Here is a 144179-nt window from a genome sequence, read left to right as displayed (position 1 = left end):
GGAAATGTTACAAGTTGCGAAGGAATCTATTAGAAGTGCTCAAGATCGAGACAGATTTTATTCTAATAGACATCGTTCACCCAGAGAGTTCTCTGAAGGAACGATGGTGTATTTGCAAGTTCTGAAAGATTCCGAGACTTTACGGACAGGTCGATCTCCGAAATTATCCCCTAGATACTGTGGACCATTTCGTATTACATGAAGGATTGGTTCAGTTGCACATGAATTGGATTTGCCTTCTCATGTGAAAGTTCATCCTGTCAATAGACTTAAGGAAGTACTGGGTGGAACAGACCAGTTAGTTACTCCTTAAGAAATTATAGATGTCAAACAGGGATTTCACTGACGTAAACGAGAACATGTGAACATGTTAATAACATATGCTAATAACACAAAAAATCTTGTGATCACATGTTATATTCACAAAGCTTTCACAAGGGCCTAAAAAAATTATCTTTCTCAGGCATAAAAAATCTTCTTAGGTGGCCACTAACTTGCTATTATGTGAAGATGGTAACATGAGAACATGTGAATAGCTTATTCCCATGTGTAGCCAAGCTTTTAAGGGGTTCCCAAATGGCAAGTGACCTGTTATTTTGTGAACGGTAACATGAGAACATGTGAATAACTTGTTCACATGTGTTATTATCACAAATAATCTTGTGATCATGTGAATATTAAATCCCTGATGTCGAGGACATGACATTTGTTCCGCACACGAACTTGAAAAGATTCTTGGATTTCGTGAAAGAAGATTGCGTAATACGCTTATCACGGAATACAAGATCAAGTGGAAGGATCGTGCTGAGGGAGGATGCTACGTGGGAGACATTGACTACTCTTCAGAGAGATTACCCTGGCTTTTTAGTGAGCTCAGGAGTGAGCTCTTAGAGGAAGGGGAGTATGTCATGTGCACAGTGTGTATCTACCTGTGTATCTACCGTGTGCTACACGCACACAAGACTAGCTTCGAGGTTTGGACAAGCTTGGAGCTGGGCAGGCTGATTGGCGAGCTGAGTTAGGGATAGACTAACGGGCGAGCACCCAAGTGTGGACGGGAGGGTGCCCAAGTGTGGACGGGCGGCGGGTGCCCAAGTGTGGACGGCCGATGACCGGCCAAGAGCCTATAAAAGGGTGGCCAAGGTTAGTCATTAGTCATATAGAGCCTATAAAAGGGTGGCCAAGGTTAGTCATTAGTCATATAGAGCCTATAAAAAGGTGGCCAAGGTTAGTCATTAGTCATTAGTCATATAGAGTCTCGCGTGATTTGTGAGAGCTCTATGGTCTGGAGCCTGGATCTAGTGTAGACGTGCACCTGCTTTACGCAACCGAGGTCGGCAGCAATCTTGAGGCCCACGAGGGTAGCTTCGTGGCAGTATGGGACGTCTCGCGAGGAGGAGATTGGTCGCTACAGCACATGCAATGGGGCCACAAGAATTAAAGACCCATGTCACTTTGCCTAGTTGAACACCTATCATTGCCCATGAAGCTCATGCCAAGAGAGTTGCCCCATTGGACACGGGCAAGAGAAGGAGGCAAGAGCTTGAGCCTTATGCCAAAAAGCTCAAGGAGTTCAAGGCAGGGAACAAGTCCGTGAAATTTGATGCCTTTCATGGAGAGTATGATGCCTCTAAGGTGCTAGCTTTTGTGGCCCAGTTTGATATTGCTTTTAGTGATGGGGACTCCACTGAGAAGTCCAAAATTTGTCATGTAAGCATGTTCTTGAAGGGGACAGTTGCCCATTGGTGGATCATTGAAAAGACCGCCAAAGATACCATTTGCACTTGGAAAGAGTTTAAGGACAGATTTTATGCCCAATTCTTGCCTCCTAATGCGGAGCAAACTCTCACCCAAAAGTGGGATAGACTTGAGCAAAAAGATAACGAAAGTGTGCAGGAGTATGTCAATAAGTTTTGGAAAGTGTTACTTGAGGTAACTCCCTTTATGCAACTCTCCGATGATGAAAGAAAGAGAAAGTTTCGCTCCAGATTGCAACCAGCTTATCGTTCGGGCATTGAATTGCACCCGAAACACACTCTACAATAGCTTATAGCCTCTGCTCTTGCTACGGAGCAATTGGTGCTCAAAATTAAGCAAGATCAAGGTGGTTCCAAGGGCAAAGAGAAGGCTGTCCCAAACCTGCAAAAAGGTGGACAGCCACCTAAAAAGAGCTTCTGGGATATCCAGTGAAAATGCACACTTTGAACATCAAATCTCTATCTCTCTCTCTCCCCCTTTGGCCCTTTCATACTTTGAACATCAAAACTCTCTCTCTCTCTCTCTCTCTCTCTCTCACACACACACACACACACACACACACACACTTTGGCCCTTTCACACTCACTCTTCAGATTCATCATGCCCACAACCTCATCATCTAGCGAAGAGCGTCCGGTTGGGCATGATGCCTATCTTTCTTAAAGAATCCTTTGCCCTTATAATGAATGCAAGTGAATCAGGGAGGTAAAGCTGAAAATACCTCATCCAAGGATCATGGGCCAAAGAAGAACAAATTTGGCTTGACCCCCGAGCAAAGGGAGCAATATGCAAAGGAGGGGAAATTCTTTTCTTGTGGCAGCAAAGAGCATATGTTTAGACAATGCCCCAACTGCAAACCAAAGCATGAGGACAAGCAACCCAAGGCACATATGCATGCAGTTCTCGATGTGCAGGGAAACACAAAGCATGATGGAAAAGAGAGGATGGTATGCAAAGTATGGGGTCAAATCAAGGATCAGCTCACTCTATTTATGTTTGATAATTGTGCAACAAATAACTTCATCTCTATTCAGATGTCGCCTTGGGTATTGAGGTTGAGGACATGGGGCCTCAAATTGAAGCAGAAGCTGCCTTGTTGGTAAAGAGGTGCAAGTTACTCCACTTATTGGGAAGTTGCGCATACATATTTAGGGTTACCTTGATCATGAGCATTTCTTGGTTCCCCCACTTAATGGATGCAATGTATTGCTTGGCAAGCCATGGCATCATAGGCTTGAGCCCCGCAAAGAGTACAAGACAAACAGGATTTCCTTTATGCATAGAGGCCACATGCATGTTATTGATACTGGCAAAGGAAGAGGATTCTATCCCAATGTTGTATCTCACATCCAGATTAATAAAGCAATGAAAAAGAGTCTTTCTACGTACTTGGTTTTTGTTCATGATAGCATTGAACCAAGTCATCAAAATGTGGATGTTTTGACTCAAGATAGGCTGAATTTTCTTCATGCATATAAAGATTGTTTTACTGATGCATTGCCTGGTGAACTACCTCCTTAAAGGCCCAAGGATCATCGCATAGATCTTGTGTCAGGTAGTTCTCCACCTAACAAACCTGCATATCGTGTGAGTGCCGCATAACAAGAAGAGATCATGAAGCAGGTTAATGAGCTTTTGGAGAAAGGTTTGGTTCAACCAAGTTCCTCACCTTATTGCTCTCCCGTGCTTCTTGTTCAAAAGAAAGATGGATCATTCTGCATGTGTGTGGATTATAGAGCTCTAAATAAGCTCACCATCAAGAATAGATTTCCAATCCCGCTAATTGATGACATTATGGATAAGCTTGATGGCTCGGCTTGTTTCAGCCATATTGATTTGAAGAGTGGTTATCACCAAATACAAGTGGTGCCACACAGGATGTCCACAAAACTGCATTCAGGGACAGCTTTTGGATTGTATGAATTTTTGGTGATGCCTTTTGGTCTCACCAATGCCCCAGCCACATTCAATCGTATGATGGATAGGATATTCCGACCCCATCGAAAATTCACAAGTGTATTCTTTGATGACATCTTGGTTTTCTCCAAGAATGAGCAGGAGCATAGGACTCATTTGGCCACAGTGTTTGAAGAGTTGTGGAAGCATAAACTCCTCATTAATGCCAAGAAAAGTGTTTTAGAGATACACTATTTGGGTCACATTGTATCCAAGGATGGTGTAAGAATGGATCCTGCCAAGATTGAAACCATTCGGAATTGGACAGAGTTGCAAAATGTACATCAAGTACGTATTTTTCTGGGTTTATGTTCATATTATAGGCGCTTCATAAGGCATTTTGCCATGATTGCCACGCCTCTACATGATCTCACGAAGAAGAAAGTCACTTTTAAATGGACCCCAAAGGAGCAGGATGCCTTCTTGCAACTCAAGAATGATATCATATGTGGACCCGTATTGATTGTTCCCGACTTGCAAAGGTCATTCATAGTGGAATGTGATGCTTGTGGCGATTATATCGGGGCTGTCCTAAATCAAGAAGGTCATGTAGTTGCATATGAGAGCCGTGGATTGCATGATGTCGAGCTTCATATGGATATGAGAAAGAGCTCTTGGTTGTAATTCATGTCTTAAAGATATGGAAACATTATCTTCTTGGGGCTGAATTTGTAGTCAAGACGGATCATCAAAGCTTGAGATACTTTCTATCTCAAACAAAGCTTTCGGAGAAGCAGATGAGAATGGCAAACTTTCTTTCCATGTTTCATTTTCAAATTGTACATACTCCGAGAAAGAAGAATATAGTGGCAGATGTAATGTCCAGGAGGCCTTATGTGGCAGCAGTTTCAATGGCCTCTCATGGGGACTTATCTACCATGCGAGATTTGTATGTGCTGATTTTTGCCATATATGGACTGATTTGATGGGGCTGGTCACTCACGTGCCTCTTATGTGATTAAAGAGGATTATCTTATAAAGGATAATTGCTTATGTGTAGTGAAGGATATGCGTCCAAAGGTTATGGAAAGAATGTCACCCTCCACCTTATGCTGGTCATCGAGGTATCATGCCTACTACACACACAATTGAGAGATATTTCTTTTGGCCAAGCATGCATAAAGACATTGAGGCATAATTGCTTATGTGTAGTGAAGGATATGCGTCCAAAGGTTATGGAAGAATGTCACCCTCCACCTTATGCTGGTCATTGAGGTATCATGCCTACTACACACACAATTGAGAGATATTTCTTTTGGCCAAGCATGCATAAAGACATTGAGGCATATGTACATGCATGTCTTACTTGCCAAAAGGTGAAATTTGATAGGCAAAAGCCTCCAGGTTTGCTTTAGCCATTGCCTATTCCCTTGCAGCCATGGGAAAGGATTATTATGGACTTTATTATGGACATGTCTAGATCCCAGCATGGGAATGATGCTATTTGGACCATTGTGGACAAGTTTAGCAAGCAAGATCACTTCTTGCCCGTCAAGAAAACCATTAAAGTTGATCATATGGTGAAGCTTTTTCTTGCTAACATCTTCAAGCATCATGGTATGCCTAAGTCCATTGTTGGGGATAGAGATCCCAAGACTACGAGCCTCTTTTGGAGGACGTTATTTGATAATATGGACACTAAACTTGAGTTCTCATCAGCTTATCATCCCCAAACAGATCGCCAAAGTGAAGCTGCAAATTCAGCCGTGTTGGATTTGTTGAAGTGTTATGTGGCAGATCAAAAGACTGCATGGGAGAAGTATCTTCCACTTGTAGAGTTTGCCTACAATAACACAGTTCATGCCTCCATGGGAAAGGCCCTATTTGAGATGATTTATGGCAGAGTGGTCTTGCCACCCATCCTTCGTACAAAGGATGAGATTTTTACAGCTGATGAGTATGTGTGTGACTTTGATGTAGCCTTTGCTCAGGTGCGGACAGCCATTGCAAGGTCACAAGATAAGCATAAAAGGGCTATTGACAAGCATAGAAGAGACATGCAAGTCAAGGAAGGTGATTGGGTATTGCTGAAATTTGAGAACGCTAGGCTTTGGAAGAGGCCAGGACGAGAGGGATCATATCCAAAGCTTTCTACTCGATATTATGGACCCTTCCAACCAAGTGATGATTGACAAGATCAATGAAGTGTCCTTCAGGCTTGCTTTACCCAGCCATTGGAAGATTCACAATGCTTTTCATGTGAGTATTTTGCGGAAGTATGTGGAGCTAGATCCAGAGGAGCCTGACACAAAAGATCCGCCAGAAGTTGATGAGCTTGAGGAGATCCTTTAGCCAGAGCAGATTGTATTTCACAAGGAGAGAAAGTTACCACATAGGAAGCTTTCTAGGAGATACCTTGTGAAATTTAAAAATTATTTACCAATTAATGCAAAGTGGGTAGATGAGGATTATTTTGTTGACTACCCTCAGCTTCTACATGCATATCTTGAGGCTTTTCAGTTGAGGTCACCTGTTTAGAAGCCCGGGGGGATGTCACCATTTGGTCCATCTCCATTTTTGGAGCCACTTCTATGGGTTTGTCACTCCATAGAGCGGCTAGATTTGTGCCATGTTCACATGGGGCTAGGCCAGTGTCCCGTGTGAAAGGGCCAGTTTTATGGTGTCACATGGATGGGAGCCAGATTAGTGCCACCCGTGTGCGACCAGTGCTGCATCACATGGATGGGAACCAATTTCGTGTCACCCGCGTGTGATTTGCTTCGTGCTGTATGGACGAGAGCCTGTTGGTGCCACTCGTGTATGGCCAGGATGGTGTCTTACCTATGGGACTGTCACTCCATAGGAAGACCAGGACATATTTATTTATATTTGTAGCTCCAGTTTTGTGCCTGACAGGAACCTCTTATACAAGTTTCATGAAAGGGAGATTTCGTCCATTATTTGTGCACATGCATTTATGCCTGCATGCATAAATTTATTTTTGCATGACTTGTTTGCGTGTGTCTACCTATTATGTCGTGCCAATACACTGGACAGGGACGCTCCCAGTGTACCGTGGAATGTTGTTTGCTGACTTGGTGGTGTGGCATGTGAACATGTAAGTATTTTCATTTTGGCCTTTTTAAAAGGTAAAATCCATAAACTATGGTTAACTTTAATGTTTATAAGCTAATGTGTTCACACTCATTTAAATTTGGGTTGGACATTTACTTTCTAGTGTAGGTGCCTATAAACTAACCTTTGATTAGAGTTTAATAATTCTAAACGAAACTATTACATGGAAGATTAGTACATATTTCCCACGTGGGTGGTGGCTGGATTTCTCTTTCCATCGCCTAGTACCCGCGTGCTATCCATGCCTACTGAAGTCGCTGTCGGCCCACGCCTACTGAAGCCTCTCTACTGTACCCGCCTGCTGCCCACGCCTACTACTGAAGCTACTGCTGTACCTGCCTGCACGACTGCCCACCATGCCTATTGTACCTATAGTTGTACTTGCCTGCAGGGCTGTCCACGCCTACTGTACCACCTGTAGTACCCGCCTGTTTATTGCCCATATGTACTTGCTGTACCTGCCTTGTGTACCAACTGATTGCTTTGTTTACAGAGCAGAGCTGAAGCTTCCATTTGGAGTATAATACAAGGGAAATGGTCTTCATTGTTGAGATAGGAATTAAAATCCATGCCACGTATTTATTTCAATATTTTATTTCAAATTCACATAATAATTCAAGTTAAATGCTGTTATTACAAGCTTTGTGTACGTAAGTTCTGCTCCAGATGCATACACTCTGGAGGATCATTGGAAAAAGGTTTCTCCCATGTGACTGCCCTAACCACGCCCTCATTTATAGAGGAGCCAATGAAGGTCAAGAGGGTATGAGGAAAAACCAAGTACAAAGCTTCATTGGGGAGAACCAGGCCACGTTCCCTCTGCGGTGTACCCCTTCGCCTGCGTTAGTACGGGCGTGCCTGTTGGTGCACGGTCCTGGAGGAAGACCAGTGAAAGGCAGCAGGTGTCCACCCTGTGAATGTGGGAATGAGCTTGTCATTTGGGGCTACTCCAACCAACACCCCTTCATCGACTTGAACCAATTTTATTTGGTTGTTTTCACTCCCTTGTGGAGAAAGTTGGCTTGTCAGGCCCGTGACACTTGTACAAATATAAATACTCTAAGAAATACAAAAAGTATTGAGGGGGGCGGCCCTTTCCGGCCCCAGCAGTGCTGGTGTCATTTGTATTTTTAGTATTTCCAGTATTTGTGTTGTTGATGTTGTTTCCATTGTTTAATAACAGTTAAATTAAGTGTTCTAAATATGTGTATATTGTCTTCCAATCTGTAGGCCTCCTATAGGGAGCGGTCATACCTCTCCTGAGACTGTGGCCGTGCCACCTCCAAGTCTATCCTCCGCTGCCTGTATCATATTGAAGTCACCGCCCATGCACCAAAAATCAGCTTCGGGCAAGGCCTATCGGACAGTGTTCCAAAAGAGAGCTCTACTTGTGCAACAGCATTCGGGGCATAAATGTTGAGGAAGCCAACACTATCCTCACCAATCAGAATGGTAACCCATTGTGCACGTCCTAGAACTATGACTCCTGATGCTATCACCGAGATAGCAAAAGCTGCTCACTGACAAAAAGGCACGGTCCCTAAAGGGTTGAAGGATGGAGACCAAAAAGTATGACTCCTGCCTGGTAAAATCTTCCTGCAGGCAGAGCGGGTGCGCCCCTCAGTAAGGTGATGCTCTTGGAGGAAAAGAATGTCGATAGGTCCCCCCACCATAGCTCGCTGAAGCTCTCCTCTAAGGATGCCTCGTCTCTGAAAGCATTGAGGCTCCCCTAAACCCTGAATGTTCCAAAAGACAATCCTCATATCAATCTTTGTGAGAGGCAGAGCTATTGGAACTGCCCTCTACTCGAAGAGTCTTGGGTGTGGGTTTAGACGGGAATAGTCACAATCCGTCCTGCTCTGCGAAGTCACGCCAAGTGGGTGTGGATCCTACCCTCCATGTATTGCCACTCTATTCGAGTGCGAGAGTATGCATACTCCATGCTCCATCGATCACAATGAAGATACCTGTAAGAAGGGGGAAGAAGTACTGCGATAGAGGTATACAGATAGAGGTATGCATGAACACAAAAAGCACCTCCAGGCTCGAGGTCACCATCTCTCCTTCCTGATCTCTGTGGACTGATCCACCGAGCTATTGAGATATCGAGCTCAACTAGTGGTACGATGGACATTGATGATGACCCGCCTGGGTGGACCCACCTGGGTGATTGCTTCCACATCTACACTATTGGCATGGTTGGTGAGATTATGGGTGATTTGCAAGCGGCCAGTGGGATGACAGGCTATGTGACAGTCGTTTTGGATTACTAGAGACTGGCATAGTTATAGCGCCAGCTCATTTAGTCAGGTTCACATTATGGACCAACCCTTGTATGATGTAGTAGTTGAGTACTAACCCATATAGTGTGTACTCTTATCTTTATGTTATGTTGGTTGAGTAGAGAAGAAGAAGATAGAAGAAAATTTAGCTATCCATCTCTCTCTGTGTCTTGCTGTCTCTTGTGTGTGTGTGTTTGCTTGCTAGGGTTTGAAGCTCTCCCTCTCCCTCACATTCTCTTTAGGTATCAAAGCCTGGTTTGTGAGAGAGCTAAGGAGGCAAGCAAGAGACAAGAATAAGCAAGAAAGGAAACTTTACTACATGGGTAAGAGCAAGAAAGAAAACTATACTACATGGGTAAGAGCACCATCATCTCTTTCCCCTTCTTGGTTTAGGTACAACACCCCCTCAGTAGCTCTGGGAGCTACACATCTCTGATTGAGGAGCTGTCTTCACAGGACCAAAGCTACAGGGCAGGTATATTATTCTATTCGATGTAGTTTTTTTAGCCAAATTCACGTTTCGGACGCATTACGGGCCCTGTTTCATCACTATAGGTATTTTCGACAGTTTTCTGAAAGTTTAGGTAGAGAACTATTTCTACTCGAAATCTAGTTATTGCACTGCAGCAGTGCATTTTAGAAGTGCAGACAGGGTTTGCACATGTATTGTTGATACTGGGTGTATGTACATGTACTCTGGTCACATTTGGTGACACACAGGTTGTGCTGTTCAAGTACTGCTGCAGAAGTTATAGGAGATACTGCTATATTACAGGTTGCATACAAAAGTTGTCAGGTTGCACGTTATTTGATTGCTGCAGGAAAACATGTCTGACGGAATTAATCAGATCATTAGTGAGAAGCTGGATAAGAATAACTTCCATGCTTAGAAGTTCAGAATGACCAATTTCCTAATGGGAGTATGTAGAAGGAGACAATGAGGAGCCTTCAGAGTTATCTGAGGAGAATGCCACTCCTATAGATATAAAGGCATTCGAGGATTAGAATCGGGGTGCAAGAAAAGTCATGTACTGGCTTATAATTAGTTTCACAAACACTATGATAGGACACATACAAGATTTAAACACTCCAGCAATTGCATGGAAGAATGTGATTCAGATGTTCGAGACTAACACAAAGGCAAGAAAGTTGCAATTAAAGCAAGAGTTGCATACTGTGGAAAAGAAAAGCATGTCCGTCAATGAATATGCCTTAAAGATCAAGGGCATTGTTGAATCCCTTGGGTCTATCAATGTATCAGTTTGGAGGATGATGATTTGGTGAGTCTCTGTCTGAATAGGCTTGGCAAAGAGTACAAGCCATTCAAGACCTCCATTGCAGTTAGGAAGAATTTTCTCAACTTTCGGGACTTGATATCTATGCCAATCATAGAAGAAAAGGCTTTAGGTGAGGATTCTTCTTCACAAAGCAAGAACACATCAGAACAGGCCTTCTACTCTAATTCAGGTAGAGGCAAAGGTAGAGGCCGCGGTTGAGGCCAAGGTGGTGCCGACAGGGAAATCAGAATTTTGGACAGCAACAGTCCAATGATTCACAACAGCAATCATACACAGGTGGAAGAGGCCAGTCTAGAGGCAGGGGGAGCCAAAGAGGCCGAGGTGGTTGGCAAAGAAATCAGAATGCAAATAGCATAGAGTGCTATTTCTATGGCAAACCAAGACACGTGGCGGGCAAAGGACTGCTACAAAAAGTAGAATGACATTAAAAGTGGGAAGTTGCAGAGCAAGCAACTATGCATCATCTAGCAAACATGGAGGTGATGACATTAAAAGTGGGAAGTTACAGCAAGCAACTATGCATCATCTAGCAAACATGGAGGTGATGACAGAAGTGAGCAGCTATTTGTGATGCAGCACATGCTTAGTTCTATAAACAGGGGATGTGTCAGGATCTCAAGATATATGGTATGTGGATTCTAGCGCCTCTAACCATATGACCAGCCATGCTGAGTGGTTTAGGGATATGCAGAAAATGGAAAAACTAGGTTATGTAGAAACATGTGATGATACTGCGCATCCCATTGCGCATGTTGGTAAAGTGCCATTGTCTATGCAGAATGGCAAAATGAAGTACTTGACTGATGTACTTTATGTTTCGAATATTACAAAGAACCTGGTTTCTGTTGGGACAGATGGTTGAGCAGGGTCTGCAAGTGAGGTTTAATCCTCAAGGATTTTTTATGGAAGACTTCAAAAATAAGTGCAAAGGGTAACAGAAATGACAGGATGTTTACTTTGGATCTGAACATGCCTGAGATAAAGGCAGCCATGTTTGCACATGGAACAGGTGTCATTGCAAATATTGACATATGGCACAAGCACATTGGTCATGTGAATATACAATGACTGAAGTCTATGCAGCCCCAAAATATTGTTGCAGGTTTGCCAAAGTTTAAGGTTGATGGTATGCATAAAGTATGTGAAGCAAGCCAAACATGCTTTCCCACACATGAAAAGCATGTTAGTGCAAGGCCATTGGATGTTATACATTCAGATGTATGGGGACCGATCAAGACTGCAACAATTGCAGGTTATAGGTACTATGTTACATTCATTGATGACCACACTAGGAAAGTGTGGGTTTATTTCATGAAGGAGAAAAGTGAGGTGTTTGCTCACTTTCAGAGATTTAAAGCCTTGGGCAATAAGGAAAAAGGCATGCAAATAAAATGCCTAAGATCAAATGGTGGGGGAGAATGTTTCTCCAATGAGTTCAGCGATTTCCTGAGAAAGCAGGGAATCAAGAGGCAATTTACATGCAGGTACACTCCGCAATAGAATGGTGTTGTAGAAAGGAAAAACAGACACATTGCAGAAGTGGCACGTGCCTTGATGGTGGCTGAAAAGAATATACCACATTACTTTTGGGCAAAAGCAGTAGCAACTGCTGTGTACATTATGAACAGGACACCCACTGAAGCTGTTCATGGTATGACTCTCCTGAACAAAAGCTTACAAGCATAAGACCGGATGTGTCTCACTTGAAAGTGTTTGGGTATATTGCATATGTACATGTTCCTGATGAAGTGAGAACAAAGTTGGATCCAAAGGCAGAGAAATGCATCTTCATTGGTTATGCTATAAAGCAAAAAGATTATAGATACTATAACCCTACCACTCGTGAGATGCGAGTAAGCAAAGATATTTTCTTTGATGAGATAAGTAGCTGGTATGCACCAGTAGTGAAGACAACAGAAGATGCAGATGTAAGAAGTGCTGATGTTGCACCACATGTAGAGCAGCAATCATCACAGGTGTTGAGTGGACTTGAGGAGTCCTCGAGCAATGGATCCAATGTTAGCCCATGGTCAGCAGGCAGGTTGAGGAATGATGCAGGTATACATGTATCACGGAAAGGGAAGGAAAAGGTAGATCAACCTTTTGTGCCTGATCTGTAAGCAGGTCACTCATATGTGGATGGGGACTCTAGTGGCTCTGAGCAAAGCCTTGATGAGAAGCTTGGCATTCCATCTGTAGTTACTCCTGGTGTAAGCAGAACCAGGGCTGTTTTGAGAACACCTGGCAGCAGTGACCCAGGTGTACGCAGGTCTACGAGAGTTAGATACCTTGTTGACAGGTTGAGATATGATGAAATATATAGCCCATAATTATGCTTACATGGTAAAAGCAATACAGGAGGTTGAGCCCACTTGCTTTGAGCAAAAAATTAGAAATAAGAAATGGGAAGATGCCATGGATGAGGAGATGGCAGCATTGGATGCAAATGCAACATCGGAGTTAGTGCCTTTGTCTAAGGAAAAGAAGGCAATTGGATGTAAGTGGGTGTATAAAGTCAAGCATAATGCTGATGGTTCACTGAGCAGGTACAAGGCAAGATTGGTTGCCAAGGGCTATGCGCAGACTTATGGCATAGACTATAAGGAGACATTTAGCCCGGATGTAAGAATGGCAACCGTGAGAGTTGTCATTGCTATGGCTGTAGCGAAGGGTTGGTCTTTTCATCAAATGGATGTAAAGAATGCTTTCTTGCATGGTGATTTGCAAGAAGAAGTGTATATGATGCAGCCACCAGGTTATGAGAGTGATGCATATCCAGATTTTGTGTGCAAGTTACGCAAAGCCTTGTATGGCTTGAAGCAGGCACCCGGAGCATGGTCAAACAAGATTGGGGAGTACTGCAATAGCTCAACTGCTTGGCCCTGAATGGCAACAGCCACCGACTTTGGGTCGTCCCACTGTATCCTCGGGACTGCTCTCAAGGGGAAAGAGAAGACCATCTCTGCCATTCTCTTGTTCTTAATCAGCCCCAATAGTTGTTCTATTGGCCGGCCAGCAACCTTCACACATATATATAAGCAAAGGTATAATCATATATAATTTAGCATTCAAGTCATGTGAAAGGCCAAGGATCACCCCTTTGGGGCTAACCTAGGGCTCAGTCATGTAAAAGAATTAAAGCAACCTTTTTGTACGATATAAATACACGAAAAACCCTGACACCAATCTCTCTCTTCTCTCCTACAGAATCATGTTTATTCAGCATCGTGTTCTTAATCAGGCTTGGGGCTGTGCATCAGTATAGCAAAGGTTTCCACGCATGCAACAATCCTATGTCCAATTTGTTAGAATTTGTGCATGTCATTGAGTGTGGGATCTGGCCTTTTATTGGACACACGTCACATGTATTTTCTCATGTTTTTACTAGTCATGGGGATTTATGCTGCCAGTCATCAGCGATCGGCTAGCTTCTTGCCTCCTTTATAAAGGCCTCCCTCCCCTAGGTTTCTTGCTTATCCAGCCCTCCTTCTTGCTTCTTGTTGACGCCTTGTTGTTGTCCTCTCTCCTCCATCTGCGTTTTCTGCAAATCACCCTACCTTGGAGGCTTCAAGTGGTTTTCCAACACTTAGTGTTTTTTTTTGCACTTCTGTTTTCTGGTGGAGTTTGGAGCAGGTGAGGTGGCTCTGGTTGCTATGTTTTTACAGCAACATTTTTGCGAGTTTTGGGCCTCCTTCAGCGTTTTTTTTTGGGTGCTTTCTTCTTCGTGTGGCTAGTATCTACTATCGCCTAGGTACCTGGCTGCCCATATGTGCGTTTTTCTACCTCATGGCGCTGCATTTCTGGAGCTTGAAGGTGGCTGTGTTTTCAGTGGTGCATCAACATTTTCTACATGGTGCAAGTCTACATAAGTACTCTCACAATCATTTGGCCAGCTATGGACAACCCCAATGTCTAAATTGGGCATTGTCAGGACCCCGAGCATGCTCATTACACAACCGATAAAGCAGTCCTTACAAAATAGAGCAACTTATCACTTGCATAGCCACAATGATGAGGGTGGACGATTAATTTGAATAAGAGAGGGGTATGGGGGGCTACCACATAGAGAAAAAAGCCTCAAACTCCATGGCCTTGGTCTTCTTGAGAGAGTCTTTACCAGCCTTGACTAGAGAGGGTGGGCTTCCTAGGTAGACAATCCTTGCTATTTTCCACTTACAGTGATGTTTCCCATCACCTTGGTCCTCTTAAGAGAGAGTCTTTACCACCCTTGACTAGAGGGTGGGCTTCCTAGGGAGATAATCCTTGCTATTTTCCACTTAAGGTGTTGTTTCTTCCCGCCCCCTCTTCATCAACGTTTTCATCTCCTGGTGCTCCTACCCTGCGCTTTCATCACGAAGTCAAGGTGCAATCTAGAAAGGGGCTGCGTTGGTGATCAATGGGCTATTTTTTATAGCCTGGACAGCAGCCGGAGGTATGTTTCTTGCTTGTGGTGCAGCCCAACAAGTGGCTATTGCCGTTCATCTTCTTCCTTGGCTTCCCTCCCCTCCTGGTGGTGGTTTCTTGGAGGATTTCTGTGGACTGTTTTGCTGCTGTTCAGTCACTCTCTATTGAGATTTCTAAGGGGGGGCTTATTGGTCCTTGCGGTTCCTTCTGCTCGAGAAGTGTTGGAGATTGGTGAGTGCTGAGATCATTGGTGGCACAAAGGCTTGCTTGCAGAGGTTTGCTATTGCCATGGATATGGATCCCCTCTTGGAGGAGGAATCTATCCTTGTTTTTATGGGGAAGTAAAGGCTCCCTCCTCGTGGACAGGATCAGGCATTTGTTACAGTGCAAAAGACAGGATGGAGTCGCTACTACTCTTGTGGAAAGAAGGGTCACTTGGCCAAGGATTGCAAGACCAAAGGTAAAAGCTAGGACCAAGTTTTCAAAGAAGGTCAAGGATCATATACAGGATGATGACTGATAATTCTAGTGATATTTCTAGTGCCCCCAAGGCTACAACATCGAGGGAGGACCTGGATGGTCTGCTTCTATAATTATACAGATAGTTTCCCTTGTGTGCTTCTAGCCAGAGGGGGCGGTCACAAGTCCTAACTTTTTGTGCATGGGACTAGTGTGTCGAAGTTCCAAGCAGGTAAAATATTTGGCAAGACAAGTTCATTTAGTAGCTGGAGCTATGGACTGGATGTGTTCCAAGTCTATTGCTTGGTATAGTAGAGATTATGGACTGGATGAGTTCTAAGTTCATTGTTCGTGGTCTTTTGAGATGTGGTGTGTTCACCGTCTACTGTTGGGGGATGATGGGCACTATGTTTTTTCAGCAGAATCTTTTTTTTTTCCAAGGAAAAGATACTTCTATTAGTTAATGAACCACGAAGAGCTAAGTACAGCCACGAAGGGCTAGATACAAACTCGCCTCTATGTATGAGGCGGGGATTAAATAATCAAAAGGGTGGAGAAAGATGCACTTCCCCTCCGGCTGGCCACTCTATGAGGAGAAGGCTATCTCATACAAGGGGAGGGGGGGAATAACCACACAGGTGGTTTGAATGCCAAGTGGGATCACCACCTCCATTGGTGAGAAAAGGGCCAGGCCACCAGAGCCTCAAGAAAGCTTCTCGCTGCGTCCGCCATGCGGTCAGGGCCACCCTGCAACTTCCCCCACTAATTGCGGAGGGTATGAACGATGTTGAGCCAAATGCTCCTAATGGACTCCGCAAGCAGAGTGTGGGTGCCCTCGATGGCTTCACTGTATCGAGCTCTCCATATGTGCCAGGCTGCAATGCTGCTACAAATCTCGCATTTCTGGCACCGGCCCAAAGTCCACCCCAGTGATCCTTAGATGGGGTTGGGACTGCCATAGATGGGGCTGGGACTAGTACTGCCGATATGCGAAGGTGAGAGACTTGAAGGGCTAGCCCCCCCACCTTCCTCCTCTCATAAGCCCAGCAACCTCAGCCTCTGTCACCCAAGCGATAGTGCCCCATGTAATGATACGGGTTGAGGTCCTATCCATCGTGAAGATGCGGAGGATCCGCTACCAAACCTGATGAGCCTTCGAGCAATCCCAAAGATAGTGTCGTTGAGACTCGTGAGGGTGGCTGCACCTCAAACAAGCTGCTGGTCAACCACCAATGGCCAACCACATATCAGCCCAACTCCTGTACCGTCAGCCAAAGAAAGAGGGTGATCTTTTGAGGCCAAAAACTATCCCAAAGCCTCTTCCAAAAATTTGAGAGAAAATGCTAAGAGAGGCTTTGTGATTGCCAATGTGTTGTTGTTGCCGGGGTGCCATCAACCTTCGACATCTAAATCCTGTGTCCTAACCGCGCTGTGTATGCAAAAAAGGGGGTATCCAAGGTCTCCTCTCAATCTACAGGATCATGCCAAGCCCACTCCCTTAGGTTCCACTGGAGACGTGTGAGGGGCCGGCTCTCCCAAATCCATAACTGCCAGAGTCTCTCCTTGGCCACCTTGGCCTGTGAGAAGTCTATGTGCCAGTCATGAGCCTGAAATCCAATCACCCTCACCCTCTTTAAGATGCACGCACTGAAATCCTCCAAAGAGGGCTTTGATCTCTCTAATCTGGCATGGGGACCAATAGAAAAAATGAGCGAACAACATCCCTCATCCATGCCATGGACTGCCAAGAGAATATCATGCCTAGTGAACAGCATGCTTAGCCACTGTGGGGGGGCCAACTCTGGGATAGGTGTCAGCCACACTTGAGGAATAGCAGAGTCAATGTCGAGGCTAAGTGTGTCTCTACCCCTAATCCTTGCCAAGCCTCTCTCCAGATCAAGGGGTTCCAAATCAAGGGCTACCAAAGATGCTCCTCTGTGGCTACCGGAGATAACTGCCTAAGGGCCGATCTAAGGTGATCCCAAGCTAGGCTGGCTGCAAATCTATCCTCAAACACTGGGCTAAATTTGCGGGCCCTCATCTCAATGAAGATCCATTTGGTGCTCTGTGGGGCAAGGGCCTCCTAGGCTCGGGGTATGGACTGAAACTCGAGCCAAGAAGAAGTCCTTTCGTCGGGAAGGAATCCTCTAACTATCAATTTGCCTAACAGGGCATGGCTTTGAATGGAGGGGTCAATGATGCCTAGGCCCCCTCTGCATTGCGGGGGGGCTGAATGGTCACTCTCTAGGCCACCTTGGCCGGGGCAAGACTCCCATCATTGTTGGCTCACAAGAAGTTCTGGATCAACTGTTGTACATGACCAATGCATGCTCAAGAGAGAAGGCCCAATAGAAAGTAATGTACCACATGGTGGCAAGAAGGACATGGTCTGCCATCACTCGAACACCTAAAGTTAGCCTTGCAGAGCTCCAATACAAAAGCTTCTTTCGAGTACTCAGAAGAAGAGGGGTGAGCTGCTGCACCAGAGAGATATCAGTGCCCACCTGGCATCCTAGATAGTGGACTAGAGTGCCCCTCGAGATGCCTCAACTGGCCGCCAAGTGAGGGCGGGTGCAGAGCCTACCCAGAAACCACAGGACTTGAGCGAGTTGATCTGCGCTCCTGATGCGCGACAAAAGATCTCAATCGCCTCAGCGAATATCTGGAGATTCCCAACATCTCCGGATAGGTATGTTGTTGTGTCATCTGCAAACTCTAAGTCCAGCAAATCCTCCTGAGCAAGAAGGGGGGAGACACAATACTTGGAGTCCCATCTCCTGAGCAGAGAGAAAACTGCTCATGGCCTCAGTACTGAATAGGAAAATGTAACGTGCAAGAGGACAGCCTTGCCAGACCGAGTGAGAAAAGGGGAATTTGTTGCCCTCGGGCTCTGAATGAGAACTTGACTGTGAGAGCTTGAGTAAAGTCCCAAAACACCACGGATCTACTCCACTGGGAACCCCATCTGATGCATCGTGCCCTCTAGAAAGCTCCAATCAACCCTATCATAAGCTTTCTCAAAGTCTAGGAGAAGCACTATGAGGTGTTGTGCAACTGTTGCCTTCTAGAAAGTGAAAGATGATGTCCAGAATGCTCCGATCTTGAACAAAACCTATTTGAGTGTCATGGATCAAGTCACGGAAGAAAGGCTAAAGTCTTCGGCTGCTGATGGCCTTGGCCAAGATCTTGTAGGCAGTCCCAAGAAGGGTGGCGGGTCTCCATTGCCAGATCTCTAATCTGTCACCACCATCCTTAGGAATGAAGTGTATCAAACCCTCTTAAAGCCTCTCTGGCATGGCACCTATGATCATAATCTCATTGAAGGTTGCTCAAAAGCCACCTTCCATGAGATCCCAGTGGACGAAGAAAGAAAGAAACTGGAAGCCCGTTTGCCCTCGGGCATTTGCCCCTAGGGAGAGTCGTCAATGCCTCTGCCAGCTCCTCTACTATGAAGGGAGTCAATAAGAAGGACCATAGAGTGGGAGGAACCACCTCTCATGTGCCACTAGACCCTCTCGCACGCATCCATCACCTGTGGGGATAATGGGGCGCCCATGCGGAGGGATCGAAAAAACTCTGTGGTGATAGCTCTCACCTGCTGAGGGAGGGAGGGGGGTGGGGGGTGGGGGGCAGAAACAATAACTCCATCCTCGCCTCGCAGCCTACAAATACCATCTCTCTGCCTATGGGGACCTGCAATCTCAAAGAAGTCCCCCGTGGTGACTATCTCTCCGGCTTGGGTCCAAAAGGAAGCTCTGGCATGGTACCTATACTCCACCCACCTCTCCTCGATGGATCTGATCTCCGTACGGGCAGCGGCAAGATGACTCTCAATCCATGGACTATCAAGGGAACTCTCCTAAAGCCGCTGGAGAGAGGCAAGACCCCTCCTCAAGCTCCTCTCCTGCTTACAAAATCCCTCCAATATGCTCTATGCGGCCTTCTGTAAAAATCTGTTGATCTCACCAAGGTCCACATCCAAGGTGCTCACGGCAGAGCCTGAGATAAAATGCAATCCCACCCATATCTGCTCTACCCTGCTAGCTATTGCAGATCTCGGGGTCCTATATGAGGCTGTCCAGAATCCTAATGCTTGCATGCCTGTCCTACCTCCAGGGGTTTTCTAAGGCTAGAATAATTGGAGCGTGATCAGAAAAAGCGGTGCTCGCTAAGATGCCATTCATGCTCCCATGACCGTAAGCCCACTCATCCACATAGAACCTGTCAAGTGGAGAGAGGTTGGGGCCAGTGCTCCTCCTATCCGACCATGAGAAACACAGGCTCCTGGGACTGTGCCCAAACTCTCGAAGATGCCAAGGGTCCTGTCCCCTAAGTGCCAGGATCAACTCCTCCTATGTAGAGTACTATGCACCTGAGACTGTAGCCATGCCTCCTCGAAGTTTGTTCTCTGCTGACTCAATCATGCTAAAGTCTCCACCCATGCACCAAAAGTCAACGACGAGAGGAAGGGCCCGATAGACTGTGCTCCAGAAGATGGCTCTACGTATTGTGGCATTCAGGACATTGAGGAAGCCCACATAGTCCTCTCCAATCATAATGGTAACCCATCGCCCTCACCCAAAGACTATGACACCTGATCCTATAGTTGTCAGCAGCAATAGCTACTCACTGAGAGAAGGCATACTCTAAACTCCATTGATCACAATGGAGGTATCTGTAAGAGGGGGGAGGGGTACTGCAACTGAGATATGAAGGAACACAAAAAGTAGCACAAAAAACAACTAAGATATGGTATCCTCCAGGCTGGAGGATACCACATCCCCGTCCTGATCTCTATGGCGTGAGCCTCCTAGCTCCATCCTGACCAGGGGCTAGAGGTGGGTGAGCACGTCAGTGATGCGAAGATCATGAAGATGATGTGAGAGATCTACTGCCTGCCCCTGAATGGTGGCAGCCACCGACTGTGAATCCCACTCCATCCCCTGCACTCAAGGGAAAGGAGAAGATCATCATGCCACTTTATGGCGTAGAAGGTCAATGATGAAACACCAGACATATCCGAATAGGATCCATTGTCTCCTAAAAAAGAGCATCTCCTTCCATTGGAAGACATCGGAAGAAACTATAATCCACAGGCAGTCCCAAGAATCCTGGGGGCCCCACTTGGGGACTCTGGTGGGAGAGCCCTCACCGGGGAAGTGGCAATGGTCATCTCTACTGGCTCTGAGAATCGATGAATCAAGCAATGGATGGAGCTCTCCGGTTGTCTCCGCTGCGCACAGGGTGGTGCGCTATGGAGAGGCGGAGGGAGGGAGGAGAGCGGGCTTAGAGGAAGAGGGTGGGGTAGGGGGGACTAATGCGGGAAGAGTCAGAGACGAGGATGGAGGATGAGGAGGAGCGGGGGGGGGGGGGAGAGAGAGAGAGAGAGAGAGAGAGAGAGAGAGAGGCGGAGGGGAGTGGGGGTGGGGAGGCAGAGAAGAGGGGGGCGGTTGGGAGAGATCCATTGGAGAATGAGGGTGGTGGGAGGGGCTCGTCGGGGGTTCAGTGGGGCCAACTGGCCTCACTGGAAACTGAGAACCAGAGGAAGGGTTATGGCGGGTAACGGTTAGGCCGAAGGGACCCCTTTCACAGGTGACTGGAGGGGGCCCTTCATCGACGAGTGGGTGCTGCGATAATACTTGAAACAGTTCTTTGAGAGAACTGAATCCTCGTATACTCTACCAGCCTGGAAAGTGCGGCAGCGCTCAGCTCAGGTAGTTGGCTGATGGCCTTGGCACGGGTCAATGGTCTGCTGCCTGCTGCTGCAGAAGCAGGCGGGTCCTGGTGCTCGGTTGCCTGAGAGCCTGTCTATCGCTCTACCCCTGGTGAAGATTTGAACGAGGGCCAAGGGGACCACCTAAGATGGTCTCCTGGATTGGCGCTGAGGGCAAGCTCTGGCAAGATGGCCAATCTGCCTGCAAAACACTCGCCAGGAAGGCCGGAGCACTCCACTTGTTGAATGATGGGGTCGCCCCAAAGTCATGGAATAGATATGTGTTATTTTTTTTTAATACATATGCATTAGTGTGCTCATTTGGCCGCTTACAATAGTCATATTCAACTCATGTTTAGACAAAAAGCTTTGGTAGGATTTAGTGATGCCCAAGTTGATAAAGATGCGCAAGCGCAAATGTGTACAAAAAGATCTTATGCATCCATGAAGGTGTCAAAGGCATCCCTGATGCTCGTGTTGATACAGCCCAAGTACAAAAGATGAGGCCCATGTTGAATATAGCATTTTGTGCCCCACATATTTTTTGTGCGTGTGAACCACCTCTTAAAGGATGTTTTTTTTAAATATAAAAAATAAGAATTAGGTTTTTAATCCTTGTCTCTTTTTTTTTCTACGTTGTGGCGGTCGGCGAATTCTGTGGTCGTCGCCAGTCGACGGGAGCTTGCTGTGGCTGGGTTGTCTACCTACAGGTTGCGCTGCTTTTGGTAATGCCAAAAGCTGTACAACTGATTTCTCTCTCTCTTCAACGAACTCATCTGCTTCTTCTCTCTGTGCACGTATCAACGTTTCCTATGCTCTCTTCCCTTTTCACATCGCTGTGCCCACGGTGTTAGTTGCCGCCTCTGCTTACTGTTGTTGTATAGCAGCTCTACTGTGTTTTGTAGCTAATGTTGGCTCGATTATTTGCTGGGCGAGATGGCTGCCTGTGCTGCTGTGCCTTTCTCTTGGCTAGTGAGTTCTGCTGTGCACCGAATACAAGCTATGGCTTACCTTTGGTTACTCCAAGCTCGCTGCCACTATGGCCTTCGACCCTCTATTGCTCTAAGCAGATCTGCAGGCCGGACCTTCTAGCCCTAATTTCTTCTTCTAACTCACCCATTCCGCTGTGAGCTTTTGAGGAGATCCCCATTTACTACCACACTTTAGGGAGCTTGTAAGCAACCTCCTTGCAAACAGTTGATGCTATCTCCTTTTGCCTTACTACAATGCTCAAATGTGAGCTCACTATTGTGTGTATTATGCAAGAAGCTCTAAAAGTTTTGTGCTATCGCTATGGAAAAACACCTTGTTGCTCTTGATATCCCTAATGAGAAACACAATCCTAATGCAAGAGGGCAAAAGAGAAGATAAACCTAATCTAAAGCTAAAACACTTGTTAATAAAATCTAATCATTTCCTAAAAACTAGAGAGACTCACCCTAGTTGTAATACCATATTGAGAATCATGGATCAAGCTTTCCTAATGACAAGACATTTACCTAAAAATAAACTAATCCTATACTAATCGCAATGCTAAACTAAGGTGGATAGAAATGAAAAAAACTCATAATGAAAGTGTGCTAATTAAGATGCACTCAAGTACAATCAGACCTACCAATATGAATTAGCTTGGGTACATATAGAGACTTGAGATAAGTGCAAGTGAAATATTTGCATTGAGATAAGTGTAAGTGAAATATTTGCATTGCTTGAAATATCCCCCTTTTACATGAGAAGAGTATAACTTGGCTTTTCTCTTGCATGTGGGATAATTCTCACTTGGTGATGTGCCTGCTCACACTCACTCCATACTTTCCTTGTGCTCTTTGGCACCACATTTCTCAACAAGGAAGAGATGGGAGAGGGCTACAGGCAAGAGACGAGGGGGTTGGTCAAAGAAGGGAAGGGGGGGTTGGCTGCTGCTCTGGTGAATGTCTTTGGGGAAGAGGCGAATGTCTTCGGGGAAGAGGCGTAGGCAACAGAACAAAGGAGGGGGGGCGCTCACTGATCCACTAGTATGCTCAAACTCATAATTCTATAGCTGGAGCCAAGAAGATTTCTTTGTTGTTCAGGGTGGCATTTGTTTCGAGGAGTTAGGTTGGAAGGTGCTCTTTCCCAGGTGTATCCAGTATCTGCACTACTCGAGTGTCCATGGTCTCATCTTTATCAGCTTATCTCCTTCAATTTTTTTGCACACACTGAGCTGTAGAGGGGGTGTTAGAGTTTGTGCATCTCATTGAGTGTGGGATCTGGCCTTTTATTGGACACATGTATTTTCTCATGTTTTTACAGGTCACGGAGATTTATGCTAGTTGTGAGCAGTCAACCACCTTCATTATGCAGTTGGCTAGCTTCTTGCTGTTGGAGAAATCATAGTCAAAGAGTATGTTCTAGTGTGTACTAGGAACTAGTTTATGAGTCTTTGTGTGAGAGAGTGCCATGTGTCACTTTGGGAGTTATCCGGTACTTGAGTGTGTGTATTCACTCTATAGGAGTGATGTACTTTCTTTTGTTTCACATCAATCAATCAAGCTATCTTGGTCTACATGTAAGTACTTGTTCATTGCTTTCATTTCCATTTCATTATGTTTGCCATCTTTCCTTTCTGCACCTAGAGTTAGCTTGCTCTCCTATTCCTTTATGTGGTATCAGAGCCATGCTTCTCCATGGCCAACCCTTGGGGAGTGAAGGCCGACCCACAAATGGAAGTTGGCCTTCCTCCTTTGGTTGTCCATCTCCAAGCTATCTCACCACCATCTTGCCCACTGCCAACAACCACTAGCCTCTTCTTTGGCTCTCTGAAGCTTGCCACTGCATGAGCATCATCGCCACATAACCTCTCAAAGCTAACTCTATTGAACGCAAACACAACTACGTGGAGGCTCTGAGCGTAGGTGAAGCTTGCCACTGCATGAGCATCATCGCCACATAACCTCTCAAAGCTAACTCTATTGAACGCAAACACAACTACGTGGAGGCTCTGAGCGTAGGTGAAGCGCAACTTCTGCTGAACGCAACCTGAAAAGATCTGCAGAAGAACATGACCAACTAACTCTCTGAACGCTAGACAGCCCCTAAAGCTGGCGTTGGCAGGCAGGCTCTAGCAACAGCAATGGCTGGGCCTCGTCTCCCACTAGTCGCGCTCCATGTTAGACAGCCCCTTGAGCTGGCGTTGGCGCAGGCAGGCTTTGGCAACAGCAATGACTGGGCCTTGTCCCCCACTCGCCACGCTCCGGCGGTTGCATGAAGTCGTCACAAGTCCTCAGCTGCTCATGCCAATCCCATCGCCCACCACAGTCTTCTCCATATCGCAGCCCCCACAGTCTTTCACTCGTCTCACCAGTCTTCTCTCCAACACTTGTTTCACAACCTTTATTTGGGATTTGTTTGGGATAAGGTTCTTATTTCTTTGGCTTCACACTTCACCACAAATAGGGGAGCTTTCACATGAAGCTAAAAACTTCCTACCCATCTGCTGCACCTTCAAGTCTTTTGAGCTAAAGTTTTCAGTTCAGATTTGAGTCATGACTTTGCTATCTTCTAGTACATTATTCATGGATAAGTTCAAGGGGGAAGGCTTTCCCACATGGCAAACCAAGATGCAGCTGCTACTTATGCGTGAAGGAGTCTGGGAAGTTGTTGAGAACGACACATTTGATGCACTTGATCAGCCACAAAGAAAAATTTGGAAGCAGCAAAATGCAAAAGCCATTGCCCTCATTGGCCTCTGCCTCTCGCGGACTCTCTCATTTCATCACGTTGACTTTACATCCACGGCTAAGGAGATCACTTATTCCAAAGTTTTTTTGAAATTGAAGTTTTATGAGCTCAAAATGCAAGACAATGAAGAGCTAAGTGATCATCTCTCCAAATTTAATTCTCTTGTTCAACAATTATCAAGTTTGAAGTGTTCTCTAGATGATGAGGACAAGATGGCAGTACTAATCAAAAGCATGCAAGGCATTTCTCGCTTTGAGCAGACCATTGAAGTATTACGCCTGGCCACTACTACATATGATGACTTGGTTGCTCTTCTCATTGAGAAAGACCGCCGGAACAAGGAAACCACTTCTACATCCTTGACCTCAAGCACTGAAGAGGCGCTTATCTCCGCTAGCATATGGAAAGCCAACAAAACATCATATGCAGATACTGTAAGCGGAAAGGTCATATTGAAGCCAATTTTGCTTCAAGAAGAAGGAGAAAGAACAAGAACAACACCATGCTAATCTTATTGCTGATGAACCACCAGACGAGCTTCCCGAAGATCATGCACTTTCTGCCCATGTCACCCTCGATGAGGATGACAAATATTATTGTTTCTGATTTCTTCTATGTGTGTATGGGTGCTCTGCCCTTGCATTATGCATAAAATGGATGAAATAAACAGTGTGATGTGTGATGGTGAATAAGGGTCCTCTACCCTGGGTTGTCCCCCAAAAATGTGTATTGTTTTTAATTTGATATGAAGTATTGACACCCAGTTCAGAGTAAGAGGGGGGTGACGAGTGATGGTTCTCACTGCCCGGTCGCAAGCTGACTGAGTAGTCACTGACACACGGAAGGTGTTGGTCAGTTGGGACTGGCTCTCTCTGCAGTATTGTGGTGGAGGGGGGATCGGTTTACTCCTTGCGTATTGGGTCTCATTGCCGGTCGCAAGCTGACTGAGTAGTCACTGCTGACACATGGGGGGTGTTGGTCAGTTGGACTGGCTCTCTGCAGTATTACGGTGGAGGGGGGATCGGTTTACTCCTTGCGTATTGGGTCTCACACTCTTTGCTCATTTTTGTAAAGCCTCATGCTACGATAAAGATGTTCATTGTTTGATATCTCTCTCTCTCTCTCTCTGCCTCTCTCCCTCTCTGCTATGTTTTACTTCCGCATTGTGCAACTTTATCAAAATTACCATCCTCTTTCATCACTCTAGATATACATTATGTTTGTCTTGAAACATGTAAGATTTTGAAAAAAGCTTTAAATGAGAAACCCTTATCCAAAAGGGGTTTTTGGTGTGATCTAACTTGCCATTTCTGCAATTTTCGATGGTCATTGAGAGCCAATGCATGCTTTGCATAGACAATATGATTCTTCTCTTGCTGGGATAGCATACGAGTATGATCTCCTCCAAAAAGTGCAGCATATTCTTCAGCTAATATATGCTTTGTCATTCTTCCCAGAAGTACCAAATTTTGCCATATTCAATGATAATTGTTTGCATATGGGCAGCAAAATGATACCATGCAATGTCTATGTTCTCATACATTTAAGCGTGCAACCTGTCAATGAGTCATATCTTGAAACAGTGCATGTAAGTGATAGGAATTGTTCACCAGTAGAAGCCATTTAGTGGATAAAGAAGTCTCATCAAGAGGCATATCAAAGTACCAACCCAACCAAACCGGCACATGATCAGAAAGGCTTAAAGAGTAATCAACCCACATACAACACGGAAAAGTGTCAACATAATTTGCAAGTATCAACGATCCAATCTTGCATGATAATCCGAATGCGCATTAAGTAAAACCCCTCTTCTAGGGAAGTGGCTGTCCATAAATCTCTCAATACAAGATCAACCATGAGATTTCTCTAGGCCACTTTCTCAGAAGCTAGCATATGAGAATGACCCTGAGTATTGTTATGAGGAGGAGATGAGTTATTAAAATCCCCACAAAGCAAAGGACAACCAAGGATACCGACTCATAAAATGCCACAAAAGACTTCGACAGGGGGCATATAGAGAGCCAAACTCATAAAGCTCCCCATTGAGCATGCAATGCAAAATAATCAGTTTGCCATCTGGATCATTATAAGACACTGAGGCCATAAAATCTGCTTGATCAGCACACAAACACCAGAAAAAGAACTCAAGCCAGTGTAGTATATACAGTAACCATCAAAGAAACCTGGCTTACCAACAAATTCCTGTGCAAAGGTAGACGTCTTTGGGGGGAAATAAAACACTGCAATGTGTAATATCTGGAAGCCGGCCGAGCTGCACACCCATCCACATGAAACGAGCCTCCTCATCCCGCTGAACTACTATGAGTACTAGTGGGGCTCATCATGTGCCGTCCTGTCCTATGATTCTGTACTAAATCCTGTGCAAAGGTAGACGTCTTTGGTGGGAAATAAAACACTACAATGTGTAATATCTGGAAGCCAGCGGAGCTAAACCCATCTACATGAAACAAGCCTCCTCATCCCGCTGAACTACTGTGAGTACTAGTGGGGCTCATCATGTGCCATCCTCTCCTATGAATGTTTAGACAAAAGCAATGTCCACTGTCTGTGGGGGAACCGTTTGGTGGTGCTGGAGGATGTCCTCTGAGCTGACGAGAAAGGTCTCTGGAGGTGGGGTTGTCTAGCTCTCTGAAGGGCTTGTGTTCTCTCTCAAAAGACTCATGAGTGTGCGGTGTGAGCATGCCGCTGTGGGCCCGTACACAGACACACATACATGCAAGAGTGCACACCATATGTACGTACATACATACACCGTACACAGACACACATACGCGTGCATGCACCATACGTATGTACGCACATACATACATATGTACATACATTGGTACGTGTGTGTGTGTGTGTAGAGAGAGAGAGAGAGATAGAGAGAGAGAGAGAGAGAGAGAGAGAGAGAGAGAGAGATGAAATGAAATGTTATATTAACGTCTTCAAAAGGCCAAAGTGACCTATGAGACCAAAGTTACAACCATGTGACATCTGATACACTGTCTGGAAAAGAAAAGAAAGAAAAGAAGAGAGAGAGAGAGAGAGAGGTAGTGGTTTTGGTGATGTATATAGCCAAATTTTGAGGATCTCTTATGTATGTGTTTCTGATGACAGCCTGGAGTTCAAGGGGAGACATTGAGCTAGATGAGGCATCAGAATCGGGAAGAATTGATCAAGAGATATTGGAGCTACAAAAGACCTACAAGAATAAGCTTTTCTTATTCCGCCAAGCTTGCCGGAACAAAGAAGTACTATTTGTGCTTGATATTAAGCATCTTCATTGTGCTCTTATGCTGATAGTATATTTTACTTTCTTTAACTAGAGAGGCATTGTGCCTGATAGTTTAATTTCCCTTTATTGTCATGACATAGGTAATGCTGGAGGTAAAGCTAAAAGTGGGACCTTGTCCAGTTAAAAAACTTGCTGCAGCAGAAGCATCCTCTTTACGAGCTGCATGGGTAGTTATTGACAGGTTCGAACACCCTTGCCTAAAGTTAGAGTTCTCATTTTGTTTGTTTGAAGCAATGGCAAAGTGCAATGGGGTCCTGAGGCTGAAAATCTTGTTTTTAGAGGGTCTAGAAGACGAACCCTCCCAGTTCATGTCAGCCCTGGTTAGCTCTTTTATTGATGTGTGGCAAGAAGTGGTCTTTGCTGGCCTCAAGGTAATATCCTCAAAGAGGGGCTTCCCCAGCCATTCCTGAGTCTTGCATCCGTGTAGGAGTGGTGTTCGCGTAGGATTCTCGTTTAAGTACTCTTGTTGCAGATTTAGCTCATGATGATCCTCTAGGCCTCCCTATGGCTTATGATTATCATCCATCTCTCTAACTTTTCCCTGATGAGCACTCAGGGAGTCTGGCTTCAAACTCCTGACTCTCAGCGAGAGTCTCGCAAGTCTCTCCTTGTCTGTATGTTAAGTAGATAGAGGGCTTTGCATCTCTAATTGTTATCCTGTATGACCTCGCAAAGAAGATCGCTGGACTATGGCATGTATAGCATGTCACATTTTTGCATATCTCATACGTCAAAACCAGAGGATGATCATGGAGGTGATACATGTGCGAGCATCTCGGCTCTTCTCATTTGTCAGGTTAGTCACTTTGTTATGGCATGTCAAGAGCCAGGTAAGTGGCCTTCCAGATAACCTCATGTCAAACTATGCCTAGCATATGCATGGGTTGGCAAAACGGTGGGAGTTTCCTGAATGGAGAATCCCAAGACCAGGATTGTATAACCAGAGTCTTCAAAGACATTTTAACTTTGTAAGTGCTTTCTTTGGGAGTTGGGGCACCATGAGAGGACATGTTAGCTGATGTGTCTTAACCTCAGGCAAGAGATGATTTGGTTGCAAAAGCTGGTAAGGCAATGGCTGCAATTTTCGTTTATGTATATTGTAAAGTTTATTCACCTGAGTATGTTCCACAGGAGTCTTGAATGTATTGAAATCTAGAGCGAGTGCCTCTGGCAAAAATGTGATTCTAATATTTCTATTTGTATTAGTTCTAACAAGGATATTGCTGAACTTGATCAGCAACATGAAAAAAGGCAAAAAGTACCTATGTAGGAAGCTCACTTGCAACATTATTCTTATGAAAGATGAGGATTGCAGCGACATTGAAATTTCCAAAATAAGCTCTAAAAGTTCAGGAATACAGGGACATTTGAGACAGCAGCTTTCTCTTTTGTCCCATATTTCTTCCGAGCCTACTGGCCCAAAAATCAAAGGAAGCACATATCTTTCACATCAAGGTGAGTTTACCTTTACTCCTCACTTAGTATGGAAACCTCTCTCATATACAAGCTCATGGGAATTCTCAAAGTATGTACAGACAACTTCCTTCCGCTCATCATTCAATTATGTCCTTTCTTAATCTGTAAATGAGATTGGAAATTTGAAGATGGCAAAGTATACTACAGTAGTTAAAGTTTTTTGACACAACTATACATACATAGATATGTACATACATCCATTTATCTATCTACCTATCGACCTAAATACATAAATATATGCATGCATATAGGTACGTATGCATACATACATATGTGTATGTGTGTGTGTGTGTGTGTGTGAAAACACACACACACACACACACACGCACACATGCACCCACACGCCCGGTGCCAACAAACACACACAATATTGTTAAAAAATCATGCACAATAATCATTATACGAAAGGTCATTGTTGCAAAATTATACATAATAAAGCATTTTGATGCAAATCCTTCATATGTGTAATGGTTTCCAATATCGAAGTTATATATGCACCTATTCATATTTATGCAGACAGCGAGGAAAAGGAAAAACAAAATGAGCTGCTGGAAGCACCTATTCATATTTATGCAGAGAGCGAGGAAAAGGAAAAACAAAATGAGCTGCTGGAAGCAAATGAAAAGATGGAAAATGATTTATCACGAGAGAAAAACCAAAGGATCAGCGCTAAGTTTTATACTAGCGAAGTGCCACCTCTTTGCTCGGTTTGCAAACAAAAGTCTCCAACATTTGCACAAATGCCCAGACAGTTTGGCTTAAAAGATCTTCAAGTGGCTACAAATACTTTCTCCGAAGACAATCTTTTATCAAAGGGGAGCTCTTTTCTTGTTTACAAGGGGGTCCTAGAAGATGGTATAACTGTGGTTGTGAAGTGCCCAAGAGCCAGAGATTCACAAGCAACCTCAGAGTTCCTTTTTGCAGTTGAATTTTTTAGCCGTGCCCATCACAAAAATTTAGTCAGCCTTGTGGGCTATTGCAACGAGGGAAGAATGCTTGTTTATGAATACGTATGCAACCAGTCATTGGCATGGCATCTTTCAGGTAAGCTATGAAAGTATCTTTCTATAATGCACGCGCGCGAGTGTGTGTGTGTGTGAGAGAGAGAGAGAGAGAGAGAGAGAGAGAGATGAAAATGAAATGAATGATATACTAACGTCCTCAAAAGGCCTCTAGATTAACGTCTACGGAAGACCCCAAAGGGTATATGAGACCATAAGTAATACAATGGTACTATGGATATATTGAGCCATGGATGAATGGAAAGAAATTGGAAAAAATTGGAAAATGTACATCTGGATAGCATCCTTTGATCCCTCCTCACCTAGTGCCAATCTCAGGGCAGAAAGAGGGTTAGGCCTCTGTGATGGGGGCATGTCATGTTGGTAGAGAGCCTCTCGGATTCGTCTCTATGTGGTTAAGGGTCCTGATACTCTGGGTCGGGGACATCTGGCTCGTAGAATGGATTGGGCTCTCTCGCTGAGGACTCCTTAGGGGCGCGGAGCCAGAGCACAAGTATGGGTGGTGGGCTCTGAAGTCGGAGTAGAGGCACTAGTTTGGGACGTGTCCTGTCGGGACTGGGCCTGTCTCTCAGCATGCTGCATCAACACTCCATCCCTGTGTTGTCTGAGCACCATCAAGTACATGCCGAGGCATCTCTGATTCTCATACTCTATAAGCCATGTGAGTGGCCTTAATCCCTCTCGGAAAAGGAGGCAGTGGAATCTCCGTATCTTGTAGTGAAACATATAATGAACATCATCCTCTATCACTGTTGTGGAGCATAGTTTTGCATATCCTCTCCTCCTGTAGGATATTCTTGGCTCTCTGCGAGTCTCTGTTCTAAGGTGGTGGGAGGATACCTTGAGCTGGCTAGTCACGATGGCTAGTCGTGATACACATAGCATGTGACATGCATATTTGTATCGAGATCTCCATGAATCCATCCTTGGAGAGTCTCAAGAAGGGATCTCTAAAGAACCTACATTTCTTACCAATCTCCAACGGCAACACCCATGTCCAATGTATGTGTAGTTTGAGTAGATCTAATTGGATGATCCAGTTGATCTCATGTCGTGAGAGGTCAGGGTAGGGGGAATCTAGGCTATACGGAAACGGGGGAAGATGGTCCATCTGTATGCCATGTGCATGAAACCACTCAACTACCACCTAATATCATGCATGTATCGGCAATGGTGATGGCCATGTGGATGAGGGAAGTCCAACTATCCCACCCCCTTCCTCTCCCTCTCGCAATATAACTGCATAGAGGACTCTACTGTTAGTCGTGGGAGGTGATCTATACATGCTGAATGTAAGTGACAGTCTGAAAGAGGGCATCTATAACCAATGGAGCCACCCCAAACTCTCTACATATAATGTCATGTGGTACAGATGGCTTACTCTTGATCATGCATGACAACATCATCACCTTTAACCTCTCTATGCTCCTCCGCTCGTCCTTCCCTAGGCTTCGCCCCTAGAAGGCTGTACCAAAAATAGCTGCTGATTGTACTAAAGTGTCAAAGAGCCACTGGGCGGATCTTGTCTGGGCTGAATGCCAGCAGCTGAGGCTCCATGTCAAGGGGCAAAGAAGTCGGTGTGATAGGTGTCTGTGGTTTATCTCGGCTCTCGGCTTAGCTGCCTGAGTAGACTATCGTTGTGATGAGTATCTGTGAGCTAGTATAGTCCCGACTCCCAAGCATCTCTGATCTTTGTAGTGCGTCACCTCATGACAGTTTGCCTCTGCCCAGCCCGTCAGCGGTGCTGCATCTTTGGGCAGTGTGACTGCGGAGAGAACCACAGCAGCCAGCCTTTCCACCTGCTCACCACTCAATCAGCTCCGCTGCTAACTGTCTCCAGCTCGCGGCCTTTTGCTCCTATTGCTCTGCACCTACTGACCCCTTTTCCTCTCCATGAATCCACCTTGGAGAGTCTCAAGAAGGGATCTCTAAAAGAACTCACACTTCTTACCAATCTCTGACGGACAGACCCATGTCCAATGTATGTGTAGTCTGAGTAGATCTAACTGGATGATCCAGTTGATCTGATGTCGTGAGAGGTCGAGGTAGGGGGAATCTAGGCTGTACAGAAACGGGGGAAGATGTTCCATCTGTATGCCATGTGCATGAAACCACTCAACTACCACCTAATACCATGCATGTATTGGCAATGGTGGTGGCCATGTGGATGAGGAGGGCAGTCCTGCTATCCCACCCACTCCCTCTCCCTCTCGCAATATAATTGCATAGAGGACTCTACTGTTAGTCATGGGATGTGATGTATACATGCTGAATGTAAGCGACGGTCTGAAAGAGGGCATCTATAACCAATGGAGCCACCCCAAACTCTGTACATATAATGTCATGTGGTACAGATGGCTTACTCTTGATTATGCATGACAACATCATCACGTGTAACCTCTCTATGCTCCTCCACTCGTCCTTCCCTAGGCTTGGCCCCTAGAAGGCTGTACAAAACATAGCTGCTCGTCGTACTAAAGTGTCAAGGAGCCGCCGGGGGCGGATCTTGTATGGGCTGAATGCCAGCAGCCAAGGCTCCATGTCAAGGGGAAAAGAAGTCGGTGATAGATGTCTGCGGCTTATCTCGCCTCTCGGCCTAGCTGCCTCCGTAGACTATCGTTGTGATGAGTATCTGTGAGTTAGTATAGTCCCGACTCCCAAGCATCTCTGATCTTTGTGGTGCGTCACCTCATGACAGTCCGCCTCTGCCCAGCCCATCGGCAGTGCTGCATCTTTGGGCGGTGCGACTGCCGAGAGAACCACCGCGGCCAGCCTTTCCGCCTGGTTGCCACTCAGCTCCGCCTCTAACTGTCTCCAGCTCGTGGACTTTTGCTCCTACTGCTCTGCACCTACTCAGCCCTTTTGCTGTCCATCTTTGCCCTGCAAGACATCCTCTACCGCTCTCATGGAGCATACTTTTGCATATCCTCTCCTCCTGTAGGATATTCTTGACTCTTTGCGAGTCTCTATTCTAAGATGGTGGGAGGATACCTTGAGCTGGCTAGTCACGACAGCCAATCGCGATACGCATAGCATGCGACATGCATATTTGTATGTATCCCGAGATCTCCATGAATCCATCCTTCGAGAGTCTCAAGAAGGGATTCTAAAGAACTCACACTTCTTACCAATCTCCGACGGCGACACCCATGTCCAATGTATGTGTAGTCCGAGTAGATCTAACTGGATGATCCGGTTGATCTCATGTCGTGAGAGGTCAAGGTAGGGGGAATGTAGGCTATACGGAAATGGAGGAAGACGGTCCATCTGAATGCCATGTGCATGAAACCACTCAAATACCACCTAATACCATGCATGTATCGGCAATGGTGGTGGCCATGTGGATGAGGAGGAGGGCAGTCCAGCTATCCCACCCGCTCCCTCTCCCTCTCGCAATATAATTGCATAGAGGACTCTACAGTTAGTTGTGGGAGGTGATGTATACATGCTGAATGTAAGCGACGGTCTGAAAGAGGGCATCTATAACCAATGGAGCCACCCCAAACTCTGTACATATAATGTCATGTGGTACATATGGCTTACTCTTGATCATGCATGACAACATGCTCTCTATGCTCCTCCGCTCGTCCTACCCTAGGCTTGGCCCCTAGAAGGCTGTACCAAACATAGCTGCTGGTCGTGCTAAAGTGTCAAAGAGCCACCAGGCAGATCTTGTATGGGCTGAATGCCGGCAGCCGAGTCTCCATGTCAAGGGGAAAAGAAGTCGGTGATAGATGTCTGCGGTTTATCTCGCCTCTTGGCCTAGCTGCCTCAGTAGACTATTGTTGTGATGAGTATCTGCGAGTTAGTATTGTCCCGACTCCCAAGCATCTCTGATCTTTGTAGTGCATCACCTCATGACAAGTCTCTGCCCAGCCCGTCGGCGGTGTTGCATCTTTGGGCGGTGTGACTGCAGAGAGAACCACCGCGGCCAGCCTTTCCACCTGGTCGCCACTCAGCTTCGCCGCTAACTGTCTCCAGCTCGCGGCTTTTTGCTCCTATTGCTCTGCACCTACTGAGGCCTTCCTTTGCCCTGCAAGACATCCTCTGATAAAGCTTGCATACCATGGTGATACCAACATTTGCGAGCAAGGGATGTGAGTGTAGGTGAAGCGAACAGCGCGGGGGGGGGGGGGGGGGGGGGGGTGTCTGGCGAGGACAATGCAGGGAAGGGGGAGAAGACGCAGGCGACACAACTCGCAGGGGGGAGCTCTCAGTTCTAAGCTCCAAAATCAGTCCTCAGTCATCTTTCATACTCATTGTACAAAGTTCTCCAAAGAAATATAAGAAAATATTCCTGCTTGCAAGGGGGCCCTTCAGTGGGTAATCGGGACCCAATGCCGTGTCGACTGTATCTTCTCTCTCAAGTAAAGTGGAATTGTATAAACTCACGGGTATAAAGAAGGCTTTGTTGCGCGTTGCAACGCTCAACCTATTGCATGTGACACGTGCCATGGTCACAAAATCTTTCCTATCAGGGTAAGACCGAGTGTAGGGAGGCTAGTGCTTTGTCACCCCCCTAAGTCCTATCAAGGATAAACAATATCACAGAGTTTTTATAAGTGAAGGTAATACAAACATATAAAAGAAAGAACACAGATAGGAAAAACACTTAGGATTATTACATCTCATTCCCCGGGCAAAGAACCCATGACTCAACACACTTAAAAGAAAGAGGGCATTACCCAATCATAGTCTTCCTCATTGAGGGAGACTTGTGATGTTACTGCGCTAACCTTGCCGATGTTGTCACTGGGTTCTTCTTCAGTCGTATCGTCCCTTTGTAACAAGATTGTTATGGTACTTTTCTTGCTCTTTCTCCATCTTCTTGAAACAGTCGGTTTCTTTATGTCCCAACCGATTACAATATCTATACCTCAACTTCTTATTATTTACCTTCCAATTTTGAACTCTTGAAAAAACCTTATCTTACTCGAGGTGGTTGTTGGATGGTTGTCTTTCTTTAATCCTCCGATCTTTCTCGATCAGCAAAGCCACCATGTCTTCAAGTGTGATGTACATGTAATGTAAACTTTGCCTAGAGCTAGGGATAGATAATAACAAATGTAATGGTCTAAAGTCTAAGGTTGATGTGATGTGAAAGGGTGTAAACCCAAATGATATGAAGAGGTGTAACAGTGCATGCAATAATGAATAATAGACAATCGTGTTGAAGCTATAAACGTAGGACTCCAAGTGACTACTGAAACCGAGTAACATCCTACATACTCTTTGTGAGGACTGCCATTTTGTCTTCGTCATCCGGCTAACACTTTAGACTAGTGAGCTGTCGAACTAGTGAGTAAAACTTGGCAAGGTGGTCACTTAATTCTTCATTATCACTCATCTTGAGAAGATCATAAAATATGCCTAAGAAATACTTTTAGTTTGTAATTTTTTTGCCAAAAATACCTTACACCTTTTCCCAAATCCTTTGCTACGGACTTGAAATCAACATGATGTACCAATGAATCTACAAGCCCAAGGCCTATAATCGCGATGGCTCTCTGGTTGTGTTGCTTCCACAATTTCATTTCCATGCCCGATGTTGTGGGAGCTTCTTCATTGCAGGAAACAACCTCCCATACTCCTCACATAAGGAGCAATTGCATCTTTGTTCGCCACGCGGGGAATCCACTTCTTGAGAATCTCTTGACAAGTGAAGTGCTGCTGTTTTAGGGTTTTGAATTGCTCTCTTACTACTGTTTTAGGGTTTTGAATTGCTGTTTGCTACTGTTTTAGGGTTTTGAATTGCTGTTTTCTGCTGTTTCAGGGTTTTGAATTTCTCTCTTACTGCTGTTTTAGGTTTTTCAACTGCTGTTTTTTGTTGTTTTAGGGTTTCAAACTGCTGTTTTAGGGTTTTGGGCTGTTGTTTTAGGGTTTTGAACTGCTGTTTTAGGGTTTTGGGTGGTTGTTTTTAGGGTTTAAAATTGTTGTTTTAGGGTTTTGGGCTGTTGTTTTAGGGTTTCCAACTGCTGTGTTAGGGTTTTGGGCTACTATTTTAGGATTTTGCATAGTTGTATTCTGCTGTTTTAGGCTTTCAGCACAAAGAGAGAGAGAGAGAGGGAGAGATAGGAGAATGTGGGAGAGATGTCGACTCTCAATGAAGATTTCATTACCAAGACAGTGGCTGCTTTGGGTCCTGACATTGACAAAGGCGAGACAGAGGATGAACTTTATGAGTTAGGCCTTTCTAAGAGGCGTAAATGTTCTGGCGGTGACAATAAAGATGAGGCTATGGTTGTGGCAGCAACCCTGGAGACAAATATGCCCTTGTTGGGTGATGGGTTGAACAATGTTTGTAATGATGCATAGGTGGATTGGGATCTCTTGTTGGATTTCACAAATACCCTTCTTTAGGAATATGTGGAACATAAAGAATCAAAGGTAGTGGATATCCCTGAAGAGGATGTTTTGGAAGTGTCAATGGACAAGCCCCGTGTTTTGCAGGTCTTGGCAGCCTTCCATGAGAAGGCTGCAATTTTCTTTTTCACAGGGTGCTTGCCGCCAATGCATATGATCCGTCAGTGGTTGACTTCCCTTCTGCTGTCAAATGTGGTAGATGAAATTTTTGATGGACCCAGGGGGTTTTCTGAAATTATGTTTAAAACACCTGAAGCTCGGCAATTGGTGCTTCAAAAAGTGCCTTTGTTTTTTGAGGGCAAGTTGATGCATGCTGTCCCATGGAGACCCTTGGCTGAGTTTCAGGAAATTCTTAAGCACGAATATCCCATTTGGGTGGAGGTGGAGAATTGTCCTGCTATGTATTGGCCTCTGTTGCACGAGGCAATGCAATCTTTGGAAAAAGTCTTGGTTATGCCCCGTTCTAGGTCCAATGATCGGAATAGATTATGTATGTTATGGCATACCGCTCGTCCCCGTCCTCCATGGTTGCACCTTAAGTCATTGGGAATGAGGTGTATGCATTTCACGCTCCATTGGGGAGCTTTTCCTGGACACTGTTTTTGATGTGGTCAATTGGGGCATTTCATAGCTGAGTGCAAGCACAATGACAAAGATCAGGGGGTGCCTGTTTAGGTGGAGTCTCAGGCGGGCAAGGAGGCGTCTTACATGGTTGTGGAGGACACATACAATACTTTTGACGTACAACATGTTGATGTACACCAGGTTGAGGATAGAGGAAAACAAGTAGTTCAGGAGGAGGCTCCTTGGAAAGATGTGGTTAGTTGTAAAGGCAAAAAGATGGACCAGTCATCCGGCCAAGGGGAAATCTAGAATTTGCATAATCCTCCTATTACTTATGGTCACCGGGCTACTTCACATCAAGGTGGTGCTCATTCTCGGGACCGTCAACCTTCTGTCCAGGGATGTGGATCTCTTCCTATGCAATATAATTTGCGCCCTCGATCTACCAAGGCTAATGAGCCTTCTTCTCCTTTGGCTTTTGATAGACAAGGCTGTGTTGTCACCCCTTGGGATAGAAGATATACGAGTGAAAGAGGTAAACAATGGAATCAGCCCTCTTCATCCAGTCAACCATCTTTTGGGGTTTTGCAAAATGCTTTTGTAGTTTTGGTTGACTATATGGGTGATTTATGTGCAGTGTTGGCTACTAATGAAAGGCAAGGCAGACCGCAGCCTCCCTCTCATTAACTTTGTTTCTTGTCCTTATGAAGTTGGTTCATTGGAATGTGCGTGGGATTTCCTCCCGTAAGAAGCAGAATGTCTTGTGGCAAACATTGTTGTCTAATCAATGGGATGTTCTTTGTGCGGTTGAGCACAAACATAGTCAGGCGGGTGGTGGCTTTATACATAGAGGTTTTCATGTTTTCTTCAATGGACACCCTTCCACCCAGTCAGGGGTGATGATGATTGTCCACGATCGTTTTCAGCCTTCTGTTGTGTATCAAGATGTACATGGTAGATATATGGTTGTGGAGATCACTTATGAAGAACAACTGCTTTGGTTGGTTGGTGTGTATGCTCCCCATACAGTAGGGGCTCGTTGTTCTCTTTGGCAGGATATGCAACAACAAAGTTTCAGGTTAGGAAAACCAGGTTTTCTCACGGGGGATTTTAATATCTACTCATCTGATGATCAAGCTTATTCCCCTCACTCTATAATGGATAATCCGGAAAGGCGGGTTTGGGACTCTTTTATGTCTCTAGTCCTTAAGCAGGACATTTTGTCCTAGCTGCATCCTTATGATTCTGGCTTTACTTTTCACTCTCGCCAATATCCTGGTACTTGGAGCAAGTTGGATAGAATGTATGTTATGCACGATGATTTATTTTTCCTTGAGATATTGAAAGTGGTTGTGGAGAGGCAGCGTGTTCTCTCGGATCATTTCCCAATGGTCTTGGACATAATTCATCAGCCTTTGGATGTTTATAAAACTTTGCTTGGGAGGCTACCTTTGCGCTTCAATCATAGCTTTCTTGATTATGAGGTCTTTCATGGATACATGCTACAATTGATTGATAATTCTCAGCTATGTTTTATATAGCAGGGAATGTCAACCTGGGATTTCTTTTTCTCTAATGTTCAACGCCTTGCTCGTCAGTATGGTATTCATCAGGCCTCGAAAAGGAGGCAGACACTGCTACAATCTTTACTAGGGGTCTTGCAATCTCGCGCGGCTATATCACCAGGATAGAGTCGATGCTGTTGTTGCTTGGCTATCTCATAGAGTTGCTGCATGTTAGGAGGCAAGCTATACGAGGGCTAAGTTATCTGCCCGATTGGAGGCCCTTAAGGATAATAATTGTCAGACACATGAATTTTACGCTAGTTGCATCCCCCCTATGCTAGAGAGAATATTGTGAGGCTTGAAAATTCATTGGGAGAGATGATTTCAGAGCCTCATAGCATCATTGATTTGTGTGTTCAATTTTTCGAGGAGCTTTTGGGCACTCCTCAGGTGCTATCTAATGATGTTCATCAAGCACACGCTAGTATTCTAGCATTGGTGCAACATCAAGTATCTTTGGACGCAACCAATATTTTAGACAAATCAGTTAGTTGGCTCTGTGCTTACTCATTTGTCCAAAGACAAGAGCCCAAGTTGGGATGGTATTACTAATGAATTGTTTTCCAAAAGTATGTGGGGTCCATTGACATCCATTCGTCAGGAGATTTGGCAATCTAGAGCTATGTCTGATTCTTGGAAAGTGGGGGTGATTCGGTTGTTGCCAAAGGTGCCTTCTCCCTTTGCTTTAAAACATTGGAGGCCTATCTCTTTGATGGGTTGTATGTATAAGGTTTTCTCTAAAGTCTTGGAAACATATTGCACAAGTTTCTGCTTGACTTAATACACCCTGATCAGTATGGGTTTATAAAGGGGCGCAATATCTTGCATGATATCCTTAATGTTCAAATAGGCATTGATTATGCAAGGAAAACAAAGCAAGAGGTGGTGATGGTTCAATTGGATTTGGAGAAAGCCTTTGATCATGTCGGCTAGTCTTTCCTTTCTAAATTGATGCATTCTATGGGTTTTGGGCCACGTATGTCTCATTTGATCTACACTCTAAGCCATGGATCTTAGTCTCGGATTATGATGAATGGTGGAGTTACGTCCCTAGTGTCCCTTACTCGATCTCTGTGGCGGCAAGGATGTCCGTTGAGCCCTTTGCTATTTGCTTTGGTTACCCATCTCATGCTTACTTTGCTTACTCAGTTGGCTCAGGAGGGGGAGGTGGTTGGGCTAACTTTGCCTTCAGGTCAGCAATTGGTGGGTCGAGTATTGGCTAATGATTCATTTATGTTTCTTAAAGCCAACAAATCCAACGTTGAGAGAGCAATGGCAGCTTGGTCTTTGTTTGCGAAAGCTTGTGGGCTGTATATAAATACCTAGAAGTCAACCCTTCTTAGTTGCACAAAGAGAGATTTATAGGAGCTTGTTTGGCGGGGTCATGTTGTGGCACGTGGGACCATTGTACGTCACTTGGGCTATCCTATGGGGGTGGATGTCACCAACAAACAACTTTTAGAATGGATCTCAAGCAGTATTGGGGATAAGTTTGTGTACTGGAAGTCTCAGGCATGGTCGTTTCACACCAGCTGAAAGTGGCACAGGTCATTATGCTAGCTATGCTTTCTTATTTCTTGCCCTTACTTCCTTGGTCTCGAAAGGCTCTGATAGCTCTCACCCAACCGCTTCGATTCATGTTGTGGAAAAAGAAAGGCAATAATCCAAGGTTAACTTGGGTTTCGTGGAAGCATATTACCACCTCGAAGAGATTGGGAGGGGTAGCTCTGTTGGATGTTTGGGTACACCTTTCCCGTAGGTGGACTTTACTTCAGGCTATGTGTGTTGATTCCCAGTCATGGATAGACATGACTGTTGCATTTTTGGAGGATGTGGGTATTGTGCATGGGAAGACCGGGATTGTTGCATCTTGGTGGGATGTTCTAAATGCTTCATAATCTGTGCATGTATCTGCTTCTCCTCTGCTGGATCATTTGGTTAAATCATGGCAGGAGGTGTTACGGTTCACTTCTTGGAGACCTCCAGATTCTCATTGAGATGAGAACTCCGTGCTTGCAGAGGTGTTGGCCATCTCTTGTGGGCCAGAGAAGAATAATTGTAGACGGCAATTCAATTGTATGGCGAGACTGGGTGTTGTGAGGATGTCTGATACTTTGTTGCCTAGGTGGCTGCGAATGTTATCATGCCGCCATGCTCGTCATTGATTTCGTGTGCCCCGAGGTTACAGGTGTATTTGGTTGCAGTTGTAGCAACAAGTGCAGTCTTTGGGGCGCCTTCCTAGGATGGATTCTTCTCGTGCATGGGATGATTGGGTGTTGGGTCGCAAGACTAGGCTGTTTAAGGCTTCCTCTAATGTTGTATATCATCTTTTGGTCCAAGATAAGAGATGGCTTGCAAAAAAAGCTAATGCAGTATGGAATGTTAAGAAAACAGCCTCTAAGTGGAAGCGCATCCTTTTTTGTGGTTGGCATTCCCAGCTTCCTTTTAAGGGCAAAGTGTTTATTTGGTGAGTCATGGTTGGGGGCTTGCCTCTGGCCACTGCCCTTCGGCATCGGAGACTTTCAAATGGCAACTGATTCTTGTGCCAGACTTGTCCAGAATGTAGTCGACACAAGTTTATTTCGTGCCCCGCGGCTCGCCAGATATGGGAGTTCATCTCTTCAGTGTGGCAAATGGTGACTGGACACACTTTGTCACCCAGGCAGTGGGTATTTGGACATGATCAGCCTAGGGGGAACAATCAGCAACATGAGGTCTTCTTTGTTTTCTTTCGATGGTTGGGTCTTCGGCATAATTGGCTCATGCGAAATGCTTTCATCTTTGATTCACAATGAGGGGTGAAAGGTCATGCCCAGCATGTTCGTGGTCTATTGCTTTGGCAAGTTCCTTCTTTGATCAATGCACATGTTATCACCAGGGCACAAGCTGACTGGTGGTTACATGCTCTTCGTATATGGTGGGCATGCCTCATGTGGCCTTTTAGTGTGTGCAGTCTGATGGCCTCTATGTACATGTTTGTATAGCTGGTCATGTGACCTTTTCTTTGTATTACATTTTCGTAATCTAATCAACCAACCATTATAAAAAAAAAGAGAGCAAGAGAGATTTGATAGCCAACAATAGAGAGAGATTGCACAGCACAACAATGTATTATGATAATACTTCTACCATGTACAATGCTTTATTTAGGCACCAAGGCCCTATCTTATGTTCTCTGAATAAGAGGGTGTTCACACACCATTGAACACTTACTAGACTCCAAAATATCCAACAGGTATGCCTATTGTGAGAATTCTTCCTATTATCATCATGGGAGTGGTTCTTTCTAACCATTGCCCATGACTACAGTACAAAACATTGCAGCCATCATTATAGAATTCTTCCTATTATCATCATGGGAGTGGTTCTTTCTCACCATTGCCCATGACTACAGTACAGAACGGTGCAGCCATCATTATGATTACAATTCAGAGAGAGCAAACATCACCATAGCTGCAGTCAAGAGGAGCATCGCGAGAGTTAACTAAGGACACTTAGGACATTTGTCACCACCAGCATATACGTATGAAAACAGTGAAGAAAGGATGTCCAGGTGTGAATATCAAGGGTGGACAAACCAGGTGATTGTTGGGCAGCCATACGTATGAAAACATTGGGCGAATCGGGTCGTGGAGCTGGTCGACCAGCCTCACAGACAGCACCCCCTCCCCAAAACACCCATAGATAGGGCAGTTGGGCTCCTATTTCATCATCTCATTTTCCGGGAGCTTGCTATCTGGAACATTGGTCTATAGGTGAATTGGAGAGCTGGAAAGAAATTCTGCAGCTAGGGAGTGGGAGTCTACAACAAGGAGATCAACCTTTTGGTCTCTTTTGGGAATAGGTTATGGTAGCACTTTTTTTCCCACGAATAGAGGTTTCTATTACTTATTAAGAGAAAATTCACCCGGAGGTGTAATACAAATGTGTTCATGACAATAAGAGACCCAAAAATGAAGGGTGGCTCCCGCCATGGCTACCCACTCTTCAAGGGGGGAGGGGGGGGGGTGGTGGGTTGGGTTGTGTTTGAGCCAAACAGGTGGCCTGTAATGACGGATGATTGTGCCCTCCTTCTTGATGTAGAAGGGATCAATGCTCCAATTGCGGAAGAAGGGTTCCCATCACCTCTGCATGCATAGTGGTGGATCGCTTGCCAGGCACTCTAGGCGTCCCCATAGGGTGTGAATAAGATGAACCCATGCCAGTCTTCGGGATCCAATGATGCTCCAATAGAGAAGCTTCCTTCGAATTCTCAGGAGGAGAGGGGCAATCTGCTGCTCCAGCATAATGTCAAGTCTGAAGTGACATGACATCCAAGGTAACGTACTGGAGTGCTCGAGGAAATTCACTAAAAACTGTGAACCGACCTGCCTCCAAGCCAGGTTGGGTGCCCTGCAGACCTAAAAACCACCCAACTTGTGCGAGTTGATCCAAGCTTCTGAGCCTCGGCAAAAATCCTGGATGGGTGCCACAAATTGGTGATGGTCCGAGCCCTCCAGGCATGCAGCAATGTCATCAGCAAACTCGGAATCAAGGAGCTCCTCAAAAGTACAAATGGGGAGACAAAGAACCTGGAGTCCTGTGTCTTGAGCATGGAGTGTCATGTGCATCCGTTAATCCCGATGCTCATAGACATGTATATTCTCATTAGCAAATATATGGGCAGATTTAGGGGCAGATTTTGCAGCCCTACAGGCTCCCAGAAGTGCCCAAGACATAGCTCAATGGTTGGGACATCTTTTGGGCATAGTTTAAATACAAAATATTACTTTTTGGACAATGTTGTAGGAAAAATAGGCAAAACCAACTTGATTACGAATTCATATGTTTTCCCTATAAATAGGATCATTAGGCATTCATTAGGATCATCATTCAAAGATCAAGAAGATCCATTTGTCAGAGTCTGCAAGGCAGCAAGGACACAATGGTGGATCACCAGGAGCTTCTCTTGTCCGATTGCAAGTAGAGGGCTGCAGGGATGTTTGGTATGCATCATGAAGCTATGAATCAACAAGATCATTGTATATATAGCATGTTTCGGCAATATACAGTAGATTAGGTGTATCTCTCCTTCTCTTCTTTGTCTTTGCTAAACATAGGATTAGCATTAATCTTCTTTGCTTAGTGTTAATCATGAACACGCTTCTGCAACGCATGTTACATTGGTATCAAAGGTTAGGCCAATCGTGCATGAGCTTAGATAGAACCTATGCATGCTGAAAATTAGTGTTTGCGCTTTAGGGTTTGTAGGCTAGAATTAGGGTTTTCATATTTTGCATGAGTTCGGCCCTAGCAATAGTGTTTTTAGTCCTAGATTCAATGAGGAAAGTGGACCGTGCCGCCTTTGTTGAAATCCCATTCATGCACTGAAAGCAACATAGGGTACCAAGCCTCTATAGCACCCTGTACTCCCTCATTATAGAAGACACTCCTTGAGCAAGAGGAGAGCTCTCCCTCTACTCTCACCAAATTTCTCAACACCCATAAAGAAAACCCCGAGTCCCCTCCTCGAGACTGAGGCGGAGCTCTACACACACCCCTCTAGGGAAACACGAGACTGAAACACACCACACTTGTAAATTGGGAACAGAGTGAGTTAGACTAAGAGAAAAGAGATGAAGCTCTATAGCATCGACAAAGGTAAACAAAACTCATGAAACTAGAAAAAAACTACTATCATTATTCAACTTCATCTCAAAGGGAAACCTCATACAATCATATGGTGGGGTAGCTCTACTATCATTATTCAACTTCATCTCAAAGGGAAACCTCATACAATCATATGGTGGGGTAGCTCTACTATCATTATTCAACTTCATCTCAAAGGGAAACCTCATACAATCATATGGTGGGGTAGCTCGATCCCTTATTCCTCCTTGGTGAGGCACGTGATGGTTTTTATAGAGCTCTTGGGTGGCTCTCTTCGTCTCCTTTCTTTGTCAAAATAGAGTGGTGCATGTTCTCTTATTGCCAACCGTGCTTCTTTTAAGCTCAAAATGGCTTCCTTTATTTGCAAAAAAACCTTATCTTTAGGGAAAGAAATTCTCTTTTTAGAGGGCGGTGATAGGAAGAGAGAAAGGCCCCGAATCCCTTCGAAAATAGGGCGTGGGCAGACCAAGTTTAGAAAGCCAAGGGGTGGCGCATACAACCACAAGAAGGGCCAGCCAAACATGCGACAACCGCCAGCCATGGGCACCCGAAAAGCGCGGCTCTTTCCACATCAAAGGAAACTCCCAGGCGCTGGGTGCTAAAGACCACAAGCTCTACCTTAAAGTCTGCATGCTCGATCCCTTCTCTCCTTGGTGAGGCACATGATCGTTTTTATACAGCTCTTGGGTGGCTCTCTTCCTCTCCTTTCTTTGCCAAAAAAGAATGGTGCATTTCTCTTATTGCCAACTGTGCTTCTTTTAAGCTCAAAATGTATTTCTTTATTTGCAAAAAAGAGAAAGAAACCCTCTTTTTAGAGGGTGGTGATGGGAAGAGAGAAAGGAAATCCCTTCGAAAAATAGGGCGTGGGCAGACCAAGTTTAGACAGCCGACGGGCGGCAAAGACAACCACAAGAAGGGCCAGCCAAACATGCAATGACCACCAACCATGGGCACCCGAAAAGCGCAGCTCTTTCCACATCAAAGGAAATTCCCCAAGCACGGGGTGCTAAAGACCACAAGCTCAAGAGCTCCACAAGCCTACGCCCTCTCTAAGTGATGTAAAGAGAGAGCCAAAAAGCCCTATAAAGGCTCCACGCTTTATCTAAAGGCTAAAAGTCAACATGTGGGATAAACATAAGTGAACTCAATGCACACGCTTCCTCCAAAAAAAGAACCTTCTACTCCCCAAAACTTTATGCCATAAAATAGATGTAGAAATACTATGATTCATAGAATCATTGCATGTGTCATTCCTCTCTTGTAGGGGTGCATAGAAAGAGAGAGAAAAAAAACCCCAATCACTACATAGAAGTGGTCAAGGCGGGATAAGGCAGGGTTTTCCATATGACAATCGGAGTGGGAGAATGAAAGGCTATGAGGTGTCCAACCAAACTTCGGGAGGTGCTAGGTATCCTGGCCTCTGATGTGAGAAGCTTGCTCCTCCTAGGCTGAGCACTCAAGTCTTGAGATGGTGTGGTCTGGACTGTCGCACCTACTGTCCTCAAGCATGCTAAAGTCCCCTTCCATGCACTAGGCATCTATAGGGGATATACCTTGGCGCACTCGAAACCAAAAGGAAGTGCAATCTGCTGCTCCTTTGGGAGCGTAGATGTTGAGGAGGCAAAGTCTGGTCTCTCCAACTTGGAGAATCGGTCACTAAGCTCGTCCAAAGACTATCGTGCCTGTGTCCACCACTTGGGAGGCCATTGACTCTCCCATTGAAATGCATGGTCCACCTTGGTTCCTGAGGGGCCCGAAAGTTGGGGACCAGTAGGTCTGGGCGGCCGGCTATGAGGTGATGTTCATCAGTACATCAACAGTCCATGTGGGCCAAAGTCTCTCCAAGTGCGCTCAAATGCAAGCAGAGAGATGCACCCACTTCTCCCAACACTGCTGCTTGGCCTGCTCTATGGGATCTCCTCCCTGTGGAGGTGTTTGTAACCCCATGATCCACTGTGAAGCTAAGGTGCATTTGTTTAGGTACGACACCCCTTGGGTAGCTCCGGGAGCTACACATCTCCGATTGAGGAGCTATCTTCGCAGGCTTGGAAGTGTCGATAAGGTGCATAGTACTTTGTACCATCATTTTGCGGCCAGAATCATGTTTCGGATACGTTTTAGTCTTTGTTCAATCGCTGCAAGGTATTTTCGGCAGTATCGAGAGGTTCTGGTTGAGAGTTGTCTCTCGTCAAAATCTGGTTATTATAGTGCAGCATGCATTTTGGGAGTACAGAGAGTGTTTGCACATGTATTGCAGATCTTGGATATATGTAAATGTACTCTAGTCACATCTACTGACATATAGGTTGTGCGGAAGTACCATTATAGTAGTTACAAAAGATAGTGTTATGTTACAAGTTGCATACAAAAATTATCTGTTTTGTAGGTTTTTGGTTGTTGCAAGCAAGCATGCCTAGCGGACTCAATCAGATTGTCAGTGAGAAGTTGCATACAAAAATTATTTGTTGCAGGTTTCTGGTTGTTGCAACAAGCAAGCATACTTGACGGACTCAATCAGATTATCAGTTAGAAGTTGGACAAGAATAACTTCAGAATGACCAATTTTCTAATAGGTAAAGGTTTTTGGGACTATGTCGAAGGAGACAATGAGGAGTCTCCAGAGTTGTTCAAAGAGAATGCCACTCTAGCAGATATAAAGGCATTTAAGGATTGAAACCAGGGTGCAAGGAAAGTCATGTATTGGCTTTCAATTAGTGTCACAAACACAATGATAGGACACATACAGGATACCAATACTCCAACTGTTGCATGGCAGAACTTGGTGCAAATCTTCCAGACCAACACAAAGGCAAGGAAACTACAACTAAAACAAGAGCTGCATATTGTGGAGAAAAAAAGCATGCCTATCAATGAGTATGCTTTAAAGATTAAGAGCATTGTTAAATCCCTTGGGTCTATCAATGTATTGGTGGAAGAAGATGATTTAGTAAGCATCTGTGTGAATGGGCTTGGCAGAGAGTATAAGGTATTTAAGACCTCCATTGCAGTCAGGGAGAATGTTCCCAACTTTCGGGACTTAGTATCTATGTTGATCATAGAAGAAAAGTCTCTTGGTGAGGACTCCTCTTTACAAAGCAAGAACACATCAGAACAGATCTTCCACTCCAATTTAGATAGAGGCAGAGGTAGAGATCGTGGTCAAGGCCAAGGTGGTGGCTAACATGGAAACCAAAATTGTGAACAACAATAGTCTAATGATTCGCAGTAGCAGAAACAATCATACGCAGATGGAAGAGGCCAGTCTAGAGGCAGGGGGAGCTTGAGGGGCCGAGATGGTTGGCAAAGAAATCAGAGTGAAAATAGCATGGAGTGCTATTATTATGGGAAACCAGGGCACATAACAAAGGACTGCCTTAAAAAGCAGAATGACATTAAAAGTAAAAAGTTGCAACAAGGCAACTATGCATCATCCAGTAAACAAGGTGGTGATGACAGAAGTGAGTAGCTGTTTCTGATATAACACATGCTTAGTTCCACAACAGGAGATGTGTCAAGATCTAAAGATATATAGTATATGGATTCTGGCGCCTCTAACCACATGACCAGTCATGGTGAGTCGTTTAGAGACATGCAAAAAATTGAAAAACCAGGTCATGTAGAAATAGGTGATAATATTGCGCATCCTATTGCGCATGTTGGTAAAGTGTCATTATCTATGTAGAATGATAAAATAAAGTACAAATGTACTTCATATTTCAAATATTACAAAGAACTTGGTTTCTGCGGGACAAATGGTTGACTAGGGTCTGCAAGTGATGTTTAATCCTCAAGGATGTTTTGTGCAGTGTCGCTTGGTTGCAAAGGGTAACAGAAATGACAGGATGTTTACTTTGAATGTGAACATGCTTGAGATAAAGGCAGCCACGTTTGTGCATGAACAGGTGTCAGTGAAGATATCGACATATGGTAGAATGTTTACTTTGGATGTGAACATGCCTGAGGTAAAGGCAGTCATGTTTGCGCATGAAGAGGTGTCAATGCAGATATTGACATATGGCATAAGCGCATTGGTCATGTGAATATACAGCGGCTGAAGTCTATGCAGGTCCAAAATATTGTTGTAGGTTTACTAAAGTTTAAGGTTGATGGTATACATAAAGTATGTGAAGCATGCTAGCTTGGTAGCAAACCAAACATGCTTTCTTACATGAAAAGCATGCCAGTGGTGCAAGGCCATTATACATTCAGATGTATAGGGACCAACCAAGAATGCAACAATTGTAGGTTGTAGATATTATGTTATATTCATTGATAATTATACTAGGAAAGTGTGGGTTTATTTCATGAAGGAGAAAAGTGAGGTGTTTGCTAACTTTCAAAGATTTAAAGTCTTAGTCGAGAAGGAAAAAGGCATACAAATAAAATGCCTAAGATCAAATGGTGAGGGAGAGTATTTCTCCAATGAGTTTAGTGATTTCTTGAGAAAGCAGGGAATCAAGAGACAGTTTACATGCAGTTACACTCTGCAACAGAAAGGTGCTGCAAAAAGAAAAAATAGACACATTTTTAAAGTGGCACGTACCTTGATGTTTGAGAAGAATATGCCACATTATTTTTAGGCAGAAGCAGTAGAAATTGATGTGTACATTATGAACAGGATCCCACTGTAGGTGGTCATGGTATGACACCTGAACAAAAGTTTACAAGCATAAGACCGGATGTGTCTCACTTAAAAGTGTTTGGGTGTATTGCGTATGTGCATGTTCCTGATAAAGTGAGAACAAAGTTGGATCCAAAGGCAGAGAAATGCAACCTCATTGGTTATGCTTTGGAGTAGAAAGGTTATAGATATTATAACCCTACAACTCGTGAGATGCGAGTAAGTAGAGATATTGTCTTTGATGAGATGAGTAGCTGGTATGTACTAGCAATGAAGGCAACAAAAGATGTAGATGTAAGAAGTACTGATGCTGCATCACATGTAGAGTAGCAATCACAGGTTCTTACTGGATTTGGAGAGTCCTCTAGTAGTGGATCCAATGTTAGTCCATGGTCAGGCAGGTTGAGAACAGATGTAGGTACACATGTATCACGCAAAGGAAAGAAAAAGGTAAATCAAACTTTTGTGCCTAATCTGGCAACATGTCACTTCTATGTGGATGGTGACTCTAGTAGCTCTGAGCAGAGCCTTGGTGAGAAGCTTGGCATTCCGTTTGTGGTTACTCCTGGTGTAAGGAGAACCAGGATTGTTTTGAGGACACGTGGTAGTGATTTGGGTGTACGCAGGTCTACGAGGGTTAGGTACCATGTTGACATGTTGAGATATGATGGATATACAGTCCCATCATTATGCTTACATGGTTAAAGCAATACAGGATTTGGAGTCCACTTATTTTGAGCAGGCACTTGGAAATAAAAAATGGAAAGATGCCGTGAATGAGGAGATGGCAACATTGGATGCAAATGCAACATGGGTGTTAGTACCTTTGCCTAAGGAAAAGAAGACAATTATTGTAAGTGGGTGTATAAGGTAAAGCATAACGTAGATGGTTCAGTGAGCATGTGTAAAGCTAGATTAGTTGCCAGGGGCTATGCGCAGACCTATGGCATTGACTATGAAAAGACATTCAGGCCGGTTTCGAGAATGGTAACCATGTGAGTTGTCATTGCTATGGCTACAATCAAAGGGTTGGTCTTTACATCAGATGGATGTAAAGAATGTCTTCTTGCATGGTGATTTGCAAGAAGAAGTTTACATGATGCAACCACCAGGTTATGAGAGTGATGCACACCCAGATTTTATGTGCAGGTTACGCAAAGCCCTGTATAGCTTGAAATAGGTATCCAGAGCATGGTCAAACAAGATCGGGGAGTGTCTTGTTACCATTGGATTTTAGATATCCAATGCAGATTTTTCACTTTATGGGAAAAAGACAGAGGGATCATGCTATTAGTCATTTATGTGGATTACTTGATTATGACTAGTGATAGTGATGCTAACATACATGATGTCAAGAGGATTTTGAAGCAGAAGTTTGAGATGAAGGATTTGGGTAAGCTGCGGTATTTCTTGGGCATAGAGGTGGTGAGATCACCTCGTGGCATTTTGTTATTACAAAGGCAGTATGGCTTGGACATGTTGTCCAAGTATGGTATGACAAGTTGTAAGCCTATTTCAGTGCCATGTGAGTAGAACACAGTTTTCTACAGATACAGATAAGCTTTTGGAGGACCACACTGTGTGAAAATGGCATTTTGTGCAGTCCTAAAAAGTTGATTTTTTCTAGATTTATTAGGTTTTATTCTTGTTTTTTGTGTCTTGCTGTTGGCCGAGTGCCCTTTGCACTAGGCCGACTAGCAATCCACATACTATATATAGATTTGCCTCATCATTCAGCATCTTGTACCACATCATTGCACACATCCCGGTACCACATCATCATCTGCTACTGTTGCTGTTGCTACTACCGGCGCCTACACTACATCTGCTTCATCATCTTCGCATGTCAGCTCAAGCACACCAGCGTTTTACATCAGTACATCATTGGTACAACAGCCCTCTGTGCTACATATCATATGCGTTTACATCAACATATCATCAGCATTTTACATCAAAGCACACCAGCATTTTACATCAGCTCATGGGACAGCAGCCCACTCTCTGCTACAGTACAGCACCTCAGTCTTTTTATCATCTGTACATATCTTGGGACAACAGCCCACTCTCTGCTGAAGTACATCATCGTTTTTCTTCTACAGTTTATCTTGGAACAACAGCCCACTCTTTGCTACAGTACATCAGCATTTTTCTTCTACAGTTTACCTTCGGACAGGAATCTCACATCATTGGGACAGCAGCCCTCTCTGCGTATCTTCACCATCGACACCACTCGGGACCCTCTCTACTACATACACCACTCAGGTCTTGTAGCACCCTTGTCACCAGAGCTTGCACCACTTGGGACGGCAACCCTCTCTGCTCTTCATCACCATTCAGGTACCGCAGCACCCTTGTCACCAAAGCCTGTATCACTTCACCTTCCGTTGCCCACTACCACCTCGGAGTGCCTTCAACACCGACCACCTCGCGAAGTGCCTTTGCCTCACATCGAGCCTTCGTCACTGACCTTGCTTCAACTCCAACATCGTCTTTGCTTTTGCACTAGTCTTCTACTCAGAGTCTCCTTACATCAGAGGGCCTCTTGTACATATTTTCACTCACCATCATATATACTTTTTTTTTTTTTGTAAATCCTTGATTTATTTACAAGTGGGAAACCTCTAAGCGAGGAAAACCCAGAAAAAGAAGAGTAACCATAGGCTTCACTACCTAGAAGCAATCAAAGTAAATCCTATAAGCATCAAGAGTGATGTCCCCAGCATCATAAGCAAAATGAAGCGCGTGACCAAGCGAGAACTTGAAGTAATGGAAGGGATCAATGTCATTGGCTTGAAACATGAGGTTGTTCCGAACATGCCATATGGTCCAAAAGACCTAGAATCGGACCCAGCTGAAAAATACAGCAAACTGAGACTGTGATGCTTGTAACACCCCAAAAAGCCAAAACCGTCTGTGAAAAATGCTCGAAGGGAAACGAAGCCGAAGAGCAGTCGAGACCCGGCGAATGAACAATCTGGAGCATACGCAACCCCACAGTAAATGTGGGACAGTCTCCTCAGTAGCTTTACATCGGACACAACATGAAGGCGCAATATGACGTGCATGTAACAAGCTACCAACAGAAAGAGCACCAACCAAACAGCGCCACAAGAACAGGCATTCTTTGAGAGGCAGATGACTTTTCCAAATGCGAAACAATGTACGTTTCCACCACATTGAGAGAGACCATAGCTGATTACCATGTGTGACTATCCATGCATCCGATTGCAAGAGGGCATAAACTGTCCCAGCTGAAATACATTTCATAGCAGTGGTTCCAAGATTCCAATCAGATAGACGGGAATCCACATTCAAGCGAGGTGAAGGAGAAATATCAGAAATCATCCGTTGAATTTCTCTCCAAAGATGAGAATAATGGGATCCCAATTGAAAACGATCCGCCGCAACAGAGAAGGAAAGAACCTGACCAGTGTCATCCACCACCTGATGTATCTGACCTATTCCTTTTTGAGATAGAAAATATGCCTGACGAGGTGAACGGTCAACCAAAGTGGTAGAAAATACACGACTCCAATGCAAACTCTCTAGCCGCAGGGAATTGCCCATCAAAGATCGGGAACCATTCCATATCATATGTGAAGTAACTTCCTTCCAATCAATAATGAGAGAAGAAGTGAAAGGACATCCCGGAATGTGTCCTTCAAGTTTTCCACATATAAGATCCCAGTATGTGGGTTGCCAATGACCATAGAATGGCGTGACAATATGCCGACACAAATGGGACACCATGAGAGTCCAGGGTTGCTGCTGGTCCAACAAAACCGGCAAAAGCATAGCTTTCCTAGCCAAAACATGACGTCTCAAATCCAAAATATTCAGCCCTCCAAGGCGCTTAGGAGAGCATAACTTGTCCATGGATAACAATCTGAGGCCCTTTCCACGAGATGAAGTGCGCCAGAAATGCGCCAATATACTTGACATAAGGGACTTCAAGCGGGATTGAGACCAATATAGCAAAGGTAGATAAAACTGCACATAAGCTACAAGAATGCATTGCACAATTCTAAGACGCACATGAAGTGGCTAAGTGGACAACTTCCAATAATGTAACTTGGAGTGCAAGCGCTCGGCTACCCAATCCAATTTCCGTGTAGCCGATACAGTCCAACCCAGCGGATAACCCAAATGACGAACTATAATGTTCGGAGGAACAAGTTCGCCTGGCCAAAGCAGCTTATGCCAATCATACTCAGTCAGAGCCAATAGTTTGGATTTACGAAAATTCACTTTGAGGCCTACTGCCAATCCAAACAAATGAAGAGTGTGCATAATTTGTTCCACATCATCTTGGTGATTGCGAGGCATAAAGAGAGAATCATCTGCATAAGCTTGCCCAATAAAATGTTTCCCAGAGGGTAATTTCAGGCCCTGCAATCTTCCAGACGAAGTCAAAGACTCCAAATACATAAGCAGGGGATGAGTAGCAATCGCATAAAGCAAAGCACTGAGAGGACAACCTTGCCTTACTGAACGTCCCAAATGCCAAGGATCTGTGAGAAAACCATCCAACAAACCGGCAGAGGTACTGTCAGCATACAAGAAATAAACCACAGAGGATAGCTTAGGCCCAAATCCCAGCCGAAGCATGGTATCTGCAATGTAATCCCAAAGAACAGTGTCAAATGCCTTTTCAATGTCAACCTGCATGACCAATACATCTTGTCGAGTGTATTTCGCATACTCCATGCCAATGATGACATTTGCTAGATTATCAGTAATTTGCCTTCGTGGAATGAAGCCATACTGAGATGGATGCAAACCATCATGCAAAAACCCTTTAAGTCTATTGACAAGCATTTTAGCCAGCAATTTATAAACCACAGGCATGAGCGTAATCGGCCTCCATTGCGAGAACTCTTCACAAAGTGCTTGCTTTGGAATCAACTTGAGCAAGCCTTCTTTCCAAGATGAAGGCAGAACTTGTTGCTCCCATGCCCTGTTTATCATTAACAATAGTGGCTGGTCCAGGTAGTGCCAAAACGACAAGAAAAATTCTACAGTAAGGCCATCCCAACCGGGAGATTTCCAACGGCCCAAATCACACAAACTGGCATACAATTCTGTCTCCGTGAAAGCGGCTTCCAAAAGCTGAGCCTGGTGGGCCGATAAAATCGGAGCAACTTGAGATAAAAACAAGCGACGAGCCTGTCGACCTTCCTGCGTGAGAGAAGAGGCCTCAAAAATCTTGCCATAATGAGATTCCATGACCCGTGCAAGCCCCACACGAGAGGTAGTCCAATCACCAGTCGGGAGTTTAATCCTCTTAATAGTTTGAGACTGCCTAGAAAGATGTAGATGACGAAAGAATTGTTTTGAAGTGCATCCTTTATCCGCTATAGCCTTTTGGCGAGCTCTAGTCTGCCACTTTGCCAATTTTCTCTCATCATTACGACGCAACAAAGCACGAGCAGAAAGCAACTCTGTCATCTGGATTTCAGTAAGAGATGAAGTGTTAGCCAGATGCATCAAACTTTGACAAGTGCCTTTGGCCTGTTGAACTTGCTCTCTGAAATGCGATAAATAGTGTCTGCCATAATCCTGGATCACACATTGAACCCGCATAACAAAACAAAACCATGCTGTGTCCATATCAACATGCATTTGAGAGATCAATGGCGAAATAATGTCCACAATCAGATTGCGAAAAACCTCATGCTTAAGATAAGCATTATTGACATGCAGAAGTCTCTTTCTAGTTAATGAATCATTGGCAGAACATGAACCGAATTGTATTTTCAAGCATATCGGAGCATGATCCGAGAGACACAAGGAGTAATCAATCCACATATCACATACAAAATCATCATACTGCTGCATCTGAAAGAGATACCATCGGTCCAGACGAGCACGATACATTGATCGAGCGTTATGCTGAAATGTGAATCCTGGATCATTGGCTTGCAACAGAGGCCACAAATCCAAGGCATTACATGTGTGCTGAAAGAGATCCCAAGCTTGTCGTTCCACATGAAGCATGTGAGAATGTCCAGTAGTATTATCCACATGATTTGGAGCATTATTAAAATCGCCACAAAGAAATGCATTAGAACGCCAACAATAAGAGGAGATGGCATGCCACAAACGAGCCCTGTCAGTAGAGGCTGTGTATGCATACACACCACCAAACTCAAAAACTTCCCCATTGATAATACATTGAATGACCATCCATCTGCCAGAGCTGGATCATTGAATACCAACATGGGAAATAATTCATGGCGAACAAGCATCAGCACTCCAGAGTATCCAGCGGATCCTGCATAAGCTATCCAATATCCCGCAAAATAGGAAGTTTGTCCGGCAAAATTATGCTGATTATGCTCTTGAAGAACAACAATATCTGCTTTGCAAGTATGTACATAGTGCCAGGTTAGCCTCCATTTATCCTGATTGCATAATCCGCGCACATTATATGAAATGCAATGTATAGAACTATGCATCTTAAATGGTATATACAGTGGGCGAGAAAACCAACAGAAAGCTTAAGAACTCGTGCCCATGGGCACATCCGCATCTGTCGCGGAAACATCAGTTGCCAAATCAAAACTCGAATGTGGAGGAAACAAGTGATGGCCATCCGACGTTGAAGCGGTGCCCCCTGTAACTACTTCCTTATAAGATCGAACAACTTTATCCCAGGCCTAAGCCAAGGAAGAGTTATCATTACAAGGTAGTTTTTGCTGAGCAACATTCTTCAAGGGGGGCACATAATTGCGAGAAGATGGTAGAGTACGTGCTTTGACAGTTTTCTTGGGTACTATCCATGCCTGAGTAGCAGGAAGCTTCTCTTTGCCCTTGTCTTTGATGTTCGGGGAAGCAGGAACACTTGGCATTTGAGACTGCTTCCCTTTACCTTTATTCAGTCCAGTTGTTGATGTGGATGCGGAAGCACCTTTAGATTGTGCCTCAGGGGAAGATTTCGCTGGAGGAGGAGTCTGAGGGGTAGGGACAGCCGAAGGAGGGGGTTGTAGATTTGGTTCAGAACATTCAGATTGCATATGACCAAATTTGCCACAGCGAAAACAGGAATTGGCAAATTTCCCCCATTTAAGCTTGAATGGTTGCTTTCCGACCACTGCGTCCCCAGAATCAACGGTAATGCCCGTAGGAGCAGGAAGATCAGTGTCCCATAGAATACAAAAACGATTTGTATTGGCATCCAACTTCGGGGGGCAAATCACTTTGCCCAATTGAGCAGCCAACAAAGGAAGAAAATGACGCCAAGTACGAGGAAAATCCACCACCTCAACCCAAACCGGGCACTTATGTCGAATAAGGCTCTGATAATCTTTAGTAAGAGCCCAGGGAAGAACATGAGTCGTTTGCGTATTGAAGAAGAGGGGAGACATTTCCAACAAAGCATCTCTAGCTTCCATGTCTGCTAACAAGACCTCATAGAATCCTCTTGCTCCAAAATAAACACCCCGGACTGCTTGACGATTAAGCAAGAAATCAACCCATTGTCCCACATCCTGTGCACTAGGCATCTTGCCCGGGAAAAAGAGAATCACCACATTCAATGCATACTGCGCAACCGGATCCATGAGCTCCTGCATCGGAATACGCACTTCTGTGACTGGAGCAGGTCCTTCCCAAGCACATCTTGCTTCTTCGAAATCCTCATGCAGGCATTCCTTAATCAAAGACATGGCATCCAAATTCGAGGTGTTCATTGTTTTCCGACGCTTATAAATGGCCAGCTCAGGTGATTCCATCATGCACACCTTAAATTTGCTATAAGCCGCAGAACTGCTCTAAGCCCTACTACTGCTGCAAACAAGAATTTGCTGCGGTACCACTGGCCGAATCTGCTGCAAGCCCCAAATGAAGTAGAAACCCTAATGCTGCTGCAGACGAGGAAATACTGCTGCTGTAGAACGCTGCTGTAGAACAGGAGTCGGGCTGGCTGACACACACACACACACACAAAAACACACACACACACACAGTACGCACGCACGCGCACACACACACACACAAGGATGTACAATGCAGCACACACAAGGGCGAGAGAACACACTCAGCTGCACCACCATCATATATACACTCACTCACCCATTTCATGCTGTATTGATTTGCTCTGATCTCTCGTACATCTAGTCCTTTTTCCCTCACATGGTGTCAGAGCTATTGTGAGAAAAGGGATTGAAGACCTCAGGAGCACACAGCATGGACCGTCTACCCACACTCCCGGAGGATCAATTTTTCTCACTAGAAGTTTATTCTCCAAACTCTGATCTAGACCACACAGCGACTGGGACTTCTTACTCAAAGAAGAGCCCCGTTCAAGATCTTACTTTGGGAGATGATCAACCCATCTACATCAACTCACCTTCACTACCTTTGCCTTTACAATCTCCCTCTCTGACTTTATCAGACTTTGCTTCCAGAGGGGGGTACATTCCTTGTGTTAGTGTGTCAGTGTGGGACCCTGGTATCCTTTATCTTCTCTCATTGTCCCCTTTTTGGCCTGAGAGGGGGTGTGTGAAAATGGCATTTTGTCCAGCCCTAAAAAGGGGATTTTTTCTGGATTTATTGGGTTTTATTCTTGTTTTTTGTGCCTTGCTGCTGGCCGACTGCCTTTTGCACTAGGCCGACCAGCAGCCCACATACTATATATAGATTCGCCTCATCAGTCAGCATCTTGTACAACATCATTGCACACATCCGGTACCACATCATCATCTGTTGCTGCTGTTGTTACTGCCTGCCGGCGCTTATACTACATCTGCTTCATCATCTTCCCGTGTCAGCTCCAGCACACCAGTGTTTTACATTAGTACATCATTGTGACAGCATCCCTTTTTGCTACATATCATCTGCGTCTACATCAGCATATCATCTACGTTTGCGTCAGCATATGATCAGTGTTTTACCTCAGCTCATGGGACAGCAGCCCACTCTCTGCTACAATACTGCACCTCAGCGTTTTTATCATCAGTACATATCTTGGGACAGCAGCCCACTCTTTGCTACAGTACATCATTGTTTATCTTCTACAGTTTATCTTGGAATAGCAACCCACTCTTTGCTACAGTACATCACCGTTTTTCTTCTACAATTTACCTTGGGACAGGAGCCCTTTTCTTCTCACCATCTCACATCATACATCATAGGGCGGCAACCCTCTCTACTTATCTTCACCATCGACACCACTCAGGACGGCAGCCCACTCTACTCCTCTGCACCACCCAGGTCTTGCAGCACCCTTGTCACCAGAGCTTGCGCCACTCGGGATGACAGTCCTCTTTGCTCTTCATCACCATTCAGGTACCGCAGCACCCTTGTCACCAGACCCTGCATCACTTCACCTTCCGGTGCCCACTATGACCTCGGAGTACCTCTGCATCCACCGACTCGAGCCTTTGACACCGACCACTCACGGAGTGCCTTTGCCTCACATCGACGTGAGCCTTCGTCACCAACCTTGCTTCAGCTTCGACATTGTCTTTGCTTCTGCCCAGGTCTTCTACTCAAACTCCTCACATCAAAGGGCCTCTTGTACATATTTTCACTGACCATCATATATACACTCACTCACCCATTTCATGCTATGTTGATTTGCTCTGATCTCTCATACATCTGGTCCTTTCGTCCTTTTGTCCTCACACCCACTACGTACAAACGCATAGCAGGTAGTTTGATCTACATAACCATTACTAGACCATACTTGAGCTATGTTGTTGGACTTGTGAGTCAATTTATGTAGGCTCCTAGGAAGCCACACTTGAACTTTTTTATGAGGCTTGTACAGAGATACAGCTACATGGATACACAAATGCTGATTGAGCTGGTAGTGTTGTAGAGAGGAGGTCTACTAGCGGCTTTATGTTTTCGTTTCGAAGTACTACTCTGGGTTGGAGCAGTAAGAAACAGCCAAAAGTTGCTTTGTTGAGTACAAAGGCAAAGTACAGGGGCGTTGCTATGGCAGCCTGTGAGGTAGCTTGGTTTCAAAAGCTATATGGTGATATGGATGAGCCCATGGATAGGGCAATTGTCATTTATTGTGACAACATGAGGCATACAATTGACCCAATAACCTAGTATACCATGCTAGAACGAAGCACATTGAGGTGCATTATCACTATTTGAGGGAGATGGTTCTAGTAGGTGATGTAGATCTGGTATATGTCAGTATACAGACGATCAGGTGGCTGACATCTTCACAAAGGCATTGGGCACAAAGAAGCTCCACAGGTTCGGAGCTTACTTGGAGTGCTGTGTGGAGTTGAGCTCGAGGGCGAGTATTGAGATATCGAGCTCAACTAGTGCTGTGGACATTGACGACTTGCTTGGGTGATAGCTTTCGTACCTATGCCATTGGCATGGTTGATGAGAGTATGGTTGATATGCTTCCAGTGGATGACAGGCTGTGTAACAGCCTTTTTGGCGTACTAGAGTTATGGCATACTTATAGTGCCAGCTCATATAGTCGAGTTCACACTATGGGCCGACCATTGTATGTTATTGTAGGAGAGTACTTTCCCTTTTAGTATGTACTCTTTATCTTTTTAGTCATATGGTTGTAGAGAAGAGAAGAAGATAGAAGAAAATTCAACCATCCATCTCTCTTGTGTGTCTTACTTTCTCTTGTGTTTGCTTCCAAGGAACGCAAGCTCTCCCTCTCCCCCACATTCTCTTTATGGCCCAGGAGCCCAGAGAACTCAACTGATTGTTCAAAAATGAGTGGTCAATGCGGGGGATTGCCAAATGATGAGGTAGTTTCTCCTGGGAGGCTACAAGTATCCATATCATGGGGAGTTTGGCTGCCCTGGGTGGCTTTGTCGACCGTTGATTGTTGAGGGGGGGCTGCTGGGGCATCTGTCCCAAGGTACATCCGATGGTCGGTAGAAATGCCAAGTACTCCTTGGGGAGCGCAGGGAGACCATGAAGCCAATGATTCCAGGTCTGCATCTTGCATCTAGAGAGAAAAATGTGGCTCCATCTGGTGAAGAAAGCATGTGCCTCCCGATTCATGATCAGGCTCTGTGACAAGGTACTCTCCGCCAAGGCCGCCGCGGAGTCGAACTCAATCCTGATGTAGTCCTTGCCGCCCAAGAATTGGATGTTGGTGATCCGTCCTTGGTCCATAATGAAGGCTGCCTGCAGGAGGCCTCGGATGTTGCTTGTGCGCTAGCTGGCCTCCGACCAACTTGCAGACTAATGTGGTGGCTTTTAAAGACTGAATAGAAGAGGCTAAGAGCTGGGTCTGCTTCAGAAAATCCACAGTTTGGGTGGCCTTGGACGGGGAAGAGGGAGCAGATGCCATGGAGTCCTCCAAGGGGGATAGACCAGGGGCAGGCTCCAACTGAAGAAAGCATGGAACCAGTGACCGTGCAGAGCCGGGGAACTGCATGTGGGCGGGGAAGGAGGGGACCACCCTGGCCGAGTGTGGGCTGGGAAGGGTGTCCAGAGAGGAAGGAGTAGGTGAGGGCAAAATAGGGCAGGATGGGAAGCCCGTTCACAGGGGGCTGTGTGTGGAAGAGTGACCAGGGTAGAGGGGACAGGTGAGGGAAAAATAGGGGGCTGTGTGTGAAGGGCGAAGCAGGAGGTGGGGGGTGAACTGTGCGATGGGCAAGGGAGGGGGGGCACAAGGGAAAAGGCAAGGGCTAGGTAAGAAGGGGGAGGGAGGGAGGGGGGGGGGGGGGGAGGTGGGGTGTGTGGGGGGGGTGGGGAGATCGTTTAGGTCACGTGTGGGAGCTCCAGCTCCATTGGGTAAGTGTTGTTTTAGGTTACGGTAGTCGTTCAGACAATCATTGTAAATATTCATCACTGATACAAGGATTAGAATAGGATACTTGTGAATGCTTTTTGTTGTAAGTCTTCCACTGATATTTTGTCTCTATTAACACATGCACTATGCTAGTTGTCTTACCCTCATACTAGATAATTTTATGTTAAGCACCGAACCCCTCCCTAAACAGACGTTGTTGGGTATTCGGAGCCTCGTGTGTGTGAAACAGCCCTTAGATGGCTTAGTGTGTTTGTGTGTGAACCTCCTATAGCTGCTTTTATGTGAATGTGATAAGCAGTGATGTCATAGGCACTTGCCACGTGTCATTGCCTCAATGTGTGTGTGGTGTCAAAAGATAAGTCTCTAAGCCTATAAAAGCATTGAACTCTTGGAAGCTATCAACACATCTAATTATAATCATTGAGTTGTGCAAATTTGTTGAGTACTCGTGCTTCACCCTCTCTCTCACTCGCTCTCTCACCACGATGCCTTCTCTGGATTTCCATCCACCGTAGCTGCTCACTCAAACCTGGGCCCACACCTCCACCCACCGGCAGTGCAGATCGAGGATATCCTTCGCGATATGTTGAGATCCCATCTAAAAGGGGAGATGCTATGGCAACCACATGGATACTTAATCTTATATTGCTATTTTTTTTCTTTTCCATGGTTCAATATTCATAATGGATACATTGTACTACCTTTTTGGTCTCATAAGCCCATCTGGGTCTTTTGAAGACATGAATATATCTTTTTCTCTTTTCTTTCTACAGGCAACCTATGAGATGAATCACAAAGCTGTCCCATAGAAATCCTGAAGGCATGTGATAATGAATCTCAAGTATCTTGATATTTTAATGAACCCCTCCTCTGTCAGAAAATTTGGTCTCTATATAAACTCATTCTGGATGGGAGTGTGTCTGATTGAACCCATGTCCTATGGATGTAGAACTGCCAAAGCTAATGTACTCTTCTTTGGTCAGTATGGCTGGCTGTGACTGCATAATTTAAAGGCAGCTATGCATCCATCCAAAGTAGCACTCAATGTTTCCTCTGGCAGCTAATTGCATAGAGGAAGGTAAGGCCAGCCATGGAAGTCTTTTTCTTCCTTCCACCACTGTCTCTTCCATGTGATGAATCTTTGAATGTATGCAACCAATTATAATTATGCATCTATGTGCATGGGGCAAACTGCAAACTTGGCAAAACGATGTTGTGTAAGATAGAGGGCATACTGGTGGTAATCCGTGACAGCATCATTATTTGTAGTGTCTCTCTTTCTGACTCCACTCTACTTGAGGAATGTCTACTGCCCAAACTGGTGCACCATACATCAGTGCTGGTTGGACAAGGGAATAAAAAAGGAGTGCCTTGGTTTGGACCTGCTGAAAGTGCCTTGAAAGCATTGTCTCTCAAGTCTGGCCAATGATACAAATTCATCTAATTGATCATTGATCCACGTTGTTGGATCTTGCTGATTTGTTTATTTTTTCCCCTTCTCCACTTTTGGTCATTTTTCCTTACATTACGAATAACCAAGATGTAAATTTATTCCAAGTCATTGGATCTTGCAGTTTTAGATTGGTAGTTAGTTTGTGAAATTTGTCAGTTTGTTTTCCCTTTTTTTTTTTTTTCAGAAAGGAGACTTCTATTAAGTATGAAAAATTTTTACAAAATGGAGAATTCACACCACAAGCAAGGTGGAGATCTCAACCAATCAGGAGCCCTGTGTTGCCAATAGGGTCCCGAATGAGAGGATGTGAAAAAGATACCAATGTCCCACTCTGTCATAAACTGGCCACGCTTCCTCTCCGCAGCCCTCGAAGATCCCTGGATTCTGGCCCAGGTAGCCATAATGGTGCGAATAATATCACTCCAAATTCTGCAAAGACACTGAGAAACAAGAACGGGAGTATCCTCATGGCCTCGGTGCATCTAGCCTTCCAGATATTCTAGGCTAAGATGCTAGCAATAATCTCCCAAGAGCTGTCTAACCTCTGTGCCGGAGGGACAAAGTGTGAAAGTGGCAAATCCTGAACACAACACTGCCGAGCAACTCCTTACCTAACCGTAATGGCCAAGCTCTTATCAGTCCCCTCGAATCTCAGCTGAGGCCCAGACTGTGTCAACCAAATGATAGAACCAAAAGAAATGATAGCATCCCTCTTAATCCTACCAAAGAGGTGTGCAATCACAGACCAAATCCTCTGTGCTTCCATGCATTCCCATAAACAATGGTAAACTGACTCCGAAACTCTTGCACATCTAGGGCATGCTGGGCAAGCACTAGTAACAGACCTCCACTGATTGGTGGCCAGACCACCATGAAGAGAAACCTAGATAAAGGAGGAAATCTTTGGCTACCTATAAGAATGCCACAATCTCCGCCAAAATACCCTCTGAATGTCACTCGAAATGCCGTAAGATTCCCAATGGAGTCTAAGAGTAGGGACACTCTGAATGTCCCAAGATAAGATGTCTGGCATTCCGCACCGTATAACTGAAAAAAGGCATGCTTTTCAAAGGGTTACAAGCATCCTTCCACTCCCACTCACCGGGGTCCCAATGCAAATGTCTGATAGGGCAGCCACCATACAAGCAAAGGCTAACACTCTTTGTGATCATCCGGGGGGGGGGGGGGGGGGGGGGGGGGGGGGAGGGGGTCAACAAAGACGTGCTTCCGTAACCTGCCAACAACTCTGACTGGACGAATCTGGGGGCCCTCAATAAGGTCCTGCACGTCACATCTCTCCAGCTGCCATCCATCCTATACATAAAAAATCACCGGTACATCATCCTCCCTAGGCAAGGGGAGACCCATAACCTGAAGAGGAACATCTGTCCCAAAAAAAACCCCAAACCAAGAATGATGACGGCCTTCCAAGAAAGATCCAGTAATCCAATGGTTGGGAATGGCTGCATCAATCTGTGCAACCCTCCGGCTGGAACCTCTCAAATGTTGCGTGAAATCCAATCTCTGTACCTCGGTGAGGCTCTGAACTTTGAAGCCTCTTCCAAGCCAGCACTGTTGGGCATAGGGTCTCCTAGTCAGCCCAAAGAATATGCATAGCTGCCCCAAGAGACCTACCATGCACATCTAAGATCAAATCATTCCACAAAATGGGTTGCCAGTTAGCTTCCTCCGCTGAACGCGGGGGGATGTGTACCAAAACACTCCTCAGGCAGTCCCAGGCCCGTAGCAGGGACCTAACCAGGGGGGATGAAGGGGAGTGGTGAACTGCATCGGAAAAAATAAAGCGTGAGCTGAGAGTCCAGTCACCTCCGCGAACAGGGACACACTTCGTGATCTGCTGCATGAGAAAGTCAGTCCTTCCACGGCTCAGTGCCTAGAAGAATGCCCCTAACAACAAGCTTACAAAGCAAAGCCTTACATTGCACCTCAAGGTCAATGATATTCAATCCCCCTTCCTGCTTAGGCCTGATAATGGTTTCCTAAGCAACTCTAGCCCTGGTGTGTGCATTTCCATCAAGCCTTGACCAAAGAAAGTTCCGAATAAGGCGACGAAGCTGGCCAATGCAGCCCGTATGAAAAATCCAGGACGAAGCGATAAACCAAGCCGTGGCTAGCAAAACTTGGTTAACCACCAAAGCTCTAGAGGCTAAGTCCAGCTTCCTCCTACTCCAGTGATGAAGTTTGCTTTTAATGCTTAAGAGCACTAGAGCAAACTGTTGTGCAGGGGAGATGTCAACGCCCACCTGACAACCAGGTATCTAGCAGAGCATCCTCTCTCAATCCAAGTAAAACCAACATCTGTATCCCAATCTACAAGAGGAGAATCACTGATCCAAAAACCAACTGACTTATACCAATTGATAGTAGCTCCTGCTGCCAAACAAAAGGCCTCCAAGGCTGTCCGGAAAGCACATAAACAAGCATGTGAAGCCTCAAGGAACAACGCCGTATCATCTGCTAACTCAGAGTCCAAAAACTCTTCCTCCGTGCATAAAGGCAGCCTGAGACCCACAACACCGGGGGCAGCCCGAAGAAACCTGCTCATAGCCTCAGCTACAATGAGGTACAGTAAAGGGGCGAGGGGACAGCCCTGCCTCACTGAATGGGAAATCTGAAAACGCTCACCGCACCCCCCACAGGCTAAAACAGTGCTATGAGCCTCCCTGTATAGGCAGGACACCCCTCTGATGCAGTTTTGGGAAACCCCATGTGTGCCATAGTGCCCTCCAAAAAATCCCAATCCACTTTGTCATAAGCTTTTTCAAAATCAAGCAAAAGAATGGCAAGAGGCTGCTGACTAGACTTTGCCCACTCGATAGCTTCCCAGAAAGAAAAGATGTTATCAAATATACTCCTTCCTTGGAGGAACTCATTCTGGGTATCATGGATAGTCCTTTGGAGAATCAGCTGCAACCTTATACTCAAGGCTTTAGCTAAGATTTTATATGCAGATCCAAGGAGGGTGATGGGCCTCCATTGCTTGATGTCAGTCTTGTCCCCACTCTTGGGGATAAGGTGAATCAGCCCCTCCATGAGGTATGGAGGCATCATACCCGACAACCACATTTCTTGAAGGGCAACAGTGATAGCATCTCCAATATGATCCCAAAAAAGAATAAAGAAGGCGGGAGAAAGACCATCATCCCCTGAGCATGAACCACTGGAAAGAGCATGCAGTGCATGAAGGAATTCATCCTTCAAGAAGGCATCTAGGGAAGAACACATAGCATCTGTAATGAGCCTGGGCATGCACTCCCAAACTTTCTGCCGTGCCACATCTCTCTAAGGAGAGGACACATCTCTGTAATGAGCCTGGACATGCACTCCCAAACTTTCTGCCGTGCCACATCTCTCTGTAGTCAACAAAGACTGATAAAAATCTGAAGCAATACCCCTCACCTTATCAGGCTCAATCTGAACCTCACCCTGTGAATCCTTCAAGTACCTCACAGAATCCCTGCTATGGGAAGGCTTGTGTGTTGAAAAAAACTCTTTGTTGCATCTGCCACCCATCTGAGTCCAAAAAGCCTCGTTCGTACATGAAAGGCGAACTCAGCCCTCCTGTCCATGGCCAACCGCAGCTCTGCTCTAACTGTGGTCAAGAGGTATGTAATCCAAGACGCATGTGGATGCTTTTCATGTTCCCTCTGAAGAGCAGCAATCCTACGCCTAATAGCTCTCTCCTTGTCCAGAGCCTCCTCCTTCTTGGACAAGGCAGTGCTATGATAATGATGGTTGGTCCTCTCAAGAGCTAGCACAATATTACGACGAGGATCAGGATTGTCACAAGATCTCCATCTCTCTCTCATCTCAAGGGAGATGCTAGCATCTAGATAAAGAGAGTCAAGGATCTGGACACGGGGAGAGGCCGAGCGAGCCCCAGGCTCCCTGCGACACAAAACGATGGGGCAATGATCGGATTTGGTGGTGCCATGCATAATAGCAATGGTGCCTCCTCTGTCCAAGGACCAATCATCCACATAAAACCTGTCTAGACGTGCAAAGATGCTCTCATCCCCGCTCCTGCGGTTATGCCAAGAGAAAGATAAGGAATTTTGCCTTCTCTGGAAGTCATCCTCAGTCCAGCAATCCTTGCCAAAAAAGGAAAGCGTGAACCTCTCCCATGAGGTTCACTCCAAAGGGTGTAAACCCCCTTCGCATCCATCCTTCTTGTTAGAAGGTTGCTCAACCATATTAAAATCTCCTCCCACTATCCAATGATCAACCTGGGGAATGACATTTGTAATGGTGTCCCAACAGACCACCCTTTCACCTCTCACGTTAGGTGCATAGATATTCAAGATTCCCAATTTCTGACCCTCATGCATGATCAAGATCCATTGTGCTCTAGCAAGGATCATAACACCGTGCCCAATAACATGAGGCATAACAGATGCTGCCATTGAAATGCAAACACCCCCTCTAGTCCCCACTGCCGAGGACCAGAAGGTGTAGCCAGAAAGCATCTTACCAGTTTTTCCATACTGAGATCTATCCAATTTGTGTTCCTGCAACAAAAGTACATCCATAGACCATCCTGTAACAGCAGGGTGAAGCTGGTCCTTCAGAAGGCGCTTCCTACCACGGGTGGGAAGCCCTCCAAGGCCCTGAACATTCCACGAGACGATTCTCATGGAAGAGAAGAGGGTTTGACCCCCGATCTAAGAAGACGATGGGTAGCCTAAGGACGCCTCTCATAATGTTGGAGGACGGGAAAATCCACGGGGCAAAGTCCACTGACATGCCCTTGTCCGAGGCCCTGCATAGTACTTGCATATGTACGAGAACCCTGCGGGGCATCAAGAGCAATGGCATCATGTTGAAAATCTTGCAGTACATGACCCCCACTGCGCTGAATATCCTGCATATCGCCCCCTCGAAGTAGAGAGGACTCAACAAAATCATCCTGATTTGAGATATCATCTCTCTGCAAAGATGCAGCAGGTGACACATCCCTCTGACCAGAAACATCATCCATCTATACATGATCCGAGGAGGCCTTCCCATCAATCGCACCAAGGGGGCGGGCGTGAGAGACAGCTCGCCACACCTGGCGGATCGAAGGATGGGAAGGAACCAAGGGAGGTGGCGCCTGAGAAGCACGCTTGCGAGGCCTCTTGCCCGAGGGTAATCTCGAGCAAAGTGACTCTGTTGGTGACAAACCCGGCACTGATCGGGTTTACCTGCAATCTCCATACGTTGCTTCAAAGGGCCACAAGGGCCCGGAAGCAAAACATAGTCCTCAAAGAGCTCAATGTCACGGGCAAGAACCATGACCCTGGGGACAGCATCCACCGAGGCAGTGACCACCTGGGCAAAAGATGTGGGCAAGGCGTGGAGGGGGGGCACTTGAAGAACTAGCCCAAAGGCAGACCCCATGGCCTCTAACATAGACCAATATACGCGAGGAAGACCTGGGAATCTGAGAGTACTCTGGAAACGGTTCCGGTCTTCCTCAACCGGGTCAAAATAGCCGGAGTAGAGAAGAAAGAATATCTTTCTCGGGCCCAATGGCAAAGGGCTGCCCTTCAAAACCTCTGAGGCTGCGTCCTCAGAATCAAAATCGACTTGGAAGAAACCTCTTCCAAGCAACCTGACATCTCGAAAGTGTGGAGCAAGGTTGGAGGGCAGAGCCGCCAAGACCCAATCGCGAGCTTGGAGACGGGACGGGTGAGATCCAAAGATTCTGGCAATGAGGATCGTTTTGGAGTCTTTCTCTATTTTGGCGTAGAGGACCGCGAGCTCGGCTTCAGAAAAAACAGTGGTTCGCCCGGCCAAGGGAGAATGATTAGCCATGATGCTAATTGAAGAAAAAGCAGCAATCTGAACCAAGGGGAAGAGGCAGGCAAGGAAGCGGAGGAAAGGAAGAGAGGGTGGAAAAGGGCAAAAAAGAGAAAATAAAATAAAAGGAAGAAAAAAGAAGAAAAAGAAAAAGAAAAAGAGAGAGAGAGAGAGAGAGAAGAAGAAGAAGAAGAAGAAAAAAGAAAAAAGAAAAAACCAAGCGAAGAAGGGCGGGGGAAGGGCAGCGCAGCAAAGGCTGCACAGAATGGAGGACGTGGAGGAAGGAGGGGAGGTGGCAGGTGAGGAAGGGCAGCGCAGCAAGTCTGCGCAGAAAGGAGGAGGCAGAGGAAGGAGGGGAGGCCAACTAGGAGAGCAAGAGGGGATGGGGCGCAGACAGGAGACAGCAGCGGGAGGAAGAGGGGCGGGCAGAAGCAGGGGTGAACAACGGAAGAGGAAGGAGGGGGGGCGGAGGAAGGAAGGGGGGCGACACAGACGACAGAGGCGGGGGTTCGGGCAGCTCGCAGGTCTTCAGCATGCTGTTTTGGTTGTTTCCAATTTTGAGAATGTATTCTTTGTTTGCCCTTTTCAATTCATAGTGTGAGAACCAAAAGATTCTCAAATAAATGGAATGTGGTTTACAAACATTCAGCAGATTCAAGTCATACATATGTAAAAACATGCATAATAAATTTGATTGATTTCACAGATGACAACAAAGAGAGCTTGGATTGGGACCGCCGTTACAAGGTTGCCATTGGGGTCGCACGGGGGCTTCGCTATTTGCATGGAGAATGCTGTATGGGTGGCATTGTTCATCATGACATAAGGCCAGAAAACATCTTGCTAACTCATGACTTTCAGCCAATGGTCAGTATCTTCCAACCTCGTTGATCCCACAGATTGTTGAACCCCATTATGTACATCCTATTCATCTGCCTCTTGTGAAAGGTTGCCTGCTGGCTAGTGTATTGAAGAAGTAAAAAGATAAGTGGACATCCCCCTTTTTTGGTTTTCTTTCAATGGTCACATTTGAAGGACCCTAATGAGCTTTCAGAACTCTAGAACCAAGCCAATGACCCTGTCCGTTGCGTACTTGTATTATAGTGTTGCCTTCCTCCTCCATTGTTTTCCCTCCAAAGCCTCTCCTGAGAGGAAACCTTCTGTGTATTTTAGTTAGGCTAGGTAGAGAAATTATGTGTTTGGCTGCAAGGATGTTCAACTATTGTTAATAAATGAACCTGATTGACAAATCTAAATCATATGTATACAATTCCCATAGATGGAGCTCTTCCTGCACATTACCAATGCTTCACACCGCATGCTTGTCATGCAAAGGTGATTCTACATAATTGTGTGAGAAGCTTATCTACATTCATCATGGCTAGTCTTGGATGTATCTCCTATTTAGTTCCCTTTGTCCTTTGCAATTATTCGGGCATTCAGTAAAATTATTGCCCAATAACTGCAAACACAAACCTTGTCGTAGGCCTATGTCGTAAAAATCTGTGCCCAAGTAGGCCTATTTCAAAAATCAAATCCATGAGCCTAGTTCATACAAAAAAGGTGTGAGCCTACACATGTCTGCAGGTGTGAGCATACACCAGTGTATGTTTGGTAGTTACCAGCCTTCTCTAGATGCTTATGCTTTCTTTCGTGTCAATCTTCGCGAGTCCATACATGACTATCGACAGCTGGAGGCTATACCCGACAGTTTGAGGTCTTTTTCCACTGTTTCTAGCTTTCTTCCTTGGATGGCTTCTCTCTGAAGTACATGCTCCCCATGTGCGTTGCTCCTTGGTAATAGAACACTGATTTTTTTTTAACTTTTAAAAAAAAAATGTTTGGCAGCTACAGTTAGAAAGGAAAGAACACTGGAATTTCCTGTAGCTTGCTTATGAAAGTCTCTTAGAAAAAAACAGGAAAACGATGAGATGCAGACAAAACAAACTGCTGTATAGACACCAATCTCTCCACTGTGAAATGGCCAAGAGCTTGGGCAGGTGAGATTGCTTTGACACGGGCTAGGATGGACGATTTCACCAGCCTAAGATTACAGTCAAAGATGACAGTTCAATGTAAATAATTGTTTGACTTGAGGAACTTATGAACACAGCTGTTGCCTCTAAATCTCGGGTAATGTCATCTTCACAAGAACCATTTGTAATTTATGCTAGATTAGGTATTGTATTAATCCTTTGCCAATTTGTTCAGTTTTGTGAATTAATTTCCGATTATCTTTGTGTAGTTGATTGCCTTCAAGTTGGCAAAGTGGCAAAGAGATGGTGATATGTCGTTTGCGACAGCCTTGAAGGGGTCCTCTAGGTTAGTTTTCTGCCCCCCTTAACATTTTCTCTTTCATGTTAGCATTGCCAGATTATAACACAGTTTTATTTCCTGGAAATAAGAAACTTTATTATGCCAGGACCATCAGAATTATAAGTATTGTTGGTACACAAGATTGTAGTCACCCTCTACTGAGCTTTAGTTGCTTAAGTTATGTACCTTACAAGATCTTGGTATGTTTATGTCCCTTTCTTGAATGCAAGTGTTAACCATCTACTTGGCTGGCCATATGAATTTACCAAAGCTATATGGCACCAGAATACATTGAAAATGGAATGATCACATCAAAAATGGATGTTTATGCATTTGGACTGGTACTTCTTGAGCTTCTTACTGGACAAAGGGCCAGTGCACTTTTGAGGAACAAGCCTCTTGTTCATTGGGTAAAACAATTCCTTCATCTTGAGAAAATTTATGGTTTTCAATCACACTCTAAAGCATGTGTTGGGAAAAAAGTCTTAGTTGTAAAAAAGAAGAAGAAGGTTCTTGTTATCTTCTTGTGAATCAATTTTGGTGTAGTTTGATGTCAACCTTTAACTTCTGTAGGCTCAACCCCATCTCCAAGAGAAGTCACTTGCTGCTTTGATTGATCCCAAACTTCAAAACGAGTCAAAACCTTCAGATCTTCTAGCCATGTTGCATGTGGCTGAATCATGCATTAACAAGGACATCTCAAAACGTTACCATATGAGAAAGGTTAGAGCTCACAATGTCATTTTGTTCAATATGATTAAAAAAACAATCAATATTACTCAAAGATTTCTTATTATGCTGTGTAGGTTGTCAACATATTAGAGGATGGATCTCTAGTGGACTCAGGGCAAGAGATATTAAGTTTGGAGTAGTATAATTTATTCATTTTAGTAGCAAATCCCAAAGCCCTCAGATTGAATGAAGACATAATAGTAATGTGTTTACATTAAGGAACATTGTGAAATGTAAATATGTACAAGGTATATTCATCATGTACATTAAATAAAAGGATGTAGAAACATCTTATGAAGTTCACAATACATAGTAAGGAAAGAGATGTACACCATCTGGGAAAGTTTCTCACCATGAAGCAAGAATAGGGATCCATAGATAAAATACCCATAGCTTTTAAGGCAAACATGCATAGATACAAGCTTGTTTAGAAGGGGTAAAAGAAAGTAACAACTGTTTGTTTGGACTTGAAATCCTAACCCTTATGTATTTGACAAAGTGACAATCATAGTTTAAAATTGTTTGGTAACACAATTGTAGTGCATAAACATGTGCTCTAGGAGCTTTTGAGGTAATTTTTACTGTTTTTACATTGAGGGCTCTACATGTTCAAAGAAACACCATCACAATAATTGGATCCCAAAGACAATCCATCCTGTATGCATGTGTTAGTAAAATAACAATATACTTTGTAGGCACTTTCTATTGAGAAACAGAAGAATACAAAATTGATGTCAAGCTATAGATAAGCTTATTTGTTTTGTAAAGAGACCTTCAAGGCTTAACACGTCTTCATTATTGAGTGATGACATGCATGATTAGCTTGTGCTCAAGAGAGCTTGTTAGATTGATTTTAGAATGAGGTTTTCTTATAAAAATCTCATGTGTGTTTGTTTGATAAAATTGACAGTATTTTGATCATTGGGGCTTGAACATAATCTATGCATCATTTACATGTACATGTTTATTGAATATCCCTCGTCTTTGTAGACATTGAATATTACAATTTATTAGCATGGTATTGATAAATTTATTTTGTTGTTTACATAAACTAAAGAGACTTTGCAAGACTTGTCAAAGAATGAAACAAGATATCTAACAAGGAGCTAACACTCTTAATGTGAGTGAGTGAGTAGAGAGATTTTAGCATATTTTAAAAGCCAAAGATACCAATGAGACCATAGCACAACATAGACATTTTGTACTAGTGTCACTTGTGAATGTATATTTGATAATATTCTCCTTGGTATTGCTCTCTACTCTCCTTGCTTAACACTATGGTGGTGAGATAAGACTTGGATTCTCCTACACGCATGTGACGCCTGTGGAGGTTTTTCGGCCTTTGGAAGAATTATTCTTCTGTGACATGTAAGAAATGATCTCTATAAGATTGCATCTTTAGTGTGGTGGCTCCAAAGATGTTAGCCATGTGGTGTGGGAGTCTTCTCTATAAGAGAATACTCCCAAGGAAGCCTCAATCATTTGTGTTTGTCTAAAGTGGAGGCCATGTATGTACGCCACTATTTGGAAAAGTGTATCTACTACCATTAATGGGTATATTGCTCCAAACTCTCCAAGAATGACAGGTTGTGGTATTGATGGTTTGCTTCAAATCATGTGGGAGAGCATCATGACATGAAGCCTCTCAATCCTCCTTGAAGTGTGGTCCGAAAAAAGGGACCCCAAACATCACTGCTAGAGTTATTAAGGTGACAAAAAGTCATCCCTTAGTACTAGGTTACTAGAAGTGTCTCTAAAAGAAATATCTCTCAAGGATGGCTAGAGTTGCATAGCCTCTTGTTAAAAAGTCATCCCTTAGTATTGGGTTTATATCCAATTAGTATAAGCGACTTATAAAGTGATGTAATGCCCCATATCGTCTCTTAGGGTACACCTAGATCTTGCATGTGTTTGAGGAGCCATGCTTGAGGGATAGTGTCAAAAATCTAGAAAGTAGTTGGAAACCCGATGCCTATATGATTGGACCTATAAAAATGTGATCGAGTGTGGAGTATGGCCTTGAAAACCCCTCTTGCTCCGTAGTCCTCTAACCATGTGCTCTCTATAAGAGAGCTAATCTTGGAGTCTAGCATAGATCCATAAACCTTGGGTTAGTGTATGGCCAATCATGATAGTCTTATAGTTGATGGGATCTGATAGATCCACAGCCTTGAGATGAGAGAGAGAGAGAGAGTATGTAATATCATAGCCATGCAATGGATCATGTGTGCTTCTTATGGCAATATCAAATTGAGCCCATCGCTTAAGCTATTATGTTAATGTGTGCGCGCGCGCGCGTGCGAGAGAGAGAGAGAGAGAGAGAGAGAGAGAGAGAGAGAGAGAGAGAGAGAGAGAGAGAGAGAGAGAGAGAGAGAGAGAGAGATTATATATAATTTTAGCCATGGAATGGATTATGTGTGCTTCTTAAGACAATATCAATTTGAGCCCATTGCTTAAGCTATTATGTTAATGTGTGTGTGTGTGTGTGTGTGTGTGAGAGAGAGAGAGAGAGAGAGAGAGAGAGAGAGAGAGTTTTATAATTGTCTTGCAAAAGGCCTCAAGATTATATAAGACCTTGGTTTTTACAAATGTGTAGAAAAAGGCTGCAAGATTATATAAGAGATTGGTGATACATCAATAAATACAAAAGTGCAACTAGTTATGTCCAATGTCCTATCCATTGAATTATATGATTCAACTAGTTCAAGTCATGCCTAATGATTCAACTAGTTTAAGTCAAGAGCTAACCTTAGCCTTGCTGAAGCTTGTGTCATTGGGTCTTGCCTTAGAGCCGCAAATCGTAACTTCTCTATGTGGTTGTACTAGCTCGTCCACCATTGCATCCTCACACAAGAATGATTCTTTGCCAAAGGGGTGAAGGCAGAGCTCTCCATGCCTAGATGGAGGCAACATGAGATGGTCCTTCATGATGGTTCTCTCTCACAAAAGGCAGGGGAATAGAAGAGGGAAATCTATAATCAAACCTATTCGAATAAGCATCCACCTAGCATGTAAGAATCTAAATAGTATGCAAGTAAGTAAGAAGAGGGAAGAAGGGGAGCTCACAAGAAAACTATTATAATGGAATGACTGTGTATTTCTTATTATAAAAAATGAATGTTAACCACTCCATTGGTTACCGTGGTTTCACCACCCCCTTACCTACCATAAAGCACTTTGCCATCTTACCTGCTTTGAACAGGTGCTTACCTTTTGTAAGATGACACTGGAACATATAAAGTGGTCTCATCCTGTCAAATAGGGAAAGTCTAAGGACATAGTTACTTAAGACTAGTAATAGAGATCGGATTATTTTCTCAGGTTTGGCCGGTTTAGTGTGAAAAGTAGTCACTTGCATATGTCATTTTTGACACAAAGTAAGACATGATCATTCCATTGCAATAGTTTTCTTGTGAGCTCTCCTTCTTTCCTCGTCTTTCTTGTTGCATGCTATTGGATTCTTACATGCTAGATGGATGCATTTTTGAATAGGTTTACTTGTAGATTTTTCTCTTCCCATTCCTTTTGTGAGAGAAAACCATCATGAAGGACCATCTCCTTGTGCCTCCATCTAGGCACAGAGATCTCTCCCTTCACCCCTTTGGCAGACAACAAATGGAGCGAAGATGCAACACAAGAGCTAGCGCACACACATTGGGAAGTTGTATTTGTGGCTCTAACGTGAGACCTAATGACACATGCTTTGGCAAGGCAAAGGTAAGCTCTTGACTTGAACATACTTGGTGCCGTTTTGTCAAGGACTAGCCTAATACTTAGATTCGTTTTTTCGCTTATTCCAAGCTACTTGGATCACCCAATATTGCTTAGTGTTGATTACAAGGTCACACTAAAAAAAACATAAGGTTTTGGAGTCATTAGATGTATTTATTTATTGTGTTTGATTTTTATTTGAACTTTGCTTGCATTAAGGCATTCTATTTTCATCTATTGGTAGGGTAAAACCTTGGTTCTTTAGTGATTTGCTTGAAATTGGAGCCAAAGAACGTAGATTTCATTGCTTTAATCTAAGGATTAGCTTAGCAATTTTATTAGGAGTGGAATCCACTCCAAAAATATGAACATTGAGCTCTATTAGGTTAAATTAGAGTGGGATAGCTAGTTTTTGTTCATGGGTTTCATAGGTTTTTCATGAATTGTCGAATTGGTAGATGAGAAGCATGTAAAACCATCAGAAATATTTACTTACTTGCGTCACAACCATTAATAAGGATTAGGGTCATTAATCACACCCTATCAAGTCTAAAAAATCTTAAAAACCGAGCCAAACCAACTCTCGGCTAGGATCGGTAAACCATACCCCGTCAAGTTCAAAAAATCTAAAAAACAAGGCCAATTTTTATTCATGGGTTTCATATTTTTATTCATGGGTTTCATATTTTTTTCATGCATTATTGAATTGGTAGATGAGAACAATATAAAACCATCAGAAAACAATAAAAAAACATTTACTTACTTGCATTACAACTATTAATTAAGATTAGGATCATTAATCACACCCCATCATCAAGTCTAAAAAATCTTAAAACCCAGGCCAATCTAACTCTCGGCTAGGGGACGTGAGTCTACAATCCAACACAAAAAGATTTGAGTTTGGACACGTGAGCCTGTAGGAGATGTGAGCCTAGACACATCAGCTCTATGAGCTTGGATAGATGAGTCGTGAGTATGAACATGTAACCCTATAGACATAAGCCTAGAGATATGAGTATAAAGGTAGGGATACCTAACATCATACATACCAATTATTATTGCCATAAAAACTTGTATCACACCTACTCATACCTTGGTTGTTATACAATCTGTACTAGCTTCCAATTCCAAGGAAAGTTCTTGCCTTTCATAATTATTAGGGAATTAAAGTACAGTTATTACCCAATAAGTGTACACCAATCCTACCATAGATCCAGTTTCTAGATTTTTGCACTCTTGGTAGGATTATTTTATACAATGGAAGTACGAGAGTAGAGTTCATACAAAAAAGATGTGAGTGTGCACATGTAAATGTACAGACATGAGTCTAGAGACATGAATCTAGACACATGAATTTGCATACATAAACCTAGGCACCTTAACCAGTAAACCTGAGCCTAGTCTAGAGGCGTGAACCTAGACATGTGAACCTACATACGTGAACATGTAGGTGTGAGCCTAGAGGCGTGAACCTAGACATGTGAATCTGAACACACAAACTTGCTGACACGAGTCTAGTGCCATGAACCTAGACACGTGAACCTGTAGACGTGAGCCAAGTTAAAAAAAGCTTAGAATAATTTCCATATCTACACCAAAAATGTCATAGGGACATAATATGTGAACTCGATCTGGACCAATTATTACAAACGATAATACAGTCAACTATAGTGCATCAAATCAAATTGTCGTAAACCCACCAAGCCTTCGATCTTAGCAAATGACCAACACTCAGCATAGTGCTTCCCAATTTAGAAGGCTAGAGTCCTTTGGATCTATAAGCGAGGAGCTTTGGGAGGAAATGAGCCAATAAAACACAAACGTGAGTGGAGGAACAACATGCCACCTAGAAAGAGGTGCCACCATGGTCCTCCGAACTCGGGATTCACCACCAAAAACAGGCTCTATAAACATCGCCTTCTTTTTTATGAAGAAGGTATTCAACCGTCCTATTTTTGGGCGTAGTTCCAGTGAAGGAGTGGGAGCAGGACCATGAACCTCAAGGTTCACTCTCATAGAATGTTGTCAAACCATGTTAGGACACCATAATGTTTCAAACATGTGGTGTCAATCTTGAGTTAGATTTATCCAAGGATTATCAAAATCCAAGCGGCCAATGATCAAGCAAGGCTCTTGATGAGACCGAGCATCAATGGACCAAGTGGGTCTATTATTACTTGAACCATAAGTAAATTATAAAATAATAATTCAATGGACCAAGTGGGCCTATTATTACTTGAACCATAAGTAAATTATAACATAATAATTTAATTAAAATTAAGTTGACATCTTAAAGTTATCTTCTTTGCAAACCAACATTTCCACATGACATGGTACTTTAAAATTTGTGCACACATAAAATGTACACGCGCGCGTGCGCGCACGCACACACACACACACACATGTATGTATATGTATATGTATGTATGTATGTATGTATGCATGCATGTGTGTATGTATGTATGTATATGTATGTATGTATGCATGCATGTGTGTGTGTATGTATGTATTTATGTATGTGTGTATATATGTGTATATTAAAAACTATAGTCACTAAGTATGTAATCATATATTCAACATATATAGCATATATCTAATATATGTGCTATCTTACAGTTATCTTCTTAGTAAATCAACATGTGTCCACACCACATATAGCATATATCTAACCAACATGTCCACACCACATGGTACTTAAATATTTGTACACGCCTAAAATATATGTATAAATATGTATGTATGTGTATATGTATTTGTATATATATATATATATATATATATATATATATATATATATATATATATATATTGAAAACTATAGTCACTAAATATGTAATTAATATATGTATTGATAATGTAGTCAAATACAACAATCCATTTATGATTATATGGATATATTTAATGGATAAAGTTTTTAGTGTCACATCTATCCATAGTTCATTTAGCTATATGCATATCTATCCATGCATGCATTTATAGAATGTAGTTGTACATGTATTAAAGTGTGGGATATCTAAATTGTGTTTCAAGAAAACAATTGCATGAATGCTCATAAATATGTTTCAATAAATGAATGCACTATAATTAAAAGCTAGAAAGAACTTGTAAACAACAAGTTTTGTTAGCCAAAATATATTCAAGAGTTATATATATGCTTGACACACAAACCTTAAAGTTTTATAGTAGAAATTCACTTTGTAAACATATAATTTCTTGACTTTGATGCAGAATCAACACCCAAAACAAAGGGCCAAGTGAAATGCATCCCTCCCAAGGCTCTTCCTCAAAAATAAGTTGAAATCCTCCCAATGATTTCAACAAGTTCTCTTTTCCTGCCTCTCGTCCCATGAAATCCTCACATGTAAACTTAGGTAACCTTGTGATATGTGTTACATGTGTAACACCTTTGGCTTTGGACCCTCTCTACAAAACATGGAAAATATGCACCTCATTAGGCACGATCACATCTTCTCAATAGCTCTCCCTCCAATTCCATTTCCCATACCATTCTATCCTTGAAGTCCTTGCCAATCTTGGAATGCCACCACAAAACATGTCCATTTCTCCTTGTGGGTCTGTCATCATTGCATGGTGGGGCTACCCCTCGGTCTCATATCATTGATTCAATTCCCCCCACCTACTTCACGTGTAGCATACTCCTATGTGGTTAATGTTGTTCTTTTGGAAAACTTCCAAGTTCCTAGAGCATGTCCAAGCACACTCTTCAATTGATTTGTCAACTTTGCATGCGTGACTAACATTGGTACCACAAAACCATACAAATTGCTTTGTTATTCCACCAAGATAGGAATGACGACCCTTAAAGCTCAGGGTGGGAACCCCAAGCATTGCACCTCTACCGCAAGGGGATATCATTACCCCACACCATGCTCTTTGATCTACAAGAAATCGAAAGCATGTGACTATGCGCCCTAATGGGGATCATGACAACTTTCCTAATTCACATCATTGACTTCATGCTCAACACCCACTACTTGATCGATCTCTTTGTTGTAAGGTATGTTTCTTTGGGCTCCACTGTGAATAGTCTCAAACTCATGCCTGTGAGACTGTCCATCTCCAAAATCACATGTGGGTTTATTGATCTTCTTCTTTTACATAGGCTACGCTTCTCGCGAGACGACGACTGCACATCATTGCATTTCAAGTGTTGATAAATTTGCCTCTTTCACAACAACTTCTATGAGATGAACAAGTTTTTTTGCAGTTGGATTTTTTGCATATTTTGATTGAAAGCACTCCTTTATCTTTTCCAAAGATGACTCAGATCCTACATGCTTTCTTGTGTTAGGTGTAAGCATTGTAATGAGCACTTTGAAGCACCACCATGGCAAGGTCACCTGTATAGAAGCTTCATACAATGAAACTTGCTGAGCACCTCCCATAGTTGCTCTCATGGATGGGTGCTTGTTCTCTAAAAGGTTTACATTAGGCACAAATCCGCTCTTCCATTCTTGCTTTAGCATCCACTTTCCCCAATGGAAGAAGCCACACACATCCCACCAAGCCAACCAAGTTTCCAATATAGTATGAGCAAATCTTTGCAGTACTGAGATGCAACCTCTAATGATGCATTTCTCCACTCCCTACAAAGATGTTTATGCTCATCTTGGTGCTCATACTTGATACATTTCTTAGTGTGCAAAACCATGATTTGTTCTCTTTCCCTTTCATGATCTTATTCAGACCACCATTGAACACCGTATGAATAGCCAACCAATTGGCACTTTCCTCATCCACCGTATGAATAGCCAACCAATTGGCACTTTCCTCATCCCACCAAGCCAACCAAGTTTCCAATATAGTATGAGCAAATCTTTGCAGTACTGAGATGCAACCTCTAATGATGCATTTCTCCACTCCCTACAAAGATGTTTATGCTCATCTTGGTGCTCATACTTGATACATTTCTTAGTGTGCAAAACCATGATTTGTTCTCTTTCCCTTTCATGATCTTATTCAGACCACCATTGAACACCGTATGAATAGCCAACCAATTGGCACTTTCCTCATCCGCCCATGAAACCCCTAAACTTATCATATTTATAGCCATTGTTTCTCATCTACTCATTGATCATGTTCCAAAAATGAACTTGTGCATTACTGTTCTCCACCTTGTATTCACAAGTTTAGATTATAAGTAGGTCTCTCACATAAGGTTCATAGACATGTGCACTCATGTTTAACCAATTATACACACGGTGCACATGATCAAAATGAATCCATTGCTTCCCAAGCAATCCTCCTCAAGGTCTCATCTTGTTGACAAGATCAAGACCGCTTCCTAGTGCAAATATAGACATCTTGAAAACATATCACGCTCAATGTGGTTTTCTTATTAACTTATGACATTGATGAACCTAAATATGTAAATGGCTAAATGAAGAAATAACATGCCAATTGGATGCTCTTGTTTTTTTTTTTACAGAAAGAATTCCACCAAAGATAAAGAAGACTAATCTTAGAAAATGGTCTTCATTGGTTGGTCCTACCACTTCACATGTGGCAATAGAGATTACTCCTATGTCTTTGATTGAGGTAGCTAAGCCAAAGAAAGAGATGCAAATGGAGGTTTCTTTGGCAAAAAATGATCAAGAGAAAGATATTATGTTGTGAAAGGTGGGGATGTGATCACAAGGTGTAGGTTGTTAGATACATCTTCTTGCCCATGAGTTCCTTTGTGTAGGTTAAACAAGACGTGGTTGCCTAACCTACATCTTGTGACTAGGTGGGTGAGAAGACTTAGGCAGAATGTGGTTGCCCTTATAACTTCTATTCAATATGAGGGCTATGTTCCTAAGAAGGGAGTGTTTACCATATCTATGTGTTCTCATGATGGGAAAGAGATTTTGGTGACAGATAAAGTGAGGTCAAATGGGATGCACATTTATGCAAGTGGATAGGGAGTTTGAAGAAGACTTGGGAATGAGCCTTGCCTTGGGTTTTATGAAAAAAAAAGTGTTTTACGTTTGGGAGGGGAACAACTATGTATAGTGGCCTGGATGTATGTGATCAGTGAATGCTATAAATAGATAAGGTATATGCACATCAGAGTTGTGTGTACATTGATTGATCCTAGAAGAGTTAGTAAGATCTCCTTATTGGCTGGGCTACAAACGAATGAATGAGTACATCTTTTTCTCAATTTAAATGCCACCATAACTTTTTCTCTACATTTAAAAATTGCTAATGCTGTTATTTTTAATCTATGTTGAAAATGCTTGTAATTAGCCTTAAACAAACATGGTGTGATCCTATCGAATTTGAAAAACGTGCTACTGAATGCATCCAACTAATGCAAGTGTGACATGGAAAGCTATTTGAGGGTTGCCTTTGATGACGAGGCTAGAATTCTAGAGCTTAAAAGGAAGATTGAGTCAAAGGGTACCAATCACATGGTACCCTTCAACAAGGGATGACTTGGCAAAGCTGGTGTACTAGGTAATCTAATTTCTATGTCGTATCTATAAGTGAATCAAAGTCATGAATTCATACATCCACATGCGATGCATAGATAGTGATGTGTCCAAATGAAAAACGATCTCACACAACAATGTGACGAGAGACATCCATATCCTGTCTAATAGCATTCCTCTCCACCCCCCATGACCCAAAAGGACATGCAAGATATGTGAATTTCTCAATACCAATTAATGTAACATTGACTAAACTTGAGAATAGTAAGAAAATTAACAAAGACAACACGAGTCTGAAAGGAAACACACCCATCCCATGCCTAATGTGATCTTTTGTGAGCTCATTCCAAGCAGGCATGCCTCCATGCTCTCTCATAGCACACCCCCTTGGAAAATCTAACAACATAAAATTAGTGGCCCAATGGACTTGAGCACCATATTATTTAATGTCACTATCAACATGACATAAAGATTAAAAAAACTCATGGGTTTTTCCAAACTCATGATTTTTCTTAATTGAAAAATCTAATCCCATGGTGATGTAATCACCAACATAGCATCCAAACATACAAGGTGACCTTCTCCCATATGAGTTAGCCTCAAGACTAGCTAGAAGAATGAAGATACAATTAAGCGATATGCAAGATGTCATCCTAATTTGTGATAAGATAACAACTCAACCATGTCACGTTTACTTATATACCATAAGAGTAGACAACATATCATCAAGAAGACTATCACAAAACAATTAAAATCACCCAGCTTGCAGCATCAACATCCAATGGCTCATCATCAACATGGTCACCTAATGTGAAGACAACCTAGTCTAGGCACACTTTTGTAACAAGATAATTGCACAACCAAAACCATTTAATAAGGAGAATAGATGACTAATCATCAAAATGGTCACCTAATGTGAAGACAACCTAGTCTCTATCAGGAAACTCTACCACATAGGGATCTTCTCTACACATGTTCACAACAAGATCATTGCATAACTAAAACCATTTGATAAAGAAAATAGATGGATAGCTACCATGGCTCTTGGCAAAATGCTTGAATGACACAATATGTGAAGCCACTGTAGACTAGGGGCCACCTTGATTTTCTCTACTACTCTTTGCACTCTCCATTGAATAGAGAGACACATGGAACTCATAAAGATGTGTGCCAATATGTGAAGCCACTGTAGACTAGGGGCCACCTTGATTTTCTCTACTACTCTTTGCACTCTCCATTGAATAGAGAGACACATGGAACTCATAAAGATGTGTGCCAATGACAATAAAACAAAACATGAAAACAAATGCCAACAATAGCACATAGGAATACATCTAGGTATTGGCCTCCCTTCTCTGGTGCCCAATGAGTTATCATGAATATGTTTGGTCTCCTTCTAAACATTGTATTCATCCCGCTCTCTTATAAAAGCACTTTCCCTTTTTGCATATCCAACCACCATGGGCAATTCACTAACATACAGTTAGTGTGCCCAAGGATGTGGGGTACATATAAGCCTCTTTATTGTTGGAAGTCTCTATCCACCCTTTGTAATGAAATGGTAGCTCCTCGACGGCACTCTCACACTTTAGAAACAAAAGAAATCCACCCATAGGACATATAACTAAGAATCCCACCACATCATAATAGCAAAGAATCACAAACACCAAAGCTATGTTTATAATTAATTAAATTTAGAATACCTATAAATAAGCCTATATGCTGCATCAAGTAGTGGTGGATTTACATCCATGTCTTTTGACCCAGTCTTCCTCAAAGATGCATACAAATGTTTTCAACCTTCCATCTTCACCTCCTCAAAGTAATCATGCAAATATATCACCAAAGGTCTAGAAGATTGTGTGACCTCCACTAAACCATGAAGCTATCAAAACAACACAGTTAGCTTGCTTTTCAATCATCTCAAGTAATACTTCTTGAGAAACCAGCTTTATAAAAAAATCACTGTTTGATAAATGACACATATAACAAATAGAATTGGACTAAGGAATTGTTAAACATACAATAAATACTCACATGTGAAATGGATTTGGGGATGCCGTACATTTTCTTAAGGGCTTTAGAGCCCTTTAAAAAATCAACCACATCATCTTCTTTTCAATAGGCAAATCAAGTTAAGGTTCTCTAACTGAACCCATGAATCTTCCTCCTCAAAGGCAAGATAGAAGAGTTTTGTTCCACTCATCTCCTAGACTAGGGTTTCCAAAAAGAGTTCAATCTCAAATTCACATTAAAAAAGCAACCATTATGTTATAGAAGTAGCGTGCTTACCTTTGTCATCCTATCTCCATACTTTCTTTTGATCTCTTCAATTACCTTATTCTCCTTATCTTGTCTATTATTTATATTCAACATTTTGGCAATTTGGGCCATCTTTGCATTGACCTTAGATAGATACTCCACCTTCAAGAGAATTGCCAATTATTACAATATTTTGGTTGGTTTTTAAGATTTAATCTTCAAATAGGTGGATTCCTTTATACTTTGGTTCATTCAGGTGGATTCCTTTATACTTTGGTTCATTTTTAAGCTTTAATCTTCGAACAAGTGGAATCCTTTTATACTATACATACTACAGAGAGGAAGGGATATAGTCAATTGGGTGGCTAAGAGCAAGAAGTGGTTTGATGACATGTGATTTGACTTCTCTCATCACGTCGTTTTGTATGTAGTGTTCTTCCATGTTATGTGGAGTCTGTCTAGCAAGATGTCCATCGACCCCCCTTGGTATGATTGCATTGTGCAAGACTAACATCCCGTGCCATGTCTAAATTGTGGATTAAGAGTGTGAAGACTATTGATATACTCTATAAATTATCTTTTTTGAAGTGCATTTACATACATAGTATTGGTAACTATTGATATTTGTTTTGGTGCTGGATTTTTCTTGTATTTCATCCACGAAATGTAATGTTTTCATTATGTAGGTCAAATTTTGTTGGCTCCAAGTTACAGATACTTAAATGTGAAATATGTATGTTTCTATTGAGGTTTTTTTTAGTTTTCATTAACATGTACAATGAGTGTATCTTGTTGATATAAAAGAGGAGATGAGAGTTATTGCATTTTAATTGTAAGTTATCACAATTTGATTGGCATGGGAATATGGATTGTTAAATGCACTTTCTTGTTTTGAGAGAGATTCTAATCATTGTAGTCAATTATGTATTATATAAGGCGAGAGATGGTTCCTGTGATGTTAGTAGATGCACGTCATGTTGAGTGTGGTCCATGGGCAAACTCTATTTGTTAAGGCTATTCATCATTTGTTTCATGAGAAAATGTTAGCTAGAACTAAAGAGAATGGTTCCTGTGATGTTAGTAGATGCACGTCATGTTGAGTGTGGTCCATGGGCAAACTCTATTTGTTAAGGCTATTCATCATTTGTTTCATGAGAAAATGTTAGCTAGAACTAAAGAGAACGTGGAAAGTGTGAGAGTGTATGTGTTCCTTCTTAGTCACTTTCTTTGTTTTTTTCTATGCTCAGTTCATGCTTGCTTGATGTTTTGACTACCTAGTTTATCCCAAGAATACCATAACTGACATGCATCCCAACAACCTAGTTAATGACAAATGAGACATGGTAGTACCACCAGGGATAAGTGTTCCACACAGTACACACAACAACAAGCACACACAATGTAAGGAAGAGTCTTTCTCTCCACATGAGCTTATTATAGAAACACCTTTTCCACAAAACTAAGCTCCAGTTCTTCTTCATATATCGACAAGGTAGGGAACACACACAATGTAAGAAAGAGTCTTTCTCTCCACATGAGCTTATTATAGAAGCACCTTTGCCACAAAACTAAGTTCTAGTTCTTCTCCGTATATGGACAAGGTAGGGAACACGAGAAAGGATAAATAGCTAGTGTTAGGGACTACCTCATCACAAGAAAGGGATCCTTGAGAGAAATCTTAGAATGTGTTCTCAACTCATAGCCTAGAGCCTTAAAGCCAGGCCGCACAACCCAACCCCTTAGGTTAAGAGACCCCATACCTTGAAACACAAGATTTCACACAACCACCTCCTTACATTCCACTACCTTGATGTATAAGACATGCTGAGGATAATGTCTGGAATGGGAAGGGGGTTTCCATAAACACAATAGCTAGAGGCTTAGAGCTGTGTCAATAAAACCAATCCAATCCACATATCACGGATATATTTATATAAAAAGTTTATACGTGAATCAATTCCATACAAGCCAAACCGGCTCCCTTATTCTTATACTGCCGATGATCTAGAATTCGGCCTTCCAGCCTCTACATGCTGGGCAAAACCCTACGGGACCATACACCTCATCGTCGGCCGCCGCTGGCGAGGACTCAAGCCGGCCTGTCGCCCTCTCAGGCACCATCGCTTGATCCTCCCGCCCCCCAGAGGGATGTCTGCACACTAGGGTGGGCTTATTTACCGCACTAGCCTGGGCCCTCAAAACTAGGCAGCATCATAATCTCTCGCCTCAATGGGCGATCCTTATACTCCCAATGGTATGAGGGATACCTTGGGTCGTTCCCGGGCTTTGCTAATGACGCCGCCCGGCTACACAAGCACGGAACGAAGTTAGCAAAGCCATAAAAAAAAAACTTGCTTTCTTAAAGATAACAATTTCAATGCAATTTATTGAATATAGCATTACACAATTTGTGAAGATAACAATTTCAACACAATTTATTGAATACAGCATCACATAATTCGTAACTTCATACAATCTTATGTCGTTATTTTAAAAGGAAAAGATACCATTCATTAACACTAATTTGAGGAAAAACTCTTCTTAAAAAAAAAACCAAGCTAACCTGGCCACCATTTTCTTGAGGAGCTTGAAAAGGGAGGGCTGGAGCCGCATTGGGACCATCTTCCCTAATCTCGTTGTTGCGTGCTCCTCTTGAGGCAATATTTTGACGTCTTCGAGCAGAGGCCATCTTGGGCGTCGCCTTGTAGAGCTCGCTGTCGCAATCGAAATGCTTCAGTCGGATCTCAATTATGAGATCGTTTGCTTACCGTATGAGCAAAAGAGTATGGCGCACGAACCCTTTCTTAAGGCAAAAGACCCTTATTAAAGTCTACGCAAATGGGGGGGGATTGTGAGATGTTCTTAAGGGCAAAAACGTGGAGAGGGCTGTGAGGGGCTGCTGTAAGTCTCTTCACACCGGGGGGGAGGGGAGGAGAAGAGTTAAGGACACTGCCTCCTAGCAAGAGGGGGATGGAGGAAAATTGGCTTATCTGAAAAGAGGCAAATGAGGGGGTGTGAGAGGGTGGCTGCAAGGGACGGCTGTACTATAGCAAGTACACTGCACAGGCACAGATGGCGGTACAGACGACGGTACAACAGGGCATACGCTGCACAGAAATGCGTGCTGCCTGTGGAGCATCCCGAGGGTTTATATAGCTGAGGGGTATGGGTACGGGCACTGCACAAAGCAAGGACGAAAGGACGATGTACCTTCAAAGGCTATGGATCAGTGGCCTGCATGGGTCAAGGGGAAAGATACAGTGTCGGTTGCCAGGGAAAAGAGTGGTACGCATGTACCTTATCTGGTCTGGGGTAGCATGGGTGTCCACGTAGCGGTACGTGTGGACCACACAGTGGGCGGCCGTCCTTTGGTTCTTGGGCGGCCATCATACCGGCACCCTAGTAAGTGTGTACGGCCCAAATTTTTGGGACGGGATACCCAAATTTGGGACGCTCGTCTCGATTTGCGTGCTGGACCACCCCGGGGGCGAATTTTTTTTTTTGGTCCGGGAGGTTCTCCTGGTCGTTGGGGTTCAGACCGTTCGTCAATCAGACGCCCGGTCGTGCATTTATTAAGGTTTAAAGGTCGCCGTTTTTTAACTAAAATGACTAAAATTTGCGTATAGGCTTGATCTGGTGTCTGTTTCGGATGCTATAAAATCATATATTAGGGTAAAATCACGCACAGATTCCAAATTTGGACTTAGAATTTGAAGATTCTAAGTAGAAATGACTCAAATAATAAAAATCATTGATTTTTATACCATAAAAACTCATAATTACATGGACATTTCTTTATTAGTGAAGATGGGTACGTTCCATCCTTCCCCCTTAAAGAAATCGAGATGTCCTCATCTCGTCATGAATTGGGGATAATCCTTTAAGAGTGTAGCTTCATCTTCCCAAGTTGCATCCTCTTCAGGGTAATCTTTCCACTGTACTAGATGTTCTACAAGAGTTCTATTTCGGAGTTGCCTTTCCCTAGAATCTATGATGCTACTGGGCTGTCAAGGACTCCTTGAGTAGGGATTACAACTTGTTCATCATCAAGAATATGATTGAGACTGGGTACATATGGTTTTAACAAACTTACATGAAATACATTATGGACTTTGATATGGGCTGGGAGCTAGAGTTTATAGGCACTTTTACCTAGACACTTGATAACGGTATAAGGACCACAATACCTAGGGCTGAGTTTCTTATATTTCCCAAGTGATAGAGAACTTCGTTTGGGTCGCACTCGTAGAAGAACTCTGTCTCCTTCCTTGAAGATCCTTTCAGACCTCTTGCTGTCAGCATAATGCTTTTGTCGATCTTGGACAGCTTTAATATCCTTTTGGATTGCCTTGGTTTGTTCCTCCATTTCTTCGAGCATTTCCCTAGATGCGTCAACTCTTATGGTTGGATCAGAGAAATTTAGAGGAGACAGGCATTCTTGCCCATAGAGTGCCTTGAATGGTGACATTTCTATGCTTTGATGATAAGACGCATTGTAGGCAAATTCTACCAGAGGAAGGTATTGAATCCACCTTCTTGGTTCCCGTCCACCACAGTATGCTCTGAGAATGTCGTCAATTACTTGATTGACTCTCTTAGTCTGGCCATCGGTCTTTGGATGATAAGCTGTGCTAAAGCAAAGTTAAGTTCCCAGGGCTTGGAATAAGGACTGCCATAACTTTGAAGTGAAGTCATAATCTCAGTCACTTACTATTCTTTTTGGGAGACCATGAAGTTTGAGGACTTCCTTGATGAATACTCGAGCAACATCAGAAGCTTTGAAGGTCTTCTTCATTGGTATAAGGTGAGCTACTTTGGTAAGTAAGTCCACTACTACCAGAATGGAGTCATATCCTCCTTGAACAGTGGGAAGACTTGTGACAAAATCCATACTAATGCACTCCCACTTCATTTGGGGAATATCTAAGGGTTGAAGTTTTCCAGGCATCTTGACTCTTTCAGCTTTGATCCTTTGGCATGAGAGACATTGCTTCAAGTACCGAAGGACATCATTTTTCAAGCCTGCCCAATGAAAGCTCCTTCTTACGGCATTTATGTTTTTGCATATCCTGGGTGTCCTCCTGCAGAGTAGGGCTATCATGAGCTTCATGGAGGATTAGTTTCTTTAAAGCAGGATCCTTAGGAATACATAGCCTGTGAGGATTGAAGTAGAGGCTTCCTTCATGAGTGGAGTATCCCTTGATTAGATTCTTCTCTTTCTCTGAATTTCCCCCTTCTTCTACTAACTTCATCATTCTCTAATAATCTGGATCATGAGATGAGACTTCTTCCACCTTGACCAGTATGGGATTATTTGGCATTGATTAAGAAAGATTTGCGACTAAGCGCATCTGCTCTACCACATTATCCTTCCCAGGGCGGAATTTGATGTCGAAGTCATATTCTTGTAGAATTTCAATCCATCTCCTTTGCCGCATGTTGAGGTTAGGCTGGGTGAAGATCCACTTTAGACTTTTGTGGTCAGCTGGAATTTGCCCCCAAGAGATAATGTCTCTATAATTTGAGGCAATGAAGAACTGCCAAGAGCTCCAAATCATGGGTGGCATAATTTGCCTCATATTGCTTCAGCTTGTGGGAAGTATAAGCAACTGGTCTTCCTTCTTGGCCTAAGACACCACCAAGTGCTAGACTACTAGCATCAGTTTTACTACTTTGAATTCCTTGGTGAAATCAAGAAGTTTCAGGACTAGGGCAGAAGTAATAATGACCTTGAGTTGATCAAAACTGTTTTGATGGATTGGCAGCCACACTATTTTTTGCAATCCTTCTTAAGAAGATCCGTCAAAGGTGCAGCTACCAAGACATAATCTTTGATAAAAATCCTATACCATCCCGTGATTCCCAAAAACCCACGAACTTCACGAACTGATTTAGGGGGTGGCCATTCCAGAATATCCTTGACCTTGGCGGGGTCTACTGAAATGCCATCTTTGGAGATGATGAATCCAAGATACTCAATTTGATGAGTAAAGAAGGTACATTTGCTCTTCTTAGCATAGAGTTTGTGTCTGCGTAGTAATTGCAGAACTCTACGCACATGCTCCTCATGCTCTTCCATTGATTTGGAGTAGATTAAGATGTCATCAAAGAAAACAAGCACAAATTCATCCAAGTAAGGACGGAATATATCTTGCATTAGGCGGTTGAAGGTTGCAGGAGCATTGGTTAACCCGAATGACATTATAGTAAACTCATAGTGGCCATAACGGGTATTGAAGGCTGTCTTGGGTATATCTGCTTCCTTGACTTTGATCTGATAGTAACCAGACCTTAAATCTATTTTTGAGAAGACTTTGGCCCCATGAAGCTTGTCAAGAAGTTCGTCGATGCAAGAGATAGGATACTTATTCTTGACAGTGACTTGATTTAGCCCTCGATAATCTATGCAGAGGCGGAGAGTTCCGTCCTTCTTTTTTTGGAAAAGAACAGGTGCTCCCCAAGGAGAGCTACTGGGGCGTACAAATCCTTGTTCAATGAGTTGGGAAAGTTGCTCCTTAAGTTCAATGGCTTCAGGAAGGGACATTTTATAGGGAGTTTTTGAGACGGGTTGAGCTCCAAGGATTACCTCGATTTCATGATCGACTTCTCGAGGAGGCGATAACCCTGTAAGCTCGTCACGGAAGATGTTTGAGAATTCTTGGAGCCAAGAGGGTTCTGTCTCAATACTAGGTTCAATAACTTTGTTGAGCTTGACTAAGAAAACTTGCTGACCCTTACGTGTTCCCTTGAGAAGATGTTTTGCCTTGACTACCCTAGATTTAGGTTTTCCTGTGATCCCTTGAACAAATATTACTTGGCCATGCTCATTTTCAAAAGTGATACTCCCCTGGTTACAATGAATGTTAGCTTTGTTTGCAATTAACCAATCCATCCCAAGGATTCCATCATAAATTCCTAATGGCAAGACTCTAAAGTGGCCATGAGTTTGCTCATTACTCAGCTCAAAATCAAGTTTTCCTATAGAGTGGCGAGATACTACTTCTTTACCACCACTGGCTAACTCTACAATCATTCTTCTAGCTGTTTTTTGACCCAAGTTTAATTTTTGCAAACACCTAGGAGAAAGGAATGAATGGGTACTGCCACAATCAATCAAAAGCTAAAATGGCTTACCGTGATGAGTGGCGAGGGTTTGGATTACACCAAATTGTTTATTCGGACCTTGGTGTTCTACTACCGCATGGACGGTGGCGCGCTCATCTTCAGCTGTTTCCAAGGTCGGTTCTTCACTTATAACACAGGCAGTCCTAGCTACTGCTCCTCCGTGACCTCTGCCATGGCCCACCGCCTCTTGCACCTTGGTGGGTTCCACGGCCTTGATTTTCTCTGCTACCTTGGGGAAATGATGTTGCCATCTTGGGACAGTTGGCTCTAAAATGTCCCGGCTCATTGCACTCAAAACACAGAGGGCCTTCTCTAGAAGAAGCAGCATACGAGCGGGGGACAAAAGAGTTGCCTTGTCTCCCTCTGTTGTAGTAGGGGAAATTCTGTTGGGGTTTCTTGTAGGGTTGATCTTTAAGATTTGCCTCTGGGTAAGATCTCTTTTGATGCTTTGGTTTGTTAGCCTTCATTTCCTTCACAAGGGGGTTTGCTCGTATGAGAGCATCCTGTAATGTGCTTGGCCTCATTGCTTCAAGGCAGGAATCTAAGGGTTCATTTAGCCCTTGACAGAAACGAGCCACTTGCTGGGAAGTAGTCATAGCTGGGGCATACTTCCGAAGAGTGATAAATTTTGAATAGTAGCCCTCAAGAGTTAAACTGCACTGTCTGAGACTAAAAAACTCATTCATCTTTATGGATTCATGGGACAGGGGAAGGTATCTTTCCTTCACTGCCTGTTTGATGTCTTCCCACGTTTGAGAATGCTCGATGACTTCCTTGTCACGGCACCACTGTTTCCACCAGAGTTTAGCATCTCCGATGAGGCGAAACCGTGCAAGCATAGACTGATTTGCTACCCCAGTACCGGCGGCAGAGAAATAATCGTCCATCGCCTCAATCCAGACTTCAGCATCCTTCTCAACCTTTGAACCTTCTCCTTTAAAGGAGGGAGGTTGCATTTGCTTGAGCAGGAAAGGGTAGAGCGGTCCACATAGGTGAAATATGGGGGTTTCACTGTAGTTTCTAAGACTCTAAAAACTGATGGTAAGGGTGGTAGACTCTGGATTGGGATAGATCCCAACACAGCTACTCTATCAGCAGGTAAGATCTGCATCACTTGGTCATATACTGAGCGATCCTGAGGTATGCGAACCCCATCTATAGTCACAGAGGTGTCGGCCCTGGGGGTACCGACGAACCAAAATAAATGGATCATCTTCAACTTCTCAATCCAACGAATCCGCTTTAGGTCTGTGGTAAGGTTCCCAATTTGATCTGCTCAGATGAAGAAGTATCTCGGCCCACGACTCCAGAGATCTCTACCCCATCCTCTTTGAATACGAGAGAAATGAGGGAGGGACATCTTCTCTAGTATCTGCACCATGGTGTCTCGAAACTCAAAATTTGAGGAGTGACTAGCAGTCTCGAAGATGCATTGGAAAACTAGAAACTTCGAGTAGGCATCTTCCTCTTCCTACAATCATTCAAACATCGATTCAACTTGTTTGTTTTAGTAGGATGTTTTTATTAATTAGCATTATGTTAGGTAAAACATTCATTTGCAAAATAATCCTTAAAATGGCAATTCCTAGGAGCTAAGATCGGCTCTGATACCAATTGTAAGGTTTCTCCCTTCTAAAATGGGGGAAACACTTAAGATAGTCCATTAAGTCTTATCTTGGGAAAAATTTCCTATTCATCGACACCTTGACCCTGTAGAGATTCAAGGATACGATTCATAGGTATGACCTAGCTCTATCTCGCAGGGGGAGCGTGATTTTCTAAACATCAAATCACCCATAGGGCAATTGATCATAAATTGGGCAACTACTAGACTTGATTTCTAGAGACAATGCTTTTTTCCTCATCTTATGCAAGAGGCACAGCTGCTGACCTAGTCTTCTAGAATAGAGTTGCCCAAAAACCTATTTATCTAGCATGGGGCTTTCACTTAATCTGTTGGAAAGCTATCCGACTAATCGGGTCCACCCGTCCATAGGATAGTGCCGTAAGGGCATTCCATCCTCCCACTTTCCACCCTACTCACGCATCAATTTGTTCTCTAATTAATCCTACCACACTGTTTGACATAAATAAGTATATTCCTTGATTAAGGTCCTTTTTCACAAGGTTTGTTAAAACAGCCTTTTTACAAAATACAATCATGCCAAAGACAAGATATATATTTATAAAAAGTTTATACATGAATCAATTCCATATAAGCCAAACCGGCTCTCTTATTCTTATACTGCCGATGATCTAGAATTCGACCTTCCAGCCTCTACATGCTGGGCAAAACCCTACGGGACCATACACCTCATCGTTGGCCGCCCCGCTGGCGAGCACTCAAGCCGGCCTGTCACCCTCTCAGGCTCCATTGCTCGATCCTCCCGCCCCTCAGAGGGATGTCTGCACACTAGGGTGGGCTTATTTACCGCACTAGCCTGGGCCCTCAGAACTAGGCAGCATCATAATCTCTCGCTTCAATCGACGATCCTTATTCTCCCAATGGTATGAGGGATACCTTGGGTCATTCCCGAGCTTTGCTAACAACGCCGCCCGGCTACACAAGCACGGAACGGAGTTAGCGTTGAAGCCATAAAAAAAAAACTTGCACTCTTAAAGATAACAATTTCAATGCAATTTATTGAATACAACATCACATAATTTATAACTTCATACAATCTAATGTCGTTATTTTAAAAGGAAAAGATACCATGCATTAATACTAATTTAAGAAAAAAACTCTTCTTTAAAAAAAATAACCAAGCTAACCTGGCCACCATTTCCTTGAGGAGCTTGAAAAGGGAGGACTGGAGCCGCATTGGGAGCATCTTCCCTAATCTCGTTGTTGCATGCTCCTCTTGAGGTAATATTTTGATGTCTCCGAGCAGAGGCCATCTTGGGCGTCGCCTTGTAGAGCTCCTTGCCGCAATCAAAATTCAGTCGGATCTCAATTCTTAGATCGTTTGCTCACCGTATGAGCAAAAGAGTATGGCGCACGAACCCTTTCTTAAGGCAAAAGACCCTTATTAAAGTCTACGTAAATGGAGGGGGGATTGTGAGATGTTCTTAAGGGCAAAAACGTGGAGAGGGCTGTGAGGGGCTGCTGTAAGTCTCTTCACACGGGGGAGGGGGGGGAAGAGTTAAGGACACTGCCTCCTCCTAGCAAGAGGGGGATGGAGGAAAATTGGCTTATCTAAAAAGAGGCAAATGAGGGGGTGTGAGAGGGTGGCTGCAAGGGACGACTGTACTATAGCAAGTACGCTGCACAGGCACAGACGGTGGTACGGACGATGGTACAATAGGGCATACGCTGCACAGAAATGCGTGCTGCCTGTGGAGCATCCCGCGGGGGTTTATATAGCTGAGAGGTATGGGTACGAGCGCTGCACAAAGCAAGGACGAAAGTATGGTGTACCTTCAAAGGCTATGGATCAGTGGCCTGCATGGGTCTAGGGGAAAGGTACGGTGTCGGTTGCCAGGGAAAAGAGTGGTACGCATGTACCTTATCTGGTCTGGGGTAGCATGGGTGTCCACGTAGCGGTACGTGTGGACCACACAGTGGGCGGCCGTCCTTTGGTTCTTGAGCGGCCATCGTACGGGCACCCTAGTAAGTGTGTGAGATCCCTGTTTCCACCGAGCAACGGATTCAGGTACTAGCAGCGGAAGTAGCACTTCTCGCGCGGGACAGGGGTCCCACACTCGGGGCCTCGCCCACGGATATCCGGGCAAGAGACTAATCCGTCGGTTTGTCCAAAACCGAAACCGGAAAAACTTCCTTTACCCGGAAAGCACGGGCGATTCCACCAGGATAACTCTTTACTCTAACGTAGTCAAGATCATTACTGATCAAACTGATCTGACTGCACCTTTAACGGTACTTGGTCAAATCAAGGAAGAACTTGCACTTGGATCATTGGGATCAACGCTTTTTTCCCCATCAAGAGGCACAGCCGTTGATTCCTATCCATAGAACAATTTCTATCCGGGATTTACTTCATCTATCGTAATAATAGAATTTAAATCTCGATTTACGGATCCATCAGTCCAGCCTAACCCCATCCGATCCCATGGGTTAGCCAACCGCCCAACCACTGTAGTGATGGGATCCAATTTGGAATTTGGTTAGGTTTTGTCCCGGGTACCAAGGAAAAGAGTTCCAAGGCCCCCTAGCCGGAAGTTCATGCAAACATAAAACTAGCCACACCACTTACACACCCAATATGAAATTGCCTTTTTCTTAGCATCAGCTAACTTTAAAACAATCCTTTAAGGAAACCATAGTACCACTGATCACAATCTTCCAATTTATCTAGTTGATTCATAATTTCCCATCATTCCTTCATCAGAGTATCTATGGCATCATTGGCAACTAGAACGCTCACCACCTGTCCACACAGGGGCCTTTTCAATAGTTCCTAGCCCATAATACTCGGCAATATAATCACTTATAAAAATCAAGATGGACTCTCGTTGAAGATCAGCAAGATCAACCAACAGATCCATATAAAGAGCCATGGACTCATCCATTGAAGACCAGCAAGGTCAATCAACCAGATCCATGCCTGGTTTCACAAAACAACTCTTACTCCTTGTTCCAATATCTTCCACGACGCACGTGTGGGTATCTTCGGCGACCCAGAGCCCGAGCACCGTATGGTCAGCACCCTCTAGGATCCTTCGCAGGTGACCTAGCGCTTCACTCATAGGCCGCTTCCTTGGTCCCTCATCCACCGTACCGGAAGCTCACCATTTGAATCGAACCGAGGCTGGTCAAGACCTCGGTCGACCTTGCTACGCGAGACGTCCTCCATTGACTCTCCGTCAGCAGTTGCAACTTTATCAGTTTAGGTCTCCACGACCTTAAACACAAGACGGTCAAAATGCTTCCCCAGCATTCTTGACATAAAACAGCCATTTACAAACATCATTTACAAACAGTTTACAAATACAATTTCTATATTAACTCTCATTTTTCCACATTATCCCTCATTAATCCACATTACTTATTCCACATTCCATTTATATGTGTACTCATCCAATCACATCATTTTTCATCTCTTCACTTCAGATTCCTTCACATCACATATCATATATTCACATCCATATCCACATCCATATCATATATTCACATCCATATCCACATCCATACATCCACATCCACATCCACATCCACATTCACATCTACATGCTTACCTCCATTTTCACATCCTCATTTATACATCCACATCCCATATCCACATTCATACATACACATCCATATCCACATCCATAAATCCACATCCACATGTATACATCCACTATCACGTCCTCATTCATACATCCACATCCACATCCACATCCATATACATACATACATCCACATCCACATTCTCATTCACATCTATACATCCACATCTACATCCACATACATACATACATCCACATCCACATTCCACATTCACATCTATACATCCACATCTACATCCACATTCACATACATCCACATCCACATCTACATCCACATTCACATACATCCACATCCACATTTCCATTCACATCTATACATCCACATCTACATCCACATACATACATACATCCACATCCACATTCACATACATACATACATCCACATCCACTTTCCACATTCACATCTATACATCCACATCTACATCCACATTCACATACATCCACATCCACATTTTCATTCACATCTATACATCCACCTCTACATCCACATACATACATACATCCATATCCACATTCCACATTCACATCTATACAACCACATCTACATCCACATTCACATCTATGCATATACATCTTCATGCATACATCCATTTTCACGTTCATACATCCACTCTCCCATCTCCACATCCACACATCCACATACATACATCCACACTCCCATCTCCACATCCACACATCCACATACATACATCCATTTCCACATTCCCATTCATATAACCCCATATGCCTTCACATCTAATCTTTTACATCACATCCATTCTTGCCCTATCATCACAACCCATATACATCTTATCCTATCACATACACTTCTTACCTCATCTCATACACATCTTATCACATCTTAATTCATCTTATTACCTCTTATCACATCTTATACACCTCTTATCACATCCTATCACATCTCATATCTATTTATAGAATACAAGAGAACTCTTATATTTGATATAAGATTTCTTTACACATTTATTTATGCATAAATTCCATTTAAGGAGATTAATACTTTCGAAGTAAAAATCAATCTTTTTTTGCATCTTCCTATGCATAAATTCATTTTAAATGAAAATAATACTTTTGAATTAAAATTCAATCTTTTATGCATCTTCCTATGCATAAATTCAATTTAGATGAGAATGACACTTTTGAATTAAAAATCATTTTTTTAAAATGCATCTTCTTATGCATAAAGTCAATTTGGTAGGAATTACACTTTTAGAATAAAAGAATTTCTCTTATGCATCTAAGTTATGCATAAAATCCATTTATGATGAAAATCACACTTTTAGTATAAAAAGAATATCTTTTATGCATACCTCCATGCATGAAATCCAATTATGATAAAAGTTACACTTTTATAATAAAATAATCAACTTTTATGCATACCTCTATGCATGAAATTCAATTGTGACAAAAGTAACACTTTTTACATTAAAATAATCATCTTTTATCCATACCTCTATACATGAAATCCAATATGATAAAAGTATCACTTTTGATATTAAAAAAAATTATCCTTTATGCATACTTCTATGCATGAAAATTAAAAATGATAAAAGTAACACTTTTGATATAAAAATTTTCCTTTATGCATACTTCTATGCATGAAAATTAAAAATGGTAAAAGTAACACTTTTAATATAAAAAATTATCTTTTATGCATACTTCTATGCATGAAAATTAAAAATGATAAAAGTAACACTTTTGATATAAAAAATTTTTCTTTATGCATACTTCTATGCATGAAAATTAAAAATGATAAAAGTAACACTTTTGATACAAAAATTTTCCTTTATGCATACTTCTATGCATGAAAATTAAAAATGATAAAAATAACACTTTTGATATAAAAATTTATCCATTATGCATACTTCTATGCATGAAACAAAAATGGTAAAAATAACACTTTTGATATAAAAATTTATCCATTATGCATAATATTAAAAATCAATTTCTCCATGATTGTAATGAAATTCTTTCAATTAATCTAGGATGATAATTCCTAGAATATGGTAGGAAGTCCTCTTTTTATACTTTGAATGAGATTATTTTATGCATAATTTTTATAAAAATTTTGCCATAGCTCCGCTGCTATGACTGATAAATCTCAATTTTTCTAAGGGATAATGGTTATCATTAAGAAAATAATTAAAATAATCTCTAATTGGATTATCAATCCATAATGGATTGAATCATTAATATACATAAACTAAAAGCATAGAAAAAAGCCATTAATTTGGCCTCAAGCATAGTTTAATCTTGGGTTAAGGAAAAGCTTTATGAAAAGCTTGATTTGGATTGAGAACGGGTCATGAGTATGACCATTTCTTGAGTGAGAGAGAGAATTTACATAAAAATCATTAGAATTTAAACATAAATGAAAATTAACTTCAATAGCATTATGTAACTCTTCACTACTATTCAAACTTCAATAGCATTTAAAAAAAACCATACCAATTAAACTTCTCAAGCTTGAGAGGGGTTGAGAAGAGAGAAACATTGAGAAATTATAGAAAGATCAATATTCACTAATTACCTTACAACTTGCTTGATTCTTTGTTCACGGTAGAGGCCCCCAACCAATCAATTGGTTAAGTATGTTGATGGAGCCACTAATGGGGATTGAAGGAAGAGGGAAGCTCCAAAAACTAGTGAATTATTAAATGAATTCACAGTTCTTGGCTTAGGTGGAGTAGAGTAACGATGCATAAACACTATATATTTTTCAACAAGGGGGAGGCTTCTATTTATAGGAAAATTTGAGCTCCTAACCAAACAAACTGATTCTAGAATTTTCTAAATCAGTTTGGTCAATATTTGACCATTTTTAGGTTAGTTAAGCTAACTTTTTGGAACTAGACTTAAATGAGGAGAGAGGAGAGATGAAATATCTCAATTTTTATGAGTTTAAAACTCATTCAAGCATGTGAAATATGCACCTCCTTTAAAGAATTCCCCTTCCTTACATATGTCATATTTTTAATATTGCTCATAGTTTTTTACTAATAAACCTTGTACATTTTCAACTCTTCATCTTATGTGAAATATGCACCTCCTTTAAAGAACTCCCCTTCCTTACATATGTCATACTTTTAATATTGCTCATAATTTTTTACTAATAAACCTTGTACATTTTCAACTCTTCATCTTATGTGAAATATGCACCTCCTTTAAAGAACTCCTCTTCCTTACATATGTCATACTTTTAATATTGCTCATAATTTTTTACTAATAAACCTTGTACATTTTCAACTCTTCATCTTATGTGAGCATTTACTCATTTTTGGGTATTTTCTTTTTACAATTTGGATTTATCTCCTCCCTACACATGGATTGATGCTATTGGCCCATAGAAACCTTAATTGGACTATAGTCTAAAGATTTCTGAAAATCTAGACCCTTAGGCTAAGGTTCTTTATACCTATTTCCAATTAATTCCAATTGCACATTGGAAAATTCTTTTTAAATTTCTGTTTCAGGGGAACTCATCTGAATTATAAGAGATATTTTTCTATCCAAAAATATTCAAAATCTAAATATTCTCTCTCTAGATTATTTTCTCTCTCTAGGTTAAAACAGTCACAAACAAGATCTCTTATATTTCAGAAAAGGAATTGATTACAGGGGAATATACTAGACATCAAAAAGGGGTTGGGAGAGGAATCTTACATTCTACCCCACTTAAAAAACGCGAGATGTCCTCATCTCGCAGGTGGAGTATGCTCTCTTTCATCATCTTTTTCTTCAATCACATTCAACGTTACGCCTTGGAAGTGGACGGTCGATTTTTCCCTGGTATTCTGCTGGCTTATGGATGACTTGAGAATTGTCGGTTAATTTTTTTATTATTTTTTTATTTTTTCAATTGCAGTAAGGATCTGCTCTTCTTTCCTCTTCTACTTCTTCTGCAATTGTGACTGCTCTGGCTGCTGCAGTCTGAGGTGGAATTCTTTCTCTTTGGTTGCCCCTATTCTGGAAAGGAGTTCTGAGGTTACTCTGGGTAGAGGCAGATGGTTGATTTGGAGTTCTTCTGGGGTTATCCTGGCTTGGGCGAGACGGACCCTGATTAGACTGGTATGAAGGAATTGGTCTCTGAATTCGGGGTCCTAGACTTCCCTGTCCCCTTGACATAGCAGGAGTTGGGCAATCTTTTAACTGATGACCAAAACCTTGGCATCCAAAACACCGGTTCTCACTTCTGGTCTCATTGTTCTGCATCCTTAAAATAGATGGTCCTCCTGAGAAAGTATTCTGGGGGAAGGATCTTCCTTCACTTTGGAATCTTCCTGCATCTTGATTCTGAATTGGTCCTTGCTGCCTCTTTGGGGGTGGAAAGTTTGAAGTACCTTCCTGGGCTTGGAATCTTTTAAAGTTAGAGGGTGCAGGCTTTGGCGGGACCTTTACTACAAAGGCCTTGGCAAAATCCTTTGCCATTTTTACTGCTTCAGCCATGGACACTGGTTTGGCATTTTTGACCAATGTGTCTAAGGGTTCGTTCATTCCCCGAATGAACCTGGCCATGAGCTGTTCTTCGTCTAGAGGTGGTGAGTATTTGAGTAGAAGAGCAAAGGCCTGGTGATATTCTTCAATGGTTTTGTTCTCCTGCTTTAGTTCTAAAAATTCGTTCATTTTGTTTTCCAAAAATCCAGGGGGACAAAATCTCTTTCTCAAATAGGTTTTTAGGTCATTCCAAGATTGAGTATTTCTATTCAGACGGTTGGTGTCACAGTGGTTCCTCCATGCTACCCTGGCTGTTTCCACTATTTTCAACCGGCCAAGAGCCATTTTGCTCAGCTCATTATAACCTGTGACGTCAAAATACTCTTCCATGGCTTCCACCCATTTCTCCACAGTCTCACCCAGGTTCTCCCCTTCTCCTTTGAAGGGTCCTGGCTGAGTCCTATGAAGAGCCTTGCGAACATCAGGGTCAAGTTCGTTATCTTCAAGGATAGGGTCTGGCTGCTGACGGCTACGGTTTCCTCGTCTCATGATTCTGTCAAAATTTATATATTAGAGAGAGAATAGTTATAAGATCAGAAGGGAGATTCTTATTTTTGAATACTTCAATAACTGGGGAGAAATTTTACATTCTACCCCACTTAAAAAAGTGCGAGATGTCCTCATCTCGCAAGGTAGAGGACAACTCTTTTTCTTAAGATCCAATTTTTATTCTGGGGGTTGCTTATATTCTGGTCAACCCAACAGAACACTGGGATAAATATCCCTTATATAGAACTCATCATTAAATAACAATTCATTTAACATGATAATGGTCCATTTGACCGAAAAATTTCCTTCTGAGCATTCCTCCACGGGAATTTCAGTCAAGTAAGTTCTCAATTTGTCATCCCTTAACTTGATCTAACGGTCAACAGTAGCAATTTGACAGCACAATCCACTAATCTCATAGTGATTTGCTGAATCATTTTCATCATTTATCATTATAGGGACTCGTCCCAATCATCCACCTTGTGGTTTCGCTCAGCTTATTACATTTCAATCCATTTTCAGGGATCATCATTTTTCAATCAGAATCCAAATCAATTCATCGGTTTCCAAACAGAACTAAAAATCATATCAACCACATTCGAAATCATCATCTGGATAGCATTAACGCTTATAATTTCAAGTCTTAGATTTACTCGTATATACTGTCAGTAAAGAGCTGCAGTTATACTCTCGGTATATACGGTAGTCACGGCCCTTGGAATTATAAGGTAAATACCATCATGTCTAGGCCTCAAGCAAGTCAGGGATTCTATATAATTGCGGTACTTCCATCTGAAGACCCAATTACCAATTTACGAATTTCAGTTTGAATATCAAATTGTATGAGTTATATCACACAATTACAACCTTTTTTTGTGCTTCTTGATAAATTTTTGACATATTTGGTTTCTCAGTTGATCTTTATTAGCCAAATGCTCTGATACCAACTGTGAGATCCCTGTTTCCACCGAGCAACGGATTCAGGTACTAGCAGCGGAAGTAGCACTTCTCGCGCGGGACAGGGGTCCCACACTCGGGGCCTCGCCCACGGATATCCGGGCAAGAGACTAATCCGTCGGTTTGTCCAAAACCGAAACCGGAAAAACTTCCTTTACCCGGAAAGCACGGGCGATTCCACCAGGATAACTCTTTACTCTAACGTAGTCAAGATCATTACTGATCAAACTGATCTGACTGCACCTTTAACGGTACTTGGTCAAATCAAGGAAGAACTTGCACTTGGATCATTGGGATCAACGCTTTTTTCCCCATCAAGAGGCACAGCCGTTGATTCCTATCCATAGAACAATTTCTATCCGGGATTTACTTCATCTATCGTAATAATAGAATTTAAATCTCGATTTACGGATCCATCAGTCCAGCCTAACCCCATCCGATCCCATGGGTTAGCCAACCGCCCAACCACTGTAGTGATGGGATCCAATTTGGAATTTGGTTAGGTTTTGTCCCGGGTACCAAGGAAAAGAGTTCCAAGGCCCCCTAGCCGGAAGTTCATGCAAACATAAAACTAGCCACACCACTTACACACCCAATATGAAATTGCCTTTTTCTTAGCATCAGCTAACTTTAAAACAATCCTTTAAGGAAACCATAGTACCACTGATCACAATCTTCCAATTTATCTAGTTGATTCATAATTTCCCATCATTCCTTCATCAGAGTATCTATGGCATCATTGGCAACTAGAACGCTCACCACCTGTCCACACAGGGGCCTTTTCAATAGTTCCTAGCCCATAATACTCGGCAATATAATCACTTATAAAAATCAAGATGGACTCTCGTTGAAGATCAGCAAGATCAACCAACAGATCCATATAAAGAGCCATGGACTCATCCATTGAAGACCAGCAAGGTCAATCAACCAGATCCATGCCTGGTTTCACAAAACAACTCTTACTCCTTGTTCCAATATCTTCCACGACGCACGTGTGGGTATCTTCGGCGACCCAGAGCCCGAGCACCGTATGGTCAGCACCCTCTAGGATCCTTCGCAGGTGACCTAGCGCTTCACTCATAGGCCGCTTCCTTGGTCCCTCATCCACCGTACCGGAAGCTCACCATTTGAATCGAACCGAGGCTGGTCAAGACCTCGGTCGACCTTGCTACGCGAGACGTCCTCCATTGACTCTCCGTCAGCAGTTGCAACTTTATCAGTTTAGGTCTCCACGACCTTAAACACAAGACGGTCAAAATGCTTCCCCAGCATTCTTGACATAAAACAGCCATTTACAAACATCATTTACAAACAGTTTACAAATACAATTTCTATATTAACTCTCATTTTTCCACATTATCCCTCATTAATCCACATTACTTATTCCACATTCCATTTATATGTGTACTCATCCAATCACATCATTTTTCATCTCTTCACTTCAGATTCCTTCACATCACATATCATATATTCACATCCATATCCACATCCATATCATATATTCACATCCATATCCACATCCATACATCCACATCCACATCCACATCCACATTCACATCTACATGCTTACCTCCATTTTCACATCCTCATTTATACATCCACATCCCATATCCACATTCATACATACACATCCATATCCACATCCATAAATCCACATCCACATGTATACATCCACTATCACGTCCTCATTCATACATCCACATCCACATCCACATCCATATACATACATACATCCACATCCACATTCTCATTCACATCTATACATCCACATCTACATCCACATACATACATACATCCACATCCACATTCCACATTCACATCTATACATCCACATCTACATCCACATTCACATACATCCACATCCACATCTACATCCACATTCACATACATCCACATCCACATTTCCATTCACATCTATACATCCACATCTACATCCACATACATACATACATCCACATCCACATTCACATACATACATACATCCACATCCACTTTCCACATTCACATCTATACATCCACATCTACATCCACATTCACATACATCCACATCCACATTTTCATTCACATCTATACATCCACCTCTACATCCACATACATACATACATCCATATCCACATTCCACATTCACATCTATACAACCACATCTACATCCACATTCACATCTATGCATATACATCTTCATGCATACATCCATTTTCACGTTCATACATCCACACTCCCATCTCCACATCCACACATCCACATACATACATCCACACTCCCATCTCCACATCCACACATCCACATACATACATCCATTTCCACATTCCCATTCATATAACCCCATATGCCTTCACATCTAATCTTTTACATCACATCCATTCTTGCCCTATCATCACAACCCATATACATCTTATCCTATCACATACACTTCTTACCTCATCTCATACACATCTTATCACATCTTAATTCATCTTATTACCTCTTATCACATCTTATACACCTCTTATCACATCCTATCACATCTCATATCTATTTATAGAATACAAGAGAACTCTTATATTTGATATAAGATTTCTTTACACATTTATTTATGCATAAATTCCATTTAAGGAGATTAATACTTTCGAAGTAAAAATCAATCTTTTTTTGCATCTTCCTATGCATAAATTCATTTTAAATGAAAATGATACTTTTGAATTAAAATTCAATCTTTTATGCATCTTCCTATGCATAAATTCAATTTAGATGAGAATGACACTTTTGAATTAAAAATCATTTTTTTAAAATGCATCTTCTTATGCATAAAGTCAATTTGGTAGGAATTACACTTTTAGAATAAAAGAATTTCTCTTATGCATCTAAGTTATGCATAAAATCCATTTATGATGAAAATCACACTTTTAGTATAAAAAGAATATCTTTTATGCATACCTCCATGCATGAAATCCAATTATGATAAAAGTTACACTTTTATAATAAAATAATCAACTTTTATGCATACCTCTATGCATGAAATTCAATTGTGACAAAAGTAACACTTTTTACATTAAAATAATCATCTTTTATCCATACCTCTATACATGAAATCCAATATGATAAAAGTATCACTTTTGATATTAAAAAAAATTATCCTTTATGCATACTTCTATGCATGAAAATTAAAAATGATAAAAGTAACACTTTTGATATAAAAATTTTCCTTTATGCATACTTCTATGCATGAAAATTAAAAATGGTAAAAGTAACACTTTTAATATAAAAAATTATCTTTTATGCATACTTCTATGCATGAAAATTAAAAATGATAAAAGTAACACTTTTGATATAAAAAATTTTCCTTTATGCATACTTCTATGCATGAAAATTAAAAATGATAAAAGTAACACTTTTGATACAAAAATTTTCCTTTATGCATACTTCTATGCATGAAAATTAAAAATGATAAAAATAACACTTTTGATATAAAAATTTATCCATTATGCATACTTCTATGCATGAAACAAAAATGGTAAAAATAACACTTTTGATATAAAAATTTATCCATTATGCATAATATTAAAAATCAATTTCTCCATGATTGTAATGAAATTCTTTCAATTAATCTAGGATGATAATTCCTAGAATATGGTAGGAAGTCCTCTTTTTATACTTTGAATGAGATTATTTTATGCATAATTTTTATAAAAATTTTGCCATAGCTCCGCTGCTATGACTGATAAATCTCAATTTTTCTAAGGGATAATGGTTATCATTAAGAAAATAATTAAAATAATCTCTAATTGGATTATCAATCCATAATGGATTGAATCATTAATATACATAAACTAAAAGCATAGAAAAAAGCCATTAATTTGGCCTCAAGCATAGTTTAATCTTGGGTTAAGGAAAAGCTTTATGAAAAGCTTGATTTGGATTGAGAACGGGTCATGAGTATGACCATTTCTTGAGTGAGAGAGAGAATTTACATAAAAATCATTAGAATTTAAACATAAATGAAAATTAACTTCAATAGCATTATGTAACTCTTCACTACTATTCAAACTTCAATAGCATTTAAAAAAAACCATACCAATTAAACTTCTCAAGCTTGAGAGGGGTTGAGAAGAGAGAAACATTGAGAAATTATAGAAAGATCAATATTCACTAATTACCTTACAACTTGCTTGATTCTTTGTTCACGGTAGAGGCCCCCAACCAATCAATTGGTTAAGTATGTTGATGGAGCCACTAATGGGGATTGAAGGAAGAGGGAAGCTCCAAAAACTAGTGAATTATTAAATGAATTCACAGTTCTTGGCTTAGGTGGAGTAGAGTAACGATGCATAAACACTATATATTTTTCAACAAGGGGGAGGCTTCTATTTATAGGAAAATTTGAGCTCCTAACCAAACAAACTGATTCTAGAATTTTCTAAATCAGTTTGGTCAATATTTGACCATTTTTAGGTTAGTTAAGCTAACTTTTTGGAACTAGACTTAAATGAGGAGAGAGGAGAGATGAAATATCTCAATTTTTATGAGTTTAAAACTCATTCAAGCATGTGAAATATGCACCTCCTTTAAAGAATTCCCCTTCCTTACATATGTCATATTTTTAATATTGCTCATAGTTTTTTACTAATAAACCTTGTACATTTTCAACTCTTCATCTTATGTGAAATATGCACCTCCTTTAAAGAACTCCCCTTCCTTACATATGTCATACTTTTAATATTGCTCATAATTTTTTACTAATAAACCTTGTACATTTTCAACTCTTCATCTTATGTGAAATATGCACCTCCTTTAAAGAACTCCTCTTCCTTACATATGTCATACTTTTAATATTGCTCATAATTTTTTACTAATAAACCTTGTACATTTTCAACTCTTCATCTTATGTGAGCATTTACTCATTTTTGGGTATTTTCTTTTTACAATTTGGATTTATCTCCTCCCTACACATGGATTGATGCTATTGGCCCATAGAAACCTTAATTGGACTATAGTCTAAAGATTTCTGAAAATCTAGACCCTTAGGCTAAGGTTCTTTATACCTATTTCCAATTAATTCCAATTGCACATTGGAAAATTCTTTTTAAATTTCTGTTTCAGGGGAACTCATCTGAATTATAAGAGATATTTTTCTATCCAAAAATATTCAAAATCTAAATATTCTCTCTCTAGATTATTTTCTCTCTCTAGGTTAAAACAGTCACAAACAAGATCTCTTATATTTCAGAAAAGGAATTGATTACAGGGGAATATACTAGACATCAAAAAGGGGTTGGGAGAGGAATCTTACAAAGTGTGTACGGCCCAAATTTTTGGAGCGGGGTACCCAAAGTTTGGGACAGGGTACCCAAATTTGGGACGCTCGTCTTGATTTGCGTGCCGGACCGCCCCGAGGGGCGTTTTTTTTTGTCCGAGAGGTTCTCCTGGTCGTTGGGATTCAGACCGTTCGTCAATTGGACGCCCGGTCGTGCATTTATTAAGGTTTAAAGGTCGTCGTTTTTTTAACTAAAATGATTGAAATTTGCGTATAGGCTTGATCCAATGTCCGTTTTGGATGCTGTAAAATCCTATATTAGGGTAAAATCACGCGCAGATTCCAAATTTGGGCTCAGAATTTGAAGATTCTAAGTAGAAATGACTCAAATAATAAAAATCATTGATTTTGTTACCACAAAAACTCATAATTACATGGACATTTCTTTATTAGTGAAGATGGGTATGTTACGTATGGAGCCCCCATTGCACAAATATACAATCTCAAGTAGGAGTAAGGAGAAACAATGTGAGATTATAAGAACCAAGTATCTCCATATGAGATGCAACACCACGAAAGACTAGATGATTTATCACTCATTGTGATTTATGATCGGTCTTAAGAGCAAGAGGCTTCACGATCATCTCTACATCTTCAATGAGTGCAACTAGACCTAGTGGAAAATCAATGAGATAAGGATGTAGAAGTTATCCACCTAAACCAAGAGATACGGGACACATAATTTAAAACCTCATGAGACAAGGATTCCCAATAGCACCAACTAAAGTCCTACTTAAGTACATGAGCATGGATGAGTTGGCAGAGAATTTTCTAAACCCTTTAGGCCTACAGAGTGGCAAGACATCCCCAAGGGAAACAAGGCCGGCCCCAACCAGCACCTCAAGCAGGAAACCCAAATTTATTCCCACAAAGAGATATGGTTTGGTGTCCAATCTACTGCCGTAATCATAGTGTCTAATTCTAAGGCCTAGAGTGCAACAATTTTGTGCTCATTACTAGTTCTATGGAGACCATGATACAACCCATAGTTGGTACCAAGGAAACTCGGTACCACAACCTTTCTCCCAATGTCAAACCAACCACTAGTCCTACCACCCATACCAAATGCTTCTTAATTGGCACATAATCTAGCACCCATATACCAAAACCCTATATCAAGGGGGTATGTACAAACCACTACCAATGCCATAAATACCTTTGGTATTACCACCCCAATTGGTTCCTCCTAGAACTATACCAATATAACAATACTTAGTGACATTACTAGAGGACTCAAAGAGTCCAGAATAGGAGAGATATGGATAACATGAGAAATACAATTCATATGGATTTCTAGAGAAACCTTCAACCATAGAATATACCTCTGTGTTCAAAGCTATGGTGCAACAAAGAGTGAGAGAACTTAATAATATTATACGCATGCCACCTCTTCACAATATTATTCCCATTGTAAGGACCCACACCGTCTATGTGTCCTCATAGAGCCGCCGTCCCACACACACCAAGTGTCCTAACTCTATCCCTGAATCAAGTGCCAAATCCTAATGTTATTCCATATAGAGGTACATATTACAAGTGTGGATTCAAACATGCCTTCAAAGATTTTCCTAACATAGGGACAATCACCCTAGTGGCCAGAGCATCAACCACTTTGGTGAACCTAAACTTGTTAAGTATAAGGAGTACTTATTCATACATCCCCCCCTTAATGACATCACAAGGCTCCAAGTTGAGGGTAAGGAAACATCCAAGGTATCCAAGGTAAGTATAAGGAGTACTTATTCATACATCCCCCCCTTAATGACATCACAAGGATCCAAGTTGAGGGTAAGGAAACATCCAAGGTAACAAAGCAGAAATATCAAGCTTCAACTCAACATAGGGAACCTCTTTGCCATCAGTGGTCATGCCCCCCTTGTGGAAGAGGGATATTAGACATGCTCAGAAGGGTTTCTCTCAAGAATCATGAGACAAGTGCCCCGAGAGAGAGTATACAATTGGTTGGGTGAGACTTCTAAATTATGCAACCATTAAAATGGAAAAGGAAAAATCCCCTGGTCCTAATGGGCTACTAATTGAATTTTATTGACATTTCTTGGAGCTTATTGTGTGACATGATTAATGGCCTCACTACTAATATAAACCAAGGATCTATTAAGCTTATCCCCAAGAGGGATAACACACTCCATTTAGGAGACTATCTATACCCTTACCATGCTTAACACCTCATACAAGATTTATGCAAAGGCACTGGCTCTCAAGATCAACTACATCCTCCCTAGAGTAGTCGACCCCCGGAGGATGTATGCAAGGAAGGAAAAATCCATGAGGTCATTGTGAATGTATAATGTTGCATTGACCATATATTGTCCCAAAACAGACCCTACATGCTCTTAAACTTAGATCTTAACAAAGCATATGCCAGATTGAGGTGGGATACTCTACTAGTAGTTGTTGTCATTTAAAAACTGGGGTTTGGAACCAAATTCTGCAACCTGCTCCTCCGTGTTAAGAATTCAAGTGTGATTTGAACTCATGGTGGATTAAAGCATATGGAAATAATGATTAGGCATATGATTGAAGATAATACAAAAATATAATTAAGATAGTAACAAGATAATGCCAGTGATTAAGCACAAACCCACATAATCTCATTGCATCAGTGTTGATCATCCAAGTACATAGTTTTACAGCTCTCATAGAACTCCCAATCCATTCTTTGTGTGCACCCTACTGTCAACCATGTGTCTATAAATTCTCACACCACATGTGCCTCCTTGCACTTTCCATGTGCTACCTTTTTGACCTTTGACTTCACCTTTTACAAATAACCAAACAAATCAACCTTTGGCAATGTATCCTTAGCCTATCGTTTTCTAATGTGCATGCTCCTCCCCTTGCTCTATTCATATTGCACTCTCACTCATTGTATTTCTCAACACCTCCCCTCAGTGTGATGAGGGTCTAACACCTAACATGTGTTGACCTGACCTTGTTAACAGTAGCAATCTGCCAGCACAATCCACTAATCTCATAGTGATTTGCTGGAGTTATTAACGTCATTCTAGTTATGAACATCATCACAGGGACTCGTCCTTGTGAGATGAACATCATCACAGGGACTTGTCCCATTCATCCTCATAGTGGTTTTGCTCAACTTATTACATTTCAACCAAATTTCAAGAATCATCATTTTTTAATCAGAATCCAAATCAACTCATCAGTTCACAACGAGAATTTAAAAATCATATCAACCATATTCGAATTCATCATCTGGATAGCATTAATGCTTATAATTTCAAGTCTTAGATTTACTCGTATATACTACCAGTAAAGAGCTACAGTTATACCCTCGGTATATACGAGTAGTCATGGTTCTTGGAACTATAAGGTAAATACCATCATGTCTAGGCCTCAAGCAAGTCAGGGATTCCATATAATTACGGTACTTCCATCTGAAGACCTAATTACCAATTTACAAATTTCAGTTTGAATATCAAATTGTATGAATTTTATCACACAATTACAACCTTTTAGTGCTTCTTGATAAAATTTTGACATATTTGGCTTCTCGGTTGATCCTCATTAGCCAAATTGGCTCTGATACCAACTATAAGATCCTTGTCCCCACCGCGCAACGGATTCGGGGTGCTAGCAGCGGAAGTAGCACATCTTGCGCGGGGTAGGGTCCCACACTCGGGGCCTCGCCACGGATATCTGGACAGGTGACTAATTCCTCGATTCTTCCAAACCGAACTCGAAAAAACTTCTCTTGCCAGGAAAGCACGGGTGATTCCACCAGGATAACTTTTTCCTAACGTAGTCAAAAGCCTTAACTAACTGAGCTCATCTGATCGAACCCGTAAGTCCCATAGTCACATCAGGGAAAAAGACTATACTTGGATCATAGAGATCAACGCTTTTTTCCTCATTGAGAGGCACAACTATTGATTCTTTTCCATAGAACAATTTTTATCCGGGATTTACTTCATCTATCGAACTAAATAGAAATTGAGTCTCGATTTACGAATCCATCAGTCCAGCCTAACCCCATCCAGTCCCACAGGTTAGCCAACCGCCCAACCACTATAGTGATGGGATCCAATTAGGAATTTGGTTAGGTTTTGTCCCGGGTACCAGGGAAAAGAGTTCCCAGGCCCCCTAGCCGAATTTTTAAGCAAATTTAACTCCAGTCACACCACTTATACACCCAATATGAAATTGCCTTTTTCCTAGATTCAAATGTATTTAATTCAGTCATTTAATGAAATCATAGTGTTACTGATCATAAACTTCCAAGTATCCGGTTGAATCTTAATTTCCAATCATTCCTTCATCGGAGTATCTATGGCATCATTGGCAACCAAAACGCTCACCACCTGTTCACTCAGGGGCCTTTTCTATAGTTCCTAGCTCATAGTACCCGGCATATAATCACTTATAAAAATCAAGATGGAATCCTCGTTGAAGATCAGCAAGATTAACCAACAGATCCATATAAGAGAGCTATGGACTCATCAATTGAGGACGAGCAAGGTCAATCAACTAGATCCATACTCGGTTTCAGAAAACAACTCTTACTCCTTGTTCCAATATCTTCCATGACGCACGTGTGGGTATCTTCGGCGATCCAGAGAGCCCAAGCATTGTATGGTCAACACTCTCTAGGATCCTTCGCAGGTCACCTAGTGCTTCACTCATAGGCTGCTTCCTTGGTCCCTCATCCACCGTACCGGAAGCTTACCATTTAAATCGAACCGAGGCTGGTCAAGACCTCGGCCGACCTTGCTACGCGAGACGTCCTCCATTGACTCTCTGTCCCCACAGTTGCAACTTTATTAGTTAGGTCTCCACACAACCTTAATCACAAGACGGTCAAAATGCTTCCCCAGCATTCTTGACATAAAATAGTCATTTACAAACACGTCATAAATACAGTTTCTATAATGAACTCACGTCTTTCCAGATTGTTCCACATCAATCCATATTACTTAACCCAATTCCAAATCATATGTGTATCCATTCTTGACCAGATACATCATTTTCCATCCCATCACATCAGATTCATTCACACTTCACATAACATCCATTCCTATCTTTCTTAATTTATATTACGTCTCATCACATCCATTTCTCATTACATCTCATTCGTTCACATTTTATATTATTCATTCACATTCTGATTCACATGACATCTCATCTCATCCATTCGCTCATATCGACTTCATATCCATTCACATATATTTTTGCATTCATTATTCTACATACACATCCATATTCACATCTACATCCATACATCCATTTTCACATCCACATTCATACATCCACATCCACATCCACATCCACATTCACATCTACATCCATATATCCATTTTCACATCCACATTCCATACATCCACATCGATACATCCATTTTCACATCCATATTCATACATCCACATCCACATCCATACATCCACATCCACATCCACATCCACATCCATACATCCATTTTCACATCTATACCACATTCACATCTACATCCATACATCCACATCCATATCCACATCCATACATCTATATCATACATTCACATCCGCGTTCACATTCATATATCCACATCCATGCATCCACATTCATACATCCACATTCACATCTACATCCATACATCCATTTTTACATCCACATTCATACATCCACATTTTCACATCCATATTCATACATCCACATTCACATCTACATCCATATCCACATTCACATTCACATACATCTACATTCTTACATCCATTTTGACATTCTCATTCATATAACCACATACGCCTTCACATCTATTCTTTTACATCACATCCATTCTCGCCCTATCACACAACCCATATACATCTTATCCCATCAGCAGATACACTTCTTACCTCATCCCATACACATCTTATCACATCCTAATTCATCTTATCACATCCTAACTCATCTTATCACATCCTAACTCATCCCATATGCATCTTATCACATCCTATCACATCTCATACACATCCTATCACATCCTATCACATCTCATACGCATCTTATCACATCCTATCACTTTCCATACGCATCTTACCACATCCTATCACTTTTCATACGCATCTTATCACATCTTATCACATCTCATGCACCTCTTATCACATCCTAGCACATCTCATGCTCCTCTTATTACATCCTAGCACATCTGCTGATACACCTCTTATCACATCCTAGCACATCTGATACACCTCTTATCACATCCTAGCACCTCTTATCACATCCTAGCACATCTGATACACCTCTTATCACATCCTAGCACATCTCATACACATCTTATTAGGCATAAAGACAACTTTAGTAGGAATAACACTTTTATAATAATCCTTTTATGCATTTTACTATGCATAAATTCCAATTTAATGAGAATAATACTTTTGAAATAAAAATAAATCTTTTATACATGTTTCTATGCATAAATTTCCATCTTAATGAAATTAACACTTTTAGAATAAAAATAAATCTTTTATGCATCTATCTATGCATAAAATCAAAATTGATAAGAATAACTCTTTTGAATTAAAAATAAAATTCTTTATGCATCTTTACATGCATAAATCTAATTTAGTAGGGAAGTACACTTTTAGAATAAAAGAAATTTCTCTTATTCATCTAATTTGTGCATAAAATCCATGAAAATCCATGAAGTACACTTTTAGTAGGGAAGTACACTTTTAGAATAAAAGAAATTTCTCTTATTCATCTAATTTGTGCATAAAATCCATGAAAATCTCACTTTTAATAACAAAAAATTCTTTTATGCATCTACTTATGCATAAAAATCAATTATGATGAAAATCACACTTTTATAAATATTTCTAGTATACATTTTTCTATGTCTAGAATGAAAATAATCCTTTAAGAATACTCATACGATGGAAATTACTCTTTTTAACAAAAAATTTAATTACTAGAAATCCTCTTTTTCTTAATTCATCAATTATGCATAACATAAAAATCAAATTCTCCATGATTACATTGAAATTCTTTCAATTAATCTAGGATGATAATTCCTAGAATATGGTAGGAAGTCCTCTTTTCATGCTTTGAATGAAATTATTTTATGTGTAATTTTTACAAAAATTTCACCATAGCTCTGCTGCTATGACTGATAAATCTCAATTATTTTAAAGGATAAAGCTTATCATTAAGAGAATGATTAGAATGATCCCTAATTGGATCATTAATCCATAATGGATTGAATCATCAATATTCATGAAATACAAAAACTAAAAGCATAGAAAAAAGACATTAATTTGGCCTCAAGCATAGATTAATCTTGGATTAAGGAAAAGCTTTATGAAAACCTTCATTTGGATTGAGAATAGGTCATGAGAATGACCATTCTTTGAGTGAGAGAGAGAAATTACATAAAAACCATTAAAATTAAGCATAAATGAAAATGTATGTAATTCTTTACTACCATTCATCAATGAACTTCAATAGCATTCAAAAACCATTCCAATTAAGCTTCTCAAGCTTGAGAGGGGTTGAGAAGAGAGAAACATTGAGAATTTATAGAAAAGATTAAAATTCACCATTTACCTTACAAATTGCTTGATTCTTTGTTCACGGTAGAGGCCCCCAACCAATCAATTGGTTTGGTGTGCTGATGGAGTCACCAATGGAGATTGAAGAAAGAGGGAAGCTCCAATTTCTTCAATTTGGAGAGAATTTTAGAGAATAGTAAAAATTAGCATTATTTTAGCATAATTTTGGCATAGTATAATTCTCCTATTTTTTTTACAAAGACTCAGGTTCTATTTATAGGAGAGGGAGGCTCTAACCAAGACCAACTGATTTTTAGATTTCAGTTTGGTTGAATTTGGACTAGATTTGGACCTAGTTTGGTTCCTTTTTTATTCGGTTTTGATTCGGTTTGATCTAAGAGAGAGGAGAGATAAAAATATCACATTATTTTTGAGTTTAAAACTCATTCAAGCATGTGAAGTATGCACCTCCTTGAAGGGACTCCCCTTCCTTACATATGTGTCAAAATGGAATGATTATACCCAAAATATCTCTTTTTTTTAGTAATACTCATAGTTTTTTACTAATAACCCTTGTACATAGTCAACTCTTCATCTTATGTGAGCATTTACTCATTTTTGGGTATTTTCTTTTACAAATTGGATTTATCTCCTCCCCACACATGGATTGATCTTATTGGCCCATAGGAACCTTAATTTAAAATTTTGAAAAAATCTTGACCCTCAGGATAATGCCTCTTGAACAGATTATACTTGATTTCTAATGCACCTTTTGGAAATATTTTTGAACTTATGTTTCAAGGGATCTTATATTAATAAGATGAGAAATTTTTCTGTCCAAAAATGTTCAAAATCTGAATAATCTCTCTCTAGAATATTTTCTCTCTCTAGGCCAAAACAGGCAGAAACAAGATCTTTTATATTTCTAAAGAGGGGATTGACTCACAAGAGAAGATACTAGACATCCTGAGAGGCTGGGGAGGAATCTTACATTTCTTTTGGTTCATTTCTTCAAGGTGGATTTTCAAACCCATTATTGAGGAAAATTGATACACAATGTATCATTTGTTTCAAGATGTTTGTTTATAGGTAAACCATTCAATATGAGAAGTCTTTCCCATATTTTTTCTGTGAGCAATCATTGCAATATTATTATCATCCTTGAAGATAATATTATAATTTCCAAGTAACTTGATCTACAATAGTTGCACATCTAGCTTCTCATTATGCAAATCATATTCAAAGAATCTCTAGCATGCCTCTGATGAAAATACATACCGTGCATCTAAGTACCTTATTTTATCAATGACTACCCTACTAACATTACAACCGTTGCACATCTAGCTTATCATTATGAAAATCATATTCAAAGAGTCTCCAACATGCCTATACATAGGATATTAAGCACTACTATCCACATTAGTATTTTGTGCAAACCTACATGAATATTTCCTTATGCATTTCCCTTCATTCATCCAAACTGCATTTTGATTGAATGGTATGCAAGGCCCATGGATATTGCAATGCAAGATATGTCATGTAAAGCAGGAAACATATGCTGCTTATCAAAAATTTTACACACACTAATCTTAGTCTTGGGTAGTATTACATTTATGAGACTATCTAACATCAATAACATGTGTGGTGAATATGTTAATCCTCTGTTTTGAAACTCAATGACCAACACATACCTAATCACCTTAACCAAAATCCCTTTTCATCATATCTAAATGTTTTTGGTAAAATACTCTAGCTGTCAAATCAGGTCGATCACGTGCACTTTGGCTCAAAAGTAAAGCATCTAACACCTCTTACCAATTTGGATTACAAGTTAAAGTAATAAATAAATCAAGATTACCCTTGGAACAAACAATTACCATGGACTCCTGATAAAGTTGATACATTTGTCATGGCATGCCAGTAACATATGGGTTAGCAACACTATTATGCTTCCAACTGCTTCCTGCAATAGTGCATATGGTTTCTTCTGCATAAATCATGTCTGCTAAGCCACGATGAACTTCAAAACATAAAGTTCTTTGATTATTGTGGAGCCATGATAACCATGCTTCTTCAACACACTATAATATGCATCAACTATAAACTATTATAAATAACCTTCCACCATGTAGCAAGCATGCATCTGTGTCTGGGCAAACTTGCAACAACCAGTAAGAATAATATTGTCATTGAGTCACACACTGCCTATTTTTCAATGCAGACTGATATATCCAAGGGTACGTTGTCGTGAAGTGTGCGGTACAGCCAGGAAAGTACGAAACTTCTAGCTGTGAGAGTGAATGTCAAATCCAACAAGGAATTTCACGTACAAGATTTCCCAAGGAGTATTGAACATCATTGTTTCCAATGACAAATACATGTGTCCACTTCCCTCAATACATCCTTGAATTCATTCAGATGATTGCACAGAATTGCATGAAATCCCTTTGAACCATTCACATGTGGGCATGATAAAGCTTTCTAATTTTTCCAATATACATGTGGCCAGCTACATCCATTTCATCCAGTGCCCTCAAAACCATTGAACCTGAAAACCTGCCTTAATATTCTAACATTTCACAAGCAAAAGATAGAATACGGCATAGCTATTTCATGTACATAATTTCCAAAACTCAGTCAAGCAGTCACAAGACCATCTTCCATGATTTTACAAACTTCAATTTCTCCAAAATTTCTATCTTGTTCATCATCCTTGCCCATATATTCCAAAACCTTTAAAGGGTTTATTTACCATACACTTTTTCTAAGTAACAAGGTAAGTATTAAATTATGCTTATCTGAAATAAGCAACCAGTAAACACGTCGATTTTTTTCTTTGTTTTTAATAATCCAAAGCAGCCGCTTCAGCGCCGGTACACGGAGGAGGAAGAAACGCGGAAGATCCCTCTGCTGCTGACTGTAAGCTCGTATTTTTCCAGAGGCATATCATTGAATAGCACTCCATTTTGCCATCATTTCTAGCACCTAAAAGCAGTACACAGAAATTATATTCAAAGAGTTATATTCTCTGGTTAATTCGACGCTGTTCCTCTCGACTCTGCAAAATTCCTTTCCTCTCTGGTTCGCCGCCGTGAAGCTCCGGTCTCTTCTCTCTTTCCCGCGGCGATTTCGGTGCCCCCACCCGCCAGCTTCTGCCAGCTGTATATATCATCAAACTGCGTATTTTCTAGAAATCCCCAACGTGTTGTTAACCTTAGCACTAAGGTTATAAAATATAACCTTAGCATTAAGGTAGCAACCTTATCCACAAAACTCCCAAGGCATTAGCACCATGTTTTAAGTTTTAACCACAAGACTCCCAATGCATTAGCACCTCTATGAAAACATGCTTACTAGCTTCATGTTCCATATCTCCACTCTCCGCATTAGATAAACGTAAGATACATATGCTTCTGCATGATGATCCATGAAGTCCAAGTGCAGTTTTCTATCCGAACATTTCCCCAACATTCAATGAACTCTAGAATCTCCAATTGCCCATTCAGTATTTCTTCATGCCTTTATAAATGCATTCCTTTGTGCATTGGTATACCCTCATGCCATCATATATATCTGGATGCTTCTAACTTGCCCATGAACTCTGAGTAACAGCAAAAACATTATCCTCCATACTCATATACAAAAAACTCCTAAATCTGACTCAGCCTCAGCTTGTCTTATTGAACCTCATATACAATATGAACATATGTACATGGCATCATATAATGACTCGTCATGGCACATAACCTCATGTATCTGGATGTATATTTGATGAACTCACATGCACGGTTTCACATCATAGACGTGCCATGGCACGACATCCACCCCCTCTAAACCTGCACATCCTCTGGTATGTGCCAAATCATCATCAAGATCTACATATAGCTGGATGTCGTCTTCATCTTCTGCAGCTCCAGGAAGATCATCCTCTTCCTCTTCAATCATATCCATACTTCCACTGTTAAGCCTCTCATCCTGAATCTCTTGTGAATCAAAAGGATCACTATCATGCCTTCTTTTAAATATCTTGACTCTTTTACCAGCCACAAGATTCTTTACTTCTGTTCCATCAAGCTCACACAGAGTATATGTGGCATTTCCATGCACATGCCTGACAATGTAAGGGCCAAACCATCTTTTTGCAAATTTTCTTTGAACAGTGAATTGGTTGTCAAGGCTACTATCATACATTAGAACCCAATCACCTTCTTCAATAGGTTTTGGCCGGAGTCTGTGTCTACTATCAAATCTTTCTTTATTTTTCAGCCTTGCATCTTTCAGGCGAGCTTTAGCAAGCTCTATATCTTCAGGCCTCCTCTCCAACTGTCTTATTCTCAATGCAAGGAGGTCATCTCTGCTTAATCCTTCCATCCAGGGCAATACATTCCAAGTTAGAATTACTTCTTCAACTGGCATCACTGGCTTCTGACCGTACATTAATTCAGCAGGCATGTATCCTGTCACTGAGCTATGAGTTGTACGGTCAGCCCACAAGGCATATGGTAGCAGCTTTGGCCACACTCTCATCCTTTCTCTGCATGCCTTAGCCAAAGCTTTAATGATTGGAGGATGTCCTCGTTCACTTTTCCCATTGCCCTCAGGATTGTAAGCACATGTTAGAGACAGTTTGATACCAATTCTAGAGAAGAATTCCCTTGCTTCTTCAACATCTAGCTCTCCCCTATCAGCTGTTATTTTCCCAACACAACCATATCGGCAGATCACATCTTCCAAGAGAAATTTGCATATTGTTTCCGTACTCTTTGTTCTAAGGGCACGCCCTTCTACCTGATTTGTCAAATCTTCTCTTGCAAGTGCTATATACCGCATCTGCCAAATTCCCAAAGGCATTGTAACTAGATCCACTACCCATTTGTAGTGCATGGCAGGTGGGTAAGTTGGTTGTAAGCCATCACGATGTCTCACATTTGAGTACATTTGGCATACTATGCATGTTTCCACATATTGGGAAATATCCTTGTACATTCCTCTCCACCAATATTTTTCCTTTATTTTGGTAAAAGTGGCCCACACACTTCTATGCCCAGCCCAGAGACTCTCATGGAATTCTTTCACAAGCTTCCCTTGAGTCTCTTTATCACATATGACTCTCTGTGGCATAGCATTTCTCTGTTTAGGATGCTTCCAGAGATATCCATCCTTTAGAAAGTAACCATATGCTTTTCTGCGGATCCTCTTAAATTCTGAGTCAGACCAATTCTCTTGCCTTGTCAAAGTGCTCAAATATTGACCAATGAGCAACCAATCTCCTTCATATATTTCCTCAATAAAAGACTCAAGTGCATTTGATAAGCAAATATGATCCCCCTTAGCATATGCTGTGGTATAGAACTTTGTACCCACATCATCAATGTCACTAACCATCTCTTCTTCTTCTTCATATCTGGCTCTTGATAGCATATCTGCTACTGGATTATCTTTTCCCGCAATATGCTCAAACTCAGGATTTAGTGACTTGATATAAGCAATCCACCTAAGCATAGCAATATCTGGAGTGGTACAACTTGCTATCATCCCAAGAAGTGGCAAGCAATCAGTCTCCACAAGTACAGATGCCCCAATAAGATATTCTTTTTCACATTTCAGAGCAGTGACAATCCCCCATAATTCTCTCTTAATCTGTGGATACTTTCGCTGCCGAAAGCTTAATACCTTTGCTCCAAATCTAATTACATACCTATGATCATCCTCATCATCTTGCCCTACTGCCCATCCAATCCCAGTAGGACTAGTATCAACTGTAACAATCACAGGCCTGCCACACTCATAATCTGCCTTTCTCAAAATGGGTGATGATTGGAGCAAATATTTCAGCTTCCGCATAGCTTTAATATGTACTGCACTCCACAAAAATTTTTGATTTTTCCTCAAAAGCTGATAAAGAGGATCTGCTACATGTGCATAATGTGGGATCCAAATAACATAAAAGACGCATGCTCCAAGAAATCTCCTTAGCTCTGTAACATTAATGCATATTTCCTTCATTCTTTGTATTGCATCTATCTTGGCTGGACAAGGACGGCGTCCACTAGTACTACAAAGATGTCCCACTATTAGCACTTCACCAACCCCAAACACTGATTTCTGCCCAGATAAAGTAAGATTCACTTCTTCAAGCCTGGATAGAATCATGTCACAATCCTTTATATGATCTGCCACAAACTTGCGGCACCCTTTTGAATCCAAATTCCCATCTTTGTCTTTCTCCTCACAGCCCTTTATTGGCACATCATCCAAAAATGGCATAGTTTTCTGTGGTATGAAGTCCCGTAAGACTTTATTCATTCCATTCATCATATGTGCCACTGAATTAGTGGCTCCCTGTGGTAAGGTACACATCCTTACTAATCCCAAAGGAGTTCTCATTGTGGTCAAGTCCCTGCTTTGCATATCTAGCTGGAACTGATCATATCCCGAATACAGATCACCCATAGAGTATATAGCTTTCCCTGCAAATGCTTCTGCAAACTCATCCACAATTGGACCTGCTCCCACATTCCTGATTGTGACTTTGTTTACAGGTTGCATGTCTTGAATAAAACGCAATGTCCCATTTTTCTTTGGTACAGTAAACCATCTGTTGGAATATGGGGCACATGAAGGCTCCAAAATTCCCATCTTGATCTTTTCCTTTAGTAATTCCATCAACTTTGGCAAGAGAGCCTTTGGTACTGGAATTGGCCGCAGGTTCCAGGGCACATGTGGAACAGTAAAGATCACCATTGGTGCTGTTACACTTGGATCAACACAACCAATCTCATGCGGCTGAAAGGCAAAAGCTTTCCCATGTTTTACAAGCATCTCCTCAAAGCATTCCCTTTCAACTGGCAACAGAAAATCCCTCTCACCAATCTTCAGCTCTTTCAGAGTTTCTTGAGTAAATTTATGCCCAATTTTCTTCGGATCTCTAAGATTTGGCTGCATAGAAGCTTCATCTATCTTCTCCTTGCTTCCTGGTGGCAAGGGCAAGGCAACTGGCTTCACCTTTTTTGCAACCGTTTTGTACTTTGTATCAACATGAGCATCCATCTCACAATTCATGTTTTTACATTCCACCCCCTCAAATTCCTGGATTATATCATACATCTCCACAGATGACACCTTTATCACTTCATTTCCACCCTGTAAGCATGCTCTTCTCATATCAAAAAGTACATCCATAGTATCTATAAATGACACCTCATCAAGCACCCCTGAAATAAACTCATTCTTCTCCAAAAGACCACACTGCTCAAAACCTTTTTGTTCATTTTGTATATGTTTTTGCATGCCATGCTTTAAATCCTTGCTTTTTACAAAAACTAGTGACCCATAGCTGGAGAATCCCTGAAAATTTACTGAAAAACTATTTACATTGATTGAGTCCTGCGAGAACTCATCTCCCCTTGTACCATTGGAATCCCGCTTTACAATGGCACCTGGCCAAAATCCCTCATCTCCCTGTAATTCATAAACTCTCTGTTTATCTTTGGGAGTGACTGTGCCCGAAGAGATTCACGATTCCTTTCATGATTAATGCAAACTGTCAAAAACTGAACAGCTTTTTTGCCATCTTTACTCCTTATTCTTGCATAGGCTGAACCATCATCCAAAACCTTTGTTTCCATCCTTACAGCTGTAATGTAGGGTTGCCCAAGAATGAGGGGATACGATGACATCTCCTGAACAAAGAAATTCTGATCATCCTTCACATCCCCTATAGTTACCCTTACATTTGGACATGCTGCATAAAGCTCTCCAGATGAATTATTAGCTGCTTTAATCATCCACCCATGATCCACATCCATTGGCCACTTACATTTGTTGTAGAGATTTTTAGCCATAAGATTTATTTCAGACCCATGATCAATTAGAGCGACATATGGCTCTTCCAAATCACCTATCTTGACAAGGGTTTCAGTGGTGGCTCTTGCCCAATGGCTCCTGGAGTAATGACTTTTTGTAAGAACTTCTTTTTCGTCATCCTCTTCCACAAAACGCACTTGTCGTGCCCCATCAGCAGAGTGATTACATTCCACCACATTTTCTCTCTCTTCCTTTTTCTGTACCTGTACACCATGAGTCTTAGAAGTGCTTGCTTCCCCTTGTGATGGAATAGATTCAATTATGGACTGCCTTTTTCTTCGTATAATATCAATTATCTCATCATGAAATTCTTTCTTTGCAATCCCCAAGACTTCCCCTAGTGTGAATTCCACCCTGCTGTTTAGAATTCTCTCTTCAAGCACCTTTTTGAGATCTGTTGCAACTTCAATATCAGATTGAAGCTTGTAGAGTGGACTTTTTCCTTTACCCTTCTCCTTCATTTTAACTGGCACTTCTTCCATTGAAACATCATGTGGAGGTCTGCTTTGCTGTGGAGGCATATGTGATGGCCCAGGATCCTTCTTTTCACTTCCACGTGTAACTCTTTTTGATGGCCCTCCTTCCTCATTCTCCCTTTTACGTTTCTCCTCTACCTGTGCCTCATTATTTTGGCATTTGGCAATATAGGCATGAATGGATAAAGAATCCACAGGCTCCTCCCAGCCAGTCTCAAGGCGTATACAATCACCTGCCTCATGCAAAGCTTGCTTTGACACTTTCCTTGATGCAATTAATTCCATTGTTGACGGCCAAAAATTCTCATTCTCATAATCCTCATCATTCTCAAATCCCTGCTTTTGTTGACCAACCTTTAATCCATAGGTTGCTGCTTCGATCATAGAAATAGCATGACTAGCAACCATATCCTCTACCAGCTTTTTCATCCCTCCTTTCCCAAAGTTTGTACTCAGCAGAAGACCAGTCTCTGTAAGATGGATTTTCCCATCTTTGAAGAACACAAGTTGATTCTTAAGAGCTTCTTTATAGCTGGTACAATCCTTCTTTGCATGCTCTGGGTCATCACACCATATGCATCTATATGTAAACCCTTCTTTGATTTGAGGCCTTTGCATAGAAGCCTGCCCCAATGGTAGACCTTTTTCTTCGATCCTGGACATCTTTAATTTTAAATCACGCATACCCTTGATAAGCTCATCCATCGGCCCATCTATCTTAGGAATTGTGGCAGCTGGCTTGGATAAACTCTCAGGGGTAACAGCAGCTATGGGGGTTGCAGATCCCATCACCATTTTATCCCTCCTCCGCTGCCGCTTTGCTAACATAGTGACTGCATCCTCAACATCATTCCAATCACTCTTTAATCCTTGCTCTGTATTTTTATCCTCAAGGAGGATTTCCAATGTCTCCTGGAGATCTTTCCCAGCTGCCTGCAAGAAGAGCTCTGTCTTTTCTCTGTCCAAAGTTGCACGCTCTATTCTTGACAACTGGGCATAACGCTTCTCAAACTCCCTTAACAATTCCGTGGCAGAAATTCCCATTTTAGGTTTTGTGACCCATTCCAAAAAAGTTCGTTTAGTCACTCGCTCAGAATCCTCCATGAAGTATTCATCTTTTAAGGCAAGCTTGAATTCTTCCCAATTTCTGCCACCCTGTGCTGTCTGCAATCCTTTTATGCGCTCTCTTATTTCAGGAACGCATACCAACTCGAAACTTCAAACCATATCCTCCTCGGTCACCCTATTTAGCTCCATCTCCTTTATATAATTGCGCAGATACTTTGTAATGTCCTTCCCATCAAATTGATCTACCTTTTTCACAATTGATTGTAAGGCTTTGGTCATGGAAATCTGTCCCCTCTCAGCAGCTTGTTGCTGTTGCATGTACATGGAAAACATTTGGAACATCTGCATAACTCCAGGGTCAAAATGAACCCCCTGGCCCTCAGAATTCTCAGCCATAGCTTCCCTGTATGTTTCACTACACTCTCACCCCAGCAGTTTCACGTCGGGTTCACCAAAGTTGTCGTGAAGTGTGCGGTACAGCCAGGAAAGTACGAAACTTCTAGCTGTGAGAGTGAATGTCAAATCCAACAAGGAATTTCACGTACAAGATTTCCCAAGGAGTATTGAACATCATTGTTTCCAATGACAAATACATGTGTCCACTTCCCTCAATACATCCTTGAATTCATTCAGATGATTGCACAGAATTGCATGAAATCCCTTTGAACCATTCACATGTGGGCATGATAAAGCTTTCTAATTTTTCCAATATACATGTGGCCAGCTACATCCATTTCATCCAGTGCCCTCAAAACCATTGAACCTGAAAACCTGCCTTAATATTCTAACATTTCACAAGCAAAAGATAGAATACGGCATAGCTATTTCATGTACATAATTTCCAAAACTCAGTCAAGCAGTCACAAGACCATCTTCCATGATTTTACAAACTTCAATTTCTCCAAAATTTCTATCTTGTTCATCATCCTTGCCCATATATTCCAAAACCTTTAAAGGGTTTATTTACCATACACTTTTTCTAAGTAACAAGGTAAGTATTAAATTATGCTTATCTGAAATAAGCAACCAGTAAACACGTCGATTTTTTTCTTTGTTTTTAATAATCCAAAGCAGCCGCTTCAGCGCCGGTACACGGAGGAGGAAGAAACGCGGAAGATCCCTCTGCTGCTGACTGTAAGCTCGTATTTTTCCAGAGGCATATCATTGAATAGCACTCCATTTTGCCATCATTTCTAGCACCTAAAAGCAGTACACAGAAATTATATTCAAAGAGTTATATTCTCTGGTTAATTCGACGCTGTTCCTCTCGACTCTGCAAAATTCCTTTCCTCTCTGGTTCGCCGCCGTGAAGCTCCGGTCTCTTCTCTCTTTCCCGCGGCGATTTCGGTGCCCCCACCCGCCAGCTTCTGCCAGCTGTATATATCATCAAACTGCGTATTTTCTAGAAATCCCCAACGTGTTGTTAACCTTAGCACTAAGGTTATAAAATATAACCTTAGCATTAAGGTAGCAACCTTATCCACAAAACTCCCAAGGCATTAGCACCATGTTTTAAGTTTTAACCACAAGACTCCCAATGCATTAGCACCTCTATGAAAACATGCTTACTAGCTTCATGTTCCATATCTCCACTCTCCGCATTAGATAAACGTAAGATACATATGCTTCTGCATGATGATCCATGAAGTCCAAGTGCAGTTTTCTATCCGAACATTTCCCCAACATTCAATGAACTCTAGAATCTCCAATTGCCCATTCAGTATTTCTTCATGCCTTTATAAATGCATTCCTTTGTGCATTGGTATACCCTCATGCCATCATATATATCTGGATGCTTCTAACTTGCCCATGAACTCTGAGTAACAGCAAAAACATTATCCTCCATACTCATATACAAAAAACTCCTAAATCTGACTCAGCCTCAGCTTGTCTTATTGAACCTCATATACAATATGAACATATGTACATGGCATCATATAATGACTCGTCATGGCACATAACCTCATGTATCTGGATGTATATTTGATGAACTCACATGCACGGTTTCACATCATAGACGTGCCATGGCACGACAACGTCAACGTAAGGGAATTTGAAATGCCAGAAGAACATATAAAAGAGGCATGTAGCACCAATGCAAAATAGAGATATGTTTGCATGTCCCTTCTTGAGTATGCAACAAAATCTCATGATGACCAATAGTATGATCATCACCTTGACTAATCATGATTCCAGTAATCTTGTTAGCTATTGGCATCAAATATTGTCTTGATGTGGTCTTTGACACACATATAGTAATTTTTAGTTCTAAACTTGGATTATCACACTCAACATTCTTCCCACATACTGAAAAGCTTGTGCATATGGATTAGATGTATGCATTGTGACTTGAAATGCTTCTAGCATTGTGGATTCCAATCCATTCATAACACCCATATCATTTTGAAATTCATGCTCTGTATCAAATGCATACAATTGTGCAAACTATCAATTAGGATTGCATATATAATTGGAGACCACCCGATTCGATGATAAATACTCCCATGCACCCTGAAAGTATACACACCACAGTTGTGAGAGAAAGAATCGTCTTTTTCTCAATGATGCAAAACCCATCACATTGTTGTAAACTTAGATGTTTGCTTGGAATTTCTTACTTGTAGTATCACCACCAAACAAACGAAACCTCAACATTGGGGATCAAGCAGTTCTACAAGAAGCAAAGGAAGAGACACACGCCCATGTTTACAATAATATTTGCAAAGAACTTGTTTGTAACTCATTTTCTTTTCACTCTCCCAAAACCATGCTCCACAAAATCCACACTCATGTGTCATCCCTCCTAATGAGTAGCTTGCATTGCATGAATATGACAAACCTCACATTGCTACATGTATAGCTAGTAAAGGTGGGAGTTCATGGAGGGTACACAAAATACCTCCCTTCCAATTAACAATACATAATGTGGAGTTTTCTCTTCTTATTGTATCAACATATGGTACTTCTCTTTCATCATGGATAGAAAATCAAGACATCGTAGTTACATACTCATTCACAAATTCGAATACTCTCTCATCATCAACCACGGCTCTCTAATCATCTCTTGTATGTGTGCTCCATTTTCAATTATATGCATCACTAGTATTGTATGTAATATTATGGCCCCTTCCATCATAACAATGAGATTCACTATCCCTTGACTTATTTGCACTCTCTTTTTCCACTTCTTCCCCTTTTCCTTGGAACATTTAAGAAAATTGTATGGAGCGGATATCTTGAAGTACCAACCTCTACCATTCTCACCAAAGACCTAATTATAATTGAGTACTTAATTAAAATAACAATCTCTCAAAAATTGAGTATCCCAAAAAATATATGTTACATGTACCCATATTCATGTGTTTGTGCTTGTATGTATGTATGTACATGTCATATGCCCATTTGTGCATGAAAATTTTCTTCTCTCATGATGTTTTCTATAAACTTGACATACACACTAAGAGAATATAAATAAATAAATGTCTCTCTCTCTCTCTCTCCATATATATATATATATATATACATATATATATATATATATACATATATATATATATATATACACATACATATATATATATATATAAACATAAACTTAAACAAGCTATTCGTGTTTCAAAATCATAAAGTTCAAAACATAAAGCTTTATACTACATGCATAAACATAGACATAGGAAGAAAAATAATAACGCATATGTAAGATTTCTCCCTCTAGCTTTTGAGGTGTAAAGGAGTAAGAATCTCCCCTTCTGATCCTGTAATTATTCCCCTCTCTAAAATAAAAAAAAAAATCCTGTTTTGCCCTGTTTTGGCATGGAGAGAGAAAATATCTAGAGAGAGATAATCCAAAATTGAGATATTTTTGGATATAAAAATCCTCCTAGTGTCTAAAATGGTTTCCCTTGAAACAAAAATTCAAAAAGAACTTTCCAATGTGCAATCGGAATTAATTGAAAATGTGTATAAAGGACCTTAGCCTAAGGGTCTAGATTTTCAAAAAAATTTAGATTATGGTCCAATTAAGGTTCCTATGGGCCAATAGGATTAATCCAAGTGTGGGGAGGAGATAAATCCATTGAATAAAAGAAAATACCCAAAAATGAGTAAATGCCCACATAAGATGAAGAGTTGACTAAGTACAAGGTTTATTAGTTAAAAACTATGAGATATTTAAAAAAATGAGATATTTTGGTATAATGATACATTTTTGACACCTTGGTAAGGATAAGGGGGGACTTCAAGGATGCACCTATTTCACACATGTAGTGGAGTTTTTATCTTAAAAAATTGTGAAATTTTTATCTCTCCTCTCTCCTGGATCAAACCAAATCAAAAGGGAGCCAAAGTAGGTCCAAATCTTGTCCAAATTCAGCCAAACTGAACTTGAAAAATTCTAGAACATAATTGGACTTGGTTAGAGGCCTCCCTCACCTATAAATAGATCCTTAGTATTTTGTAAAAAAATCTCTGATCTATACCATGCTAGTATTACATTAAAATAATGATATTTTTTATTATCACTTAAAAATCCTCTACTTTTGGAGAGAGTGGAGCCTCTCTCTCTTCAACCATCCTTGGAGCTTTCCTTTCAACACACTAACCAATTGATTGGTTGGGGGCTTCTTCTAAGATAGAGAAGCAAGCAAAAACAAGAGATAAAGTGTAATTTTATGGTTTTTCTCTACTATTCTCAATGTTTTCACTTCTCAACCCCTCTCAAGCTTGAGAAGTTCCTAAATTAAGTGTTTATAATGCAAATCAAGCTTTTCTTAAGAGTTGTAATGAATAATTAAGAAAAGGTTACATTTATACTTAATTAGGATGCTTTTTATGTTTATCTCTTTCTCCCCCAAAGAATGGTCATTCCTATGACCAATTCTCTATTCAATTGATGCTTCACATGGAGAAATTCTCAATTCACAAATCAAACTCTAGGCTTGTGAAGCTAGAGGTTAAGAAAATGGTTTTTTACACTTATATGCTAGTAAATTATGGTAATATTATGAGTTAAATACATAAATTGGATTTAAGGTTAAAAGATAGTTATACTATCATAATTACATTACTAAGTCTTATTCTTTTTAAAAATATTAAAATTTATCAGTAATAACAGCGAAGCTATGGCGAAAATGTTAAAAAATTGGTACATAATTCATTCTTATGCACAACATGAAAAGAGGACTTCCTACCATATTCTAGGATTGAATATCCTAGGCTAAAAGAATGATTTTCATCACATTCAATAGAAAACTAATTTTTAAGATTTATGTATAATTAAATAATTAAGAAAAGATAAAATTATGGTAATTCTATTTAAATGATATAAGAGGAATTCCCATGACATTTGGAATTCAATCATTTAAATGAAAAAAGTAAAATTCTTAGCATATTGAAATTAATGGATATTTTATTTAAATTCAAAGATAAATTTTAGATAAATTTATTTTATGTATAATAAATATTTAAATGATAAAAGAGAAATTTCCATGACATTTGAAATTCAATCATTTAAATGAAAAAAGTGGAATTCTTAGCATATTGAATTAATGGGTAATTTTATTTAAATTCAAAGATGAATTTTAGATAAATTTATTTGATGATAAAAGAGGAATTCCCATGACATTTAGAATTCAAGTATTTAAATGTTAAAAGAGGAATTCCTATGGTATTTGAGATCCAAGAAATTAAATGGAAAAAGAGAAATTTTTAGTATAATTCAATTTATGAATATTTATCAAAAGTGAAAATATGGATAGAATTGATTTTTGTAAATCCCATGAATCCTTTTATTCAAAAGAGGAATATTGAATATAATTCATTTGAGAAATTGAGAAAGAATATGGAAATAGTCGTTGAGAAAAAGAACCTTTATATAAGCCAAACAATTGGCAGAAATTTAGAAAAAGTCCCATTATAGGTATCGAAGTAAAGCTACTAAATGGGAATAAGATGTGAATGGGATGCGATACGATGTGAATGGGATGTGATAGGATGTGAATAGATGTGATAAGATGTAAAAGAGATGCGATAGGATGTAAATGGATGTGATAAGATGTAAAAGAGATGCGATAAGATATAAATGGATGTAAATGGATGTGATAAGATGTGAATGGGATGTGATAGGATGTGGTGTGATGAAAATGAATGTGGATGAGATGTGAAGTAAATGGATGTGGATGTGAATGCTGAGATGAGAGGGTATGTGAAAGAATGTGATGTAAATGGTTGTGGATGTGTATGTGAAAGAATGTGATGTAAATGTATGTGGATGTGTATGTGTATGTGAAAGAATGTAATGTAAAGGGATGTGGATGTGGATGAGATGTGATGTACTGAAAAGAGATGTGGATGTGAATGTGATATGGATGTGGATGAGATGTGATGTGATGTAAGGGGATGTGGATAGTCGTGCATGTGAATGATTGGATGGATGTGGTTAAATGAGATGGGATGTGTATGAATGAGATATGATGTGGATATGATGTAATGTGGATAGAATGAATGAGATGATGTGGATAGATGTGGATGTGATGTAATGTGGATAGAATGTATGTGATGGGATGGTGATGAGAATGAATGTGATGGATATGAATGGATGTGATGTGATGGATGTAAATGGATGTGATGTAAAATGAATGTGATGGATGTGAATAGATCTGATGTGATGTGATGTGAAATGGATGAGATGCAATATGTGATGTGAAATGGATGTGATGTGATGTGATGAGAATGGATGGGATGTGATGTGGGTGGATGAGATGTGATGTGAATTGGGATAGATGTGAATGGATGAGATTTGATGTGAGTGGATGTGATGGGATGTGATACGGGATAGATGTGAATAGATGAGATGTGATGTGAATGGATTTGATGTGATGTGGATCGAGGTAGATGTGAACGGACGAGATGAGATGTGAATGGATGTAATGTGATGTGATGTGGATATGGATAGATGAGAATGGATAAGATGTGATGAGGATAGATATGATGAGATGTAAAATGATGGGATTGGATGAGAATGGATGAAGGACGATGAGAATACATATGATTGGATGTGGATTGAGTAAAGTAAATTGATTTAGAAGAATGCAAATTGATGTGGACCAGTGTGAAAAGATGTGAGTTCGTTAGAAACTATATTTATGAGCTGTTTTTAAATGATTGTTGTATGTGAATATGCTGGGAAAGCATTTTGACCGTCTTGTGAATGAGGTCGTGGAGACCTAACTGATAAAGTTGCAACAGTTGATAGAGAGTCAACGGTGGACGTCTCACATAGGAAGGTCAGTCGAGGTCTTGACTAGCCTCGGTTCGATATAAATGGTGAGCTTTCCGGTACGGTGGATGAGGGACCAAGGAAGCGGCCTATGAGTGAAGCGCTAGGTGACCTGCGAAGGATCCTAGAGGGTGTTGACCATACGGTGCTCGGGCTCTGGGTCACCGAAGATACCCACGCGTGCGTCGAGGAAGATATTGGAACAAGGAGTAAGAGTTGTTTTCTGAATTTGGGCATGGATCTGGTTGATTGACCTTGCTGGTCCTCAACGGATGAGTCCATGGCTCTTTCATATGGATCTCTTAGTTGATCTTGCTGATCTTCAAAGGAGAGTCCATCTGGATTTTTATAAGTGAATATATTGTCGGGTACTATGAGCTAGGAACTATCGAAAAGGCCCCGGATAGGTGGTGGTGAGCGTTCTAGTTGTTGCCAATGATGCCATAGGTACACCGATGAAGGAATGATTGGAAATTAGAACTCAACGGGATATTTTGGAGGATTATGATCAGTGATACTATGGTTTCATTAAAAGATTATTTTAAAGTCAGCTGAATCTGTGAAACAGGCAATTTCATATTTGGTGTGTAAGTGGTGTGACTATCTTAAAGTTTGCATGAAGCGCCGGCTAGGGGGCCTAAGAACTCTTTTCGCTAGTACCCGGGACAAAATCTAACTAAATTCCTAATAATTAGATCCCATCACTGCAGTGGGGTTGGGTGGTTGGCTAATCCATGGGACTGGATGGGGTTAGTAGGCTGGACTGATGGATCCCTAAAATGAGACTCAATTCTGCTATGGTACGATAGATGAAGTAAATCTCGGATAGTAATTGTTCTATGGAAAAGAATCAATGGCTCTGCCTCTCGACGAGGAAAAAAGCATTGGTCTCTATGATCCAAGTGCAAGTTTCTTCCTTGATCTGACCAAGTGACTTACAGGTTCGGTCGGATCAATGTCCTCAATCTGAGCTACACAAAGGCACTTAAGGATGTTACACCTCAAGAGGCCAACTCTGGTAAGAAACCTTCAGTTTCTCATTTCAGAACATTTGGCTGTGAATGTTATGTGCATATTCCAGATGCATCCAGGACCAAGCTAGATGCCAAAAGCAAGAAGTGTATCTTTCTTGGATATAGTCAAGACATATCGGCTCTATGATACAGAGGCAAAGAAGATTGTAGCCAATCGAGTTGTGGTATTTGTAGAATAGCCACACTCGGTGGAGGAAGGAGGTCCATTCACTCTATCATCAGCTAGAAAAATAGTCCACCATGAGCCCAACCCACTAGTCAGATATCCTCTCAAAGGAGGAGGAGTTTTCAGAGGATGAAGACTCTCACACATTGCAACAGCCTATTGCTACACCACAAGGAAAGCCACTTCCAAAGTGGGCACAATAGCTCTTTGATGAGCGTAATCCAATACCTGAGAAGCCAGAATCTTCAGTAGATGGACCACGCAGATTAAGGAGAATAGAGGAGTAGAGAAGAGCATCTAATCTCATTGTCAATATGGCCTTGATGGCTGAGATAATGGGAACAGTAAAGGAGCCAGCCACCATGGATGAAGCCTCAGCAAATCCAAAGTGGAAAGCCGTTGTAGTATGAGTATGAAAGCATCATAAAGATCAACACCTGGGAGCTAGTTGACCGACCACCAAACAGAAAGGTAATTGGTACCAAATGGGTTTGGAAAGCTAAGTATAAGGCTGATGGCTCACTTGAAAAATACAAAGCTAGGTTGGTTGCATAGGGATTTGTATAGGTAGAGGGTTTCAACTTTGATGATGAAACCTTTGCTCCCATGGCTTGTATGACAACTATTAGGGTGGTACTTGCCTTGGCTGCTCACAAAAAGTAGCCAATCTTTCACATGGATGTCGAATCAGCATTTCTAAACAGACATCTCAACACAAGGAGGAGGTATATGTAGCCCAACTACCAGGTTTTGAGATGCCCAGATCAAAAAACAAAGTTTGTAGGCTGAAGAAGGCATTGTACGAGCTAAAACAGGCCCCAAGGGCATGTTTTAGCACCCCAAGGGCATGGTACCACAGGATAGGCCAATTTTTCAAAAAGATTGGGTTTATAAGAAGTGCTTCTAATGCTAACTTGTATATTCTAAAAAGTGGCAAGATTGTTTTGGTTGTCTTGTATGTAGATGACTTAAACATTTCAGGTGACGATGAAGTGCTTCTAATGCTAACTTGTATATTATAAAAAGTGGCAAGATTGTTTTGGTTGTCTTGTATGTAGATGACTTAAACATTTCAGGTGAAAATGAAGAGATGATCCATAAGATAATGGATATGCTAAGCCATGAGTTTGAGATGACAGACTTGGGTCTTATGCATTTCTGTTTGGGGATTGAGGTCTGGCAAGAGTCAAGTAAAATCTTCATTTCGCAGCAAAAGTATGCTTGGGACTCTTCTCAAAGCATTTGGGATGACAAATTGAAAGCCTGTGTCTACGCTAATGGAAGTGAACATGAAGATTTCTGTAGAGGATTCTTCATCACTTGTTGGCATCAAGAAGTACACGAAGTTGGTGGGGAGTTTGATTTTTCTCATCAACACTAGACTAGATAATATCAGCTTCACAGTTGGTGTGTTAAGCACATTTTCCAACAAGCCACGAGAGAGTCATTGGGGAAGGAAGGGATGAGGGTACTTAGGTACATCAGAGGAACTCTTGCATATGGCATCACTTACAGCATGGGTGACACTCTAACAGGTTATTGTGACTCAAATTGGGCAGGAGATTATGATTCTAGGAAATCAGTTTCTGGATATTGTTTTTTGCTTGGTTCTGGTGCTTTCTCTTGGACCAGCAAAAAGCAACCTACAATGGCACTTTCTTCCACAAAGGCTGAGTATAAGGCAACTTTCTTTGCTGCATGTGAGGTAGTATGGCTGAGGAGAATCTTGGTTGACATGGGAGTTCAGATCAGGGAGGCTACAGTCTAGAGGTACGACAATCAGAGTTGAGGTACGACAATCAGAGTTGCATGGCTATCTCCAAGAACCCCATGTTTCATGCTCGCACGAAGCACATTGAGATTCAGTATCATTATGTGTGGGAGCTGATAGAGGATGTGATAGTGGAGCTGGAGTATTTCTCTACTACAGAGAAAAACTGTGTCGACATCTTCACCAAGGCTCTTGGGAAGGACCAGCTCACTCGGCATCTTCATCAACTTGGCGTTTGACCAAAAACCTAGTTCAACATTGAGGGGGGGTGTTAATATACACTCAATGCCCGCCTCTCAGCATGTATCTCACTTTGATGTATTATGCATATTTGTTAAGACTCCATTATGAGGAGTAGCCATGGTGCATATGTCTTTAGTGAGAACCCTAGCTTAGATGCCGATGGGGTCATTATTGTGACCATTGATGATGGTTAGGAGATGGTCAGGTGTATGAGCATTAGCTGGGGTGTGGGGCATCGCGTGCCGGTTGAGGAATATTCCCTAGAATATTCTTTCGGATACTAGGTCCATCATTAGTGGGCGGTGTGGTCGGTGGGCCGTGTTCTTGATACACAGGCGGTGACCGTGTCTATGCAGGGTAATCGCCCTCGTTGTATGCGCGTCTACCACACCGGCTACAGTACTATATATGGACATGGTTGCCATGAGCTAAGGTATCCAATGCTTGTGAGTATCCACCCCCTTCTACAGCTTGTACATACTCCATCCAGAGTCTATCTAGATCTCCATCTAAGCTCTAGTTGAGAGCGCACGGGTGGACAACACCATCACTTGTACCTCTTTGGTATAAGCAAAATTTTAAATTCTCTCCATTGTGTATCTATTGCATTGTCTATTGTGCTTTGTCTTGCTATCTCTTTCCACTGTGTCCTATTCTTATACCAACTACTTTGATAAATAATCTTTCGCATGGAAGAAAACAAAGCCTATTGTCAAGTCTCATGATTTTGTGCCTTTTCCATGTAGTGAAAAAGGCCAGGAGGTGGTTTTTATGTGAAATGTTTCAAAATATAATGTAATTTATCATCGATCCAGCCTCACTTTTTTGGGCTTTGATGTAACACATCTTTATATGATATATAAGGTTTCTCATCTTAATCTCTAAATTTTTATTATTTTTTAAATATTTAATTTTAGAAACTTTTTCGAAGTAATTTTGATTGTAAATAATTAATTCAAAAGAGTAAATAGGAGACCACACTTTTTGGGCTTTGGAGGTTTTCCATGTTTATCTTCAAAAACTATTCTTTTTATCTTATTTTTTGGATAATTTTGAATTTATTTTTTTGAGATTTGGTAAAAATTATTTTTAACTTTAATTTAAAAAATAATGTTCTTAAAAACTATCTATTTACCTCATAAATAATTTCAAAACTTCTTTTAATTTAAATAATTCCAAATGTGATTTTTTTAAAGTAATATAAACCTTAGTACGAAAAGCTTAGACTTTATTTGAATAGGAGACCCTCACAAAAAATAATCAATTCAAAAGAGTGAATACGAGACCCTCACTAAAAATAATCAATTCAAAAGAGTGAATATGAGACCCTCACAAAATAGTAGAGTGACTAGGGTGGCAATTCGTGCATAGTAGAGGAGAAATGTTTGTCCATAAATAGCAGCTCGTGGAGAAACTAGATTTAGGTGGCACCACACATGTTTTATTCTAACTTGCACAAAGCCTATGTGATACATCTTCTCACTTGTCCAAATAGTATGGCAAAATAACCATTACAAAACGTTTATTTTCACACTTTGCCCAATCCATAATCTGCTATTTTGTTTTGTTTTAAGAATGACAAGAGTCTAGAGGGAATTTTAGAGAGGGACTCTTTCCCCTTCGATTTAAACAACCTTAATAATGAGAAGATGATAAGAGGGGAGATATATAGCATATGGTCTCTAGGCTTAAACCAATCCTACTTCCATCTAAACCACCTAAAAGGACTCATTCCCCAAGTTTGATCTAAATGACCTTAACGACCATCGAGTTTGTATCCCCCAAGTTTGATCTAAATGACCTTAATGACCATCGAGTTTGTATACCATAAACCAATCTTGCTCGTAATGAGTCTAATTACTTCATTTGAGAGATTAAAAGACATCCTTTCTTGAAAACCAGCTACCCATTTTAGCATGCTTGACATCCTTTTTTTGCCACTTTCCTTTCCATCTCGTACATAATAGGATCCAAGTGAGAGGGGGGGGGGGGAAATGGTAAGGAACCAAACAGATTCCCGAGCCACTACATTTGATTGTCTTTTATCAAACCCACACCATTGAATTGTTTTTTGTTTTTTAGCAAGGATATATATACACACGTGCACACGCATACACACACACACACACACACACAATTTCAAAAGGAAATGTTTGGAGTCACACAAATCAGGTCTACGTTATTCATAGGGTTAGCAAAAGGTTGAATAGGGTTGGGAATTATGCATCTTTAGGCTTGAAGGGGCCTGTGAGGATAATGAAATGGGCTTGCACATAGTGTGGCCATCCAATTTGTCCACTTGTGCGTGGGAGATCCTTCCAAACACCATGCCATTGTGTGTTTCCTAAATAACGAAGATCATTTTAGCTTTTTAATGTAATGCCATCCCACAACTAGTGTAGGGTTGATTCTCCTTGTACCCCTAGAAGGGAATTCTTCCATAAAAAGGTGGTTTAGGTGCCGATTAGAGCTAGTGGGCTAAATCTCACCATAATCTTTGAGCTAATTCCAATTATGAAACCAGTTTCAGAAGCCTCAACACTCATGTCTTTCCATTTTCAAGGAGTTCCTCCTGCACAAGATATCAAACTCCTCATGTTATGTCACCAGACTTCATCTCTTTCTATGGAGAGGAGCTTGGCGAGCCAACAAATTTTTTGGGCTTTGAGGGATAGGGGTTATTGCCAGTTCTCCCTAGTTTCTTGGCAAGCAAACTTGAGGCCAGGGGGGTTACTCTGAGTCTTTCCTAGTCTCTCGATGAGCAAAATTGAGGCCAAGGGAGTACATTCTTGTTCCGGGAGTGATGAGACCAAAGAAAGATCTTGAATAGTTTTTCCACCCTGTCCCATGTTGCTTTATTGAATGTGCACATTGAGAGTGGATGAGGATAGCTCTCATGATGAATGATGATTGTGATCTTCCCCATAGAGTTAAATTCCATTATGTCATTTTATCTTGTATCTTCTCAAAGAACCAATCAAACCGCTGTTTAGAAGTGAGCTATGCTCCAATAGGGCATCCCAGAAGTTAGAGTACACGTCCATGTTTGATCCATTGTATTTTATTGACGGTGGCTCAGGATTATTTGGGGAGAGTAGCAACGCTTTTGCCTTGGATAAATTGCTCACAAATTTTGACAGCACACATAAGTATTAATAACCTGAAGAAATGCATTCACATTGTTCTCAATATATTCAAGAATACTACTCTTATCATTAACAAAAAAACTTGTAGAAATGCATCCACATTGTTCTTAGTATATTCTAGAATACTACTATTATCATCAGCAAAAACTAAGTTAGCATCTGCTTAGAGGTGTTTAGGAGGCAAAGGCCCTTGACCAGGCCTTGTTCTTGGTAATATCTCATGGTAGCTAGCAGGGGTTTGGTCACCATGGCAAACATAAGTGGGTCAGGTGGGCAACCTTATCTAACTGATTTGTGTAGCATAAAGGAACCAGCTATTGTTCCATTTTCTAGAATAGCTGGTGGGCATTAGCACAGAAGGGCAAACATAAGTGGGTCAGGTGGGCAACCTTATCTGACTGATTTGTGTAGCATAAAGGAACCAACTATTGTTCCATTTTCTAGAATAGCTGGGTGGGCATTAGCACAGAAGGGTTAAGACTATTGATGAAATACAATGTGTGAGGGTGCAACATGAATAGAGCAAGGGGAGAAGCATGCATATTAGAAAAGGATAGACTAAGGATACATTGGCAAAGGTTGATTTGTATGGTCATTTGTAAAAGGTGAAGTCAAAGGTCAAAAAGGTAGCACATGGAAAGTGTAAGGAGGCACATGTAGTGTGAGCATTTATAGACACATGGTTGGAACTAGGGTGCAAACAAAGCATGGATTGAGAGTTCCATGAAAGCTATAAAAGGATATAATTGGATCAACACTAATGCAATGAGATTATGTGGGTTTGTGCTTAATCACTTGTCATTATCTTGTTCCTACCTTAATTACACTTTTGTGTTATCTTCAATCATATGCCTAATCATGATTTCCATATGCTTTGATCCACCATGAGTTTAAATCATACTCAAATTCTTAACATGGTATCAGAGTCATTCATCTCTCCATAGCTCTTAATTGCTTCTATTTTACTAAGCTTAGCTTGATTTTGCCTTAATCTCATTTATCTTAATCTTCCCCCTTTGTAGCTAAGATTCGAGCCTTCGATTCTCCCTCATCTCCTCACCATTTTCCACATCAAAATTTACAAGCATCCCTTCCTCATCTAGCCAAATCATTCCACTGAAGGGATTCATCAATTTCCTTGGTTGTAGCTCAATTTTCGTGATTCTCCATAGTTTGCGTTTGTGTGCCGTTCTCCGCTTGTGAGCTGAATTGGGACGAGGCCTTTTGTGAGCTCCTTGTGCATGCCCTAAGGAGCTCACAAGTCAAGGCTTGTCAACTTTGGTCAAGCACACGCATCACATCATCGAAAAGACCAGCCATCTACTTGCAAGATTCTAGCACGAATCCCGACAAACAATGAGGTATAAATTATCATTTGCCTATCAAGACCATACAAAAAGCCCCATCAAGAAGTTCTCCTACAAGAGTAATTGAAGGCTCCAACCTACCAAGCTTGCTAATCATAGTTTTTGGACACTAATCTTATCATTAAGATATAATTAATAGTAACAAGGGTTAATTGAAGGTAAAATTGGAAAATTGAAACTATGTCTTGCATCAAGAAAGTGGTCACTTGCATTCAAATCTCTTTTGTATTGAGATTAAACACTGACCTATAATAGTACTCAAGTGTTAAGACCTTCTCAAACCCTAAAAATGACTACTTCATTTGTGCTTGATAAATTTAAAGGAGAGTCCTTCCAAATTTGTGCTTGATAAATTTAAAGGAGAGTCCTTCCACACATGGCAAGTTAAAGTAAAATTTATGTTAATGAAGGATGGGCTTGGGGCATTGTAAATGGAACGGAAAAATGTCCGAAGGATGAAGGGGATGAAAAGAATAAATGGTTAAGTCGAAATGAAAAGGGATTATGTATCATTGCATTAGGATTGGGAGATGGATTTATCCATCACATTTCATCACAATATACATCTAAGGGTGCTTGGGATGAGCTAGAGAAATTGTTTGGAGCAAAGCAAAAGAATTCAAACAAAAATAAGCTTGAAAATACAATTCTTTGTCTTGGACATTAAGGATAGTGAATCACTTTCAGCACACCTTAACAAAATGAATAGTGTAACTCAACAATTGGTTGGCATTAGAGCACCAGTTGAAGAAGAGGATGCCATTGCCGTATTGTTAAAAAGCATGACACTAGAGGAGTATGGGCCCTTGGTGTCTACCTTCTTGAAGAACCTCCCAGATTCAACCATTGCAAGAGTGGAAGCAGCACTCATAGAAGAAGAGAAGCGGATTCGAGGAGGGAAGACAATTCAAGCTACATCGAATGAGGAGAAAGAATTCTTCTCAAGAGGACCAAGATGGAGAACTAGATAAGGACCAAGGACAAAGATAACCTGCCATTATTGTGGAAAACTTGGTCACATAGCAAAGGATTGCTGGCATAAAAAGAGAGCCAAAGAAGCCAATGTAATGTTAAAGAAGATAACATGCCATTATTGTGGAAAAATTGGTCACAAGTAAAGGATTGCTAGCACAAAAAGAGAACTGAAGAAGCCAATGTAATGTCAAAGAAGGAAGACAGTGATGAGGCCTTGTTGTTGCAGGATGGAGGAAACCTCGGGGGGGTCACTATATGTAAAATATCTCTATCGCGTGCGTTCAAGGCCTATATTTTAAATCCCTTATTTGTGAATTTTTTAATCTATATAATATCCCCTTTTCTTTATGAATCTGTAAATTTTTTTGAAATTTTTTTAAATCATACCCTTATGTAAATATATTTCTGTAAGTTTCATAAATTAAACGCACGTGATATTCACATTTTTTTGTGAGTGACCCCCCCGAGGAGGAAACACAGGTCACCATGAGACGTAATGTAAATTAAGAAAGATAGGAATGGATGCTATGTGAAGTGAATGAATCTGATGTGATGGGATGGAAAATGATGTATCTGATCAAGAATGGATACACATATGATTTGGAATTGGGTTAAGTAATATGGATTGATGTGGAACAATCTGAAAAGACGTGAGCTCATTATAGAAATTGTATTTATGATGTGTTTGTAAATGACTGTTTTATGTCAAGAATGCTGGGGAGGCATTTTGACCGTCTTGTGATTAAGGTCATGTGGAGACCTAACTGATAAAGTTGCAACTGTGAGATAGAGAGTCGATGGAGGACGTCTCGTGTAGCAAGGTCGGCCGAGGTCTTGACCAGTCTCGGTTCGATTTAAATGGTAAGCTTTCGGTACGGTGGATGAGGGACCAGGGAAGCGGCCTATGAGTGAAGCACTAGGTGACCTGCAAAGGATCCTAGAGGGTGCTGACCATACGGTGCTCGGGCTCTGGGTCGCCGAAGATACCCACACGTGCGTCGTGGAAAATATTGGAACAAGGAGTAAGAGTTGTTTTCTGAAACTAAGTATGGATCTAGTTGATTGACCTTGCTCATCCTCAATTGATGAGTCCATAGCTCTCTTATATGGATCCGTTGGTTGATCTTGCTGATCTTCAATGAGGATTCCATCTTGATTTTTATAAGTGACGAGTACTATGAGCTAGGAACTATAGAAAAGGCCCCTGAGTGAACAGGTGGTGAGCATTCTGGTTGCCAATGATGCCATAGATACTCCGATGAAGGAATGATTGAAAATCATCCGTAAATTGAGACTCAATTTGTGTTTAGTTCGATAGATGAAGTAAATCCTGGATAAAAATTATTCTATGGAAAAGAATCAACGGCTGTGCCTCTCAATGAGGAAAAAAGCGTTGATCTGTATGATCCAAGTACAGTCTTTTTCCCTGATCTAACTATGGGACTTACGGGTTCGGTTAGATGAGCTCAGTTAGTTAAGGCTTTTGACTACGTTAGGGAAAAGTTATCCTGGTAGAATCGCCCGCGCTTTCCGAGCAAGAGAAATTTTTTTGAGTTCGGTTTGCAAGAATTGAGGAATTAGTGACCTGTCCGGATATCCATGGGCGAGGCCCCGAGTGTGGGACCCTGCCCCACACAAGATATGCTACTTCCGCTGCTAGCACTCCGAATCCATTACGCGGTGGGGACAGGGATCTTACAAGAAAGATTTGGAACACTAGTAGTGCATGTACTTTGTAGAACCTTCTCTACAGGTGAGAAATACTATGTCTGCCTACTTCTTACTAGATACAAAGAATGTAAGTCATTTTCAATGGTTATGTCTTTCCTTCCTTCAAGGAAACTTGCATTGCAAGAGGGATGTTAGAAGATGATTGTGAATGGGTTGTATGTATGGACGAAGCATCATCCATACAAGATGCCTTGCAATTGAGATGCCTTTTTGTTACTATATTATTATCACTGTGAGCCTTCCTCTCTAGGAACATTGTGGGAGAGATTTTGAGAGGAAATGATAGAAGAGTTTTCTATACAATTTATTGAGAAGCATGGGTGAGTTTCTTGGTATTGAACAATAGGTGAAAACTCATGCACTCTTGCATTTGGAAGAAATTCTTCATGATAAAGGACAAACATAATTAGATTTTGATAGAATTCCCCAACTTAACAGAATTGATTTGTAGGTCTTGGGTGGGAAAAACCCACTTTTGGAAGAAAGAGCTTTTAATATGGTTGAGTAATCTAACCTATTATGTGCTATGGAGTCAACATTAGAATCCCAACTCATTGCTTTTGAAACTGTATTAGGTGACTTTTTTTTCTGGATGGGCCAAGGTGGATCAGGACATATCTATATAATTGCTTTCTTGCATGATTTTGTTCATAAGGGCATGTTTCTCTAGCAAATATGTTGTTAGGTATTGTTTCTCTACTATTGGCAAATGGACGTACATCACATTTATGATTCAAGATACCTTTGGAGAGCTAGATAATTGTTCAACCTACAAAATCCATGTACATGGACAACTCACACATGTTTTGAGAGTTTGTAAGCTTATTATTAGGGATGAGGCTCCTATTATTCATCATTTTGATTTTAAAGCCTTGAATAGGAGCTTACAAGATGTATTATTTTTAAATAAGCCACTTGGGTGGAAAGATTATATTACTAGGGGGAGATTTTAGACAAATTTTACCTGTTGTTTGTGAAGAGGAGACATGAGGATATTGTAGATGTAACATTATGTCGCTCCTTCCTGTGGAACTCTAGCAAATTTCTAAAGTTAACCGAGAGTTAACCAAAAATATGCGCATTCTATCAAGAAATTCTAATGGAAGTAATGAGTTTAAAGAGTGGGTCATGAATGTTGGGAATGGAGTGTACCATATCCATGGTAATTAGACACTACCAAAATAGACATGGTCTTTGAAAGATCATCCCTAAAAGACTTGGTCGATTGGGTTGTTGGCTATTACTAAAGCTTATGCTTCATACTTTAATGAGCATGTTATTCTCTCTCTAAAAAATAGTGAAGTAGATATTGTGAATAAAATTGCTTTGGATATACTACATGGTGAGCCTAAGTATTATTTCAATGCAAATCCAATTCTTGATGAAAAGGAGGAAAATTCATTCTTATGTTTCACATAATTTTAAATGCAATCAACTTAGGGGGAGGATATCCACTTCATTATTTAGTTCATAATTTAGAAGTCTCAATTATATTGCTTCGTAACTTAGACCCAAGACATGGGCTTCGTAATAGTACACGAATGATATGTGAGGCATTTTACTCTAAAGTCTTGGAGGCTAAAATCATTCACCGGTACTAAAGTTGGAAAAAGAAAATCTTCCTTAAATTATCTTTATATACAAAGATGCCTAACTTACCATGAGACAAAGACAATTTCTTGTGCGACTTAAAATTTGGAATGACAATAAATGAATCACAAGGCCAAACCCTCAATGTCTTAGGGTTGTATTTGGTGACTCTAGTATTTATGCATGGGCAATTATATGTTGCATTATCACGAGCGTGGTCTCCTCATGCCGTGAAGGTGTTGCTTGAGGATAATACTTATGTAGAGTCTTTAGGTGATCTTGAAAGTCATACACCTAAGATAAGCAACATTGTTTATAAGGAGATCCTCAAGGCTTCGGACTGACAAGTCAAGCTCCTTATTTAAGTTGTGTGTTTTTCATGAATGGTTTTTTATATGTACTTTTTCTTTTGTGAAGTTTCTTATTTGTTGTTCATATTTTAATCGGCATGTCTAAGGTTATATTTACATTGGACATGCATGAGTCAACGATTATAGGTTACTTATTCTCTATTGGGTAATTTTTTGTGATATTATAGTTTCCTTATTCTCTATTGGATAACTTTTCATGATTACAAAATATAAAACATCACATTCTATACTACATGGTGTCTCTACAACACCACCTCTATGGGATGCTCCTATTTCTTTGAGACTTGTTGGATCAATTATGATTGATGCTCATATGGATGGGCAAGTACGCAATTATTTGATT

At 41.6% G+C, this 144179-nt stretch overlaps 1 protein-coding gene across 5 annotated transcripts; it reads left to right on the top strand.

Annotated features, from left to right (window-relative positions):
* The first annotated feature begins 27031 nt into the window (after positions 1-27031).
* On the top strand, positions 27032-71640 carry LOC147636901 (putative serine/threonine-protein kinase PBL21). Of its 5 annotated transcripts, none has more exons than XM_086800478.1 (10): positions 27032-27160; positions 27786-27919; positions 28044-28144; positions 29201-29418; positions 29956-30483; positions 68937-69097; positions 70476-70552; positions 70818-70956; positions 71120-71269; positions 71353-71640. In XM_086800478.1, the coding sequence occupies exons 3-10, from the start codon at positions 28047-28049 to the stop codon at positions 71416-71418; spliced, it is 1437 nt and encodes a 478-aa protein (XP_086656604.1). In that variant the 5' UTR covers positions 27032-27160; positions 27786-27919; positions 28044-28046; the 3' UTR covers positions 71419-71640. The 5 variants fall into 5 exon arrangements, with proteins under 5 accessions (XP_086656604.1, XP_086656602.1, XP_086656601.1 ...); XM_086800476.1 differs by lacking the exon at positions 27032-27160 and adding an exon at positions 27206-27296 and having other exon boundaries at positions 30016-30483; XM_086800475.1 differs by lacking the exon at positions 27032-27160 and adding an exon at positions 27206-27296.
* The last annotated feature ends 72539 nt before the right edge of the window (positions 71641-144179 follow it).

This window comes from Cibotium barometz, chromosome 7, assembly GCF_041138505.1.
Source record: "Cibotium barometz isolate CiBa-2024 chromosome 7, ASM4113850v1, whole genome shotgun sequence".
NCBI lineage: Eukaryota > Viridiplantae > Streptophyta > Polypodiopsida > Cyatheales > Cibotiaceae > Cibotium > Cibotium barometz.
This window is presented reverse-complemented; position numbering and strand designations above follow the sequence as displayed.

Bases quoted from the DNA above. Each gene is read 5' to 3' on its own strand.
- LOC147636901 (XM_086800475.1), top strand. From the start codon at position 27,221: ATGTCCACTGTCTGTGGGGGAACCGTTTGGTGGTGCTGGAGGATGTCC. The intron at 27,920-28,043 runs GTACTATTTGTG...GTCATGACATAG, and splicing joins AAGCTTGCCGGAACAAAGAA to GTAATGCTGGAGGTAAAGCT. The intron at 70,957-71,119 runs GTAAAACAATTC...TAACTTCTGTAG, and splicing joins ACAAGCCTCTTGTTCATTGG to GCTCAACCCCATCTCCAAGA.